This window comes from Phoca vitulina, unplaced genomic scaffold (assembly GCF_004348235.1).
Source record: "Phoca vitulina isolate PV1807 unplaced genomic scaffold, GSC_HSeal_1.0 scaffold36, whole genome shotgun sequence".
In the NCBI taxonomy this organism is placed as follows: Eukaryota; Metazoa; Chordata; class Mammalia; order Carnivora; family Phocidae; genus Phoca; species Phoca vitulina.
This window is the reverse complement of record NW_022589739.1, coordinates 3,879,517-4,023,695: the sequence shown is the minus strand read 5'-3', so window position 1 is coordinate 4,023,695 and position 144,179 is coordinate 3,879,517. Positions and strand designations below refer to the sequence as shown.

At 38.0% G+C, this 144,179-nt stretch overlaps 1 protein-coding gene and 2 pseudogenes across 2 annotated transcripts; all 3 read left to right on the top strand.

Moving 5' to 3' along the window:
- Positions 1-23,070: 23,070 nt before the first annotated feature.
- Positions 23,071-23,724, top strand: LOC116646525 (annotated as a pseudogene).
- A 21,296-nt stretch (positions 23,725-45,020) lies between these two features.
- LOC116646405 lies at positions 45,021-45,678 on the top strand (annotated as a pseudogene).
- Positions 45,679-60,163: 14,485 nt separating this feature from the next.
- On the top strand, positions 60,164-122,834 carry FAR1 (fatty acyl-CoA reductase 1). 2 transcript variants are annotated; one of them, XM_032426897.1, is made up of 12 exons: positions 60,164-60,261; positions 89,972-90,167; positions 93,803-93,978; positions 100,067-100,246; positions 102,753-102,930; positions 103,970-104,014; positions 104,154-104,272; positions 105,660-105,727; positions 107,248-107,419; positions 114,634-114,763; positions 120,112-120,239; positions 121,855-122,834. In XM_032426897.1, exons 2-12 carry the CDS (start codon positions 89,979-89,981, stop codon positions 122,015-122,017), a joined length of 1,548 nt encoding a protein of 515 aa, XP_032282788.1. In that variant the 5' UTR covers positions 60,164-60,261; positions 89,972-89,978; the 3' UTR covers positions 122,018-122,834. The 2 variants fall into 2 exon arrangements, with proteins under 2 accessions (XP_032282788.1, XP_032282789.1); XM_032426898.1 differs by lacking the exon at positions 60,164-60,261 and adding an exon at positions 72,957-73,494.
- Positions 122,835-144,179: the final 21,345 nt, after the last annotated feature.

Sequence of the window (144,179 nt, the reverse complement as noted above, 5' to 3'; positions counted from 1 at the left end):
CGGCTCAGGTCGTGATCTCGGGTTGTGATCTCAGGGTTGTGAGATGGAGCCCTGAGTTCGGCTCCACGCTCAGCGCAGAGTCCACTTAAGATTCTCTCTCCCCCTCCCCATCCTCTCTCAAATAAATAAATAAGTCTTTAAAAAGAAAGAAAGAGAGAGAGAGAGAAAGAGAGAAGGAGAGGAGAGAAAGAAAGAAAGAAAGAAAGAAAGAAAGAAAGAAAGAAAGAAAGAAAGAAAGAAAGAAAGAAAGAAAGAAAGAAAGAAGAGAAAATATAAATTGGCCTGGGGTGACTCTCAGGAGATAGCCCAGGAACACAAGCATTGTTGCTCCTTTGAGGCTAGGTGCAGGATGGAAATCAGGATGTCATTTAGTAGTTCAATTACTAACCTCCATTCTATATCCCTTCTTATCCCTACCTTAGAAGATAATTATCATGAGTTGTTGAAAACTTCTGGGGTGTGGCATAGACTGAAGGATCCAAATTAGTCTGGAAAGTCATCTTCTCTTGGTCGTCTCTCAGACTTGGATATTGCTTTTGAACCTTAAAGTTCCATCTTTGTGAAAACCTGAGCCCCTTTGAGTCAGTTTGCTACATTGGGGATATGTGGGAGTGGGCCCTTGGGTCATTTTATCACCACAATCAGGACTGATAGTCTTAGAAGAACTGTTGCTTACATTTCATTTTTCTAAAGAGCACAGAGCTCTCCTAGTTGGATTGCTTACAAATCTAATAAACTCCTACATAAATTCATATCTATAATGTTCTAGAGGAAATGGGTCTCTGGCTTTAAGTAGAGATGTTAATTTTCATTTTTTCTTAATGTTAACCAACATTTTAAAGAAACTACTTCATGCCAGATTCAGTAATCACTGAAGATTACAGTGAACAAGACCAACATTTCTTTTTTTGTTTTTTTGTTTTTTTACATTGTACTGCTTATAGGAATTTAGGCCCCGAGAATATAGCCATAATCCCAGGAGAATAGACTCTTCCATGACCAACACTGAGAATTCAGTGAACTTTTCCTTGAATATAACCAGACACAGACGGGAAACATGCTCAGTGGGTAAGGATCAGCTGCCTGGAATGGAGTCTATGACAAGTTCTACCTGGGCTTTCTAGTAGTATCTACCATCTTCAACACATTTAGTAGATGTCTGTAGGAAATATGGACAAGTGCCCAAGTGATTTTTCTGAGTGGTTTTTTATGGGGAATGTTAATAGATACAACCTTCAACAACAAAAGTTCTTTGGGGTCCTTAACAATTTTTAAGAGAATACTAGGATCTTGAGACCAAAAAGTATGAGAACTGCCATGCTAAGGATCATATCTAGAAATAGGGGTGCCTGGGTGGCACAGTTGGTTAAGCATCTGCCTTCAGCTCAGGTCACGATCCCAGGGTCCTGGGATCAAGCCCCGAGTCTGGCTTCCTGCTCACTGGGGAGTCTGCTTCTCCCTCACTCTCTACCCCTCCTTCCTGCTTGTGTTCTCTCTCTCTCTAATAAATAAATAAATAAATAAATAAATAAATAAATAAATAAAATCTTAAAAAATAGCATGGAATTTCTGGGCTATAGGGTATGATTTATATTCGATATAAGGTATGATTTATATTTAATAGATAATGTCAGGTTTTTTCCAAGGTAGTTATACTAATTTATAATCTCATCAGCAATGGAGTGCTCTAGTTAAAGGACTTGGTACTTTCTGTGATTTCTGATTTTTATTTGATTTGTAAAGAGCTCCATACTATTGCAAAAGTAACTTAGATTTTTGGAAGGGAGTGGGAGTATAGTAGTTTAGACTCTACCATTTAGTAGCAGGGTGGTCTTGGATAAATTATTTATACTCACTTTCCCCATAGGATGGTTTTTGTGATCACATGAAATTATACAGATAAAGTACGAGAACTGGGCCTAGTACATAGTAGACGCTGTACATATTTGTGCTTAATAAATGTTGGCTATCATCATAGTCATTGTCATCATTTTTATGGAAATACAGAGTTACAGCCTGGGAATGTGTGATCAGCACCAGGATTGTAGCTATACTGATGAAATGGGTATTCTGTTTAGGTTTCAACTTACTTTTACTGAGGGCGGGGGTGGGGTGGGGTGGAAGGAGGTCTAAGAATATGGAATATATGAATTTATAGAAATTGAAAAATCAGACCTCCTGGGGTGGGAGAATGGGGAGTTTGGATTTTATCTCTTATTTAAGAGAGTGAAAACCCATATGGTGTTTTCATCCAGTTGTGATGAGGAATTTCCTTAGTCTAGATCCAGAAAGGACTCATTTATGTTCCACATGACTCAGGAAGATAAAGAAACTGATAAACAGTAAAGATCTGTCATATATTGAGTGCTTAACACTACTCTAAGAAACTTTTTTTTTTTCATTTTACTGCATAACATTTCTATATATTAGGTATTTTTCATAATCCATTTTAATGAGACATAGAGAAATTGAGTAATTTTTCCAAGCCCACGTATTTGTTAAGATGTGGAACTCAGCTTTAAGCCAAGGCAATCTGACCCCAGAACCCTCATCTTATTTATTCCAATGCTGCCTCATTTGAATGCATGATTCTCAAAAACACATAGGTTGAGTGGATAGGAGAGACTAATATCTATTTTAGTTAAATCAACAAATCCGTGAGAAAGAAATGATAGAAATTATTTAGCTGGTGATTTAGGAGTAGTTTTCCTGAAGTGATGATGGAGAAACAGAGGCATAATCTGAAGCAGATGTGTATTACTAGGCACAGGATAAAGAATAAAGATGTATTTGGGAAAAATGATTCTCTGTGGCCAGTCTGTCCCAAGTCTTCTGGCAGCTCTGCATCTCCCTAAGGATTTCACATTATTGAGTTGGTCCCTCCTTCCTGAGTCTTTTGAACTCTTTTGATCTTGTTAGTACATCTCCTTTTACAAAGCCTTTCTCAGCAATCCAGTGAGGTAAGCAGGTAGGTATTCCTACTCTCATTTTACAAATCAGTTAAGTGGTTTGCCTAGGGTCACACTAGATAGTGGGTGAGAGTCAAAAATTAGCCAAGGTTATTGTCTCCAATTCACTGCTTTTTACATTCTGTCACAGTTGGTGTTCTAGAATACCTCCCCCTCCTTTTTTCTGCCACTTTTTGCTTTTTCACTTTTTCTTCCCCCCCACAGTCTATTGCACTGAATGAATACATGCAGCAACAACAGGCCTTTTTCAGTATCCATGTCGGTCTTATCAAGAGATCTTGATGACCCAATTCAAGCGTTTCTTGAGAGATTATTTGGAGATATGATTCCTTACTGATGAATTCTCAGGTTTTAGGTGTTTGAAAAAGCTTTTCTTTGTATGACTAAACAATTGATTGAAGGCATTTAAAAAATATCATCTAAGATTCACCTGGCTTTCATTTTGGCAGAGTAAAATCAGAAATTAGTCTAAAGATTTTCCTTGCCCTCTTATATTCTCCCCTAATCTTAGGAAGACAAGGATACAAATCAAAAGCTTTCTTTCAACCAAGTCACATTGATGAGTTCAAAAAATATTAATTTATTCAGAGGTAAAATATATTCATTATTTACATCTTGGACTTTGAGTCTACTTTTTTTCTTCTCTTATTATTAATATCATCCCTCCATGGAAAAATATTTCAGAAAAGGTTAAAATCCTTTTTTTATTGCCTTCAGCAATCTAGATCTGTCTCCTTCCATTATAGGTAACCACTGACAGCATTTTCGTTTTTGTCTTGCCAAACTTTTTATTTCTCCACACTCACTGGCTTCTTATTTTTGCATTTACAAACAACATTGCAACAAATACCCTTGCTTCTTTGTGCACCTGTACTGATATTTCTTTGGGGTAAATATGGAGAAGTAGAATTGCTGAGTCACAGAGTGGGTATGTTTTAAAATTGTAATACTTTATTGCCAAATTGCCTTCCAAAATAATTGCAATTTAAACTACTCTTAGCAGTGCATGAGATGATCTCTTTTTCCAACTCTTAGCCACCCTGGGTATTTTCAAACTCTTTCAATTTTGCAAATCTATTGAGTGAAAAAGCTAGCTCACTGTTAAAATTTGCGTGTTTTTTTTTTTTTCTTTCTAGGGAGGTTCAGTGTCTTCGCATATCTTTATAGCTGTTTTTCTTTCTTTTGTGAGTTGTCTGTTGATATCAAGTATGCTTTTTCTATATAGGTGGGCTTTTTCTCACCACTAATGTCACTTTTGGTGAAAATAAGTTTTGCATGTCCATGACGTCAATTTGTGACTTTTAATTTTTTTTAATTGAGGTAAAATACACATAACAGAAAAGTCACCTTTTTAACCATTTTAAAGTATACAATTCAGTGATTTTAGTACACTCACAATGTGGTGCAATCATCATCACTCTAATTCTAGAACCCTGTACCCATTAGGGATTCACTCCACAAACCCCTCCCTCAACAAGCCCCTGGCAAACACTAATCAGCTTTACATCTCTATGGATTTGCCTGTGCTGAACATTTCATACAAATGGAATTGTATAATATGTGCCCTTTTGTATCCAGCTTCTTTCATTTAGCATGATGTTTTCATGGGTCATCTGTTTTGTAATATATGTCAGTACTTCATTTCTTTTTCCTGTCAAACAATATTTCATTATATGAATGTATCATATTTTATTTATTCATTCATAAGCCATGGCCATTTTGGGTTGTTTTCATTTTTTGGCTATCTGAATAATGCTGCTATGAACATTCTTGTACAAGTTTTTGCCTTATCAACTGTTTTCAATTCTCTTGTGTATATACCAGAAGTAACTGAGTGTTATGCTAAGTCTATCTTTAGTATTTCAAGGAACCGCTAAACCGTTTTCCAAAACAGCTGTACCATTTTACATTCCCACCAACAACTTATGAGCATTCGAATTGTTCCATGCCCTTGTCAACACTTGTTATTTTCCTATTTTTTAAATTATACCCACCCTGGTGGATGTGAAGTGTCTCTCATTGTGGTTCTGAATTGCATTTCCCTAATGATTAATGTTGAATATCTTTTCATATGCTTATTGGTCATTTGTATATCTTCTTTGGAGAAATATCAATTCAAATTTTTTGCCCATTTTTAAATTAGGGTGTCTTTTTGTTGTTGAGTTGTAAGAAGTTTTTTGTTGTTGTTGTTTCTGTTTTTGTTTGTTTTAATCTGGAACTAGATCCTTATCAGATATATGAGTTGTAAATATTTTCTCCCATTTTATGGTTGTCTTTTAACTTTCTTGATTTTTTAAAAATTATTTTATTATTTTTTTAAGATTTTTATTTATTTGTCAGTGAGAGAGAGATCACACAAGCAGGGGAAGCGGCAGGCAGAGGGAGAGAGAGAAGTAGGCTCCCCTACTGAGCAGGGAGCCCAATGCGGGACTCAATCCCAGGACCCGGGGACCATGACCTGAGCTGAAGGCAGCCACTTAACCAACTGAGCCACCCAGGCACTCTAACTTTCTTGATTTTTTGATAGTGTCCTTTAATGTACAAGTGTTCCTTATTTTAATGAAGTTTAACATTTATTTCCTATTTCTTACATATTTTTTGCTTGTGTTTTCATATATCTAAGGATCCATTGTCAAATCCAAGAAATGGAATTTGCTTTTATGTTTTCCTCTGGTAGTTATATATCTTAAGCTCTTACATTTGGATATTGATTTATTTTAATTTTTTTAATATGATGTGAGGTAAGGGTCCATCTTCATTCTTTCTTTTTTTTTTAAGATTTTATTTATTTATTTGACAGAGAGAGAGAGCACAAACAGGGGGAGTGGCAGAGGGAAAAGACGAAGCAGGCCCCCCGCTGAGCACAGAGCCCGATGTGGGGCTGGATCCCAGGACCCTGGGATCATGACCTGAGCTGAAGGCAGACGCTTAACTGACTGAGCCACCCAGGTGCCCCCCAACTTCATTCTTTTGCAAACGGATAACCAGTTGTCCTAGCACATTCTTGTCCTATTGAATGGGTGTTGGCACCCTTGTTAAACATCAATTGACCATAAATGTGAGGGTTTCTTTCTGGACCCTCAATTCTGTTCCATTGATCTGTATGTCTATCCTTTTGTCAATTCCACGTTATTTTGACTACTGTGGCTTTGTAGTAAGTTCTGAAGTTTAGAATTATAAATGCTCCAACTTCATTCTTTTTCAAGATTGTGTTGTCTCTTCTGGGTCTCTTGCTATTCCATATGAATTTTAGAATCAGCTTGTCCATTTCTGCAAAGCAGACAATTGAAATTTTGATAAGGATGGCAATGAATCTGTAAATCCGGGAAATATTGCTATCTTAATATTAAGTCTTCCAATCCATGAACACAGAATGCTTTCCATTTATTCAGGTTTTCTTTAATTTCTTTCAGTAGTGTTTTATAGTTTTCAGTATATGAGTCTTGCACTTTCTCAGTTACATTTATTCCTAAGTATTTTATTATTTTTAATATTATAAATAGAATTGTTTTCTTAATTTTGTTTTCAGATTGTTCATTGGTAGAGTATTAGAAATACAACTGATTTTTCTGTGTGATCTTGTGTCCTGCAACTTTGCTGAATTAATTTTATAAGCTTTAATAGTTTTTAATAGGTCCTTTAGTGATCTGTGAATAGAAATAGCTTTACATCTTCCTTTCCAATTTGGATAATTTTTATTTATTTTTTCTTGCCTAATTGCCCTGCCTAGATTGTCTTATACAATGTTGAATAGAAATGGTGAAAGCAGATATCCATGTCTTATCCTAATTATAACGGGAGAACTTTAAGTATGATATTAGCTGTGCTTCCCGCCCCCCATAAATCCCTTTATCAGGTTGAGGAAGTTTCCTTGTTATGGTTTATAGAGTGTTTTTTTAAAAATTTATTTTTGTTCTTTAATTAAAGGGTGTTAGAATTTGTCAAATGCTTTTTCTGCATCTATTGAGATAATCATGATTTTTCCCCCCTTCATTATCATTTGGTACATTACACTGACTGATTTTCATATATCGAACCACCCTTACATTGCTAAAATAAATCCCACTTAGTTATGGTATATAATCCTATTAACGTGTTGCTGGATTTGCTTTGCTAGTATTTTGTTGAGGAATTTCACATTTATATTCATAAGAGACATTGGTCTGTATTTATCTTTTATTGTGATTTCTTTGTCTGGCTTTGGTATCAAGGTAATACCAGGCTTGCACAATGAGTTAGGAAGTTTTACCTTCTCTTCCATTTTTTTGGAGAGTCTGAGAAGGCCTGGAGTTAATTCTTTTTTAAATATTTGATAAAATTCAGTAGTGAAACCATCTGGGTCTGGACTTTTCTTTGTTGGAAGTTTTCAGATAACTGATCCAATTTCTTTCCTTGCTATAGATCTATTCAAATTTTCTATTTATACTTTAGTCATTTTAGTAGTTTGTCTATTTCTAGAAATTTGTCCATTTCATCCAGGTTATCTAATTTATTGGCATACAATTTTTCATAATATTCTGTCATAAGCCTTTTTATTTATGTAAAATTGAAAGTAATGTCCCCATTTTCCTATTGATTTTATTAATTTGAGTCTTCTCTTTTTTTTAAAGCTTGGTCATTCTAAGTACGAATTTTCTTGATCTTCTCAAAGGACCAGCTTTTGGTATTATTGATTCTTTCTATTTTTTTATATTCTCTATTTTATTTATCTCTGCTCTAATCTTTATTGTCTCCTTCCTTCTGGTTGCTTTGGGTTTAGTTTGCTTTTTTTTTTTTTCCTGGTTCCTTAAGGCAGAATGTTGGGTTGTTGATTTGAGATCATCTATTTTTTTTTATTATGATGTTATATTAATCACCATACATTAAATCATTAATTTTTGATGTAGCGTTCCATGATTCATTGTTTTCGTATAACACCCAGTGCTCCATGCAATACATGCCCTCTTTAATACCCATCACCAGGCTAACCCATCCCCCCACCCCCCTCCCCTCTAGAACCCTCACTTTGTTTCTTAGAGTCCATAGTCTCTCATGGTTCGTCACCCCCTCCGATTCCCACCCCCCATTCTTCCCTTCTTACTATCTTCTTCTTCTTCTTCTTTTTTTTTTTTTTAACATATAATGTATTATTTGTTTCAGAGGTACAGGTCTGTGATTCAACAGTCTTACACAATTCACAGCGCTCACCATAGCACATACCCTCCCCAGTGTCTATCACCCAACCACCCCATCCCTCCCAACCCCACCACTCCAGCAACCCTCAGTTTGTTTCCTAAGATTAAGAATTCCTCATATCAGCGAGGTCATATGATACATGTCTTTCTCTGATTGACTTATTTCACTCAGCATAATACCCTCCAGTTCCATCCACCTCATTGCAAATGGCAAGATTTCATTCCTTCTGATGGCTGCATGATATTCCATTGAATATATATACCACTTCTTCTTTATCCATTCATCTGTCGATGGACATCTTGGCTCTTTCCACAGTTTGGCTGTTGTGGACATTGCTGCTATAAACATCGGGGTGCACATACCCCTTCAGATCCCTACATTTGTATCTTTGGGGTAAATACCCAGTAGTGCAATTGCTGGGTTGTAGGGTAGCTCTATTTTCAACTTTTTGAGGAACTTCCATACTGTTTTCCAGAGTGGCTGCACCAGCTTGCATTCCCACCAACAGTGTAGGAGGGTTCCCCTTTCTCCTCATCCCCGCCAACATCTGTTGTTTCCTGACTTGTTAATTTTAGCCATTCTGACTGGTGTGAGGTGGTATCTCATTGAGGTTTTGATTTGGATTTCCCTGATGCCGAATGATGTTGAGCACTTTTTCATGTGTCTGTTGGCCATTTGGATGTCTTCTTTGGAAAAATGTCTGTTCATGTCTTCTGCCCATTTCTTGATTGGATCATTTGTTCTTTGGGTGTTGAGTTTGATAAGTTCTTTATAGATTTTGGATACTAGCCCTTTATCTGATATGTCATTTGCAAATATCTTCTCCCATTCTGTCGGTTGTCTTTTGGTTTTGTTGACTGTTTCTTCTGCTGTGCAAAAGCTTTTTATCTTGATGAAGTCCCAATAGTTCATTTTTGCCCTCTTCCCTTGCCTTTGGTGATGTTTCTAGGAAGAAGTTGCTGCAGCTGAGGTCGAAGAGGTTGCTGCCTGTGTTCTCCTCTAGGATTTTGATGGACTCCTGTCTCACATTTAGGTCTTTCAAACCATTTTGAGTCTATTTTTGTGTGTGGTGTAAGGAAATCATCCAGTTTCATTCTTCTGCATGTGGCTGTCCAGTTTTCCCAACACCATTTGTTGAAGAGACTGTCTTTTTTCCATTGGACATTCTTTCCTGCTTTGTCGAAGATTAGTTGACCATAGAGTTGAGGGTCCATTTCTGAGCTCTCTATTCTGTTCCATTGATCTATGTGTTTTTGTGCCAGTACCATACTGTCTTGATGATGACAGCTTTGTAATAGAGCTGGAAGTCCAGAATTGTGATGCCGCCAGCTTTGCTTTTCTTTTTCAACATTCCTCTGGCTTTTCGGGGTCTTTTCTGGTTCCATACAAATTTTAGGATTATTTGTTCCATTTCTTTGAAAAAAGTGGATGGTATTTTGATAGGGATTGCATTGAATGTGTAGATTGCTCTAGGTAGCTTTGACATCTTCACAATATTTGTTCTTCCAATCCATGAGCATGGAATGTTTTTCCATTTGTGTCTTCCTCGATTTCTTTCATGAGTATTTTATAGTTTTCTGAGTACAGATTCTTTGCCTCTTTGGTTAGATTTATTCCTAGGCATCTTATGGTTTTGAGTGCAATTGTAAATGGGATCGACTCCTTAACTTCTCTTTCTTCTGTCTTGTTGTTGGTGTATAGGAATGCCACTGATTTCTGTGCATTGATTTTATATCCTGCCACTTGACTGAATTCCTGTATGAGTTCTAGCAGTTTTGGGATGGAGTCTTTTGGGTTTTCCACATAAGGTATCATATCATCTGCAAACAGTGAGAGTTTGACTTCTTCTTTGCTGATTTGGATGCCTTTTAATTTTTTTTGTTGTCTGATTGCTGTGGCTAGGACTTCTAATACTATGTTGAATAGCAGTGGTGATAGTGGACATCCCTGCCGTGTTCTTGACCTTAGGGGGAAAGCTCTCAGTTTTTCCCCATTGAGAATGATATTTGCTGTGGGTTTTTCATAGATGGCTTTTATGATATTGAGGCATGTACCTTCTATCCCTATACTCTGAAGAGTTTTGATCAAGAAAGGATGCTGTACTTTGTCAAATGATTTTTCTGCATCGATTGAGAGGATCATATGGTTCTTGTTCTTTCTTTTATTAATGTATTGTATCAAATTGATTGATTTGTGGATGTTGAACCAACCTTGCAGCCCAGGGATAAATCCCACTTGGTTGTGGTGAATAATCCTTTTAATGTACTGTTGGATCCTATTGGCTAGTATTTTGGTAAGAATTTTTACATCCATGTTCATGAAGGATATTGGTCTGTAATTCTCCTTTTTGATGGGGTCTTTGTCTGGTTTTGGGATCAAGGTAATGGAGAGAGACCTCATAAAATGAGTTTGGAAGCTTTCCTTCCATTTCTATTTTCTGGAAGAGTTTCAGAAGAATAGGTATTAATTCTTCCTTAAATGTTTGGTAGAATTCCCCTGGGAAGCCATCTGGCCCTGGGCTTTTGTTTGTTGGGAGATTTTTGATGACTGCTTCAATTTCCTTAGTGGTTATAGGTCTGTTCAGGTTTTCTATTTCTTCCTGGTTCAGTTTTGGTAGTTGATACATATCTAGGAATGCATCCATTTCTTCCAGACTATCTAATTTGCTGGCATATAGTTGCTCATAATATGTTCTCATGATTGTTTGTATTTCTTTGGTGTTGGTTGTGATTTCTCCTCTTTCATTCATGATTTTGTTGATTTGGGTCATTTCTCTTTCTTTTTGATAAGTCTGGCCAGGAGTTTATCAATCTTGTTAATTCTTTCAAAGAACCAGCTCCCAGTTTCATTGATCTGTTCTACTGTTCTTTTGGTTTCTATTTCATTGATTTCTGCTCTGATCTTTATTACTTCTCTTCTCCTGCTGGGTTTAGGCTTTATTTGCTGTTCTTTCTCCAGCTCCTTTAGGTATAGGGTTAGGTTGTGTACTTGAGACCTTTCTTGTTTCTTGAGAAAGGCTTGTATTGCTATATACTTGCCTCTTAGGACTGCCTTTGCTGCATCCCAAAGATTTTGAGCAGTTGTGTTTTCCTTTTCATTTGTTTCCATGAATTTTTTTAATTCTTCTTTAATTTCCTGGTTGACTCATTCATTCTTTAGTAGGATGATCTTTAGCCTCCATGTGTTTGAGTTCTTTCTGACTTTCCTCTTGTGATTGAGTTCTAGTTTCAAAGCACTGTGGTCTGAAAATATTCAGGGAATGATCCCAATCTTTTGGTACCGGTTGAGACCTGATTTGTGACCTAGGATGTGATCTATTCTGGAGAATGGTCCATGGGCACTAGAGAAGAATGTGTATTCTGTTGCTTTGGGATGGAATGTTCTGAATATATCTGTGAAGTTCATTTGGTCCAGTGTGTCACTTAAAGTCTTTATTTCCTTGTTGATCTTTTGCTTAGATGATCTGTCCATTTCAGTGAGGGGGGTGTTAAAGTCCCCCACTATTATTGTATTGTTGTCGATGTGTTTCTTTGCTTTTGTTATTAATTGCCTTATATAATTGGCTGCTCCCATGTTAGGGGCATAGATATTTACAATTGTTAGATCTTCTTGTTGGATAGACCCTTTAAGTAGGATATAGTGTCCTTCCTCATCTCTTATTACAGTCTTTGGTTAAAAATCTAATTTGTCTGATATAAGGATTGCCACCCCAGCTTTCTTTTGGTGTCTGTTAGCATGGTAAATGGTTTTCCACCCCCTCACTTTCAATTTGGGGTGTCTTTGGGTCTAAAATGAGTCTCTTGCAGACAGCATATCGATGGGTCTTGTTTTTTTATCCAATCTGATAGCCTGTGTCTTTTGATTGGGACATTTAGCCCATTTACATTCAGGGTAACTATTGAAAGATATGAATTTAGTACCATTGTATTGCCTGTAAGGTGACTGTTACTGTATTGTCTGTGTTCCTTTCTGGTCTATGTTACTTTTAGGCTCTCTCTTTGCTTAGAAGACCCCTTTCAATATTTCTTGTAGGGCTGGTTTCGTGTTTGCACATTCCTTTGGTTTTTGTTTGTCATGGAAGCTTTTTATCTCTCCTTCTATTTTCAGTGACAGCCTAGCTGGATATAGTATTCTTGGCTACATATTTTTCTCATTTAGTGCTCTGAATATATCATGCCAGTCCTTTCTGGCCTGCCAGGTCTCTGTGGATAGGTCTGTTGCCAATCTAATGTTCCTACCATTGTAGGTTACAGATCTCTTCTCCCGAGCCGCTTTCAGGATTTTCTCTTTGTCTCTGAGACTCGTAAGTTTTATTTTAGATGTCGGGGTATTGACCTATTTTTATTGATTTTGAGAGAGGTTCTCTGTGCCTCCTGGATTTTGATGCCTTTATATATATATACCAAAAATAAGGTTAACTACTATGAAGGGATAGAATATGACTCTAAAAATGAAAAATAAAAAAGATTTTTTAAAAAAGGGATTGACAAGATGTTGGTTGAAAAAGGGAAAAAGAAAAAAGAAAAGAAAAAGAAAGTTTAAAAAAAAAATTAACTTTGAAAGACTAAAGAATCATGGTAAAAAAAGCCATGGATTCTATGTGCTGTATTCCCCCAGCGCTGGAGTTCTGCCGTTCTCATTGATCAGTAAACTTGGTCTTGGCTGGTGGTTCTTACTGATCTTCTGGGGGAGGGGCCTGTTGCCGTGGTTTCCAAATGCCTTTGCGGAGGCGGAATTGCCCCGCCCTTGCCGGGTCGGGCTAAGTAATCTGCTCGGGTTTGCTCTTGGGAGCTTTTGTTTCCTGCAAGCTTTCCCTACAGCTTTGGAGGCCGAGAGTGAAAATGGCGGCCTCCCAATCTCTGCCCTGGAGGAGCCGAGAACTCAGGGCCCTGCTCCTCAGTGCGCCCCCAGAGAAAAGCAGTCAGTCACTCCCGTCTCCCCGGTCTCCGGCCACACTCCGTGCTCACCCGGCCTGTGACCAAGCGTTTCTATCTCTGGCACCCGACCCCGGGTGGAGTCTCCAAACCCAGCAGATCCCTGAGGTGCTCTCCCGCACCGCTCCTCCCGGGGGAGGAAGGGGAGTCTCCCCAGATCTGCCGCTTGTTGGGTCCCTGCTGGAGGAGCAGTGGCCCGACTGTGCCCGGATCATGGTTTATGGCAACCCCGAGCTAAGAGCCCCGCACCTCGGCTCCGTCTCTGCAGCCAGCTTCCCCGCTCCGAAACCTTGGAGCTCTGCCCCTCTCAGGCACCGTGACCCCAAGAGTCCTGAGACGACACTGTCCCAGCGAGGGTTCCATCCCCCACTTAGCCACTGGAGCGACGTCCCTCAGTGGAGCAGACTTCTCAAAGTTCTGATTTTGTGCTCCGCGGCTCTATCACTTGCCAGTAGCGGCTGACGGAGGCCCCCTCCCCCGCCGTCTATCCTCCCGAATATCGCCTCCGATTCACTTCTCCGCACGTCCTACCTTCCAGAAAGTGGTCGCTTTTCTGTTCAGAGAGTTGCTGCTATTCTTTTCTTCGATCTCCTGTTGAGTTTGTAGGTGTCAGAATGGTTTGATCCCTATCTAGTTGAATTCCTGGGTCCAGACGAAATTTAGGTCTCCTACTCCTCCGCCATCTTGCTCCACCCTCGAGATCTATTTTTTTAATGTAGATGTTTACATCTGTAAGTTTCCCTAGGAGCATGCTTTTGTTGCATCTCGTAAGTTTTGGCATGTTTGTTTTGTTTTAATTCATCTCAAAGTATTCTCTAATTTTCCTGGTGATTGTGTCTTTCATCAGTTGGTTGTTTAAGAGTGTGCTGTTTAATTTCCACATACTTGTGAATTTCCCAGATTTTCTCCTTTTATTGACTTCTAATTCCACTCCATTGTCAGAGAAAATACTTCGTATGATTTCAATATTTTTAAGTTTATCAAGATTTGTTTAATGGTCTAACATGTTCTACACTAAAGAATGTTCCATACATACTTGAAAATAATGTGTGTTCTGAACTGATGGTTATCAGAGGGGAGGTGGGTGGGAGGTTGGGTTAAATAAGTTATGGGGATTAAGGAGTGCACTTGTTGTGAGGAGCACTGGGAGTTTTATGGAAGTGTGGAATGACTATATTGTATACCTGAAAAAAATATCACATTGTATGTTAACTAACTGGAATTTAAATTAAAAAAAAAAGAATGTGTGTTCTGCCATTGTTGGCTGAAGTGTTCTTTTTTTTAATTTAATTTTATTATGTTAGTCACCATACAATACATCATTAGTTTTTGATGTAGTGATCCACGATTCATTGTTTTCGTATAACACCCAGTGCTCCATGCAGTACATACCCTCCTTAATACCCATGACCGGGCTAACCCATCCCTCCACCCCCCTCCCTTCTAAAACCCTCAGTTTGTTTCTCAGAGTCCATAGTCTCTCATGGTCCATCTCCCCCTCCATTTCCCCCTTCATTTTTCCCTTCCTTCCCCTAACGTCCTCCATGCTATTCCTTATGTTCCACAAATAAGTGAAACCATATGATAATTGACTTTCTCTGCTTGACTTATTTCACTTAGCATAATCTCCTCCAGTCCCATCCAAGGAGATGTAAAAGTTGGGTATTCATCTTTTCTGATGGCTGAGTAATATTCCGTTGTATATATGGACCACATCTTCTTTATCCATTCATCTGTTGAAGAGCATCTTGGCTCTTTCCACAGTTTGGCTATTGCAGACATTGCTGCTATGAACATTGGGGTGCATATGGCCCTTCTTTTCACTACATCTGTGTCTTTGGGGTAAATACCCAGTAGTGCAATTGCTGGGTCATAGGGTAACTCTATTTTTAATTTTTTGAGGCACCTCCACACTGTTTTCCAAAGTGGCTGTACCAACTTGCATTCCCACCAACAGTGTAAGAGGGTTTCCCTTTCTCCACAACCTTTCCAACATTTGTTGTTTCTTGCCTTGTCAATTTTTGCCATTCTAACTGGTGTAAGGTGGTATGTCAGTGTGGTTTTGATTTGAATTTTCCTGATGGCTAATGATGACGAACATTTTTTCATGTGTCTGTTAGCCATTTGTATGTCTTCTTTGGAGAAGTGTCTGTGCATGTCTTCTGCCTATTTTTTGATTTGATTGTTTTTTGGGTGTTGAGTTTGAGAAGTTCTTTATAGATCTTGGATACCAGCCCTTTATCTGTAGTGTCATTTGCAAATATCTTCTCCCATTCTGTGGGTTGCCTCTTTGTTTTGTTGACTGTTTCCTTTGCTGTGCAGAAGCTTTTGATCTTGATGAAGTCCCAAAACTACATTTTTGCTTCTGTTTCTCTAGCCTTCGGAGATGTATCTTGAAAGAAGTTGCTGTGGCCGATGTCAAAATCCTCTAGGATTTTGATGGATTCCTGTCTCACATTGAGGTCTTTCATCCATTTTGGGTTTATCTTTGTGTATGGTGTTAAAGAATGGTCAAGTTTCATTCTTCTGCATATGGCGTCCAATTTTCCCAGCACCATTTATTGAAAAGACTGTCTTTTTTCCATTGCATATACTTTCCTGCTTTGTCGAGGATTATTTGACCATAGAGTTAAGGGTCCATAACTGGGCTCTCTATTCTGTTCCATTGGTCTATATGTCTGTTTTTTTGCCAGTACCATGCTGTCTCGGTGATCACTGCTTTGTAATATAGCTTGAAATCGGGCAACGTGATGCCCCCAGCTTTGTTTTCCTTTTTCAACATTTCCTTGGCGATTCGGGGTCTTTTCTGATTCCATACAAATTTTAGGATTGTTTGTTCCAGCACTTTGAAAAATGTCATTGGAATTTTGATCGGCATGGCATTGAAGGTATAGATTGCTCTGGGTAGCATAGACATTTTAACAATGTTTATTCTTCCGATCCATGAGCATGGAATGTTTTTCCATCTTTTTGTGTCTTCTTCAATTTCTTTCATGAGTGTTTTGTAGTTCTTAGAGTATAGATCCTTTACCTCTTTGGTTAGGTTTATTCCGAGGTATCTTATGGTTTTTGGTGCTATTGTAAATGGAATTGCTTCTCTAATTTCTCTTTCTACAGTTGCATTGTTAGTGTATAAGAAAGCAACTGATTTCTGTGCATTGATTTTGTATCCTGCTACATTACTGAATTGCTGTATGAGTTCTAGTAATTTGGGGGTGGAGTCTTTTGGGTTTTCCACATAAAGTATCAATCTGCGAAAAGAGAGAGTTTGACTTCTTCTTTGCCAATTTGAATACTTTTTATTCTTTTTTGTTGTCTGATCGCTGTTGCTAGGACTTCTGGTACTATGTTGAACAATAGTGGCGAGAGTGAGGATCCTTGACGTGTTCCTGATCTTAAGGGAAAGGCTCTCAGCTTTTCCCCATTGAGGATGATATTCGCTGTGGGTTTTTCCTAGATGGATTTTATGAACTTGAGGAATGTTCCCTCTTTCCCTATATTCTGAAGAGTTTTAATCAGGAAAGGATGCTGTATTTTGTAAAATGCTTTTTCCACATCAATTGAGAGGACCATATGGTTCTTCCTTCTCTTATTAATGTGTTCTATCACATTGATTGATTTGCAAATGTTGAACCACCTTGCATCCTGGGGATAAATCCCACTTGGTCGTGGTGGATGATCCTTTTGATGTATTGTTGGATCCTATTAGCTAGGATTTTGTTGAGGATTTTGGAATCCATATTCATCAGGGATATCAGTCTGAAATTCTCCTTTTTGATGGGGTCTTTGCCTGGTTTGGGGATTAAGGTAATGCTGGCCTCATAGAATGAGTCTGGAAGCTTTCCTTCTGTTTCTATTTTTTGAAACTGCTTCAGGAGAATAGGTATTATTTCTTCTTTGAATGTTTGGTAGAATTCCCCAGGGAATCCATCAGCCCTGGAGTCTTGGTTTTTGGGAAGTTTCTGATCACAGCTTCAATTTCGTTACTGGGTATTGGCCTATTCAGGTTATCAATTTCTTCCTGTTTCATTTTTGGGAGTTTATGGGTTTCCAGGAATGGATCCATTTCATCCAGGTTGCTCAGCTTACTGGCATATAGTTGTTGATAATAATTTCTAATAATTGTTTCTATTTCCTTGGTGTTAGTCATGATCTCTCCCCTTTCATTCATAATTTTATTAATTTGGGTCCTTCCTCTTTTCTTTTGGATATGTCGATCTTATTAATTCTTTCAGTGGTTTATCGATCTTATTAATTCTTTCAAAGAACCAGCTTCTAGTTTCGTTGATCTGATCTACTGTGTTTCTGGTTTCTAATTCATCAATCTCTGCTCTAATCTTAATTATTTCTCTTCTAATGCATGTCTTAGGCATCTTTTGTTGCATTTTCTCTAGTTCTTTAAGGTGTAGACGTAGTTGGTGAATTTGGAATTTTTCTATTTTTTTGAGTGAGGCTTGGATGGCTATGTATTGCCCCCTGAGGACCGCCTTTGCAGTATCCCATAGGTTTTGGACCGATGTGTTTTCGTTCTCATTGGTTTCCATGAATTGTTTAAGTTCTTCTTTGATTTCCTGGTTGACCCAAATATTCTTGAGCAGAGTGGTCTTTTGCTTCCAAGTGTTTGAATTTCTTCCAAATTTTTTCTTGTGATTGAGTTCCAGTTTTAAAGCATTATAGTCTGAGAATATGCAGGGAATAATCTCAATCTTTTGGTATCAGTTGAGACCTGATTTGTGGCCCAGTATGTGGTCTATTCTGGAGAAAGTTCCATGTACGCTCAAGAAGAATGAGTATTCTGTTGTTTTAGGGTGGAATGTTCTGTATATATCTATGAGGTCCATCTGGTCCAGTGTGTCATTCAAAGCTCTTCTTTATTGATTTTCTGCTTAGATGATCTGTCTGTTGCTGAGAGTGGAGTATTGAGGTCTCCTACAATTAACGTATTGTTATCAATATGACTCTTTATTTTGGTTAACAGTTGGCTTATGTAGATGGCTGCTCCCATGTTGGGGGCATAGATATTTACAATTGTTAGACCTTCTTGTTGGATAGACCCTTTAAGAATGATATAGTGTCCTTCTGTGTCTCTAACTACAGTCTTTAGTTTAAAATCTAATTTGTCTGATATAAGAATTGCTACCCCAGCTTTCTTTTGAGGTCCATTGGCATGGAAGATTGATCTCCATCCCTTCACTTTCAGTCTGGATGTATCTTTAGGTTCAAAATGAGTCCCTTATAGACAGCATATGGATGGGTCCTGTCTTTTTATCCAGTCTGCAACCCTGTGCCATTTTATGGGAGCATTTAGGCCATTCACGTTGAGAGTGATTATTGAAAGATATGAATTAATTGTCACCATGTTGCCTGTGAAGAACTTGTTTTTATAGATTGTCCCTGCAAATTTCTTTTCTATATAACTCTTGGGGTCTTTCTCCTTTTATAGAACCCCCCTTAATATTTCTTGCAGGGCCGGCTTAGTGGTCACATATTCTTTCAGTTTCTGCCAGTCTTGGAAACTCTGCATCTCTCCATCCATTCTAAATGACAGCCTTGCAAGATAAAGTATTCTTGGCTCCATGTTCTTCTCGTTTAGTACCCTGAATACGTCTTGCCGGGCCTTTCTGGCTTGCCAGGTCTCTGTGGGTAGGTCTGACGTTATTCTGATGTTCCTCCCTCTGTACGTAAGGAATCTCTTTCCCCTAACTGCCCTTAAGATGGTTTCCTTGGTTCTAAGATTTGTGAGTTTTACTATTACATGCCGGGGTGTTGGCCTGTTTTCCTTGATCTTGGGAGGGGTCCTCTCTGCCTCTAGGACTCGAATGTTTGTTTCATTTCCCAGATTAGGGAAGTTCTCAGCTATGATTTGCTCAAATATATCTTCTAGCCCTCTCTCTCTTTCACCACCCCCTCAGGGATTCCAATAATTCTGACATTGGAAGGTTTCATGGTGTCACTTATTTCTCTGATTCTATTTTCATGGATTCTGAGTTGTTTTTCCTTGGCCTCTTCTTTTCCCTTTTTATCTATTCATTGGTCTTCTAGGTCACTGATTCGTTCTTCTGCCTTGCTTACCCTAGCTGTTAGATTATCTAGATTAGATTGGATCTCATTGATAGCATTTTTAAGTTTTGCCAATTCAGCTTTCATTTCTGCCCTTAGAGACTCTATGTTGCCATTAATTGATTTCTCCATTCTAGCTATTGTCTTTACAATTGCTAGCCTGAATTCCATCTCCGACATCTTGGTTATATCTGCATCCATTTGTAAATCTGTGGCATAAGTCATAGTCTCTGAGTCTTTCCTGTTTTGGGGGTTCCTCCTCCTAGTCATTCTGTTGATGGGTGGTTGAGGGATTGTATAGAGTCCAAATTATTGACCACAACCCAAGGAAGATGCACCTGTTTTCCAAGGAACTTAGGGTTGCTGGCCTCTTGTTCTCCCAGCCTGTCTTCTGGGGGAAGGGCCTGGCGTGCTGTTACTCAGGCAACCCTGTTTGGGCAGAGTTGCCGTGCCCCCTGTGGGGGGGATGGGCTCAGTGAAAACCGGTTTTGGGGGGCTTTTGTTCTCTGGCAGCTTTCCCTGGCGGCTTTCCGCATCTCTTCCAAGAGTCAGAGCAGAAGAGACCGTTTCCAACCCTCTGCTTCAGAGCAGAGAGACCGCAGTCTGTTCTTCAGTGAGCTCTCAGGCCACACTGTCTCCATTTCTGTCTGTGCTGCTATAAACTGCAGCGTCCTGGGTTGTGCGCCCCTCCTCAGCACTCCCAGTCCTCACCTCCAGGTCGGGGCACATCTCTGCCCTTTGTGCTTCTAAAACCACCAGCTGGCCCCAGTTTGCACGCACGGCCCCGCCGCTCAGGGTTTCCATCAGGGAGGCTGCCCTAAAGTCCTTTCCCTGCCGCTATCGGTCTGCGAGTCTGTGCCTGGTCCCCAGCGTGGGAGGCTATCGCTCACCGGCGGTGCAGGATCCCGGTGGCTCAGCTCCCTCCCGCTGCCGTTTATCCTCTGATATCTGCCTGCAGAATCACGGCTCCCCGCTTCGTACCTCAAAACCAACCGCCTGCAATATTCTGTTTGTAGAGATCCAGATCTAACTTCTTACATCTCAGGCTGATTTCGTGGGTGTTCAGAGTGGTCTGGTAGATATCCAGCTCAATTCCAGGGACAAGTTGGAAGAGGGTCCCCTACTTCTCTGCCATCTTTTCCCCCCTCTGAAGTGTTCTTTATATATGTCTGTTTGGTCTAGCTGTTTTATAGCGTTATTCAAGTCTTATATTTCTTGTTTATTTTTTGTCTTGTTGTTCTATCAATTTTGTTTAACTATTTCTCCCTTCAATTCTGTTTTTGCTTCATACGTTTTAGGGCTCTGTTAGTTGCATATAGGTTTGTAACTGTTGTATCCTCTTGATAAATTAACCATTTTATCATGATGTGATATCTCTCTCTGTCTCATGTAACAACTTTTGTCTTAAAGTCTATTTTATCTGATATTAGAATAGCTGTTCCAGTTCTCTTTTGGTTACTGTTTGTTCTCTTTTGATTATTGAAATATCTTTTTCCCTTCTTTCATTCTCAATCTATTTGTGATTTGGATCTAAAGTGAGTCTCCTACAAGCTTTATTACAAAGCTGTCATCATCAAGACAGTATGGTACTGGCATAGAAACAGACACATAGACCAACGGAACAGAATAGAAACCCCAGAAATGGACCCTCAGCTCTCTGGTCAACTAATCTTCGACAAAGCAGGAAAGAATATCCAATGGAAAAAAGACACTTTCTTCAACAAATGGTGTTGGGAAAATTGGACAGCCACATGCAGAAGAATAAAACTGGACCATTTCCTTACACCATACACAAAAATAGACTCAAAATGGATGAAAGACCTAAATGTGAGACAGGAATCCATCAAAATTCTAGAGGAGAACACAGGCAGCAACCTCTGTGACCTTGGCCACAGCAACTTCTTCCTAGCTACATCTCCAAAGGCAAGGGAAACAAAGGAAAAATGAACTATTGGGACTTCATCAAGATAAAAAGCTTTTGCACAGCAAAGGAAACAGTTGACAAAACCAAACGACAATCAACAGAATGGGAGAAGATATTTGCAAATGGCATTCAGATAAAGGGTTAGTATCCAAAATCTATAAAGAATTTAATAAACTCAACACCCTAAGAACAAATGATCCAATGAGGAAATGGGCAGAAGAGATGAACAGACATTTCTCCAAAGAAGACATACAAATGGCAAACAGACACATGAAAAAATGCTCAACATCACTCAGCATCAGGGAAATACAAATCAAAACCACAATGAGATACCATCTCACACCTGTCAGAATCACTAAAATTACAAGTCAGGAAATGACAGAGTTGGCGAGGATGTGGAGAAAGGGGAACCCTCCTACACTGTTGGTGGGAATGCATGCTGGTGCAGCCACTCTGGAAAGCAGTATGGAGGTTCCTCAAAAAGTTGAAAACAGGGGCGCCTGGGTGGCTCAGTTGTTAAGTGTCTGCCTTTGGCTCAGGTCATGATCCCAGGGTCCTGAGATCGAGCCCCGCATCGGGCTCCCTGCTCGTCAGGAAGCCCGCTTCTCCCTCTCCCACTCCCCCTGCTTGTGTTCCCTCTAGCACTGTGTCTCTCTCTGTCAAATAAATAAATAAAAATCTTAAAAAAAAAAAAGTTGAAAACAGAGCTACCCTATGACTCAGCAATTGCATTACTGGGTATTTACCCCGAAGATACAAATGTAGTGATCTGAAGGGGCACCTGCACCCCAATGTTTATAGTAGCAATGTCCACAATAGCCAAATTATGGAAAGAGCCCAGATGTCCATCGACAGATGAATGGATAAAGAAGATGTGGTATATATATGGAATATTACAAATCCATGAAAAAATTGAAATCTTGTCATTTGCAAGGTTGTGGATGGAACTAGAGGGCATTATGCTAAGCGAAATAAGTCAATTGGAGAAAGACAATTATCATATGATCTCACTCATACATGGAACTTAAGAAACAAAACAGAGGGTAATAGGGAAGAGAGGAAAAAATAAAGCAAGACAAAACCAGAGAGGGAGACAAACCATAAGAACTCTTAATCATAGGAAAGAAACTAAGGGTTGTTGGAGGGGAGGGGGTCGAGAGATAGGATAATTGGGTGCTGGACATTAAGGAGGGCATGTGATGTAATGAGCATTGGATATTATATAAGACTAATGAATCACAGACCTGTATCTCTGAAACCAATAATACATTATATGAATTAACTGAATTTAAATAAAAGATGTTAAAAAAATAAAGTGAGTCTCTTGTAGACAGCATATGTTTAGATTAAGTTTTTTATCCATTCTCTAATCTCTGTCTTAAATGTAAGTTTAATCCATTTATATTTAATGTAATAACTGTTAGAGAAGGATTTACTTTTATGATTTATCTATTTGTTATCTATATGTCTTACATCCTTTTTGTTCCTCAATTACTCCATTACTGCCTTCTCTCGTGTTATATTGATATTTTCTAGTATACCATTTTCTCCTTTCTCAATTCTTTTACTATATATTTTTAAGTTATTTTCTCAGTGGTTGCCCCGGAGATTACAATTACCATCTTAATTTATAACAAATAGTTCAAGATAATACTAGCTTAGTTTCAATAGTAGGTGAAAACTTTTTTTCTATATAGCTCCTCCCCCTCTTATATTATTGTCTCAAATTACATTTTTATACATTTGTGCCCATTAACATAGATTTATAATTACTGTTTTATGTAGTTGCCTTTTAAATCAAATAGACTAAAAAGAGAAGTTACAATAAAAAATACATTAGGGTGGACTTCTATATTTATTTATGTAGTTACCCTTACCAGTGTTTTTTATTTCTTTGTATGGATTTGAGTTACTGTCTAATGTCCTTTTATTTCTGCCTGAAGGACTCCTTTTAGCATTTCTTGTTGAGGGAGGTCTACTAGAAACAATCTCTCCATGTCAATCTAAGATGGCGACTGTGGAACCGGAAACCACCCCTACTCCTAATCCCCCACCTACAGAAGAAGAGAAAACAGAATCTAATCAGGAGGTTGCTAACCCAGAACACTATATTAAACATCCTTTATAGAATAGATGGGCACTGTGGTTTTTTAAAAATGATAAACGCAAAACTTGGCAAGCATACCTTCAGCTGATCTCTAAGTTTGATACTGTTGAAGACTTTTGGGCTCTGTACAACCACATCCAGTTGTCTAGTAATTTAATGCCTGGCTATGACTACTCACTTTTTAAGGATGGTATTGAGCCTATCTGGGAAAATGAGAAGAACAATGGAGGAGGACGATGGCTAATTACATTGAACAAGCAGCAGAGACTAAGTGACCTGGATTGCTTTTGGCTAGAGACACTGCTGTAACTTATTGGAGAATCTTTTGATGACTACAGTGATGATGTATGTGCAGCTGTTGTTAATGTTAGAGCTAAAGGTGATAAGATAGCAATATGGACTACTGAATGTGGAAACAGAGAGGCTATTACACATATAGGGAGGGTATACAAGGAAAGGTTAGGACTTCCTCCAAAGATAGTGATTGGTTATCAGTCCCATGCAGACACAGGTTCTAAGAGCGGGTCCACCACTAAAAATAGGTTTGTTGTTTAAGAAGACACCTTGTGAGTATTCTCATAGGAGACTGCGTCAAGCAATCGAGATTGGGGAGCTGAACCAAAGCCTCTTCAAAAGCAGAGTGGACTGCATTTAAATTTGATTTCCATCTAAATGTTGCTAAGATATAAGAGAAGTCTCATTCGCCTTTGTCTTGTACTTCTGTGTTCATGTATTTTTTTTTTTTTTAATTTTGGCTAGAGTGTCCACTATCCCAATCAAAGAATTACAGTACACATCATCCCCAGAATCCATAAATGTGTTCCTGGCCCACTCTGTAATAGCTTAGTAGAATTACCATTACAAACACATTTTAACCATCCACAATATTCAAAAAAGAACTTGCATTTCTATACCTTACAGGAAAAAAATTCTGTTTATGTTCCATTGTATGCAGGAGCATATTTTGTTGGTTTGAAAGAGTATGAAGTATACAGTTTTCTAGCAATTTTCTTTGTTTCTTTTTACACCATTGTCTTTGCTGTACTCTTCCTGATGGCTGCTAGATTTTAATTTATTTATTTCCTTACTTGATAACATTAGTGATTCTGATTTCAGTTTTTTTCGTCTTGCTTTTGTTTTGCTTTTGTTTTTTTCCTCATGTAACATTGGTGAAGTATCCAGGAATATGACACAAAGGTGGAATAAACATTAATTTTGTGCATTCTTCGGTAATTTTTTTTGTTTTTTTGTAACTATAAAGCTTTGCTACAAATTTATGCATTTCATTCAAATCAATGATCTATGTGTGATTTCCAAACATAATTGTGGATTATAAAAAATGTAACATCATAATTACATTCCTAATTAGAATTAGTATGTCTGTTTTTGTATCTTTATGCTGTATTTTAACACTTTGTATTACTTAGGTTATTTTGCTTTGGTTAAAAAATGGCTCAAGTAGAAAAGTGGTCCCATTCATATTAAGAGAGTGTACAAAACTGTAAATAACATGTGTACAGTGAATTGTCAAAAAAAAAAAAAAGAAACAATCTCTCAGTCTTTATCTGGGAAAGTCTTGATTTCTCTTTTTTGGGGGGGTTGTTTTTTTGTGTTAAAAAAACACGTAACATAAATACCATTTTAACAACTTTTAAGTGTACATTATAGTATTGTTAACTATAAGCACATTGTTGCACAACAGCTCTCTAGAACTGTTTCATCTTGCATGACTAAAACTCTATACTCATTGAACACTAACTGCCCATTTTCTGCTCCCCCTGGCAACCACTACTCTACTTTGTTTCTATGAATTTGATTAGATATCTTGCATAAGTGGAATCATGCAGTATTTGTCTTTTTGTGATTGGTTTATTGTACTTAGCAAAATGTCTTCATGGTTCATCCATATTGTAGTGTATAACAGAATTTCCTCCTTTTTAAAGACTGAATAATCCATTGTACGTATGTAATAAATTTATTTTATCCATTCATCAGTTAATAGATATTTTGGTTGCTTCTCCATCCTGGCTATTGTGACTGATACTACGATAAACATCTCTCCTTCATTTATGAAGGATTATTTTGCCAGATGTAGAATTCTTGGTTGCCAGGCTTTTTCTTTTAACATTTTTAATATGTCATCCCACACCCTATGGCTTCCATAGTTTCTGATAAGAAATCAGCTGTTAATCGTATTGATGATATCTTGTTCAGGACAAGGCAATTCTCGTGCTGTTTTCATGATTCCCTTTGTCTTTGATTTTTGACAATTTGATTGTAATGTGTGGTGTGTATCTTTTTGAGTTTATCCTACTTGAAGTTCCTTGAGCTTCTTGGATATGAAGACTCACATCTTCTATCAAATATGGGAGGTATAGCCATTATTTTGTCAAACATTCTTTCTGTTTCTTTCTCTTCTCTTTTTCTAAGATTCCCATTAGTTGTATGTTGGTACACTCACAAGTCTTTGAGACTCCTTATTTTTCTTCATTCTTCTTTATTCATGCTCCTCAGAGTGGGTAATCTCAAATGACCTATCTTCAAGTTCACAGTTTCTTTCTTTGGGCTGCTTAAATATACTGTTGAACCCCTTAAGTATATATTTTTAATTTCAATTATTGCATTTTTCAAATCTAGACTTTCTATTTGGTTCCTTTTTACACTTTGTGTCTCTTCATTGATATTCTCTATTTGATGAAACTTTGTTCTCTTGGTTTCTTTTACTTCTCTATACAAAGAACATGTTGAATATCACAATGCAGAAACTCCAGAAATTATATTCTTCCCTCCCCAGGATTTGTTGTAGTTGTTGTTTGTTTGTTTAATGAGTTTTCTCAACTAATTTTGTAAACTCTTGTTATTGTTTAGGGTCACTGAAGTCTCTTTTCCATTAGTTTAGTGGTCAGCTAATGATTTGACAGAGATTTCCTTAAATGCCTGGAACAATGATAACAGAAAATCTTCCAATGTGCCGAGGGTATCCACATGCATGTTGGGACACACCTTCAACACTCAGTGAACAAATAGTCTTCCTCCCTGCTTGCAGAACCTGAAGGCCAGCTAGAGGTGAAAGTTCAGGATCTTCTCAGGTCTTTTGTGAGCATACACTAGCCCTGGACATGTACCAAGTCTTCTAGAGCCTCAGGAATATGTGGAAGCTTTTCAAAGGCTTTATTCTACAAAACAACTCATTTCTCATCCTTTCCTTCTAGGCTTTTCATTTTTCTATTGCTTGCCCCAACTGTTATCTTTTACCCCAGGCATCAGTAGCTAATACACCTGCCTTTCAATATGTTTGATAAACACTCCCCCCCAAAGTAGCAGCTTCAGACTTAGGAGAGATCTAAGTTAGGTGAAATAAAGGCAAGCCCTTTGGTTTGGTCTTTCAGGGAACCATCAGAAAAGTCAAAATAAACCACCACAATTCTTTGAGAATAAAATTTCTTCTGTTCTCTCTTGTACTAGAAACCTATACCTAGAATGGAAGCTGTTGTCTCACAGGGTGCTGCTAAACCAGGCAGTAGGGGATGGAGAATGGGGAGCAAGTTAGTTAAAATGCCACAAAGCTCTCTCACTAAGATTTGGCTATTTTTTTTTATTTTTTGTTTCTTTTCTTGATTAAGCATTTGCCTGGTTGCTGTAAATTTTTAATTAGTTTTGGGTGTTCTGATAAAGTTGGTTTTGATAATTTTTACGAATTTACTTACTGCTTTTGTGGAGGGACAGAACTTTGGATCACCATACTTTTCTATATTACTGAGTCACTCTGATTTTGGAAACTCATTTAAAGACTTTCTACTTTGGGGTGCCTGGGTGGCTCAGTCGTTAAGCATCAGCCTTCGGCTCAGGTCATGATCCCAGGGTCCTGGGATCGAGCCCTGCATCGGGCTCCCTGCTCTGCGGGAAGCCTGCTTCTCCCTCTCCCACTCCCACTCCCCCTGCTTGTGTTCCCTCTCTTGCTGTGTCTCTCTCTGTCAAATAAATAAATAAAATCTTTTTAAAAAAATACTTTCTACTTCCAAAGTTATAAACATCTTCCCCTAAATTTTCTTTTATTCTTTGAAAGATAATGTTTTTTTTTTAACACATGGACTGTAATCCATCAAAATTTATTTCTGTGAACAATGTGAGAAAAATATTGTAGTCAGCTGAATAGTGACCCCCCCAAAACCAGTGAATCATACCTTATTTGGCAAAAGGAACTTAGCAGATGTGATTAAAGATTTTGAAATGAGGAGATTATTTTGTATTATCTGGATGGGTCTGATATAATCATAAGACCCTTGTAAGGAGGAGGCAGGAGATCAGAGTGAGTAGTAGGAGGAAATATGACAGTAGAAGCAAGAGGTTAGTGTGTTACAAGAAATGGACCATGAGGCAAGAAATGTATGCAGCTCTTAGAGGCTTACAAATGCAAAAATTCTTCCCTAAAACCTCCAGAAGGAACACAGCTCTGTTGATATTTTGATTTTAGAATTCTTTGACTTCCAGAAGGATAAGAGAATAAATTGTTTTAAGCCACTAAGTTGTGTTTTTTTTTTTAAATATTTTATTTATTTATTTGAGAGAGAGAGAGAAAGAGCACGAACAGGGTGAGGGGTAGAGGCGGATAGAGCCCTGGGGCTCTATCCCAGGGCTCTGGGATCATGACCTGAGCTGAAGGTAGATGCTTAACTGACGGAACCACCCAGGCACCGCTTTAAGCCACTGTTTGTGGTAATTTGTTAAGCAGCAATAGGGAACTAATACAGTAATTTTGGTCTGAGCAACTTATAGAATTGAGTTTCCATTTATTTTATTTTATTTTTAAATGATTTTATTTATTTCTTTAGGGGGGAGGGGCAGAGAGACTGGGAGAGAGTCTTAAGCAAACTTCACCCTGACTGTAGAGCCCAGCCCAACGCAGGGCTCGATCTCACGACCCTGAGATCATGACCTGAGCCAAAACCAAGAGCTGGATGCTTAACCGTCTACACCACCCAGGCTCCCCTGGAGTTTCTATTATTAAAATAAGAAAAACTGTATGAGAAGCAGGCTTGAGGAAGAAAGACAGTATTGGAAATTAACCTTTATACTCTCCAAGTGGAGTTACAAAGAAGGGGTTGGAAAAGTTATTGACTTGGAAATGGGGTAGAGGTTAGGACTAGAGATGAGAATTTGGGGGGGCCATCAGCATATAGATGTCACTTAAAATAATGAGACTGGCTGAGATAATCTAGGGAAGGAAGGTAGAAAAGAGGGCATTAAGCCTTGGTGGACTCCAATAAATGGTGAGAAAGAAGAATCAACAATGGAGCCCTAACTCCATATGAGTTACCTTGGAAGATAGTCAGAAATTTTTGTAGTGAGATGTCTAACCAAAGGCATGGTAGTGCTGGAGAAATTGAGTTAAATCTGCCACTTAAATTTTGAACAAGTAAAAAAATGGCATAGTGGTATCATCCAAGAAAAAGTCATTTCTTAAGGAAAGAAAGACAAATATTAGTGAAATGACAGAATTACAAAGAGCTTTAACATAAAACTGGAGTTCTTCAAGTATTTAATGAAAGAGTATGAACATAAAGGCAAAAAAATTTGTATAAGGAATGTATAGCTGTTATCTAGTTATCATATGAAGTGATGCAAAAGACAAATATCGTTAAGAACAAAATGGATCTGAATTTGAATTTTACCTTTGTCTCCTATCCATTAGGTGACCTTAGGCTATAGGTTACTCAGCTTCTCTGAATATCATTTTTTCTTATCTGTAGAAGTAATGGCACTTACAGCAATGAGCTGTTGTGTGGATCGAATGACAAGTATTACATATACTTGCCTAGAACACAGTATATACTCAATAAATGGTAAGTTTCCTCATTCCATGCTCCCATGGGAATCCTGCTCAGGGGGAAACCTGCTTCTCCCTCTGCTTGCCACTCCCCCTGCTTGTGCTCTCGCTCTCTATCTATCTCTATCTCTCTGACAAATAAATAAATAAATAAATAAATAAATAAATAAATAAAATCTTTAAAAAAATTCTTTAAAGAAATAAAGATGCTCAGAATCCTGATCTCTGAGGGGATCGGAACATGCCAACCCCAACTATGCCACTCTTGCCTATTGATTATTTTGAGCTGAAGGCACCTGAGAAAAGGAAGAATTCAGGAAGGGCTCTCTGACCTCCCCCTTCCTACCCAAAAGCAGATTATAAAATTTCCCGTTAGAAAAGTACTCTACCAGGAAGAGGAGTCTCATCATCAGAGACAAGCGATCAAGGACAAAATGGATCTGTACAAACAAACATACTAAAATAACCCTTAGCTTCTATTAGTTCCCCCATATAGCCTAGTCACTTCTTCACAATTTACCACTCCTAAAAGCTTAAACTCTCCTTTGTCTTGTCACTTCACAAATTTATCATTCTTTGTTTGTTTGTTTTTAAAAATGCATATAAGCTCTTGGTCCTAAACTGCTTCTTTAGGTCTTCAGTTTTCCTATAAAGGCTCCAAGTGCATGTAAAAATACTAAATAATTTTTAATTTTTTTTTTTTTTTTTTTTTACTTTTCTCCTATTAATCTATCTTATGTCAGTTTAATTCTCAGGTCCAGATACAGAGCCTAAGAGGGTGGATGAAAGGATTTTCTTTCCCTGTAGGGGCCATGAGTATGTTGAAGAGAACAATGAAAGTTTGAGTAAACAGAAAATGCAAGCTGGAAAAAAGAGAAAGGGTGAGGAGGTCAATGGGTAGTAGAGAGAGAAATAGATGCACAGAGTAGTCAGTCATGCCACATTAGACAGTTAATTCTTGAATTTCTATTGTTGAGGATCCTAGAGCTGTTTTGGATTCTGCATGACCACCTAGCCCCATGGAACCCAGCCCTACCATGGCTTCTGCCATTCATGAGTGAATCTTTCTATGGCAAGCTGCAGAAAAGGCTCTAACTTAGGCAGAAGGGAATTTATTCAAAAGGCATTAGGGATATCATCACATTGACAGGAGATGGCAGAGTCATATCTGAGAAGTGGTGGGAACCCAGACAGCCCCGGAGACAAGTGTCTCGGCAGGAAAGTTCTGGTCTGGATGTGTAATACAGATAGCTAGTCTGCTTTCCCCTGTGCTAGAGATTCAAATTCCAGGGTGGATGGGAATATGTGATGCCCTGGCTTAGCTGGGGTCAAGGGCCTGCCCTCCTACCTCCTAGCTTACATCACAATCCAAGCCCCACATAATTGTTCTATCAAATTAGGTGGAAGAGGCAACTGGGGGAAACGGAAGTTGGGGCACAAAGAAGGTGAAAGGATGAATGTTGGGACACCAAGACAAGAACTGTCCACTGCCCAGCAACATGGCTTTTTTGTCCTTTCAGGAGCTCCCATAGACCTTCCCACATACTCGAGATTCAGGTCTTTTTATTCCTGTGAATACCATTACCCCAGGTATCCCATAATTGTTACTTGAGTGGTTCTCAGTCCCTTGCAACCAAAACAGCTCAGGCATATTGCTGAGGAAGACGGTGCTGTTCTGCTTTTTGTCTATCTCCTACAGAAATTATTAAAACCTCTCAAAAGACTCCAAACTTCCTTCTTCTGGGGATGTTTGGTTCTGCTAGATACTTTGGTATTTTCTGTCAGCTTTCTCTTGGGACATTTTCCACTACCTAGACATTTTAGAGTATGATAACCTTACACTGAGTCTGAACATTAGATAAGAACTTGAATTTAGGATTCCCACCATAAATCCCCATTTGTTGTTCCCAGGACACCCTTTAAAATAACCACTTAGAAAAAAATCAAATCAAATAAACCACTTAGAATTAAGGTTGTGAAAAGTTAGTGACCTCTGCTCCAGCCACACTGAGTAATAGGTGCATGCTACCCTGCTCTCTGTCTCCTGCTTATTCATGACCTGACACGGAGGACTGCAATACCTCCAGCTCATTGCACACTCACCCCTATTTCCAGATTTGTAAGTAATAAATCTTATGACGTCTTTTATGAGAATGTACTGAAACTGTCCTTCAATGAAAACAACCCTGAGGTTTCCACTTTTTCAAACTAGGAGCTGTGATGCTGTAGGAGATACATGCAGACTTTTGTGGGTGGATTGTGCTCCCTCATTCAGCAGGTCATTAACTGCACATTCTTTTCTTTTCTTTTTTTTTTAAATTTTATTTCAATACACCAGCTCCAGTTTCCCAACACAGCAGGGAAAAGGGTCACAATATTATAGCTTCTTCCTTTCTCAGTGAATGCTTTAGCCTGGTATAGCTCAGAGATCAGCCCAAACAGGGGCAATACATGGGCCCTCACACTCCCTTATTCCTTTTTAAAATAGAGATACACATTCACATGTCATAAAAGTCACCCTTTTAAGGAATAAAATTTAATGGTTGTTGTATATTCACAAACTTGTGCAACTATCACTACTACATAATTCCAGAATATTTTCATCAGTTACTTCCCATTCTCCCCTCCTCTCAACCTTTGACAATTACTAATCTAACTTTCTATCTCTATGAATTTGCTTATTCTAGACATTTCATATAAATGGGATCATAGAATATGTGACATTGTGTGTCTGGCTTCTTTCACTTAGCGTAATCTTTTTGAGGTTCATCCATGTTGTAACATGTATCAATACTTATTTCTTTTTATGGTTAAATAATATGCCATCATATGGATACATCACAATTTGTCCACTCATAACTGATAGATATTTGGGTTGTTTCCATTTTTTGGCTATTATGAATATTGCTGCTATAAAAATCATGTACAGGGACACCTGACTGGCTCAGTCGGTAGAGTGTGCCACTCTACTAGATCTCAGGGTTGTGAGTTCAAGCCCCACATTGGGTGTGGAGCCTACTTAAAATAAATAAATAAATAAATAAATAAATAAATAAATAAATAAAAAAAATAAAAATCATGTACAAATTTTTGTGTCAACATATTTTCAATTCTATTTGGTATCTAGGCATATAATTACTGGGTCAAACAGTAATTCTACGGATAACATTTTGAGAAACTGACACACTGTTTTCCAGAGTGGCTGCACCATCTACAAAATATGAGGGTTACATTCCCCATTCTCAACAACACTTGTCCATCATTTTTATTTTAACCATTCTAGTGAGTGTGAAATGGTAGCTTATTGTCATTTAGGTTTGCATTTCCCTAATGGCTGATGATGTTGGACATCTTTTCATGTGCTTATTGGCCATTTGTGTAACTTCTCTGGAGAAATGTCTATTCAAATCCTTTGCCTGTATTTTAACTGGATTATCTTTTTATTGTTTAGTTGAAAGTGTTCTTTATGTATTCTGGATACTAGTGTCTTATTTGTGATTTGCAAATATTTTTTCCCATTTGGTTTGTTATTTCACTTCCTTCACATTGAAGCACGGATGTTTTTAATTTTGATGAAGTCCAACATATTTATTTTTTTATTTTTATTTTTATTTTTTTAAAGATTTTATTTATTTATTTGACAGAGAGAGACACAGTGAGAGAGGGAACACAAGCAGGGGGAGTGGGAGAGGGAGAAGCAAGCTCCCCACTTAGCAGGGAGCCCGATGTGAGGCTCTATCTCAGAACCCTGGGATCATGACCTGAGCCGAAAGCAGACGCTTAATGAATGAGCCACCCAGGTGCCCCCAACATATTTTTTTTTTTTGGGTTGCTTGTTCTTTGGGTGACATACCTAAGAAATCATTTGCTAATTCAAGGTAACAAAACCTTACACTCATGTTTTCTTCTAAGAGTTTAATAGTTTCAGCTTTTACATTTATGTCTTTGATCCATTTTGAATTAACTTTTGTATGTGGTGTGAGGTGGACGTCCAAATTCACTCTTTTGCATAAAGATAACTAGTTGTCCCAGCATCATTTGTAAAAAAGATTATTTTTTCCCCATTGCCTTGTTTTGTAGCCTTGTTGAAAATCAAATGACTGTAAATATAAGGGTCTACTTCTGGATTCTCAATTCAATTTCATTAACCCATATTGCAATCTTTATGTCAGTACCACACTGTCTTGCTTACTGTAGCTTTGTAGTGTTTGTCCTCCAACTTTGACCTTTTTCAAAGTTGTTTTTGCTATCCTGGGTCCCTTGTCATTCTGTGTGAATTATAGGATTAACTTGTCAATTTCTGCAAAAGATAAGCTGCTGGGATTTTGATAGGGATTGCACTGAATCTGTAGATCAATTTGAGGAGTATTGTCATCTTAACAATATTAAATTTTCCAATCTGTGAACACATCTTTGCATTTATTAGGTCTTCTTTAAGTTCTTCAAAAATTTAATAATTAAAAAATTATTTCTAAGTATTTTTGATACTACTATAAACAGAAGTTTTTCCTTAATTTTATTTTATTTTCTGACTGTACTTTACTGATGTATAGAGTACAATTGATATTTGTGTATTGATCTGGTATTATGAAACTTTAGTGAATTAATTCATTTCTTAGTTTAATGGATTCCTTAGGATTTTCTATATACAGGATTATGTTCTCTGAAAGTATAAGTAGTATTACTTCTTCCTTTCCAATCTGGATGCCATTTATTTCTAATTTTTTGCTTAATTTCCCTGACTAGACTCTCCAGCACAATGTTGAACAGAAGTGGCAAGAGCAAACAGCTTTGTCTTGTTCCTGATCTCAGGGGAAATCTTTAAGTCTTTCATCCTTAAGTGCAATGTTGGCTGTGGTCTTATCAAATTGAGGAAATTTCTTTCTGTTCTTAGTTTGTTGAATGTGTTATCAAAAATATTGAGATGATCATATTTTTTTAACTTTATTCTATTAATGTGGTGTATTACATGGATTTTTGTATGTTAAACCAACCTTGCATTCTTGGGATAAGTCTCACTTGCTCATGGTATATAATCCTCTTTATATGCTACTGGATTTGCTTGCAAATGCACAAATATGTAGCTAGTATTTTACTGAGGATTTTTGTGACTATATCCATGAGGGCTATTGTTCTGTTTTGTTTGTTTTGTTTTTTTCCTTGTGATGTCTTTGGTTTTGGTATTAGGGTAATACTGGCTTCACAGAATGAGTTGGGAAATGTTCCTTCCTCTTCTATTTCTTCAAAGAGTTTGAAAAACCCTAGTGATACAATTAAGGCCAAGAAAATGAAGATTGCTTTGTGCTAAATAATTCTACCTTTCTGGGTTATAATACAAGATATTACATACAAAGATGGACTCTAATGGACAAAGTAATAAATATTTGAAAGACAAAAATCAAGCCAACAAGTTTTGTCCCAGATGAAGTTTACCCACACCTAAATTTTCTAGAAATAATTTACTTAAGCTATATCACAAATTTATTTTTAGACCAATGATTATTGTGTTTGTAAAATGGAAATATAGCACATTCTTTGAAAAGCATTCAAGGAACAGAGCAACATTAATAAAGTAAAAAAATAAAATCCTATCACCTAGAAATAATCATTGGAATATTTGGTGAATCCAATTTTAGATTATGCTATATATCACAGCTATTTAATTCTATATTTAAATGTACTCATTGTTTACCTCCAGTCCCTTTATCTTACCTTTTCTAAAATTTCATGGGTATATGGATTTTAGTGAAAGTGATTTTGTTCTAGGACTCCTGGGTACTGTGCTTCCTAAGTTCCTTTATGCTTAGGAATATAAATATATATAAATATATATAAATTTATATAGACGTATATAAATTTATATAGACATATATATAAATATATATATATTTAGACATATATATAGACATATATATAAATTTATATATGCTTATATAAAGCATGCATATATATATTTATATATATAAACATATATATATTTATATATAAGCATATATAAATTTATATAAAAATAAAATTTTCTAGATAGTGCTCTATCTTCTGGCATTGAATATTGCTGTGAAAGAATAAGAGCACAATTCAATTTTCCCCTGTTACAGATGACCTTCTTTTTCTGTGTGGATGCCTGAAGAACATTCTTTAATCCTTGAAATTCAACTTAATTTGACAAGTTTCATCTCAGGTCAATCACTCATACCACTTTTTCAGAAACAAGATGGGCCTTTTAATTTGTGGATTCAGTTTCTTTTTATCCTTTTTTTTTTTTTCTGCTGCAGTTTTAGGCTCACTGTTTTAGGAATATAAATTAGTCTTATGGTGGACAATGTCCTCTACAATGACTAACCTCTCTCTAACCGCTTTAACATTTTTCTTTTCCTCTACCATTGTAGTGATTAATTAGGCTTTCTTTTGTGTTAGAAATCTCATTTCAGTTATGGCATTCTATTTCTTGTTATTTCATATTAATTTGTTAGATGAAAGTTGGTGTTATTTTGGCCTTTGAATTGCTTTCTTAACTCTGCAATCTCCTTTTCTATCTCCTATTGTCATTTTATCTGGTGTTCAAGCTCTTGCTTTATTAAGTTAATATTCTTATTAAATTTTCTTTTCTTTTCTTTCTTTCCTTTTTTTAAAAGATCTTATTCATTCATTTGACAGAGAAAGAGAGAGAGCACAAGCAGGGGAGTGGCAGGCAGAGGGAGAAGGAGAAGCAGACTCTTCACTGAGCAGGGAGCCCGATGTGGGGCTTGATCCCGGGACCCTGGGATCATGACCTGAGCCGAAGACAGACAGACGCTTAACTGGCTGAGCCACCCAGGTACCCTTCTTATTAAGTTACACTTACTAAGTGTAAAGTATCATGAACATTTTTATTCTGTTCCTTAGTGCTGAATATGCATAGTATTTTAAATAGTCACAGATGTTTCCTCTTAAACATTCCCCCATCCCTCTAAACTTTTTGTTGGGACCAATGAAAGCAAGTGGCCTCTCCAAACCAGAAAAGGCAAGGAAATGGATTCTCCCCTGGAGCCTCCAGAAATATCATAGCCCTTCTGACACTCAATTTAGACTCAATCTCCAGAACTATAAAATAATGAATTTGTATTTATTTATTATTAAAGCCACTAAGTTTGCCATTTTTGTTACATCAGCAATAGAACCCAAGTGCAGATTGACATAGAATAAGAACATCATGAGACATAGCAAAGAAAATCTACAGGCTTTGGCTAATGCAAAAACAAGAGGAATCAGAACTGGATCAAAACAAGTAATATCTAGCTAAACGCTAAGTAAGAGTTTTAATCATTTCTCATAGTGAGAAGGGAACTGGACATGTCTGTGGAAATTCACTGTGTATTTGTTATAGTTTGATGGATGTACTAGTCAGGGTTCTCCAGAGAATAGAACCCATGGAAGTTTTATGTCTGTGTGTTGTGTGTGTGTTTTTAAGGAACTGTCTCATAAAATTGGGAGTGAGGGTGGGCTGGCAAGTCTGAAATCTGTAGGGCAAACTGGAAGACTGAAAATTCAGGTAAGAGTTGAGCTGCAATTTTGAGAATTCTATAGGGCAGCAGGTTAGAAACTCAGGCAGTGTTCCTGTGTTACGGTCTTGAGGAGAATTTCTTCTTCATTAGGAAACCTCAGTCTTTGCTCTTAAGACCTTGAACTGATTGGATGAGGCCCACTCACATTATGGAGGGTAATCTGGTTTGTCCAAAGTCTACTGAATTAAATGTTAATCACATCTAAAAAATACCCTTATAGAATATCTAGACTGGTGTTTAGACCAAACAACTATGCACTATAGCCTAATCAAGCTGACACATAAAATTAACCATCACAATGTACATATGCACATTTAACTCTCTAGTAGAATATGCTCATTCATTATCAACAAATCCTTTGTTGTGTTCATCAACTTGCCTTATTAGTGTTCAGATCTAGATTCCTAACCTGGAATCCATGGGCCCCTAGAGGGTCCCCCATCTTCAGTTTGGGGGAGAGTGTTCAGGAAAGTTTTCAAATTATATACAGCATTTTGAGTGGATATGTGTTCATGCATTTTTTTTTCTGGGGGAGAGATTCAGAGCTTTCACCATATTCCCAGAAGTCTAAAAAGGGTCTGATACTGGCCAAGAAAGGTATGAAGCCCCTATAGAAAGAATCTATTTTTGACATTTGAAGGTGGGATTCTGATGTCTGAACAATCAGCACACTTACAGACTGCTCTGGGAGTTGCTTGTTACATAAATCCAAAGTCCTCACCAACTTCCAATAATAGATTAAATATTTCTTTGCTTTCCAACAAGGTTTTTCATATTTACTCTGATATATTACAAGAGAGATTGAACAGTCCAAAATGAGTCTCTCAGAAGCAAGTTTTTTGGTCATTATAGTTTTATGGGTGAGTTATTTAGTTAATACATGGCTGAGGAGTGCGTAGCAGTGAGGAGCCTTCCAAATTCTTAGAGAAAGAGGGGCACCTGGGCGGCTCAGTCAGTTGAGCATCCGACTCTCGATTTTGGCTCAGACCATGATCTCAGGGTCATGAGATTGAGCCCCGTGTTGGGCTCTGTGCTCAGCAGGGAGTCTGCTTGAGATTCACTCTCTCTCTCCCTCTGCCGCTCCCCACCCCATGCTCACTCTTGTTCTATCTCTCTAAAATAAATAAATAAAATCTTTAAAAAACCCCAAATTCTTAGAGAAAGAATTCTGCCCTCTGAACCCTAAACTTATCAACTCAGCACATATGAGAAGGCAGCAAAATGTCTCAAAGGCCCTAAAGACAGCTGTGTCCCTTAAGTGAATGAATCAATGATTAGGGGAAACTAGTATTTTATTTTTTATTTATTTATTTTTTTTTGAAAGACTATTTATTTATTTGACAGAGACAGAGATAGCAAGAGCAGGAACACAAGCAGGGGGAGTGGGCAAGGGAGAAGCAGGCTTCCCGCTGAGCAGGGAGCCCGATGTGGGACTCGATCCCAGGACGCTAGGATCATGACCTGAGCCGAAGGCAGACGCTTAATGACTGAGCCACCCAGGCACCCGGAAACTAGTATTTTAAAGGCGTTCAGACTACAAAGGGGCTGCACAAGGGAATTTCTAGGATGACAGAACTATTCTGTGTGATACTGTAGTTGTAGACCTATGATTTATGCATTTGTCAAAACCCACAAAATTATACATCACAAATAGTGAACTTTTTTTGCATGCAGATAAAAAAATCAGCCAAAGTCAACCAGGATATCCAAGAATCTCAGGATGGAATGCAGACAGCAACAAATGAATCTGATTGTATTACAAATGCATGACATAACCTCACTGAAGGAAGTGGGGAAAACAGAAGCTGACCTAAGTAACTTTGGAAAACCATGTTTGGATTGGATACTTAAAAGCTAAAGAGAAAAGGAACGTTATAAACACTATACTCTAGTTGGTAAGGGAGAGCATTTCTGAAACTGATTTATTTGTATAGGGTAGAAAAAATAAATTACAGACAATGGGAATCAGATTTCTCACTTCAGAGAAAGAAGTTAAAATTAATCCAGGAGAGAAGGCTAGAATGAATCCTGTAGTGCTGTATTAGAATTAGGTCTATATGGACTCATATTTATTTTAATATATATTCAGATAGATACAGAAACAAATATAAATACGTGTGTTTACAGGGGTTAATATCTATGTGTATATGCATGTGCATATATGAGTGCGTGCGTGCACACACACTTATTTGCTAGCTCTGTTTACTGAGTAGGCCTAGAAGCAATGGCACTTCAGTAGCCATGAGCACACCCAGCACCCAAATCTTGGTTTCTAAATAAAATTCTCCAATGAAAGGATACAGGTAGTAACCTAAAAGAGCTCTCAAAACTGGAAGAATTTGGCCAAAGTTGGAACAATTTGAACAACAAAGTAATCATAGTATTCTATTATAATCCAAAGAAAAAATATCCATGAGTCCATACTGATATAAATAAACAATTGAATAAATAAGTAGATAGGTAAGTGCCAGAGAAGAAACAAATTTTCCTTATAGAAGAATTCAGAACAATATTTGTAAATACTCCCTCACCAGGAAGTAGACCTGAATTCCTCTTTCCTTGGGTGTGGGCTGGACTGAGTGACTTACTTCCAAAGCACAGAATATAGGAAAGAAAAATAATAACTTTACAGTGGAGAAAGCTGGCAGGTACCATTTTAAACAAGTGGGTAAGGTTATCATCATTAGTGATAGATCACATTGGTATCACATACCTCCTGATATGATGTAAGGAAAAGGCACTTCACCTTTGTGGTAATTTTCCCCCAAACTTAAAACTAGTGTAATCATAAGAAAAACCCAAACTGAAGGACATTCTACAAAGTATCTGACCCATATTCCTCAAAAATGTCAACGTCATGAAGAACAAAGAAAGACTGAGAAACTGTCAAAGATTGGAGAGGATTAAGGAAACATGGTGACTAAATGCAATGTGGGATCCTGGATTGGATCCTCAAATGGAAAAATGATATTAGTGGAAAAACTGGTAAAATCTGAATAAAGTCCATGGTTAATGGTATTATGCTAATGTTAATTTCTTAGTTTTGACAACTGTACCGTAACGATGTAAGATGTTAACATTAGGGGGAACTGGATGAAGGTAACCCTCAATACTAACCTTGCAACTTTTTAGTATTATCTAAAATTATTCCAAAAGTATAAGTAGGTTCAGGAAAGCAAAATTTGACAGAGTGTCTAACACAAGAAAAATGTTCTTCTGTTGATCAGGAGTATTTCCCCAGGCTTGAGCTGGCTAAAATATGTCTCAGGTCTGGGTCCTTTGGCTGGAATTCCCTGCTTACCCAACAATTTTGAATTGCCAATTCAGCCTAGAGGGGCCTGTGGTCCCGGGAAAAGGAAAGCATTGAAGAGGACAAATGAGCATACTGTCACCAGAAAGATGTATCCCCTAATTATAAATCAATCTACCAGCATCCAGGCCAGTTGCAACCACTTCAGAAAATTTAGTTAGGAATCTCTCACTGACAACCTGCTCATCCCAACGTCCAAAATATACTTTCTGGACTAGCAAATCTTAAATTCAGACCCTACAATCTGGTAGATTCCTTCTCCACCTCCTACCCACCTCTACCCCTTTACCCACATTGTTGTTCCAGCCCATTATTAGGCTTCTTGGGGTAGCCAGCCTTCCCAGCAGAACCTCCAGTAACGTCACACTTGCTTTATACAATAAAACCAATTTCTGATACCTTAGCATCCCTTTTACTTTCTCAAATAATATGAACCAGTTTTAAAAGTGAGATTCCCTTAGGCCCCTGGATGTTTTTATTAAGTAAAATTTGTGCCTGTATTCTGCAAATATTAGGGCACAATACCTATAAATAATGACTCTAAAATCTAGCCTCTACCAGGTTTTTACTGTATTGAAAGAAAAGAACTTGATTCTTTCCCTCCTAATAAAACTAACTTTTCTTTAAGCTGTATGTTTCCTGGTGCTTTTCCTTATCATTCTATGCTTGAAGGCCTGTGTAACATGAATTGCCACTTCTCCTTTCAGAGATGAAGACAGAAATATGTCATTTGTATTTCAATTATGAGGTTCTTCCCTTTTCTCACTTTTCATCATTTCCAACTTTGCCTTGAACTTCCAAGTTCTTCTGGCCAACATAACTCTAACCTGCTTGTCAATAGTTTTTAGTAACTATTGTAATGGAGAACTTGTCTTTACCACTCAAAGCTCACCAAACCCTATACCGAAAACTATGTGTTAGTGAGTCAAGCAAAAGAATGAAGAACATCTTATTATGTTAACCAGAATGAAAATCAAGGTTACTGGATATTTGTTTCCTCTTTGTTGTCTAAACTTTATTACACATAATTTTTTATGTAATTACTAGTCAATAAACACTTGACTTTAAAGAAATGGGAAGGGTAATTTTTTTTTTATTGATTGATTTTTAAAGATTTTATTTATTTATCTGATAGAGACAGCGAGAGAGGGAACACAAGCAGGAGGAGTGGGAAAGGGAGAAGCAGGCTTCCCGCCGAGCAGGGAGCCCGATGTGTGGCTCAATCCCAGGACCCTGGGATTGTGACCTGAGCCGAAGGCAGACGCTTAATGACTGAGCCACCCAGGTGCCCCAGGGAAGGGTAATTTTTTAAAAAAAGATTTTATTTATTTGAGAGAGAGAGAAAAAGCATGAGTGAGCAGGGGGAAGGGCAGAGAGAGAATCTTAAGCAGACTTTGCTCTGAGTGAGAGCCCGATGCAGGCTCCATCTTACAACCCTGAAATCATGACCATGAGATCATGACCTGAGCCAAAATCTAGAGTCAGATGCTTAACTGATTAAGCCACCCAAGTGCCTCTAAAGATTTATTTATTTATTTATTTGAGAGAGAGAGAGAGAGAGCATGCAGTGGGGTGGGAGGGGTGGGCAGAAGGGGAGGGAGAGAGAGACTTAAGCAGACTCCATGCTAAGTGGAGAGCCCTTCTCAGGACTTGATCCCACAACCCCAAGATCATGACCTTAGCTGAAACCAAGAGTCGGTGCTGAACCTACTGCGCCACCCAGGTGTCCTGGGAAGGGTAATTTTTGACTGACAAAAATTTTGTCTTATTACTACAGATGAGTCTGGATTTAGAAATGCCTCACTGTGTGTATTCTCTTCCAGGATTGGGTAGAGAGTGGGATAGTTCCTTTCTTTTACACTGTGAACGAGCAGTTAACCCCTCCTTGTTCTCTCTTCTCTGGGAGCTGATCCTAGCCCGAGTCTCAATGCCTCAACTCCGTTTCCCCTTCCATTCTGGTCCTCATTTCTGTGCTGTGCCCATAGTAGTGAGAGAATATTTGCTTGAATTTTGTCACTTACAAAATTCATACTCTTTCCAGCTTTTCAATATAATCATATATTTTCAAGTAAAGATACTCAGTAAACAAAGTTCAGGGGAGAAGATAAGCCTGGATGTTTAAATTTGGGAGTTGTCAGCATCCATACAACATGGATACACACTAAATGAAGGCACCAGCTTCAATCCTTATACTAAATTTTAGTAAAGGTCAATTTTTTTTTCACTTCTGTATAAATACATTGAAAAATACAAGTAATTAGAAGCTCACCTGGGGTGCTCGAGCTTTGCTTTACAAAGCACTGTTCAGGGACACAGAAATCCAAAGGCTGAGTTCTATGAAATATACATTTTCAATTTTACTACAAACTGCCAATTGCTTTTCAAAATGCAATGTACTAATCTGTAAGCAGTTAATGAAAGAGTTCCTGTTTCTTCACATCCTTTCCTAAACTTTGTATTATCAGACTTCATACCTGTCACTCTGTGAGTTGACCTCTCCCCTCAGGGACCAGATTCCTGCTCTAACTGGCGTGATGAGAAACCCTTGCTCTCACCTTAGCACAAGACTTTTGACCGTTTCAAGGTCACTGAGAATAAGATACAGTTCCAGAGAAATAAAATTCATTAGTGGGGCAATACATATATATAAATTTAATAATTTATTCTTTTCTGATCCCTAACAAATGTTTTAAACATAATCACATAAAGTTCAGACATTGTCACCAGGAGCCCATTAAGCACTACTACCTATTATCTGGCATGTAAGTAGGGTTTCAATTAAGTATTTGTTGAATGAACAGAAGGAAATGCCACTCTATAGCCTTGAACAAACACAACTGGGTGCCTCTCGTGATCCCTGTTTTCTTTGCTTCCCTGACATGAGTTATCAGGTCTCATCAGTTCTGAGATGGCCCTGTCTTATTCTAAATTCCTACTACCATTGCTCAAATTATCACCACCAAAATCTATTTTCATTTCCTATGCTCCTATCTCAAGTCTTTTTCCTACTTCAGGCCAACTTCCACGTGCTCACTAGAGTTACCTTTCTAAAGCTCAAATAAAATAACATCAGTCCTCTTTATCAAAAATTTCAATAGTGGAGGCACTTGGGTGGCTCAGTCGGTTAAGTGTCTGCCTTCGGCTCAGGTCATGGTCCCAGGGTCCCGTGATCGAGCCCCGCATCGGGCTCCCTGTTCGGCGGGGAGCCTGCTTCTCCCTCTCCCTCTGCCTGCTGTGTGCTCTCACTCGCTGGGTGTCTCTCTCTCTCTGTCAAATAAATAAATAAATAGTGCATGGCATGCAAGGCTTTTCATAATCTGTCTTTAATTGATTTTCCAACTTCATCTCCTACTACTTCTCATCAAGCACTCCTACCCTCTATCCCACACTTGAGAAAAGTCAAGCTATTTATCATATTTCAACTTGTTGGTTACTCTTTCATGTTTATATGACATTCTACATGCTCATCTTCTGCCTGGAAAATACTCATCTAACAATAATCCTTACTCACCCTTTGGAATTCAAGCCAAATGTTACCTCCTCTGTCAAGCCTTTCTTGAATCCCCAAGCCAGTTGTTCCTCTGTGCTCCCATAGAATATTCTATTGACTCTTGTCATAGCATTTATATTTTACTGTGTTCATCTTTTTTGCCATCTTGACCAATGCTGTTCCACAGAAACCTAACACAAGCCACATGTAATTTTAACTTTTCTACTAGCCACATTAAAAAGTGTAAAAACAAACAGATGAAAAGAATTTGCATAATATCTTATTTCACCCAATATATCCCAAATATTATCATTTCAAAATGCAACCAATATAAAATTTATTAATGAGGTATTTTAGCTTATTTTTTTGTACTAAGTCTTCAGAATCCTGTATGTTTTTTTTTTTTAAAGATTTTATTTATTTATTCATGAGAGACAGAGAGAGAGAGAGAGAGGCAGAGGGAGAAGCAGGCTCCCTGCTGAGCAGGGAGCCCGATGCGGGACTCGATCCCAGGACCCTGGGATCATGACCTGAGCCCAAGGCAGATGCTTAACCATCTGAGCCACCCAGGCGCCCCCTGTATGTTTTTTGAACTTTTAGCATATTGCAATCCAGACTGCCACATTTGAAGTGCTCAAGAGCCACATATATCTAGTGGCTCACAGATGGGACAGCTAGTGTGAGCTTCAAAAGGGATCCTATCTTGTTCATTTTTTGATTCCAAGGTGCTTGATTTGCAAGAAATGCCTGATAAATGCTTGTTAAAGGAATGAATGAACAGATGAACGGTGATAAAAATAGCTAAGGTTGACTGCTTGCCATGTGAAAAGGCACTGTGATAAGCAATGTACATCACTCTGATCAGCAAATGCTCGGTTAGCATTCGATGGCTATTTAACAGTTATTAAATAAGTACATAGTCTTGGGAAAGCCACTGAACTTCTTACAGTCTCAATTTGCCTATTTGTGAAAGGACAGAGAGTATGTGCCCGTAGTGGGCACATTATATAGTGACTCGGAAGACCAGTTTTAAAATAGGGTGGATATAAATAAACTCAGGGGATGGGTAAGAAGTTTTAAGAAACAATGCTGCACAGTAGAAGGGCACATGCTTTGGAATTAGACACACTGTGTTAGAATTCCCAACTCCACTACTCACTTATAGGCTCTTAGGCAATTTAATTAAATTCCCTAATCTTCCACTTCCTTATCTGTAAAATGGACACAGTAATACCCACCTTGTTGTGAGGTTTATAAATAGTATCTTCAAAGTGTTTGGCTAGAAGATAGGCATTATTATCGGTTCTAGGAAGTCTTTCACTCTTTTTTTTCTTTAAGATTTAACGATTTTAAAGATTTTATTTATTTATTTGAGAGAGAGAGAGAGAACGTGCATGCAAGTAGGGGCGGGAAGGAGCAGAGGGGGAGGGAAAGGGAGGCGAAAAAATCTCAAGCAGGCTCCATGCTGAGCAGGGAGCCCCGTGTGGGGGCTTGATCTCACCACCCTGAGATCATGACTTGAGCCGAAACCAACAGTTGGATGCTTAACTGACTGAGCCACCCAGGCACCCCAAGATTTAACAATTTTAAAGGTAAGCATTTAGGTAAGGCTTACCATGTGTCAGAAACCGTGCTAAGTGCTTTAAAATATTAATGCGGACCTGCAGCCACCCGGAGAAGATGGCCATCCCAGCAGTGTCCGGGCTGTCCCGGCAGGTACTAAAGCATGACTAAGGCATGCTTTAGTATGACTGTGGTCAGGCCGTTTTCCAAGCTCATGCGGCCACCTGTTCAGGACTATGGTATCGAAGGTCGCTATGCCACTGCTCTTTATTCTGCTGCATCTAAACAGAATAAACTGGAACAAGTAGAGAAAGAATTGTTGAGAGTAGCACAAATCTTGAAGGAACCCAAAATGGCTGCTTCCATTATGAATCCCTATATAAAGCGTTCCGTGAAAGTGAAAAGCCTAAATGACATGAGTGCAAAAGAGAGGTTCTCTCCTCTCACATCCAACCTGATCAGTTTGCTTGCTGAGAATGGTCGCTTGGACAATACCCCTGGAGTCATTTCTGCCTTTTCGACCATGATGAGCATCCACCGTGGAGAAGTACTGTGCACAGTGACCACTGCATCTCCTTTAGATGAAGCCACTCTTACTGAATTAAAAACGGTCCTGAAGAGCTTCCTAAATAAAGGCCAAGTCTTGAAATTGGAAGTTAAGACTGACCCGTCAATCATGGGTGGAATGATTGTCCGTATTGGAGAGAGATATGCTGATATGTCTGCAAAAACCAAGATTCAGAAGCTCAGCAGGGCCATGCGGGAAGTTTTCTGAAAGTGTTGATTTTCTGTCAGTGAAAATTCCTAAACTTGGAGCAACAATAAAATGCTTCTTGAACAGAAAAAAAAAAAAAAAAATTAATGCATTCGGCTTCATAACACCCCCAATGAGATATTACCATTATTTCCACTTTATCGCTGGGAAACTGAGGCACAGAGGGGAAATACCTTGCCCAAGGTCATTTAATAAGTGGTGGTGCTAGGATTCTACACCCAGAAATTCAATTCTGGTGTCAGGACTCTTAATCACTATGTTTTCTTATTCTCAAGCCCATCATTGCCTAATTCATGAGAAAAAAAAAACTCTGCAATTGACTGCTCTAATAAACTGGTTTTGTTTATGGAGAAACTAATCTGTGCACTCTGCCCTGGAGAATAAGAGATTAGAGATTATGTCAAATATAAGTCTTATTTCCTTAAAGAGTCATACCTTTGTATTTACTGACAAATTTTTACACATAAGTGTGGTTTGCTGCATGAGTTTCTTCCCAGTTTGGGGCCTTTGTTTGCAAATATTTCTGGGAGCAGGCTTTTCCCTAGAAGCTCAAGGATATGCTAGTATTGATCTTAAAGACTTTATGCAGAGTTCTCAAAAAGCACCACCCAAAAAGCAGGAAATAGGTGAGTCAGAGTCTATGGCTTTCACTTTGGATGGGCTGTGATGTTAGAATACAGATTACAATCTAGTGATCCCCATTTCTAGTCATCTGCAGCAGCTCTGCTCTGATCTAAATACAAGGGGAGTAAATCTCCAATAAAGAAAGAAAAAGATTAAAAAAAAAAAGGAGACAGGAAAAAGAAAAGAATAGTCTCCAGGTCTCAGGGTTCTACTGATTTTACTACTGCCCAAAAATGAGGTCTAAACATGGATAATGCCACCCACAAAAAAAGGGCAAAATGACCATCTAATCAGATGAGGAAATAAACTGGCCAGAAAGATGGTTTCTTTTTTTTCCACAATGATGCTTGGAAAACAGACAACAGACGGTATTTAAAGAAATACTACAAATACTGTTTTTCTTCTTCCCAACACCTGTAAGCCACCAGGACCCTTTAATCAAGAGAGATAGTGAGAATGCAGGGGAGGCAAAACTTTACCTCTACTTTCTTAGGGTTTTTCAGCCAGGCCTGAGAATTAAACTGATAGAAGACAGATTAATAGGAGAAAAGTATACAAACCTGTAAGTTTTATATGATATGGGAGCTCTCATAAGAAAAGAAAGATCCAAAGATATGGCAAACCTACCGGCTTTTACATTAGGTTGAACAAAAAGGCAATTGTGGAGAAGTATCTAAACTATACGGGGAGGCCATAGGAAGATAAGTATTATTTTAACATGGTCTATTTATACAGGATTCTCTTGGCCTTAATTCCCCAGTGAAGAATATTCATTTTCCCCTGGTACAGGGAGGGCATCTTTCACACAGGAGTGTTTATCTCCTGTTTTCAGGAAGAACAGGGGAGATTTGAATGCCCTTCTTTGCATCTGCTGTTTTTAAAGTGCCTTTCACTCAAAATAGTCCTTATGCCAAAGTGGCATATTCTGCCTCCTTTCGTTCTCCCCCTTTGAAGTTTCCCCCCAAAGATTCATAGTCCAGAATCTGAGTTGGCAGATTATTCTGTTTCTCAGTGATTTAGTCTCTTAAGTCTTGAAAACAGCTCTGTTCATTTAAACAGCTGTGTCTCAGCTCAGGAGGTGGTGATGAAGATGAGGGTAGTTGTTCATCTAAGTTAGGTCACCATATGATCTGAGCAATGAGGCATTTACCGAGGAGTATTTTTTATAGAAATCAAAGAAAAATGAATATTAATAGTTGGAAACTTAATTTCTGAGTCCAGAGGACAGCCAGTTGAGAAGATTTCTAGATTTTTAAAAGATTTATTTATTTATTTTTAGAGAGAGGAAGAGAGCACTCATGTGCGCGCACCTGAGCGGGGGAGGGGCAGAAGGAGAGGGAGAGAAATCCTCAAGCAGACTCCATGCTGAGGGCAGAGCCCAGGCAGGGCTTGATTCTAGGACCCTGAGATCATGACCTGAGTTGAAACCAAGAGTCTTACACTTAATGGATTGAGCCACCCTGGTACCCAAAGAAGATTTCTAGAATTTAAGCAAGAAGCTTCTTTATATGATAGAATAAGGATGGCAGTTATAATTTGACAGATTTCCTGATTTGTAGTTTGAAGGTCTCTCTCGCTGGGTGTTCCAGTGAATTTTCTGAGTGGCCTACACAAGTAGACATGAAGTTTGTCTATCTATGATCTGTTGTGGTGATTTTCTGAAGTTTGTATCAGGTCATCCAGCTTTCACGTATAGGACTTCAGGAAAAGGACAGTTTTCATTCTTTGTGATTTCAAGTCAGAAGGGTGGGAGGAAAATGGGAAATTTTGGTTTGGAGAGTTGTTGCCAAATACTGGAGGAAATTAGAATTCAGGATCTAGACGAGTTTCTAGCTAGATAACAAAACCTCAAAGACAATGAAAAGGGCTAGAATCTTAATTGTAAGGGGATGTTACAGTTTTTCACTGAAATGTAATTTTCTCTCCCCATTTTTATTAAGTATAATTACAGTAAGACTATTTTGTTTGTAAAATAAGTTTAGTCTCATTAAACTTGGCCTGATTATTCACATAAGTGCAGCAAGAATAGTGATTTATCACATAGGCTCTTTTTAAGTTTGTTTTGTTGGGACTTTTAATAAGGAATCTTAGATTGAACTTTAAAAGCCATTTGAGGCTAAGAAATCAAGCCAAGAATTCGCCATCAGACTTTGCCTATAGCATCCATAGATTTGGGTGAATTCCTCTCTTTTCAAGGTACCCAATGGATCTTAAGATTCTTGAGCCTGCCAGGAAGTAATCTTGCTTACTTACAGGATTCCCAGCCTGTAAGCAAGGTATTGGGCTGGTATTTCAAGAGGCGTTATAAGCATTGGCTCCATATAGTCAACCTTAGTTCCTTAAAGGCATCTGGTCACATTATTTTTGTTTAAGATTTTATTTATTTATTTATTTATTTATTTATTTATTTATTTGAGAGAGAGAGAGAGAGAGAGAGAACAGGAGGGGGTGCAGAGGGGGAAAGAATCCCAAGTGGACTCCGCACTGAGCATGGAACCCAACTCGGGCTTGATCCCGTGACCTCAAGACCATGACCTGAGCCAAAACCCAGAGCAGGACACCTGACCAACTGAGCCACACAGGCATCCCTCCATCTGGTTACATTTAAGTCTATGTACCTGTCAAAATGTGACATTACAGTCAAAGTCTTGGTAATATAACCAATGTTTCCAGTTGTTGTAAAGAGAACAAATTCTTATTGAACAAACAACTATATTACCATGAATAAGAATGTTTATTAAGAGTCTCGAAATTCTGGGGTGCCTGGGTGGCTCAGTCTTGGTTAAGCATCTGCCTTCGGCTCAGGTCATGAACCCAGGGTCCTGGGATCAAGCCCCGCGTCAGGCTCTCTGCTCAGCTGGGGAGTCTGCTTCTCCCTCTCCCTCTGTCCTTGCTTGTGTGCTCTCTCACTTGCTCACTCTCTCTCTCAAATAAATAAAATCTTAAAAAAAAAACCTTTCCAAATTCTGGAGAGATCATGTAGGAAGAAAAAGATAAATATTTTAATTTTTGCTTACAAAGGTATAGTCTATCAAATTGAGATAAGTTATAGATAGCTTAAGAAAAAGAGAAAAGGGGTTTTCTTTATTTTAAAAAGATTTTATTTATTTATTTATTTATTTAGAGAAAACATGTGTGAGCAGGGGGAGAGTAGACAGAGAGAGAGAGAGAGAGAGAATCCTAAGCAGACTCCACGCTGAGTGTAGAGCCTGATGCAGGGCTCGATCCCATGACCCCAACATCATGACCTGAGTTGAAATCTAGAGTTGGATGCTTAACCAATTGAGCCCCCCAAGCACCCAAAAAAAGGGTTTTCTCAAATCTCAAAAACAAAACATTAAAGGTCTAACAATGCTTTAAACAAAAAGTCATAAAATTAAAACCATCCTTATCAGTTCATTCAGTCTCATGTACTTGCTTCTTGTTTGCTTGATCTTGGGTTAGCAGTTTTATGAATCAATCAGTTTTTCCATTAGAATTCTAGAAATTCTTACAGTTTTTTTTTTTAAGATTTTATTTATTTATTTGAGAGAGAGAGAGAGAGTGAGCATGGGGGGGGCAGAGGGAGAGGGAGAAGCAGACTCCCTGCTGAGCATGGAGCCTGATATGGGGCTCAATCCCAGGACCCTGAGATCACGACTTGAGCCAAAGGCAGCTGCTCAACCAACTGAGCTACCCAGGAGCCTCCCCGCCCCTTTTTTTTTTTTTTTTTTTGAGAGAGAGTGCAGCACACCAGTGGGCGTAGGGGGAGAGGGAGAAGGAGAGAGGGAATCTTAAGCAGACTCTAGGCTCAATGCAGAGCCCAACATGGGGCTTGATCTCATGACCCTGAGATCATGACTTGAGCTGAAATCAAAAGTCGGACACTCAACTGACTGAGCCACCCAGACGCCCCAGAATTCTAGAAATTCTTATCCAGCTTAGTGTTATGATCTTAGAGTTATCAGAAACCTGTATTCTAGAGTACTTGTCAGGGTCCTTTCAACGGATCTCCTTAAAGATGAAGCATTTTTCCCTGCAGTTGATTGTAAATGTTCTCAGAGAACAATCAAGAGTAAGACAATGGTCTATGAATGACAAAAGACTTAAAAATAGCCATGGTCACAGATCTGGTGAGAGTTCACTATTAAAAAAATGATACAATTAACAAGAACATTCGGTTATTTCTGTAAGATGCAATGTTTTCAAATAATAATTGGAATTTTGACTGATCATATAGGCAGTAAGGACATTGACAGATTTCTAGGAATTCTGTACAATTTTTAAATATTAGTAACATCGACTCATGCAAATATGACCTAAAGAAAGTTAATTATCACTTTTATTGGCCAATGTTTCCCATGTAATATCACATCTCAAACAAGCTATTAGTTTAATCTCTTTTTATAAGGATAGAGAACAAATCTTTGAGATCATCTAGGGACCCTCTGAGAAATTCCAAAGTTAGTTCAAGGTCAAGAGACTCATTTTGAATTTGATTTTGGGAAATTTGTCAAAAATGTCTAAAGGTTTAGAGCTCCCCTTGACATGGTGCTGAGGGGGCCGCCAGTGCTCTGGCTCTGTGGCTGGCTCTCCAGCTCTGCACTTGGCTGCCTGACTTCTTCCTGCTACTGTTTTCCAAGGATAAGAGAACTAAGACCTAAGTCAAATTTCATTTCCAAAACTGCATTCCAAATTTATTTGTTTATTTTTAGAGACAGAGTGCAAGTCGGAGAGGGGCGAGGGAGAAGTAGAGGAAGAGAATCTCAATCAGGCTGCCTGCTGAGTGCAGAGCCCAAGGTGGGACTCAATCCCTCAATCCTGAGATTATGACCTGAGCTGAAATCAAGAGTCAGATGCATAACCGACTGAGCCACCCAGGTGCCCCTGGAGGAAAAAGTCTTAATTACCATTGTTATTTTTATAGACAATATTACAAAAATCATTGGCATGTAATGAGGTGATCCAAAATCCTAAGATGTAGGAAAGATTGTAGAGTACTAAGGAGTTAATGAAAATATTGTTATATGTCTAGATTTTGTGATATTTGTGTGGCCGTCTTTTAAAATTTATAATTTTTTTGTGATTTTTGTTCTCATTCTTTTTTTTAAAAAAATATTTATTTATTTATTTGTCAGAGAGAGAGAGAGTGAGAGAGCACAAGCAGGGGGAGTGGCAAGCAGAGGGAGAAGCAGGTTCCCCGCTGAGCAGGGAGCCCGATGCAGGACTCAATCCCAGGACTCCGGGATCATGATCTGAGCTGAAGGCAGACGCTTAACTGACTGAGCCACACAGGCGTCCTGAGACTTTTGTTTTCATTCTTAATAAATATTCACTTATTACCTAAAAAAACCAAAAAGCCTAAAGGTTTAAAACACTTGATTAAGTAGTATCCCAATGACAAAATACTTAGTTATCCATCTAATTAAAGTGACCATTAAGAGATTTTAAAGGTAAATATAGAAAGTCACATAACTGTTAAAAAAAAGAAAACCCTCAGATTCTTTAATATTGAAGACTCAGTTTTCTTATGTAATCAAAGACCTGATAAAGACAATGTGAAGCACAGGAAATTATTCTGATAAGACACAGAATCTTTATTTCCTTGGCAGATGATATAAAAGGTAAAGAAAAACCTTTTATAATCTCTTATTAAAAGCAGACCAATAATCTAAGAAACTGTCATTTTAATTGGGTGAACATTAAACTTATTTTGTATCAGTATATTATTGAGCTCATTTTTTAAAACTCCTATAAATTATCCATTTAACTTTGGCCAGCTTTGACCTTGCAACATAAAATTTCTTTTCCACAAACCTGCAATTTTCTACATCCATACAGATTTTGTCTTATTCCTTTTCTCTTTCTTATTCTGGAACATTTAGTCATTTTGCTTAAGGACAAAATTACTTCCTTTTTCCTTAAGAAAAACACATCCTGCCTTTGTCATATACTCTTTATATAAAAACATATCCCATTCTCCAACTATACTTTGTACACAAAGTTTTTTTTTCTTTGCTGTTTTTATTTTTAGTAGTTTTACTTTCATATATAGATTATAAATATTATAGATTACAAATTTTAACCATTTAGTAACCTTTATTCTCCAGTGAAAATTAGGAAGCAGGCAATTGTGAACTACTATATATATCAGCATCCTGTAGTAGCTTAGTAAATTTATGAATACATAATTATAAATATTTATAATTTTTAAAGACTTATACTTTTTCACAGTACAGTTTTTTTAAATGTAGTAAAAGATATGCTTACTAACAGACCAAAATATCTTTTTTTCTCTCTATAAAAATTGAGAAGCCAAAAGCAGATAAACATATTTAGCAATTAATGTTTTAGTGTATTATCTTATTTGGAAATTATCTAAATATTCAGTGAATATCCATCATTTAATTTAACTTAATATAACTTTAAGGTTTCAAGTTGCCGAAAAGATTTTGGAAACTATTTTTAAGTAGACATAATACTTTGTTTTATGCAACAAAGGTAGCATAATCTTAAGTTATTCTTCTTTAGATAATCACAGGCGAGAACTTAAAAGTTAAAATATATAGCTCTCTCCAACTTTCATTTTGTACTGCTGTGTTTTACATACATGAAGCAATTTATTTTTATTGTACATCTTGTTTTTAAACTGAATTTATAATTTTATAGTCTTAAGCATCTTGTAGAGATAAACTTATTTGATTAGTAAACCCAAGTAGAAAAAGTTGTATCTCTTCATTATGTTTAAGGTTTACAACTCTGAAGACATGATTGTTTTTATTAAATCAAAAAACTTAAACTAGCTTTAATTTACCAAAGATTGTCCTAGATCTTGTGAGCCTGAAAAACATTTAAGTTAGTTTCTATATTTCTGAGAGTTTTAGAATACTTAATTTATGTAAGTGCTTATTTTTTTAAACCGATTAAATAGAGCTCTTTTACAAAGTAATTTTGGCAATATCATATGAAAGTAGAAAAATAACACATTACATAACATGTATACCTAGATGCATACAGACATAGAAAAAGAGATCTTAGAGTTTTCATTTTAAATCTCAGCCATGAGTTAGGTATATATTCAGAAACACAAAATTTACTAACTTATATAAGAGTGATCTTTGCCTTATTATTTTTCATTTCAATTTGATCTTCTTTTTTTTTTTTTTTTTTTTTAAGATTTTATTTATTTATTTGAGAGAGAGAGAATGAGAGACAGAGAGCATGAGAGGGAGGAGGGTCAGAGGGAGAAGCAGGCTCCCTGCCGAGCAGGGAGCCCGATGCGGGACTCGATCCCGGGACTCCAGGATCATGACCTGAGCCGAAGGCAGTCGCTTAACCAACTGAGCCACCCAGGCGCCCTCAATTTGATCTTCTTATAGGTAACAATAGGTCATTTGTTTAGGATGAGAACTCTCTAAAAAATCCTTTTAAATAGGGGTGCCTGGGTGGTTCAGTTAGTTAAGTGTCCGACTCTTCATTTCAGCTCAGGTCATGATCTCAGGGTCCTGGGATCAAGCCCTGCATCAGGCTCCATGCCCAGCATGGATTCTGTCCCTCCCTCTCCCTCTGCTGCCTCGCCCCCGAGCTCGCACATGCAAGCACTCTTTCTCTCAAAAAAAAAAAAAAAAAAATCCTTTTAATCATAAAAGTCCAAATATTCAAAAGTATACCTTCTTTTTTTTTTTTTTGAAGATTTTATTTATTTATTTGACAGAGAGAGACACAGCGAGAGAGGGAATACAAGCAGGGGGAGCGGGAGAGGGAGAAGCAGGCTTCCCGCGGAGCAGGGAGCCCGATGCGGGGCTCGATCCCAGGACACTGGGATCATGACCTGAGCCGAAGGCAGACGCTTAACGACTGAGCCACCCAGGCGCCCCAAAAAGTATACCTTCTTTTTAAAATGAAGTATAATTGATATACTATGTTACATTAGTTTCAGGTATACAACATATTGATTCAACAATTCTATACACTACTCAGTGCTCACCATGATACATGTAGTTACCATCTGTCATATAATGTTATTACAATATTCCCTATGCTGTACTTTTCATCTCTATGACTTACTATATTTAACTGGAAGTTTCTACCTCTTAATCCCCTTTATTTTGCCACTCCCCACTTCCCCTCTGGTAACCACCAGTTGGTACTTTGCACTGAAGAGTCTGTTTGTTCATATGTCTTGTTTTCTAGGTTCCACATATAAGTGAAATCATATGGTATTATCTTTCTCTCTCTGACTTATTTCAGAAAATATACCTATTTGAATTGTGACTCAAAAACAAAATGCCTTTTTATGGCTTAAAATCAAAAAGCCTTTTATGGCTTAATCATAGACACAAGAGGGGCCCCAGAGAGAGTGCAAAGGATGCAGTCCTCCCCAAATCCAGTAAGTTCATTCCCAGAGTTAGCATAAGAGTGCCAAGACTTTTACTGTTACAGGAGGTAAGAATAGTGTTTGTGAAACTAGTGTCTCTTGTTATCTATGGGAAGATGAGATGTCTCCAGCTACAGACCAGCTTATCTGTGGTGCTGGGTGGGTGAAATCAGGATGAGAGTTTCCTAACACTATGAAGGCAATGAAACTAAGACAACAAAGGCCCTTCATGGACTGGGACATCTCATTAAGACAAACTTCCTGAAGAGCTGGTGATGTTGGACAAAGAGAATGCTGCTTGTCATTTTGTGTCTTGGGTTTGCAGCCTGTTTGTCTGGTTCCCTGATGCAAGCCAACACTGTACCCTTCGGGTGATAGAGGTCCAAAGCCAAGCTCTCCTCAAGACATAAAACAGGATGAAAGGAACATGCTCTGATTTTTTTCCCCTTATGATAAACACTACAAAAGACAGAGAAGGAAAACAAAGACTAGGAGGCTATGGATTATACCAGTGGTTACCCAGAACCAAATTTACAAGAGTCACAATTCAAAGAACTAATTCGGACAAACGTTTTTCTCCTGTCAATCTATGTTTAGAAAGAAAAAACATACAGGGAGACTCTTATTGTTCTCCTTTGGCTGGGCCTGCAGGCAGAAATCTGAGATACTGATGTGGTAAGGATCTTACCTTCTTCTGGCCTTTTGTCAGATGGGAGCTGATCTCTTAGTGTTATGGTCACTGATGTCCCATCATTGTCACCAGGAATTGTAGGGGAGGCAATATTTTACCTCTGTCTTCTCAGAGTTTTTCAGCCGATCCTGAGAATTAAACTGATAGAAGACAGATTAATAGGAGAAAAGCACACAAATCTATGTTTTATGTGATGCAGGAGCTCTCTCTCATAAGGTAGATCTAAAGAAATGGCAAAACTTACAGGCTTTTATATTGTTGAACAAAGAAAGGCAATTGTGGAAAAATATCTAAACTATATGGGGAGGCCATAGGAAGATAAGTATTATTTTAACATGGTCTATTTATACAGGATTCTCTTGGTTTTGATTCCCCAGTGAAGAATGTTCCTTTTCCTCTGGTACAGGGAAGGCATCTTTCACACAGGAGTGTTTATCTCCTGTTTTCAGGAAGAACAGGGGAGATTTGAATGCCCTTCTTTGCATCTGCTGTTTTAAGTGCCTTTCACTCAAAAACAGTCCTTATGCCAAAGGGGCATATTTGGAGCTGGGATAGCCTGCCACCCTTCGAGAACCGAAAAGTCAATAGTAGGATACAAGGAATGATTTAGAAGGGCCAAGAACATATCAGCTATATTTTTGTTTCACCTAGATTGAAGTTGTTGAATAGTGAGGGTCAGATGATTCACTTCCATGTGAAAACAAACTTATCTCACAGATCTAGTATTTGTTCAATACTCAGCGTTAAGTTTCACCCTCCTTTTATAGATGGGGAAATGAAGCTACAAGGACCTATGTATACTTGTTCAGACTGGCAATAGACGGATAGTGGAAACGTTAGAAAACCTGGTAAAATTGGTTTTTTTCCCCCTTAATAACAGGCTTTAAAAATATGTTTAAAGCAGATGGATTCTGGATGTCATAATTGAGTACAGGGCAAGGTAGAAATGACCAAATGATTTGCAGAGAATCACTGCCCTCACTAGAAATTTGACTCTCTTTGCGAAAAGTGGCCTGAAACTCTTTCTACACTATGAAAGTGAGCATCTCTGATGCATTCTAGATGGCTGTAACAGGTTCTCCACCGTAACTACAAAGGAAGTTGTGTTCAACTTTAGTTTTATCAACACGAGTATTTTTATTGTGAAATAGTTACTCTTAAATAGTTCACATTCTCATGAAATCTGTAAAGATAAAGCATGGTAAAAATAATTACTAATTCTAGGAGTGCCATGGAGACGTATGTAAGATTCCATGCTACTCATTGTAGGGAACACAAAGATGGTAAGGACAAGGCAAAATGACTTGATCTTGTTTTGGAGATGGCAAATGTGGCTTGGTAGAAAGATTATGGGGTTTGCCATCAAACAGATTTAGATTTCAATCCCACTTTTGTCACCTAACAGCTGTGTGATGTTGGGCAAGCTACTTGTCTCACTGAGTTTCAGTTTTCCCATCTATGAAATTCAGATGAAGATGAATACTTGCGTAGGGTTGTTGGGAAGATAGAGTGAAGAACCTCATCAAAACCGTTTAATAAGACATTGGCAGAAAAATATACGAGTTAAAAAATGACACATGCCGTAAGAAAAGTGTTTCCTCAGAGCAGGAAGAGGCAGTGTTTACATAAAAAAAATAATGCTTAACCTTCCTTGTTTTTTGTTTTTTAAAATGTCATGAAATTCTGAGGGATTCATAATAGCTATAACAACATTATGTGTAGTGTATGTGTTTCTGGTGTTTATTCCTATATATTTTCTCAGTAATACATGGTATTTCTCTTTAGGTTGTCAGCTATTTGTAAATAGGTGTAAATTATTTTTGCTTGGAGGAATTTACCTTCATTTACAGAACTGTGTTTCTATAGCAAGGATCAAAAGCACATACAGGTATTTCATATTTGAATAAAACTGCAATGCAGTTGATTCCAATATATGGCAGCCCAATCTTCAGGGCTCTTGTTGCAAGATGGGGAAAGCATTTGAGTGAATGATTACTTTCTTTGGTATTACTACACTACTACATAGAGGTTAGACTCTGGGCAAAATCCTTCACTGCCTTTTGTGGAGACTATTACTCACTTTTTTTTTTTTTTTTTGAAGATTTTATTTATTTATTTATTTGAGAGAGAGAGAGAGAGAGAAACAGCATGAGAGGGGAGAGGGTCAGAGGGAGAAGCAGGCTCCCCGCTGAGCCAGGAGCCTGATTTGGGACTCGATCCCAGGACTCTGGGATCATGACCTGAGCCGAAGGCAGTCGCTTAACCAGCTGAGCCACCCAGGCGCCTTATTACTCACTTTTTGTAGATATATGAATTCTTTGAATTCACTTAAGAATGATGGTGTACTGAGGGACAATGGTCAACACAACATGCCCTCCCCATGAGTTTGTACCATCTTGGAGAGTGAACCACTGTTTTAATTTTAGATCCTCCTCCAGAAAGCTCATCTGGGGGGGGTTGTGGAGGGGTGTCTCTGCTGGAGGTGCATGTTACATATACATTGACTTGAATCAAATGAGATGCCTTTATGCTCTCAACCCTAATGTTATTTTTGAAAATTATAATGTACTCATTAAGCAATTACTTAATTTCTTCATGTGGTTTCCTCAGAACTAAATAATAGGTTATATTTTTATACAACTATTTGAAAAAAACCATGATGTTTGCACAAAAATGTAAAAATTTGCAATGGAAGTATTCTCCAGAAATAGTGTCTAATTGCACATGCTGATAAACCTCAGCAGTGGCTTACTTAGTTCTGGTCTTCTAAGAATATGCCCCTAAATTCCCTAAGCATTTAGATCGTTAGATAGCTGGCATTTACATCATTATTTTTATCTGTATTTCCTCATCCTGAATTACATTGGAATGATCCATTTATGTCTGTCTTCCTATTACACCCTATGCTCTTTGGAAAAATTATATGCCTAGTTCAGGGACAAGTACTTTAAACAAAGGCATTTATCTGAACTGAACAACTTTATGACTAAATTAACAAATATGAATCATGTAGTCTTAAAAAAATTTTTTTTTATTTTTAAAAGATTTTATTTATTTGACAGAGAGAGCACAAGTAGACAAAGCTGCAGGCAGAGGGAGAGGGAGAAGCAGACTCTCCGCCGAGCAGGGAGCCCCACGTGGGGCTGGATCCCAGGACGCTGGGATCATGACCTGAGCCCAAGGCAGACGCTTAACGAACTGGGCCACCCAGTTGCCCCTGAATCACACAATCTTCAATTCTTTTGCTGCTGGTGCTCTTTCACAAGCTAGAATTTGGCCCAGAGTCCATATGTTTGTTTTGTAAAGGTTACTATCGACCAATTTATAACAAGTGTTTCACCTGGCCCTGGCTATTTTCAGAATTCTGCTACTGGTCTGGATTCCAGGCACACACATCTGGCCTAACCTAGTGGAATGCCTCATCTCTGAGGGCAAGCAGCTGTGTCAGCTGTGTGTTGTGTGTCCCGCAGGAATGACTGCGCATGGTGCTGGACTGTGAGCTCCTCCAGGGCGGAAGCTATGGCGTTAACTAATTAATTAGTTTTTTTTTTTAGAAGCTATGGTATTTAAAGTTTCCTGGGTTCAGTACCTAGGTCAGCCACGAGGTAGGCAGCTCACTCAACTTTTGTAGTTTCCAACCGGGTGCAGCGGTACCACTAACAGGGCCAGGCACTGAAACAAGCTCTAAATCCTCAAAGAAAAATCGGTCTGAACCATCTTAGCTGATCCTTAACTATCAACCCCTGTGCGCTAGTCACGGCGCCAAGAGCTTTCACTCACGTTAAATTCTCACAATCCTTTTTCTTTCTACGGTTTGTAGTTTTTGAACGACAGGTAGCTAAATCCTAGTGAGATTGTACCACGGGAGTCTCATGGAGCCTAAGGTTACAGTAATGTTATTACGGAGTTATTCTCACAATCCTTTTATTTTAAAAATTGAGATATTATACAATATTATATATTAAAGTGCCTTGAGTGCACTAATATTAACTGTACTGCTTGAAAAATTTTTACAGATGGACACCAACCAGATCCGGAGACAGAACGTTTCCAGCTCCCAGTAGCTTCCCTCGTGCCCCTTCCATTCCCGGGGTCACCATTATTCTAACTTTTCTCACCATCGATACGTTTTGTACGGTATTATTGTGGCACGATTGGTCCGCGGCGCTGGACGAGACGCACGCTCGGTTTCCTCCCTAAAAAGCATCCCGCCGAGGTTGCAGGAGTCCCGGGAGCCGCGGCTCCCCTCTCACCGACCTAGCGCGGGACTCCACGTAGCCGCTGCGGGAGCACGCCACAATGGCTGCCCGCGCTCTCCCGCTCCGGCCTCGCCGCATTCTCCCACCTTTCAGTGGGTACCCCTCCCGCGCGACGGGCAGCGGGCGTGGCCCTGGGCGGCCACCCGCCGGAACAGGAGCGGCCAAGCGGGCGCTCCTGAGCCCGGGACGTGGGGCGCGCGCCCATTGGCTGAACTTTCCCCCGTGGACCGGCCGGCCGCAGAGCCCGCCTCCCGACCCTCTCTCGGCGCTCCCGTTGGCAGTTCGCGTCCCACCCGCGCCCGCCCCCGCCCCCGCCCCCAGCCCGCCGTGATGGAAACGGGGTTGCGGGGCGGGCGGGAGGCCGAAGCGGGGAGGAGGGGCTGAGCTTTCCTCCCGGTAAGGGGGCGCGAGAGACGAGACAGGCCAATCAGGACAAGACGTGGAAAAGAGGCGCCGCGCCAGCCAGTCACATCGCGAGGTCCAGGTCGGGGAGGCTGACGCGAGTGGCACAGCCAATGGGCGTGCCACTACCCGTCCGCTCTTCAGCAGCCGGTCGGGGGGGGTGGAGGAGCGAGTGAGGAGAGCGCGACGGCGGCGGCGGAGCCATCACTGGACGGCCAGGGGGAAAGCGAGGCCCGAGCTTCTGCGTCTAGGTGAGAGGCAGCGACGCCGGGCGAGGGGAGGCCGGGCTGCGGGCCCCTCCTCGCCTGGCCCGGGCCGGCGGCTGCGGGAGCCGGGGCGGCAGGCCGCCAGAGGCGGAGGCGACACCCGCCGCCCCGCCCCCGCCCCCACCCTGAGCCGCCCGGAGCCGGGGGCGCCCGCCTCTGCCCGGCTGGTCTGTGCGCCGCTGGGCCGGGGCCACCGCCCTCCAGAGGGCCGGGCTGGGGAGCGGGGGACGCACGGAAGGGCCTGGTTTGCAGCCGCGGAGCCTTGGGGGCTCTGCCTGGTGTGCGGAGGCCGCAGGGAGGTGGTGAAGGTGGGGCGGGGTACTTAACGGAGGAGCGGGCTCGTGTGCTCCGGGGTGGCAGTCAGAGGAGGCCTGTGATTGAAGGATTTCTGGTCTGAGGGGGAAGAAAGTGATGGGAAAAGGGTGATGCTCAGAGAAGGGTGCCCGGGGAGAAGGTGCGGAGCCGGGGAATGTGGCTGGCCTTTTGGAAGTAGGCATTGATAGAGGGTGGGGGGAAATCAGCTGGGAGTGAAGGGAGGGTAGGTTTTTGAAGGTTAAGATCTCTGGACAAACGGGGACAAGTCGGTTTGGAATAAGAGGCACCTACTCAAACCGGAAGGTGACTGAGAGAAGGTTTGAGGTGAGGTGTGGCTGGAAGCTGTTTGACTGGAAGGCTTTACGTGGCCAGTTAGGAGAAAGTATACAAGGAGCCGACGAGGTCGGTTTATGTACGGTAGCTGAAGGGTGTGGATCTTTTATGATTAAGTGAGCAAGAATAACTCTTCCTTTTGGGAGAGACCGGAGAGCCGAGTGTCTCAGGCAGGAGTCAGTCAGCCAGGTTCATTGGTTCATGCGCTACTCATGAGGGCCAAGCACTCAAAAGTTAACTCTCACAACTGAGGCTGATTGTGTCTCCCTTCCCCACCCCCGTGATAGTTCGTCTAATTGTTTTGCCACAGCAGCACACAAACTCGCCCTCTCTAAAGTAAAGGCACAAATATTGTTTGCTTTTGATTGGATGGCAATGAGGAGTCACTTAATTCTTTATGCTTTAAAAAAATCAGAATGTGTTGGTTTAAAGGCAGCATCAGAAGGTACTTTCAGAAAATCTGCCCTGCAGGCGAGTTTCTCACCTATTGTTGGGCGTGTGTGTTATAGCCTACAAATGACGCAAGATCTCTTAGAGTAACACAGTGAAAATTAACACAGAAGTACAATTCTGTTACTGTAGGATCAACCACTTTGATGCAGTAGGATTTGATTATGTATCATACTTGTTGGGAAGTTTTTTGGGAGTCTTGGGAAGTCTTGGGAAGAGTGTTGTAGCTAAATAGGTTCAAAGTTCTTTTCACTTAGAGGAACGAAAGATGGGATGTGTGTATCACTGCTGCTGCCTCTCAGTTTCAAGCTTTAGGAGTTTTTTTGTGTGGGGTGTGGGCGGAGGTTGGGGGCAGAGAAGAGGTAGTAGAAACGAAAGTGGCCACTACACATTTTCAGTGGATTTAAATGGGAGGAGGTGATAGGCAGTGAGATATAATTTCTGCTTGAGGATAGGACAAAAGGATTGTGAAGAGTTAAACACTTTTTGACAAACATGACGTGCTGAGGACAGAAACCAAAGAGGGCATATGTTGTATACGATATTTCCTTAGCCAGATCACCAAAGCGTCATAGCTAATGGACCATTCTTTAGGAGGTAGAAATAATTTCGTGGAAGTAATTTCTTGGTAGTGCTTTTCACTGATCACATTTTACCCTTAGTATAACAGAATACCTAAGTGCTGAGGCGACTCAGAGCAGAGAAGTAATAATCCAAGTGGTGTGGAGATAATCAGGGAAGTTTTCCAGGAAGAGGTGAGTTTTGAGACATCTTTGGAACTAGGAGTTTGGATTTGTGTTATTGCAAAACATGAAGATGACATTCTAGTAGTTTGTACATGCTATCAGCAACTGTGGACAAGAATGACACATTAAAAATGGTTTTAAGGAGGATGGAAGATTTGAATGAAGATTTAAGAGTGTGGAGATCAATTATGTCTAAGGTTGTGGTTCTGTCTGGTGGCTAGGAGAGAAGAATTAGAATAGTTAATGATGGCTTGGAGACAGTAAGGGAAAGAGCACTAAAATATTTTTTGATATTTTTGGTAAGAAAATATGTTGGCAATAAGTTGGGTTATTGAGAGGGAAATTTGGTGTTCAACCATAAAATAATCAGAAACATTTTTGAGTCCTGTAGTAGATTGTGTTGATAATAATAGCAAAATTTATTGGGTGCCACTTTATGCCAGATACTGTTTTGAGCTTTTCGAGCATCATCTTTCTTTGATTATCACTGTTTTTTAGATGAGGGAACTGAGATACAGAGAGATTTAATTTGCCCAAGGTCACACAGCTAGTAGGTGGCAGGTCAGGATTGACAAAGTCAATAAATATCAATTGAGCATATGCTTCATGCCAGGCACTGTGTTAAATGCTGGAGGTTCAAAGTTGCCAAGCAAATCCAAAGGTCAGGCTGGAGGCACTTTTTTGGAGGTTGTCAGGAATTAATAGAAGAGAACCAGTGATGGAAGAGGAAAAGATGAGTTGGAGAGGCTCTTGTAGACACTGAGGAATATACTGTTTTGGAAATCTTAGGATAGAAATAGTTTTAAGAAAGAGGAAGTAGTCAACAGCAAAATACGTAGCTGAGAGACTCAGAAGAACAAAGACTGAGAAGAAACCGTTGAGTTAAGTCAGGAAAAAACTTGTGTGAATATAGTCTCAAAAACCAGAATTAAGATAATAAGGTATAGGCAGATAGTTACTCATGTTTAGTGGCAAGTGCTCTATACAAATTTAAAACATGGTGGCAGTTATGGTCAAATTCATAGGAAAGATGTTGGTATGTCCCTTTCTAATATTTTAATCTTTGGCTGCTAAGATCCTGGGTGGTTTAAAAATGCTCATACTCTTTGTATTTTCCAAGTTAAAAAAAAAAAACAAGCATTACTTTTATAATTAGTGGGGGAGAAAATCATTCTGCTGAAATGAGCTAATAGGGAATAGTGGATGGGCTTCTCTGAATTATGTTTGGGGAAGGGGAAAAGATGGTCTTATTTCAGTGTATACTGCTGCATATGAGATACTTTGGTAGGTACATTCCTGTCTTGGAAATGACTAGACATATTCTGAATCTGTATATCCTGAAAGATGGCATTTGCTTAGTCTGAGGGATCGGTTTACTAAATCACCTTGAAGCATGGAGATGTGGTCTTGGTTTTTCTGAACATTGTTTTTTTTAGGGTTTAATAAACGAATTTGAGGTTAAAAGCACACAACTCATTCGATTGAGTCAAAATGTTTCTGTGTCTTTTGGACTTTATACCCTTCTTTCTTCTCACACATTGGTTCTGTAGTTCGTCTCTTAGTGGGTTTGTAATGGGCTTAGATTTTCAGTTCAGTAAGACCATATGAAAGTGCTGAATTTACAGATAACTAATTTAACTTAAAATTTGTCATTGTTTTCTGTTCCCAATTTGAAGAAGAAAAGAGACAGATTTCAAGACAATAACATAAGCTTCTCTAATCAAATAATTATTCGAAAACAAACTAGTAGGATTTGCCCCAGGATCAGTAGTTTTATTCCAGTCTCTAAAATGGAGATGGAGGAATCTTGTAAGTCAAGAATAGGATCTAATTTTTAGTTTAATTTGGCCCATAGGGATTGTGGGAGGAAACTTAATATTTCATCTAGGTACTGTGCTATGTTCCTTAAATAAATTATTACATTTAGTTCTCATACAATTCTCCAAGGTGGATAACCTATTACAGATGAGAGAATGAGGCTCAGAGAAGTTAGTAAGTAACTTTCCAAAGGTTGGAGAGGTAGAAGCAGAGCTGAGATTCAAACCTTGCTTTGTGGAAAACCAAAGTTCATGCATATGAGATAAAAGACAAGAAAGACTTGTTTATATTAATATCTACAATTGAAAAAATGCCACATAGCCTTAGGTGTTTAGTAACTGTTACCTTAGAGGATGGGACTGTTGCTCTGTGTGTTTGCTTTGTGACACTGGCTCTTAAATGATGGTGATTATTATGTGTCTTTTAAGGTGCATTATATTACCTTTAGAGGTACATGTTTTCACATTTTAGTATTTTTTGAAATGAAGATGTAATTTACAGTGTCTTTTTAAAAATGTTTATGAAATGGATACTATGTCTTTTTTTTTTTAATTTGAAGATCTAATTGTCTTTATTAAATGATTCATGAATTGGACAGCAGCACCCCATCTAGTAAGTAGAGAGGCGCTCCCAAATGGCTGCTGTGTCTTAAAGTCAAATGTGTGTCTCAGAATTGAGGAAGTGTGCTATATGCATATAGTCTGCATGTACAGTGCCTTAGCAGTTTGTTGTGTGCATTTTCTTCCCAGCTCCTTCCTTTACTTAGCCTATTACCTTTTTTTTGGTATGGTATAATACAGAACTGAAGTATATATTAATAATAAAATAGTCATTCTCTTTAGTTAGTGAATATTATAGTGTAGAAGAAAGTACTTTGATGTGGAAAATTCACATTGCACTGTGAATCAGCAGATCTGAGTTTTAATTTTGGTTTTGCTAGTAACTTGATGAGTAACTTGAGGCAAGTCACTTCCCCTCTCTGAGCTTTAGTTTTCTCATCTCTAAAATGGAGTGGGGAGGGGAACTTTTAGACCTGTCCAGCTTGAACAAACTATATGCTCTTTCTTTAATTAAAAACATGGATGCCTTATATCCTTCTTAAAAACTGTATTCATTAACTTTCTACTATTTTTTCTTTGTCTTCATCTCTTTGCCTTCTCTCCTTGCCCTTTTTTCTGTGGATCCTTGAGAGTACTATCAGATCCAATGTATTAGAGAGGATGTGTTATTTTTGATATCCTGCATTTACTAAGACAGGATATTTGAGAAAGTAGGTATTTAGTAAATAGTTAACAAATGAATATATGTTTTATCTGAGTTTAATAAAAGGATCATTTAAATAAAATACCATACAGAAGCTGTTAAGGTTCTTTGAAAGGTCGTTCTGCCTAAATAATGAAATGTGTTTCGTGAAGTAAATTTATCTGCTCTCTATGGGGCAGAGGTATAAAGAAGAAAACTACTGGACCTGTCTTTGGGAAGTTCTCTGTTCTAGTAGGAGAAGGAATCTCCTTTAAACTTTGTATTATGGAAAGTTGCCAACATAAAACACACATCACCAACTTTAGCAATTACAAACCTGTGGTTAATCTTGTTTCATTTCTACCTCCACCCACTTGCCCCTTTTTTATTTTGAAGCAAATCCCTAGACATTTTTACCAATTACTACCATATAGCATGTTGAGTGTGACAATAGACATGCTAAGCTAAGTGAAGTAGAAATTGTTCATTTAAATATATTTTGAGACTTATGTGTTATACTGTGCTAGGCAAGAGAAATTAGATATAATAATCTACTGTAGAGCAGGGGTAATATAATTGGATAGACTGAATATACATATATAAAACAATATAGCAACATGAGATCATATATCAAAATTGGTGATAGAGATTTTAAATGAGAGATGACATTATTTCTGAATGAAAGTAGGATTTAGATAGGGAAAAAAGAACATTAAGGAGTGCGATGAGGTTGATCACGTGGAGAAAGCATATAGTTAGAAAATCTAACTTTAGCTTCATAGAAAAAGTTATATCTAAATCTGTATCTCTCTATACCTTTTAGACCCCTACAGCATATTATTGACATACTTTGATCTTAAATCAATATTTGAAAAAAGCCAATTTCTGTGTTACAATTTAAGACACACTGCTTTATGACTGTATCACTGTCTGTGGTGAATTATTTGGCACTTTTCATTAAAAAGCCTTCTAAATATCTTAGTACCACATGTATTAATGGATCCATTTTGTCTAGAATGTTTGTGTGTGTGCCACCAGCTTTCAAATATAAATCATTTTGAGATCTTAAATGGTGGTGTGTATGTGTGTTTAAATGTTAACCGTTAGACAATTTTAAGATTACTTTGAAATATCTAGTTTATATCATTCTTGTCTTTTATGGAATTCTTGCCAGAAATGTTGGCATGACATGAGTTTTCTCACATGAGAAATCCTCCTTGAATTTAAGGAATTCTTACCATTATATATTATTATTGTGGAGTATTGACTTAAATACTTTGAAGTATTAATTGAGAATAAAATCTTAAAATGTGTTCCCTAATGCAGAGATTTTTAGTCAAAGGTCATGACCTCTTTTGAGCATCTCCTCAAAGCTTTGTGCTCTCCCCTTAGAAAAATAAACAGCAATCCCTCCTTGTCCATAGTTTTGCCTTTCACGGTTTCAGTTACCTATGGTCAACCTAGGTCCGGAATCAGGTGATCCTCCTTCTGACATATTAGAAAGTCAGTATTAGACTAATAGTAAGTCACAATGCCTAAATCATTTATCTTCCTTCATCTCATCATGTCGGCATTTTATCATCTCACATCATTATCAAAAGAAGGGTGCAGTACAGTAAGATACTTTGGGAGGGAGAAAGACCACATTCACATAACTTTTGTTGCAGTATATTGTTATAACATTATTATTATTGTTAATCTCTTACCTTGCCAAATTTATAAATTAAACTTACCATAGGTATGTATGTATGGGAAAAAACAGTATGTGTAGGGTTTGGTACTATTTGCAGTTTCAGGCATTCACTGGGGGTCTAGGAATGTATCCACTGCAGGTTAGGGGGGATTACTGTACTTGCACACTTTGTTTTTCATATAATTTCCGGGGGTTAATAAGACTCTCAGAATCCAGGTGCCTGGGTGGCTCAGTCAGTTAAGTGTCTGCCTTTGGCTCAGGTCATTATCCCAGGGTCCTGGGATCGAGCCCCGCATCAGGTTCCCTGCTCAGTGGGGACTCTACTTCTCCCTCTCCCCTTACCCCTCCCCCTGCTTGTGGTCTTTTTCTCTCTCTCTCTCTAAAATAAATAAAATATTAAAGAAAAAGACTCTCAGAACCCATTGTGGGTCTGTGGATTCTAGTTTAATAAACCATTCTTTAATGTATAGGCAGAAAACATACTGCTAAAATTCAACTCAAATTTATTTTGGTGTGTACTGCTCACCTTTTACAAACAAGTGTCTTTCATTATTGAGTGACAAAAATGATAAAACTCATTATGTATATGCCTAATTTTAAAAAATAGACCAATTCTTTTTTTTTTAAAGATTTTATTTTTATTTATTTTTTTTTAACTATTTATTTATTTTGGAGAGCGAGAGAAAGAGCATGAGCAGAGGGAGGGAGAGAGGGAGAGGAAGAGAGAGAATCCTCAAGTAGACTCCCCGCCAAGCGCAGAGCGGGACGTGGGGCTTAATCCAGGACACTGAGATCATGACCTGAGCCAAAATCAAGAGTTGGCTGCCCAACTGACTGAGCCACCCAGGCGCCCCTTCAAGATTTTATTTTTAAGCAATTTCTACACCCAGAGTGGGACTCAAACTCATGATTCTGAGATCAAGAGTAGCATGCTCTACCAACTGAGCCAGCCAGGCACCCCCAAAATGGAACAATTCTTAATTGGATTCTTGGGAAAAAATAAGCTATAGCTAGCTTAATAAATATGTTGCATGATTTTATCAAAGATTTTGGAATAAGTATATGGTACTTCATATAATGGCTGCTATCCATCCTGAATTAAGAAGAAGTAGAGTATGACTTTAAGAATGGATAAATATAGGGGCACCTGGGTGGCTCAGTCGTTAAGCGTCTGCCTTTGGCTCAGATCATGGTCCTGGGATCAAGCCCCGCGTCAGGCTCCCTGCTTGGCAGGAAGCCTGCTTCTCCCTCTCCCACTCCCCTTGCTTGTATTCCCTCTCTCTCTGTGTCTCTCTCTGTCAAAAAAAAAAAAAAAAAAAAAAGAATGGATAAATATATTTCAGAGGTAAAGGAAAAAACTACTTTGGCCTTACTTGCCCGTGTATATTTGAGATCTGTGGAGAAGAGGGTCTGTTAAAGTATTTTGAGTTGTACATTTGTGTTAAAATCATTCCTATGTGTGATAATGGGGCTTAGAAATGTGTTTGGGCTGAAAGGGTTGATTCTCTATGGAGCCTGGAGATTGTGTTTATCATCGATCTAGTTTGAAGGATGGTCCTAAATAAGTTTCTTAGAAATATGTGGTTTTAAAAGGTTGTGGGTTGCACCTAAAATGTAATCATAATAGTGGGTTTTAGCATAAGTAGAATCCTCAGGAGATAGGAACAGTTGAATTAGCTGCTATTGAGACATTTGACTGTTTGAAGATCAGTGAATTTTAGGTGTATTGCTTTAAAGTGATAACCTTTGTGACCTATTAGAGTTAATAATTCTCTGAGTATCTAATGTACTACTAGGAAACAGCTTATTCTAATATGTAGTAATAGATACATAGACTTTGAGAGCTAGGAGAAGGAGGATTTAACCATCAGTGATTTTGGCTCCTTTTTAATGAATTTTACGAATGATCAGAGCTGTTAATTGACTGGCCCAAGGTCAGGTGGTTACTGGTCGTCCCAACAGTGTAGTTATTCATTACTGATTTTTTTTTTTAATTTTTAACTTATTTTATTTAAATTCACTTAGTTAACATATAATGTATCATTAGTTTTAGATATAGAGTTCAGTAATTCATCAGTTACATATAATACCCAGTGCTCATTACATCATGTGTCCTCCTTAATGGCCATCACTCAGTTACCCCATTCCTCCACCCAGCTCCCCTCCCTCAGTTTGTTTCCTATAGTTGAGAGTCTCTTCTGGTTTGTCTCCCTCTCTGATTTCATCTTATTTTATTTTTCCCCTCCCTTTCCCTATGATCCTGTTTTGTTTCTTAAATTCCACATATAAGTGAAACCATATGATAATTGTCTTTCTCTGATTGACTTATTTTGCTCAGCATAATACCCTCCAGTTCCTTCCATGTCGATATAAATGGTAAGATCACATCCTTTTTGATGGTTGAGTAATATAATATATATTATATATATGTATATATACCACATCTTCTTTATCCATTCATCTGTCGATGGACATTTGGGCTCTTTCCATAGTTTGGCGATTGTGGACATTGCGGCTATAAACATTGGGGTGCAGGCGCCCCTTCAGATTATAGCATTTGTATCCTTTGGGTAAATACCTAGTAGTGCAATTGCTGGGTCGTAGGATAGCCCTATTTTACTTCTTGAGATTCCTCCTTGAGATTCTTGAGGAACCTCCACACTGTTTTCCAGAGTGGCTGTACCAGCTTGCATTCCCACCAACAGTGTAAGAGGGTTCCCCTTTATCTGCATCCTCACCAACATTTATTTTTTCCTGACTTGTTAATTTTAGCCATTCTGACTGGTGTGAGGTGGTATCTCACTGTGGTTTTGATTTGTATTTCCCTGATGCCAAGTGATGTTGAGCATTTTTTCATGTGTCTGTTGGCCATTTGGATGTCTTCTTTGGAGAAATGTCTGTTCATGTCTACTGCCCATTTCTTGACTGGATTATTCATTACTGATTTTTGATAGGTCTGTTGTGCTTACTGATTTTTGCTGTCTTCATTCTGGATCTGTTTCTGGAGAAGGAAGTATCTTTACGCTAGCTTTTTTAGCATTGTGGCTTTGATTCTCAAATGATAAATTGACTAAGAATTACCTGGATTTTTATACTCTTAATGTTTTTACTTTGCTGTACATGTTCTCAACCCATCTTTAGCACAATAACCCATGGTTACAGTGCTTATTCAGGTAAGGTTCTTAGGAGCTTAAATCAGTTTCACAGCTGGGAACAGATACTAAGAATCCACAAAGTCATTAGACACTCCCCTTATGTTTTCTATACCTTTCTGGGCTGATCCCTGCCTGACAACATTTAGTTGCAAGCTATATCTATGAACTTGGCAAAGTTTTAAAGGTAAACTGGGAAAGGATTTTTTGAGAAGAGGGTTTGTTATGGGATTTAGTCCTTTTTAAGACATTTCTAGATGGTTTCCAGAACTAGAGACTGGAGGGATCGTTCACATTCAAGTTCAGAGAAGTTATTATTACTTCCATGAAGGGCCTGATTCCAGGTCCTTACGTCACATTTGGTTGGTGTAGACCTGGTGGGCAGGAAGAAGACCTGCCCCTGTGTTGGTGACCCTATAGCCAGGGCAAGGACCCTTAAAACAGTGACTCTCGAGCTGTTTTAATCCCATCTTTAGCTAGGTCATTCTTTAGCTCAATAATTCCCACTTTCCGGTGGAAAAATAATAGTAATTGTCAAGGTACAAGCATTTTGGGGTTAGAGGTATGGTTAGTTCCTAATTGAATCGCGAAAAATATACTTGTCTTTAAGTCTAGACTGGTTAGAAAACTGTAGGTCTCAAATCCTAGTGATGCAATTGTATAATACATTCTGCAGGTTTAATAAAACAACTAAAATGATATGTATAAGCTCAATTAATGCTAATTTTTAATTAAAAAGTAAAAATAATGATTATTGAAAACCATGGCCAGCTAAAGACAACACAACTTCACTGACAGTGAGTGCCCCTCTTGAAAATGTCAGAATTCCAGCTTTTGAGTGTGCATATGTGGTGTAGGAGCTTTGTAGCATTAGGAGTTGCAGCAGCCAGAGGAATTAATTGTATACAGATTGAAGTCTTTGGTACATTCTAATAACATGCCCATTTTTGCAACTCTTAATTACTGGCTTAATAGTTTATTTCTAAGTAGTCTTATGCGTCAAAGGAAGATCATGCTTTCTAAATCATTCGTAGTCCATGGGAGGTTTGGTCCATTTTTGGATAATCATTACCTTAGAAGGTAATCTGTGAGCTTCTCCGGAGCATTGTTTCTGTAGCTGTGTTGGGAAATTTGTGAGAGCCTGGGCTTAAATCGAGTTCAGTGGGCTTCTTCACCTCAGGACATTTGCTAGTCTTTGATATGCTAATACCCTTTGTTGATCCCTGGTTGGGGGTAAAGCATACAGTTTCCCAACCCCATTTACCATGTTTTGGAAAATGCTGCCTTGGAGGATGTACCAGTTTTCAGATTTCAGCCTTGAGAACAGATTCAGAAGGTGGTACATAAGAAAGTGACACAAAAGAAACAGGAAATACAACGTACAGCATAAAGCAGGAACTTCAGAGCCTTTTCTGCCGTTACCGGTTTGCATTTGCTGTAATAATCAGACTGAGTCTGAACTCCTTCTAAACTGAATTTAAACTGCTTCTATAAGCAGTGAAATACCTGATTCTACCAGCTTGTTCTGAATGATCTTAATCTTCCTGAATAGACTTTGTTAGTTTTAAATTACACCACACAAAATACATAATTAGTAAACTGCCTGAGTCAATTTTTGGGTAAACCTGTAGGTAGTCTACATGTAATGTTCATGGTAAACATGATACATTTTCCTGTTAACATCAGTTTTACTGAGTAACTTGAAATATTTTTATATTAACCCTTAGATATATTATGGAGTCAGATGTACAACTTCCATGAATTCCTAAGCCAAACGGGATATTTCCCGTTCTTTAGTTGTGTTCAAGAAGCCTCATTTTTGGTAATACTTAAAGTATTAGTATAGCTATGTATATTGGAATCCTATATTTCACTTTTCTGAGTCTGAAAGTATTATAAAAATTTCATGTCTTAACATGAAAACATTTTTATTAAGGTGAAGAGAGACTGTAGAACGATAGTTTAAGAAAAAATCATGTGACTTATGGTAACTACTTTTTAAAAATTGTTTTCTCCCAGAATGGAATTGAACATGTGCTTTTACAAGCAATGGAACTGTATATTACCAAACTTAATAGGAACGCAACCCTTCTGTAGGCTTTATGGTAAAGAAGTTACCCCACTGGTACAGGCTTTGAGAACAGAAAGAGAAACAAAGGAAAATGGATATTGCTGAAAAATTGAAGTTTTCTTGTCAGCAGATAACTTTAATGCTGTAGAATTGACATTTACTTTCTGAAGGAGGAAAACTTGACTTTTTAAAGTTCTTTATATCACTCAAAGGAATTTGGAGGCTGATTTTTTTGTTAATGTCTAATATTTTCCAGGGTAATGAAGCCTTAGAGGCATTTAATGCTGGCCAGAGTGCCATGCTTATGGAGCAACCTCAGTGTATAAAATAGTTGTGTAGTGCCCCTAAGAGAACTAATGAACCTATTGGGATTCCTAACCACCAAGAAGTATCTTAGACATTGAGGAAGATAGGATTCAGAGAGTTAAGTATTCGTATGCCAGTGTCTGTGTAGGCAAACAGAGTGCCCATTATATCTACTTCAATGGGTGCTTACAACAGGGTTGGACACTAGCATCTTTTATTGAAAAAAGAACTGTTAACCAAGATGCTACAGCTATTCTTTTGTTTGTGGAAAAATGCCTTATAAGCCTTAATTTTTGAAAAAGGAAAAAGGACCCCACTATTCTTATCAGCTTGAGTACAGTAAATAGTTTGTGCATTTTGAGTTTGCATTTTGGCCCTTTATTTGTTGCTTACAGCTTACTTTCAGAGGCGGTTTTCTTTTCTGTTGAGTCTTAAAACACTAAGTAATGATTGCTGAGTTATTAAAATATAATAGAAAAGACACAAGGCCAATGGTTCCCAGTATGCCTCCCATGGAAGACTATCAAAAATCTTTAAGTATATATACTTACCTACAAGGTGAAGCCTCTTCATAGTCGAACCAAAATGAGTTGGCTTGCTTTTGGCTAGAAGTGTGTCAACTCCAAGTGGTCACTTCCTGATTAGAGGTTCACAATTAAGTGAATAAGCAAAAGTGAAATTTTTATTCAGTAAAAGAGGTTATTTGGTAGGCAAAATATTTTAAAGTATGAGGCCCATGGGGCCATATTTTTTTAAAGGAGTTTTGGGTAACTAAAAATATGTAACAAGGAACAACTCTTTATTGTTCCCTAGGCCCAAGAAATAGGTCCAACATGGATTAAATAGTTGATAGTCTCAAAAGTAATAAACAGTTCTCTCTCCATGTTCTTGGTGGTAGAATGTATTTTCTAAAGACGGTTTTAACAATATCTCCCATCTTACATGTTCTTTCAGTGTGATCTTGACTCCTCTCATCCTGAGGTGGGGCTTATGTCTCCCGCTATTGGATTTGGGTGATCTTTTGAATCACTTGTAAGCAATAGAATGCAGCAGAAGTTATACTGCGTGACTTCCAAGGCGAAGTCAGAAAAGGTGAGAAGGCTTCTACCTAACTTACTAGAATCCTGGTCTTGAAGATGTTAGCAGCTTTGTAAGCAATCTAGCCTGACATTGCCATGCTGCAAAGAAGCCCAGAGTACTTGAGGTGGAGAGATACGAAGGAGCTAAGATCAGGAGCTAGAACTTTTCAGCTAGAACTGTTTAGTTGAACCCTTTACAAATTCCTAACTTACAGATATCATGAGAGAGATGAAAATGATTATTGTTGTTTTCAGACACTAAGTTTTTGAGTAATTTTGTTACACAGCAATAGATAATCAGAACACGGCTTTTCCTGAACCTGCTACTATATACTGAGATTTGACCATGTGTAAATGTATGGTAAGGAGTACACCCTAATAATTTGTTCTGGGATCTAACATTAACTTTATTTTTGATTTTTTACTTTTGTGATATAAAACTTTTTTTTACCCCTTTATCCTGCACCCATTTGGAAAAGCTAGTCCATCTTTAAGTATTAAGTAGAGTGTATTTTGGTAACTGAAGGTGTATCTCGTATGTTGGGAAGTGTCCCTGATATGTTTATTATGGCATGAGAGCATATGCATCATCTTTAGAAGGCCTTTTCACTGTACCCTAATTTTAGTTGCTATTGAGATTGATATTTGGCTTTCTGTTAGTTTCCTAGGGCTGCTGTAACAAAGTACCACAAACTGGGTGACTCAAACCAACAGAAATTTATTGTCTCATAGTTCTGGAGGCTAGAAGTCTGAAATCCATGCTCCCTCTGAAACCTGCAGAGGAATCCTTTGTTGCATCTTCCTGGCTTTTTTGTTGGCAGTTTTGGTGTTCTTTGGCTTGTAGCTATGTAACTCCAGTCTCTAGTTTTGTTGTCACATGGAGTCTTCCTGTGTTTCTCTGTCTTCACATGGTCCTCTTCTTATAAGGACACCAGTGATAATTGGATTAGCAACCCACTCTGCTGCAGTATGATATCATTTACCTTTAACTAATTACATCTCCAAGGATCTATTTCCAAATAAGGTCACATTCTGAGGTACTGGGAGTTAGGAATTCAACATATCTCTTTTGAGAGAACATAGCTCAATCCATAACAGGCCTCAAGGGAGATTTGTATAATTATGTTTTAACCATTTATAAATCTTTATTCCAGAGTAGATGTGAATGGGATTTTTCATCAGTACCCATGAAGTCTGTTCTGTATGTTAAGTCCCCCTTCCTTCCGGCATGCGTACATAACACACATGAAATTTGATGGTAGTTTTTAACTGTTTAGGCTCATTGACTCCTTTGAGAATCTGATAAAAGCAGTGGATTCTTTCCCTAGAAAAATGTGCAGATGTATGCGTGGGACTGTTTATTTGTGCACGTACATAAACAGACACACAGCAGTATTTTGCTTGAAACTTTAACATGTTCTTGAACCTCCACCCTTATCCCCCCACCCCCAAAGCCTGTTCATGAACTTCTGGATTAGAGAATTAATTAATTTCGATTGGTTAAAGATACCTAATCCCTATTTCCCTTTTAGTGGAAAAATAGAAGGGAAAAGGAAGAGGAAGCAAAGGCGTATGTGTAGGGTGTATAGGATCCCCTCACGGTCATTGCGGCTGCATGTGGCTTTCTGGGGGATTTTCATATTTATGATGTGCTTAGTCTCTTTTCCCCTCGCTCCTGCTCCCCATCCCCATATATAACCTTTAGCTAAATAAAATTGTAAATAATATACTTTTCAGTAAAGAAGAATAATCTAGGTTCTTTTAGATCTGTACCAGTATATAAACAGACTTTTATATCTTGCTATGTGTTGGATTAGCTCATGACCTTTTTAAATTCTGTGTTATTAAAAAATTTTTTTTTAAGATTTATTTATTTCTTTGAGAGAGAGAGAGATTGAGCGTGTGAGCGCATAGTGGGGAGAGGCAGAGGGAGAGAAGAACTCAAGCAGACTCTGTGCTGAGCATGGAGCGGACACAGGGTTCTGATCTCATGACCCTGAGATCACGATCTGAGTCGAAACCAAGAGTTACCTGAGCTGAAACCAAGAGTCAGATGTCCAAGCGACTGCGCCACTTAGGCGCCCCAATTCTGTTATTTTTTGATTATTATATCAAAATTATTTTGAAAAAGCTAGTGGTCTAGGATTTGAGTCTGTGACAGAAACGTATTTTGTGCTCCTCTTCCCTTGTCACCTTTTCTCCAAAATAATACTGCCCAAACCTCACCTGTGAACATCTTAATGGGCTTTCCTTTAAAAAATACAGATTTTTTTTTTTACATACCTTGAAACAGGCTATAGGTTATGTTTTGATTTTGCATTTAGCCACTGGCATATTTATATTTCTGAAGGCTGACATTCATGTGTTGGTTTGCTTTTGAAGATATTATATCAAACAAGTATTTACTGTTTTACAGTGATATGCATGGTGAGTCTAGTAGTAGTGAAATCACAGGTGATGAATTTTCATACCAGACTGGTTTCCCAATGATGCCTTTCTCATTTGTGTTCACTTTTCTGAATATGAAATATTGGAAATCATTATTTAGAATAGGGGTTAGCAAACTATGGCTTTCACACTGCCTTCCTCCTTTTGTGAATGAAATTTTGTTGGAACACATCCATACCCATTCGTTCACTTAATTATTTATGGCTGATTTTGTGCCCCAAATGGCAGAATTGAGTAGTTTATATAAAGATTGTTTGGCCCACAGAATTGAAAATATTTACTACCTAACCCTTTACAGAAAACCTTTGCTAACTGTTGGTTTAGAATATTTTGTAATTCCTCCCTTTTAAGGATATTTAGAATTTTTTTCTTACTTTTCAGTGATGGAACCTGAAGGCTATTAAAAGACCATCTAGCTCAACTTTTTATCTGGTGCTTGAATTTCCTTAGGTACTCCTACCAGGTGGTCGTCCAGCTTAGAGGCCTAGGACGGTGAGACAGAAACGGCATTGGATGTGCTTGTGTTAAACACAGAAGAATGACCTCTGACTGGGAGTCAGTGACTGACTTAATAATCTTAATCTTTGTCCATTGGTCATTGTCCATTGGGTTTCCCTTCTGTCTCCATTGGTAGGTTTTGACTTTGGCTTTGTTTATTTGGTAAAAGGCACAGAGGAGCCACATTTTAAGAGGAAGACAACTAAATGGACCGTACTTCAAGATACAGCTGTTAAGTGGTGGAAATTTATAGGAAAGTGGATTGAATAGTTAGACATTAACTTTAGACTTTCATATTCAGTGCTTAGTTGCCCTAAATAAATTTGTAACTGCTAAAACATAGAACTAAGTCCTTACAAATAAAGATTTGTCAGATTTTACAATTTGTGTTAAAATTGCTGGTGCAGAAAGAAACATATATAGGTAGAACAAGTCTAGACTTCACTGCAGAACTGTATTTGGTAATTCTGTGTACTTGACTACTTAGTGAACGTGGTGAACATAGGTGATCTCTCAGGAGATGGAAGAGAGGGGCATCTGATCCCAAGGTCAACATTATCTGAAGGGGTCCAGCCTGTTAGAGTCTTTTCTTCAACAGTTTCATAGTTATCATCTGGTTTTTAATCTAATAGGTTTTTCCATCTAATAAAGAAAAGGGATGAAAATGTAAGTAATAAAGATCAGCAGAAAAAAGATAATACCCTTTTTTTTCCTTAACAACACTACTCTTTTATTTTTACTTTTAAAAAGTTTGTCAGGTGCAACTCACTCTCTGTCTCTCTGTCACTGTCTCCCTGTCTCTGTCTGTCTGTCTCTCTTGCCCACTCTCATATCTTGAGAGTGTACTTTTTGCTTTAATAAACCTTCCCATTTGTGTTGCTCAAAAAAAAAATTGTCAAACTTTTTTCTAACAGATGAAAATGAGTTTGTAAATAGAAGACAAAATATAGTGGAGACTGGCTAAATGAGAGGAAAATTTGTGCTTTCAGATATTTTTTTGGTACCCTCTGACTTTTCTATTTTATAAAAAATGTTTTAAAAATATATAACACATGCACGTAGTACATAATTTAAAAATGCACAGAAGGATATGTAAAGTAAATGCTCGTCATCTTTATTGCCCACTTGTTGAGTTCTCCCTCCCAGAGGTAACCATCATTACCAATTTTTTGGGTTTTCTTGCCAGAAGTAATCTATGTATTTATAAGCATGTGCATACTTTTTTTCATTCCTTTTTTCGTAAAAGTTGGTGTATCATATGGTATATTACTTCTTGACTTTTAAAATTTATCATGAATACTATTGCATATCAGTATACATATGTTGAACTACCTCATTTTTAGATGCAGAGTATGCCAGTTTAGTAATATACCACTTTGTTTGCTCAGTCACCTGTTGGTGGACATTTAGGTTTTCAGTCTTTTGCTATCAGTGTTGCATTAAATACATCATTTCACACACTTGCAAGAATAACTGCAGGATAAATTTTTAGAAATAGAATGACAGGGTCAAAGGAAATGAACATTTAAAATTTGATAGATACTGTCAGATTCCTACCCTATCCCCCATAGTTTGTACTAATTTATAGGCCTACCAGCAATATAAGAGTCTGTTACATGTGTAAACTCTGATTATAAATTTTTTGGTCTTTGTAAGTCTCATAAGTGAAAAAAATAAGTCTTGTAGTTTTAATTTTCATTTTTCAGAATGAGTAAAATTGAGCATTAGTTACACATGGAACATCACATTTTATGTTAAAGACCATGGATATGTAATATAAAGATGTACATGTACATGTGTGCACTTGAAAGTGGAGGAATAATCTTTTTTCTTTTTTTAAAGATTTTATTTATTTATCTGACAGAGACACAGTGAGAGAGGGAACACAAGCAGGGGGTAGTTGGAGAGGGAGAAGCAGGCTTCCTGCCGAGCAGGGAGCCCAATGCGGGGCTCGATCCCAGGACCCTGGGATCATGACCTGAGCCAAAGGCAGACGCTTAACGACTGAACCACCCAGGCGCCCCAGAAAGTGGGGGAATAATCTTGATATTGTCTTTGTTCCTTTTCATTTGCCTTGTTAAGTAAAACAGATTATTACAGTTTATGAAATAGTCTTGGCACTCAGGATCACTGGGTTTAGTATAGTCTTACAACTTAGAGTGTGTGGTTCCTAGCATCACTTAGGAACTGTTAGCAATGAAGAATCTTAGGCTCATCCCAAACCTGTTGAATCAGAATCTGTGTGTTAACAAGGTCTCCAGGTCATTTGTGTGCACATTAAAGTTAGGGAAGCACCTATAGAGGGATTTATCTGGCCTAAAAATAAGGCTGTAGCCTCCCAAAGAGGGTATACAAATTATTAACCTTTTGGCTATTGTCGGGGGGGCGGGGCAGTGCCTCATGAACTTGGTTCTAAATTGGACTGGCAAAAATATTTGAGGTGTGGAATTTTGTGCCTTGAGGAACTGGAGTAGGTGTCTTTGGATACAGCTTTATTTATCACTAGAATGTTTCATTTCCATAGGGTCCAGAATTTATTTAAGATTGAAATAGAATTTCCAAATAGAAGCTCTAGGTTTAGGGACAGATTCTGGGGATAGGGAACTTGTAAGAGCTAGGCAGACTATGAGAGTTCAGCCAGGAGGAACAGTCAGCATTCTGGCTTAGTGGGAACACAGTATGACCCAGGAACTGGAACAGAAACTCAGGATCTTGGTCTAGGCCAGGGGTCTACAAATTTTCTGTTAGGGGCTAGACAGTAAATGTTTTAGGCTTTGTGGGCCATAACGTCTCTGTTGTGAGTACTCAGCTCTGCTGTTTAAGTATAAAAGCAAGTATGGGTAATTCACAAGGCAGGGTGTTGCTGTGTTCCAACAAAATTTTATTTAAAAAAAGGGAATTAGGAGAGATTTGACTCTGGGGCAATAGTTTGCCACCCTCTGGTCTAGACTCATACTATGAGAATAGGGAATTAACTGCAACTTTTTGAAAGGTGGATGTCTCAGAAGCTCATCTACCAAATAATAGAAGTCCAGATTTAAGGCAGCAGATATGCTATACATCCCACATTGATGGTGAAATCAGGTTTCTGAAAGCGCTGCCAGGGTTTTTCTCCCTAATAGTGCAGTAGCTTGGGTGGGGCCTTTAGGTTGAAGTTCTTCATTCCCTGAGGTGGACAGGTATTAGGTTCTAAAGGTTAGGGTTAAAGATTTTTTTAAATTCCTGCCTGTTATTTCTTCCATTTTACCTTGAAAATGGGCTAGGCAGTGTTTCTCAAAGTTTGGATTCCATTCAGCCTGCCTTAAATCAACTGTGATTCCTGAATTTGGAAAGGGCTCTTGTGGAACTATTTAAAACTGTAAAAATGTAATTATGTGTCTAGTCTTTTGTGTATTACATTTAATCTTCACACAAATGCTATGAAGTGAAGAGGGGGTTGGGTATGCTATCTGTATTTCAGAGATGAGAAAACCAAAGAACCAAATAGGTAAGTAAGTTCACCCCCAAGATAAATGGGTGTACCTGGATTCCAGCCCAGCCCTACTAGACTCAGAGCTCAAGGGTTCCTACTATATCATGGCATCAGGTTATATGAAAGGCTTGTTTTCACAAAGGGCCTATGTTATTTAGCGGGAAACAGTTTATAGCAGGGCCTGATTTCATACAGTACTGAAAATGGGTTCACTAGAGATTTAGTTTCCTACTTATGTAGTGGAGGAAACACTTTTCTTCTACCCTCTAAGTTCTGTGACTGGTGTCTGCTAATTAAACTGACAAAAGACAGATTAACAGGAGGAAAGGGGTGTGTGTATGTGTGTGTGTGTATATATATTATAAGAAATGGGGATTGCTTTTTTTTTATGTGTGCTAGGGTTTTCATGTCACAGAAAAGACTTGAAAACCCAAAGAGAGGTGGTTAAGATTTGAAAGCTTATAGACCATATAACAAAGGGTGATAAATTATGAAGTGATGGGTGGGAGAGGAGGGTGGGTGAAATAGGTGATGGGAATTAAAGAGTACACTTATAATGAGCACTGAGCAATGTATAAAATTCTTGAATCACTGTGTTGTACACCTGAAACTAATATAACACTGTATGTTAACTATACTGGAATTAAAATAAAAAACAATTTAAAAATAAAGTTCATTAAAAACGCAAAAAAAATTATGGATAAGTGGCTAGACAAAGGAAAAGGAGTTTGGGCTTCTGGTAGCAGTAAATCATAAGAAGGTAAATATATGGGAAAATCATAGAAGATAGGGGTTATTTTAATAAGGTTTGTTGTGCAGACTTATCTAAGTGCTACCTTTATTTACATCATCTTCTTGGCCATAAAACTCCCCCAGAGTCCTCATTATGTCAGTCCTCATTTCTCAAAAGTTCCTGCTTTTAGTCAGATAGGGGAAGCTCAGGGAAGACTTCTTTCTTCATCTGTTAAATCTCTATGGCCTTTAGCTCAAAGTAATCCATAAGGTGTATATTCTGATCCGCCACGCTCCCTCACACAACATTTCTATTTTTCACAGTTACATACTATACATGTTATCAAAATTCAGTGATCCTTAGGATTATTTTGGTATAGATATTTGTAGAAACATGTTTGAATTTGTTATTTAGCTTAAGCAAGACCTCAGAGCTTCTTGTCTTCCACCCTTATTACTACCTCTCCTGACCTGGGTTTTTTATTTCTAACATTCCAATGAATAATTCTATCTAGGTAAGGTCTTTCAGTGGATTGGGTGGAGCAGAGTTGGAAATAAATCCACTAACCTTTGATAAGCGCATATTCTTAACCTGAGGATAATGTCTTTTTTATTCAGACTGATAGTGACAATAATTAAGCCCAACTAGACGGTCTTTGAGACAAGTTCTGTTTGACAGTAGACCTCTTCTGCTCTCTCTCTTTGTTGGCTGCCTCTGGAAATGGCCCTCAGGGAAGTCCTGGTAAAATCTAATTGCCTTTAAATTTTAATTGTTTAAGAGTCTACCTGAACCAGTTAATAGTTACAGTTCTATTCTGTGTTGCTAGTTAGGCCCATCGACTCTTATTGTGGAATAATGTGGAATTTTAAGGATTCTTCAGCCAGAATTTGCCTTATTTCCTATGTTAAAATTTCTGTGAAGCAGATTTTTGTCTATTATATGCCAAGAAAGCCCTGTAGTGAAGAATGCTATTCTACTTCCTCCTGTAGGGAATTGTGCAAAATGAAACAGGCCTTCAAGACCATCTTTTCCAATCTCTTCACTTTCTCTAAACTTCTCTTCCAGTGCTTGCACTCAGTCCTTATCCATGAGTTGATGCCTTTACCTCACCTCAAAGGACAAGTAGAAACTTTATTCCCCCCACCCCCAAAATGTGGGATTTAGTTTGAAGATACTGGTTCAAATTGGCTCTGCCCATAGGTGTGCTGAGCAACTTAAGGCAGGAGGATTATTAAAGAGACTTGGGAGACTGTATCTGAAAGCGTGAGAGATATGGGTTTTTTGTGCTTAATAGATTTTCCTTTTCCTTTCTTCCCTTTGTTAGTATTTTTTCTCATCACTGGGAATCTTCTGTAAAACTTGGCTTCAAATCTTTAGAATTGCCTTATTCCTTCCTCCTACCATTCCTTACTCTCCACATTAATTGTTCATATTTGTCTTTCTGCTTAGCAAGTGTCTGAAACAACTAGTTGACAGAGTATTAAGAGTTTTAATTACAGTTGTTTCTAGCTCTAATACAGGGAAAGGAATCCCCATTTCTTGGCACTTTAAGAGCTGCCTTTTTTTCCTTTGCTAGATTTTTTGCAGTTTTCTGGTTATTTTAATACCCCAATCTCTTACTTTAATAGCTTTATCTATTGAAAGAACTCTTTAAAAAAAAAAAAAGTTGAAATGGGAGAGAGAGGACTTGGTCTTTACTCATTTATCTTAACTAAGTTTCTAAAACTAATTGAGACAAGATGATTAGCCTTCCGCTAATACTAGGACATTTATAATGAGAGTATAGTTGTTTTACAAAGGTGCAGTTTATATTGACCGAGTGAGTGCTATTTTGGAAGTTCTTTGTGGTTTCTCCATTTGTGGCCATTTCAGGCTCTTTTTCTCCTTAAAACCTACTGCATGTTCTCTTTTTACAGATAAGGAAACAGGTTCAGAGTAGTAGTTTAAGATTTATCTTAGGATCTCCAGCTTCAAAGTGGCAGCATCTGGACTTGAAGTGAGTGAATGTAGGAAGTGAGTGAATTGTATCCCCATTTAAGTACATTTGCAATATGTTTTCTTCTTTTTTTTTTTAAGATTTTATTTATTTGACACAGAGAGAGAGCACAAGCAGGGGGTGTGACAGGCAGAGGGAGAGGGAGAAGCAGGCTCCCCACAGAGCAGGGAGCCTGATGTGGGACTTGATCCCAGGATCCTGGGATTATGACCTGAGCCGAAGGCATACGCTTAACCGACTGAGCCACCCAGGCACCCTGTAATATGTTTTCTTAATATAAATATAAATATAAATGCATAATGTAAAACCACTGGGAAAAACCACTCTAGCAAGAAAACCTTGAAAGTAATAGTGATATCTGGTATCCAGCATTTTTACTGGTCTTTTAAAAGAGTTCTGCCTCTTTAACTTAGGAACCATAAGAGAGGGTATTTTTTTTTTTTAATTGAAGTATAGTAGACACACAATGTTACATTAGTTTCAGGTGTACAACATACTAATGCAACAAGTATATATGTTATGCTTTGCTCACCACAAGTGTAGCCATCAACTGTCACCATACAACTCTGTTATAATACCATTGACTGAATTCTTTATGCTGTACCTTTCATCCCTGTGACTTACTCAAGCCTCCACCTCTCACTCTCCTTCACCCATTTTTGCCTATTCCCCTGCCCCTCTTCTCTGGCAACCACTGATCTTTTTCTGTATTTATGGGTCTGTTTCTACTTTTTGTTTATTCATTTATTTTGTTTTTTAGATTTCACATATGAGTGATAGCATATGGTATTTGTCTTTCTCTGTCTGACTCATTTCACTTAGCATGATACTCTCTAGGTCCATTTTTGTTGTCCCAAATGCCAAGATCTCATTTTTTTTTTTTATTTGAGTAATATTCCATGGTGTGTATATGTATGTATGTATGTATGTGTGTGTGTGTGTGTGTGTGTGTGTATTCACCACATCTTCTTTACCCATTCATCTATGGAGACTTAGGTTGCTTCCATATCTTGGCTATTGTGAATAATGCTGCAGTGAACATAGGAGTGCATATCTTTTTGAATTAGTGTTTTTGTTTTCTTTGGGTAAATACCCAGTAGTGGAATTACTGAATCATAGGGTAATTATGTTTTTAATTTTTCAAGGACCCTCCATACTGTTTTCCACGGTGGTTGCGCCAATTTACATTCCCTTCAACTGTGCAGGAGGGTTCCTTTTTCTCCAAATCCTCACCAGCATTGTTATTTTTTTGTCTTTTTGATACTAGTCATTCTGACAGGTATGAGGGGATATCTCATTGTGGCTTTGATTTGCATTTCCTTGATAATTTGTGATGTTGAGCATCTTTTCACGTGCCGGTTCGCCATCTGTATGTCTTTGTTGGAGAAATGTCTATTCAGGTCCTCTGCCCATTTTGAGTCAGATTATTTGTGGTTTTTGGTGTTGAATTGTATAAGTTCTTTATGTATTTTGGATATATCATTTGCAAGTGTCTTCTCCCATTCAGTAGGTTGCCTTTTCATTTTATTGGTGGTTTCCTTTGCTGTGCAAAAGCTTTTTATTTTGGCATACTCTCAGTAGTTCATTTTTGCTTTTGTTTCCCTTGCCTGAGGAGACAGGTAGAAAAATATTGCTAAGGCTGAAGTCAAAGAGATTACTGCCTATATTTTCTTCTAGGAGTTTTATGGTTTCAGGTTTCCATTTAGGTCGTTAATCTGTTTTGGTGTTAAGAAAGTGGTCCAGTTTCTTTCTCATGTAGCTGTCCAGTTTCCCAACACCATTTGTTGAAGAAACTGTCTTTTACCCATTGTATATTCTTGCTTTCTTTGTCATAGATTAATAGACCATTATAAGCATGGGTTTATTTCTGAGCTCTATTCTGTTGCATTAATCTATGTGTCTCCTTTTGTGCCAGTACCATACTGTTTTGATTACTACAGCTTTGTAGTGTGTCCTAAAATCTGTGATTGTGATACCTCCAACTTTGTTCTTTCTCAAGATTGCTTTGGCTTATTCAGGGTCTTTTGTGGTTCCATACAAATTTTAGTATTTGTTCTAGTTCTGTGAGGATAAGGTATTTTTTTGAAGAAAATACTCAGCTGCCACTGTTAAGTGATGTTTTCTATAAGGCAGCTCAAGAACAGTAAAAATAAATATGAATCACGTTTCATAGCCCTTCCGCCCCAGCACACAGGAATGATAATGCCGCTGTTTTTCCTCAGTATTGCAATGCTGCAGCTACTTTTCAGCAGATGACAGGAGCTTTAGATATCTTGCTGTGGAGTAGAATCACACAATCGGAATTAAAACAGCATGCTCTAGAAGGATTGGCAGCATTTTCTTTCCTGGCTTCCATCTTTCTACTAGCTTCTGGCTCTGTTGGCAGGACCTTTGTGGAAGATGTGACAAGTCTGGACTTTCCTTGAAAGAATTCTTATTTATGCTGGCTTCGCCATTAAATTAGTAGGGTGAAATTATTGGTGGATGGGGGGAATCAAGAATACCTAGACACAGAGTTTAAAAATACTTAGTGCCTGTGAAGTTTTTGGTAGCATTGTGATAAAGTGGGAGACTTGTGGGAATTCTTCTGTGAAGAAAACCATGTAAGTCACATGTAAATAGCTTTGGGCTAGTTACCTGAACCTGATAAGCAGTTTCATTCTTCAACCGTCTTAGCAAACAGCCTTTATATTGCTAAGCTTGAGGAGACAGAATTAAGTTTGCTAAAAATTTTCTGCTATTTGGTGTTAACAGATTTGCTATTTAGGCTTTAGAGGGAAGTTGTCTTTGTAGATGAGAGAAGAAAGTACGTAGTTTGTTAGTTTAGGGTTGAGCCAATCATATATTCAGGCTGTAAATCCTCAATTATTAAAGGGAAAACTGCCTGATATCTTTTTCTGTTTTAAATGCACATGTACACCTGTGGCAAACTTTCTTGTGGCTGGTATCTCATAGGTGCTTAATAGTATTTATTGAATAAACTCTTACATATGAAAAAAATGAAGCTTAGAGAATCAGATGACTTGTTCTAGGTCATGTTCTCAGTACACTGTGGTTAACATGTAATTAGCATATAATTGTTATTAATACCTACCAGATTTGTTAAGTATGTCGATGCACAGTTTCTTCATATCTCCCCTATGAGGTTATTAACATTTTAACTTTATAATACACTATTGTTTTAATTAGGCTTTTGGTCACTGAAATCTTGAAATAGTCTCATTTAGACCTGAAGCTGGTTATAACTAGAGTAACCGTATAATTTATTGCGCATACTGAAAGACTTCAGAGGGCTCTACTCAAACTTAAGTTGGGATAGCATGTATAAACCAGTTTGTTCCAGGCAAACCAGGACATGTGGTCACACGATGTTTTTATTTTCTAAAGTACATTTTTTATTGGTGTATAGCATACATTCAGAAAGTCTTAACCAGTATCCCAGAAGCCTCCCTCACACCCCCTTCTGGTCACTACTTCTTTCTTTTCTTCTTCTCTTAAACTTGAGGGTAACAGGAGTGCCATGAAATAATTGCTTTTCATGGTCACTACTTCTTTGCAAGATAACCGTTGTTCTGACTTTTAACTGATGAGTTTTGCCTGTTTTTGAACTTTATGTAAATGACACTATATAGTATACACTTTGTGTGTCTGGCCTCTGGCTCAGTGTTCTCATTGTGAGCCCCATGCATGTTGTATGTAGTGATTGTTCCTTCATTTCATGATTGTTCATTCATTTTCTTTTCTGGTTAGCACTTCTTGTGTCCTGTTTAATAAATGTTTGCCTACCCCAAGATGATGGAGATGTTCTCTGTCATCCTCTAGATATGTAATTATTTTACCTTTCACATTTAAGTGTATAGTCTGTCTAGAATTCATTTTCGTGTGTGGTATGAGGTAGCAGTCAGGATTCATTTTATATAGGGATAGTGAATTGACTGCAGTATTCTTTGTTCCAAAAACACATTCCTGTAGCTTTATAATATATCTTGTTATACGGTAATGAATTTCTCCAGCTTTGTTGTTCTTAGTGCTTGTCTTGGCTATTCTTGTCCCTTTCTATTTCTATAACATTTTAGAATCTTAGTTTCCATCCACATGTAAAACAACTTAGAGTTTGATTGGGATTGTATTGAATCTAAGGAGGGTGAGCTGACATTGCATAAAGATGTCTTCTAATCCAGGAATGTACATTGTATATCTATTTATTTAGGTATTGTTTAATTTCTCTCAGTGTTTTGTAGTTTTCAGAAGAGAGGTCTCAAATATCTTTCAGTTTATTTCTAACTTTTGGTAGTTTAAAAAAAACATAATTTATTGAGGTAAAATTTATACAATATATTAGTCATTTTATTTTTAAATTTTTTATTTTTTAAAAGATTTTATTTATTTATTTGTCAGAGAAAGAAAGAGCACAAGCAGGTAGAGCAGCAGGCAGAGGGAGAGGCAGAAGCAGACTCTCCGCTGAGCAAGGAGCCTGATGCGGGACTTGATCCAGGACCCTGGGATCATGACCTGAGCTGAAGGCAGACGCTTAACTGACTGAGCCACCCAGGCATCCCTGTATTAACCATTTTATTTTATTTTATTTTTTAAAAGATTTTGTTTATTTGAGAGGGATTGAGAGACAGCATGAGAATGGGATGAGGGGCAGAGGGAGAAGCAGACTCCCCACTGATCAGGGAGTCCGATGTGGGGCTCGATCTGGGGACTCGGATCATGACCTGAGCCCAAGGCAGACGCTTAACCGACTGAGCCACCCAGGCGCCCCTGGCAGTTTCTCTTCACTGCCCATTCTCCCTGCCCCTCAGCCCCTGCCAACCACCAATCTGCATTCTGTCTCTATGGATTGATTTATTCTGGATATTTCTATATGGGAAATCAATGCAGTATGTGATGTTTTGTATCTGGCTTATTTTACTTAGTATATTTTTGAAGTTCATTCCCCTAGTGTAGTGTTAGTTCTTCCTTCCTCTTTATGGCTGAATAGTATTTCGTTGTAGGTGTATGCTGTAATTTGTTTATCCATTTATCTGTTGATGGACCTTTTGAGCTATTTGTACTATTTGGCTGTTGCAAACAGTGCTGCTATAAACATGCATGTACATGTACTTGTTTGAGTACCTGTTGGCAGTTTTTTTGGGGTATATACCTAGGAGTGGAATTGCAAGGTCATATAATTCTGTGTTTAACTTTTTAAGACACCACCACCATTTCCCACAGCAGCTGAACCATTTTACATTCCCACAAGCAATGTGCATGGGTTCAGTTTCTCTATGTCCTTATCAATACTGGCTATTTTCCGTAGTGTCTTGGTGTTTTGGATGGTGTGATAAGTAGTATAGTTTTGTTGTTGTTGTTACTTGATTTTCTGTGTTGCTGATGTATAGAAATATATTTGCTTTTTTCCATATAAACCTTGTATTTAGTGGCCTTTTTAAGTTCCACTTAATTTTAATAGTTTATGTATTTATTGGATTTTCTTGTTCATCTGAATTTCTAATTTTCACATGCTTTCTTCTTATTCTGTTTCTTTTTCGTAGTAGTTTGTTTATTTTATGGATGCAGTATTCTTGTGAATGGCTTGAAGAATTTCTATTAGAATTTAAATTCTCTTTAAATTTTTCATTACCTTCATTTCCTTTGTGGTTGATTCTGTTGCTTTTCATTTTGGTCCTTCTTAATTTTGTTAAGCATTTCTTAAATATCTGGTGATCCTTGGTTATCTATTCATATTTATGAAGGAGCAGGATGATTGGTTTTGGTGGTTCATACTGGCTTCCTCTCAGTTTTTTGAGGTCTGTTTTTCCAAAAGAGCTTTTCTCTAAAGGAGATTATTGATGGAGAGTTCTGCATGAGTTTGTCTTAAGGGCCAACAGCAGTCAGATAGACTTAGAACCTAAAATTTATTCTGAGGCTCAAGTGCTGTGAGACTTTTTTCCTTTTGGTTGCTTTAGTTTCCTCTCCTGATTCGCCACCTGCCCCGCAAAAATTTGTGGATGTTAGGAGCAATGTCAGGTTCAGCCCTACTTCACTTTTGTCCCTAGCACCCATGCTCGATGTTCTTCTCAGCAGATCTGAATACTAAGTCTCGGGAGCTCAAGTTTATACAGGAAGTAAGACTGTCATGAGTGGCTCTGCTGTTGTATGAGCAATCCTTTAATTACCTTGATTTCCCTATGCTTTAATTCAGCTTCTTGATCCTGAGCTTGGTGTTCTTTGTTCAGGGAGTTGGGATATCTCTTGCCTCCGTATAAGTCCTTTCCTATGCTTGCTTTGCTTGGATTGCTATTTCTTCTGCTATGGCTTCTCTGTCAGTTTAGTCTTGGCTGTTTCTTCTAGAAATACGTTCCTTCTTTCCTTCCTTCCTTCCCTACTTTCTGCTTGTTAATTGGTCTATTTCTTATCTTCAGATTGTTATGAATTAATTATTTTTATCATTATGAAAAATTTGGACATAAAACACCGGTATCTACTTCCTAGCATAAAGAAAATGTAAATACAATTGAAGTTGAAAGCTCTTCTCTGATTGTATTGCACTCCCTCTCAAGCATCTATTAATATTATCATGTGTGTGCATTTCTAAACAATAAAGAGCATTGTTTTGAATGCGTTTGAGCTTTGAATAGCGACATACTGCATAAAACCTTCTGCATCTTGTTTTTTTTCTATTCATCATGGTTCTTTTGTTTATTTGTTCTCTTAGTATACTATCTTTTCTGCTATTTTAGTAGAATTTGGACAGGGAGGATAAGTCAACCCATGTATTCCTTTCTGTGACTTTTTTAAAAGGGAGATTTAAGCACCTTTTGGATATATTGTCACTCCAGACATGGAAAAGAAAGGACTTGGTGTTACCTCTTCTTGTTCCAACTGGTGATGATAGGTGAATATGATACGTCACCATGTTATATAAGCTAGGCAATTGAGTCTTGCTGCTGACCTGTATTTGGTGTTATAAATCCTTTTGGAGACAGAGAAATAGGATTCATTTGTGTGTAGGGTTTAACAGAGGTTTAAATGAAGATTTGGGTTCTTATTGCTGGAAGGAATTTTTAGAGGTCATTTAGTACAAACTATACTAAGGAAGCCCAGGCCCAGAGAAGGTGAGTGATTTGTCTGAGGTGATCCAGGGGGGAAAACACAGGGATCAGAAGCCAATTTTGCAGTTCGTTGTTCTTTCCACCTTACTACAGTGGATCAAAGGTTAAAGTCCCCTTTTGTTAACATTCGACTTTAATTTTTGCCTATCCTTTAAAATATTTATTTCGATACCAAGAGATTTTTAGTACATAAGAATTAACATAAATCTTTGAACTGATGTTTATTTGCTGTGTTTTCCTTAGGATCAGAATGGTTTCAATCCCAGAATACTATGAAGGCAAGAATGTCCTCCTCACTGGAGCTACCGGTTTCCTAGGGAAGGTACTTCTGGAAAAGTTGCTGAGGTCTTGTCCTAAGGTGAATTCAGTGTATGTTTTGGTGAGGCAGAAAGCTGGACAGACACCCCAGGAGCGAGTAGAAGAAGTTATTAGTGGCAAGGTAAGTGGGGGGAAAATGATCATTTGGAGGAAAGAAAAGAGTGTGTGTTTGTATGTATAAGTATTGTAATCATCAATAGCTCAGTTTATTTCTTCAGTGTCCTGAAAAAAATTAGTGAAAAAAAAATCCTACAGGATGGCAGTAAACTGGATGTGACTTGTGCTTAGTAGGAGAAAAAAAGCTTTCCTCTGTGATGGGCAAAATTGTATAACAAGTTCTAAAATACCTATATGTTAGATATTTAATGTGTTCTTAGAATATTTGAGACCTATTACTTGTAATTACTAGGTATTTTAGATAGTATTCAGGATAGTAAGTAACAAAGAGGTAGTTTCTAACTAGTACCTACTATGCTGTGAAACACTGTCCCTTGATAACACTTAAAAATTTGTAAGCACTGATTTCTCCCCACAGCAGTGTTAGGAAGTAGCAAAGCCACATATTCCCATTTGACAAATAAGAACATGATGACAGAGGGGTCATTTAGAATGCAAGAATAGGTCATGCATTTTGAAACTTTGGAGAAATATATTGATAAGAAAAAATGGAAATGAGCTGGAGTAAAATTATCTCACAATCATAAGCTTTGAATTCTCTCAGATTGAATGAATTTATCTGACAGTCATTGGCAGTAAGTTTAGTATAGTAGCTATGTAATTTTTTAGTTATTAGGTAGTGTCTAATACCTTTTAATCACTTGTAATTAGTATGTTTTAATCTCCCTCCCGACTCCCTCCTCTAATAAGAGGTTATTTATTATTACTCATTTTTTATATTTCAGAAAACATTTACTGTGCATATTCAGTGCTGGGCACTTGACTTGATGTAGGAGGTTGAATTCAGGGATAAATAAGATAGAATCCTTGCCTTAATGGGCTAGAGAGTTTTTAAGAGGGAAAAGGGAAGAAAGAGGGAGTATAGAAGTGTCAAGAGAGACTGGATAGGAGCAATTATTGGTGTTAAAGTCTTGGCTGGAATTGAGAGCCTGAGTAAAATGTCAAAGATTTGGGCATCTCCTATGGGGTCTCCAGGGCAGTGGGTCTAAAAACTTTCCTCCACAATAAGTCTAATATGTAAAGAAAAAGAATGCCTTACACTTAAAGCCTGAAATTTTATTGAACTTTTGTAATTTAGCCTAATTATAAATTACATGGAGTTTAGATGCCAGAAGCTCCGGACCCTCCTGGCCCCGCCTCCCAGTTGTGACCACCAAAAATGTCTCCAGACATCACCCAGATGTTCCCTTGGGGGTAAAATTTCCCCAAGGTGAGAACCACTGATGAACGTCTCCAGGAAAAGAAACTCCATTAATATGGTGGTGGATTGAACTAAAATAATTGACCACGAAATAAATTCTGTAAAGGGAATAAAGCATATCAAAGAGGCCATTAGTGAACATAATAAAGTAGGAACTGGCAGGGTGCCCATGGATTAAAAGCACTGGAAGAGGTAGTGTTGAATAAAGAGATGGTGGCTAGAGAAGGGAGGAGCATCAGGTCTCAGATGTAACTTGCAAAGCAGCATGACCCTATCTTGGTGGTTGGAGATGTCTGATATGAAGGGGAGTTAAAGGTCATTGGCAGTGTGGGAGAATGAAAAGTGTGAATTCAAGGTATTAAAAGTACTTTTCTGGTCATTCCTCAGGTTGGTTTTTTTTCCTGCCCGCCCTTTAAACGTTGATATTCTTCAGAGTTCTGTCCTAGGCCTTGATCTCTTCTTACTAGATCCAGTTAGGTGATTACTCAGCACCCTCTGTTTCACGTGAGACAAATGGTTGTATTTTAATAGATTTGGAAAAAGCTTCATCTAGTCTGGACCAAGGGTGCTCATCACTGCTGCTACCTGGGTGATCTTCTCTTCCCAGGGCTCTCTGTACGTAGTTAGTAAAATTTGTATGGGTAGTCTGGCTCTTCTCTTCCCTGAACTTCAGACCGCAAGATCCAGTTACCTCTACTAGATGTGTGTTCTGGGTGTCCCACAGGCCCTTTACACCCAACATTCAAAAAACTGAACTTGTGTCTCCGTAACTGTACTTTGTTCTCTTCCCATGTTTTCCACCTAATGAGTTTATTCACTTAACAAATGTTTATCATGTCTACATCTTGCCGGGCACTCAGCTAATTAGGACCTGTGTGCTGAGCAAAATAGATGTGGTCCCCGTCCTTGTGGAGTTCACATTTCCTTATCCCTCCTATTCAGTCATTGGCCAAGTCTTATTGAATTATTTTAACTCCCCAAATGTTAATGCTCTCTCAGTTCTAGGTGGTTATACATGCTGCTTTCTGTGCCTGGAACACTATCGTTCTATTTTATAATTTCTGGTCCTTCCCCAGCGGGGTTAGTTGTTTGTCTTGTACAGTCTCATAGCACTGTAGTATTACCCCTATTTTATTACCTTTAATATAGTATTTTAATTGTGTTTACTTATCTGACTTTTCCTATCATATTCTAAATAGCTTTCGGGAAAGATTGTTGCTTTGTTTTCTCAGTATCTAGAAGGTGCCTGGCTCATCTGAAATGCTTAGTAGATATTTAATAATTAATATAAGAACACATTAATATTGAAATCACTAGGTAACAGTAGTGGAAGGGAGCACTGTTATATCCATTTAGGAAGTGAAAGCGAGCATTATATAAGGTGTATAGATTTTTCTTCCCAGATTGAGAATCTCTGCTTAAACTACAAGCATGGATTTAAATGAAGTGGAGAGTCAAAGTGTAATAGAGCAGTGATCTGGAGAGAGCATCAGTATTTCTTTATAAAATCTGGGATAAAAAATTAAATTTGACTCACAATCGAATGTGCTTTTACACGGTAATCACCTTGGGATCTAACTGATTCTTCAGTTAATTTATTTCTTCCAGTATACTTAAGGAATATTGAATTTTAGGGTTAGAATCCTGTATATATGATATTTCTCGTTTGTCCAGATTCTAATCTGCATATTTGCTTGCCAACTTTTTTTCCCTTCAACATATTTTTTTCCTTTAAAAATTTTGTAGGTTTTACAAATTTAATATAGACCATGAATAATGGTATTTTACTGTAATCTACTGTAACAGAATAAAACCAAGATAAAATGAAGAGATAAATTAAGATCTGGACTTTAGAAATCTGAATGATCATTTTAAACATTGTCCTGATGTCTATACTGCTTAAGTCTATTCTGAGGGACGGTGCAATACACTCTAGTCAGCAAAGGCATGGGCAGTTCAAATTTAACTCTGCAAACTACCAGCTCTGTGTCCTTGTCAAGTTATTTAACTTCTCTGTGTCTTAGATTCCTCATCTGTAAAATGGGGATAATAATGTGGGTTTCACAGGGTGTTTTCTGGACAGAATGGTAGCAGTTAAGAATAGCAATTTTAGGATTAACATAGTTGAAGTTTTCAGAATAGTGATCCTTGGTGGGGTGCTAATGGGTTTTAGAAAGTTGAAAAATACTGGGGTGGGAGGGATGGGGTGGCTGGGTGATGGACATTGGGGAGGGTATGTACTATGGTGAGTGCTGTGAATTGTTTAAGACTGAAGAATCACAGACCTGTACCCCTGAAACAAATAATACATTATAATGTTAATTAAAAAAAAAAAAGTTGAAAAATACTGCTCTAACATATTTTATCCCCTTGGATAGCTCTTTGACAGATTAAGAGATGAAAATCCAGATTTTAGAGAGAAAGTTATAGCAATCAACAGTGAACTCACCCAACCAAAACTGGCTCTTAGTGAAGAAGATGAAGAGATCATCATAGATTCTATCAATATTATATTCCACTGTGCAGCTACAGTGAGGTTTAATGAAAATTTAAGGTAAGTAAAGGTATTTATATGATATTTGAACTTCAGCATAGTTTAAAAATTTGAATTCTTTTTAGTCAAACTGTTTTGAAAGTGATTTGAAACTGTTTGCCCTATGTTAATTGTAGCTTTGAATGTCCTAAAGAGTGTTAAGAGAATTTTCTCCTTCTTGTTAGCAGTTTAGAAACATTGGACAGCAAATCTGTATATTAGACGAAGTTGCCTTGAATTTAACTGTAAGGCAGGGAAGTATAGAGTAGAAGAAAGAGAAATTTACCTTCAGTAGGTGTGTCAGTCCTAACAGCTAATAGGGTTTGTTTCCTCTTCCCTCCATTCTTTTAGAAGCCTAAATCTCAGTGGCTTTATTTTTCTACTCTGCACATATCCATCTGAAAATTAGAAAAAAAAAATTGAACTCAGGTTTTGCAGAGTAAGATAAAATGGCTTATAAATTTAAGTTATACCTTCTTTTTGTTTTAAAACTTGGTAGAAGTATTAGGGACAGGCAATAGTGGACATAAGTTTAATTAGAAAAATAATTTGAAAAAAAGAAAAATAATTTGGACTTCTGTCAAATGCCTGTTTCAAGAAAAAAATAACATTTTAAATGTTTACTATTTTTAAAAAAAATCTCACAGATATGCATTTCAGATAATGGTGCTTAATTCAGAGCATTCTTTTTGATATGTTCAAAAATACTGTTTTTTAATGTTAATCTAATTGTATAGTCTTATGCCAGTTAAAATGGTGCAGACTTTTTTAGGTTTTACAATTACTTGAAGCCCTTCTTAAAATGTTTTTAAGTTAAATTTTGTTTATAAAGGGTTTTGAGATTATTTCCCATAAAGTCTTTAATATAGAAGTATAAATCTTAATTGGCATTATATAATATGACAGTTCAGCACCAAAGCATTACAATAAGTTTTGCCTATATTCCAGGTGAACACTGTGATAGTCACTTACATTTCTTTAATAGTACTTTATAATTTTCAGGGTAAATTTTCTCATTCATTATTTTATTCCATGCTGATGTTACCACTGTAATATTGTGGGCAAGTCCATTTTATACTTGAGGAAGCTGAGGCAGCACTGTGTACTGGACAGGACATGGGCTTTGGAATTACATACCTTAGCTCTAACTTTGACTTTATCATTTATTATCTGGTGATAATGATTTATTTACTTTTTAGTTGTTTCTATACAGCCATTATGTGTTCATGATTCAAAAGTGACAAAAGAATCTTAGTAGAGCTATAGTAGAATTTCACTTTCATAAAAGGTGTGTGTACATATATGTGTATTTATATATATCTTTTGATACTTGGCACTTATTATCCTTGGATAGTGTGATAACAGGCAGGTTTTTAGTATTAAATAGTAATCTAACAGATATTTCCCCCCATAGTTCTAGCTTTCATTATTTTTCATAACCAAAAGAAAATTCACACAGCCTTATGAAACTGTTTTCAAGAAAAAAAGGTATATATTTTCCGGGTAATTGTGGTATAGTCCTCATTAATTTAAAGGGGAAGTTAGATGCTTTTAAAGGGGAAATTGCTTGCAAACAGACATTAATTAGGGTGAAACTCTCAGAGTAACCTTTATGAGAATGAGCAAAGTGCAGTCCTTTCAGGGAACCTTTTCTCTCTTTTCCCCTTGAGGTAAGCAAGTCTACCATTAATGAAAGGGACATCTTTTCGCTATTCTTCCATCTTTTACTAGTGATCTCATAGTGCAAGGAAGATAGATAGATGAATAATAAAATTTATTGCCTTGTCAAGGCATCTGTATTTACTGACCTAACCTGAGTCAATTACATTGAAATTATTGTTTCCTGTGAAGCAGTTTTAATGTATATTAATGTGTAAGTGGTGATATTGCAACATTAGATTTGGGCCAGACATTCTAAAATAGTGTAGGTTGGCATGTAATAACTGCTTAAAAAACACTCTTTATAATCATTTTTAACTTTAACTGCCACAAATAAAAAGTGGCACAAAGACTTTATTGCCAGGGCAAAAAATAATCCAGATTTTACTCCCAACATTATACCCAATATTTTGTAAGAAACAGAAAAATTGCACACAGATCCTATTTGCAAAGTCCTTATAGTCTAATAAGGGAGATAGATTTGCTTAAATAACAGTAAAGTAGGATAGAAAGTAAGGAGTCACTAAAGAGTGTACATAAAGTGCTGTGAGAATTGAGAGGTGGTAGAGCTCATTTATTTTCAGATTTGATGGTTTATAAATCTTGAGGTGGGAAAAAGTGGGTATCAAGATTAGGAATTGTAAAGAAATACTGACAAAAGATGAGGGGAGAGTGACATTGAGGATAATGAAGGGAATTTCTTAAATATTTGATCCTGGGGTCTGTTGTTCCTAAGGTAGTAAAGAAAGAAAGTGAAGATAGGACAGTGGGGTTGAGAGTAAAGGAGTGTCAAGAAACTAGAGACCATGATGAGGACAGAAAACAGACTTACGAGGGGAATTGGAGGGGCAGATGGTGTGGTCTGGGGGAAATTCTTAGTACGAGACGTCAGAGATGCAGCAATTTGAATGTGAGAATATGTGAATATGAACATATGAATATGGGAGTAGGTGTTTTGAAAGGAGTGGAAGTAAAGATGGATGATGAGAAAGGATTAAGAAGCTATTGAGTCTAAGGGCACCAACTCTCCCACTTCAGAATGCATTATGAATCTTAGGAATTCCTGGAAAATGTGTTAAAAAATGCAGAATTTTAGACTCTACCTGCAAAATTCAGACTCTCTGGTTTGGGATAATACCCAGGAATCTTTATATGTAGCGAGACCCCTGAGTATGATTTTAAATTATAAATGTCTGGGTCCCCTACCTTAAGATTGATTAATTGGTCCCTAGACATCTGTGTTTGTGTCTTCATTAAATTAAAAAAAAAAATCAGCAGCAAGCAATAGTGATGAGATCTCATCTAGGAAGTATTTTCTCAGAAATGGGGAAGGGGAAAGAGATATCAAAATGGCCTGGGGAAGTTATTTAAAATATAGTTTTCCAGGGGCACCTGGCTGGCTCAATTGGTAGAGCATGTGACTCTTGATCTTGAGGGTAGAGGTTACATAAAAATATAAAATCTTTAAATATAAATATATATATTTATATATATATAATTTAATATATAAAACTATATAAATAAATATATATATATATGTTACATATATATAGTTTTCCAGGCTTCGATTCAGACATTACAAAGTGCCTGAGGATGAGGTCCAGCAATCTGCATTTTTAATAAGCTCTCGGGTGTCTGTCATGCCAAGCATGAGCTCTCTGGTTTAAGGTCTTAGAAGTATTTTTCTTTTTTTTTTTTTTCTTTTTTTTTTTTTTTTTTGGTTTTGGAAATTTTTTTAACCCAAATTTTTAAAAATCCAGGTATCTGTACAAGACAGATGAACAAGATTTATTAGGCAGTTCAAGTTGAGTTTTCTTATTCTTTTTTTTTTTGTTGTTGAAGTGGCTTCTATGTCTACATTAATGATGGACCATAATTAACAAAAGATGTGTTCTTTTTGCCCCCTCCTCCAAAAGCTAATGTTATTTAAGATGCGTTTATGGCTCCATATAACCAAACCATGAAAATATTATTATTATTTTTTGGCTTTCTAGTGATCTAACGTGTCAGGGTCTCAGCCAGAAGTTCAATGGAGTAGAAATTGGATGGTGGTAAAATAGAGTGAGATTATTAGCCTTGCAGAGATACTGAGAGTTACTTATGTAAGTATATAATGTGCCTTCAGGTTTGGGCTCTCAGGTACAGGGGTAGTAGACAAGGTACAGGAGTGTTCTCTCTGAAGTTATTCCTTATTTTCAGTGACCCAGAAATTCTGTCACCATCCTCAGGAACCTGTAACAGAATATCCTTTGTGTACTGCTCCCAAAACCTTACTCTCCCTTGCTTCATTGTTTTACAAATGCAAAAGAAAATAGCATATTGCCTTACAGTCTAGTGGACTGTATCCTCTCTGTGAAATGTCTTTTTTGCTGGATTTCCATTTGAGCAGATTTTACCCCCTCAGTTGAGATAAAGAAGAAAAAAGATACACTCGTGATTGTAAGACCTCAAACCAATTACTTCATTAAAAAAAAAAATTCCTTCTAGTATGTTTTCATGAACCCTCGGATACTATTAAATTAAAAGAAAAAATAATGCACAGGAATTTTTTCTCTCATGAATTATTTTTTGTTCTTGGTGACCCAGAACTTGTTGTCCTGTCCTCAGGAACCTGTAACAGAATATTTTCTGTATACTTCTTCCAAAACAGTACCCTCCCCATCCCCGTTGTTTTGCAAATGCGAATAGATATCAAAGCACTGCTTTATAGTCAAGTGGACCAGATTCTATCAGTGACATATCCTGGCCTTTTAAAAGAATAATTGGATTTTTTTCTTCTTAAATACTGAAAAATGTAAGAATTTTGGAAAGTACCTAAAACTATTGTGATTTTTTAAAACATTCCCTTGTGGTCTATCTTTGAACATACATTGTTTTATGTAAAAATGTAAACATAGAATTTCTGATTTTACTTAGGGAAACAATTTCTACATTTCTAATTTTTTTCATAGTTAAAATTTTTGTGATGTGATGGTGATACACCATAATTGATATAAAATGTTCAGTAGGTATAGCAAATTTAGGGAATTTTCATTTCTTTCTTTGAAAAATTACAGTTAGAACAAGTTTTTCCTTTGAGTTAATGTCAGTAGGTTAACTAGATTAGTAATTATATCATTTTGTACTTCCTGGTACTTTGTCTTAATCTCTTTTGAATCCATAGTTATATCAGTGTAGTCACCAACAGTATATTACTTTGCCAGTTTTATCACAGTATTACTGGTGTTGAGTATATTAACTTTTTTTCGTTCAAATAACAAGTAAAAACTACCCACCATCTCATTACCTTTAGTAATATTTATTGAATGCCTGTTTTAGTGCCTTTTTAGGAATGAATAATGCTAAATACTTGCAAGCTATTTATTTCATTTAATTTTATACAAATCCTAGTAGGTAGACTGTATTGTAGTTCCCATTTACAGGTGAGGAAATTGAGGCCTGAGTGCCTGACTAACTATACAAGGTCACTGAGTGCTAGCTGGTAGGTAGGCTAAGTCAGAATTTGAACCCAGGTATTACTCAGAGTCTTGTTCTTAATCCTGCTTTACTTTATAATGTGTATTTTAAAAATATTCATGCAGATTTCCCATGTTTTTATAGTTGTCGTATAATTATTTTAAATGACTATTCTTTCATTGTGATAAAATACCTGCTTTGTTAAAGTTTATTCATTTCATTCATAGTGAATATTTAGGCTCTCTAGGCTTTTGCTATTACTGGATGAGGCTTTATTGATTATTTTTCTGCATATATTTGCATTTGTGAAATTATTTACCTTGGATAAATTTCAAGGAGAAAATAATATATAGATCATTTTTGAGTCTTGCATGTGCCTCTTGTGGCAAAATGTACCCATTTTATTATAATACCCCTTTGAATTTTGTAAGCTAGTCTTAAAAAAGTGTTTGGATTAATTGCTACACAGAGAAATAAACATATTCTTACTTGATTATATGTTAATATAACTTAATGTTTCTGAGTTTTCTTTGACTGTTTTACCCTTATTGGTGCCTCTGCCTTAGCATTTTAAAATTACTTAACCATTTTGATTACTTTTGTAATTCCATATCATGAAACAGTATACTTTTAAAAACCAAGGTGCAAGAGAAATCTAACATGACTTCAAAATGTATGTATAAAAGCCAAAGACCGAAGTTAGATCTGTGTTTATTTCTGGGTAATTTAAAAATTTTAATTTTTTTTTTTTAAATCCTAGTGTGAGGCTTCTTTTATAATCAGAAAATCTTTCTTTTTAAATGCAACTGATACAGTGGATGTACTTTATATTGAAATAAGATATACAAGATCAGACCTAAGGGATCAGTTGTAAAGAAACAAAAATCTGTCTCTCTAATGGAAATAAAAATATTTTAGCAGGTGAAATAAGTGACTTTCTAATTTTTCACTGGGAAAGCTTCCCAATTTTTCATTGTCACTTTTTCTTTTATAGAGATGCTGTTCAGTTAAATGTGATTGCTACACGCCAGCTTATTCTCCTTGCACAACAAATGAAGAACCTGGAAGTATTCATGCATGTATCAACAGCATATGCCTACTGCAATCGAAAGCATATTGATGAAGTAGTCTACCCACCTCCTGTGGATCCCAAGAAGCTGATTGATTCTTTAGAGTATGTTTGTTTTAGATTTATACACATTGGATTTGATCCCAAAACTCTGGACCCAAGTTTATCTATGTGTATCTCTTGGTCTATTTCAGTTTCTCTCTCTCTCTCTTCACCTACGCATATGTATACATTTATCTCTTCCTTATTCAACCAATTATTGCATATCTACTATGTTCTTATTGTGTAGATTTATATCTGAATGACTGTTGGTGAAGTCAAGGTGGATCTTTCACATTTGACCAGGTGTGAGGGTTGGAGGAAGGTCTCTGAACAACTCATCCATGATATTAGGGCCTCTGTTTTCCAGGGAGTTAATCTAGCAAGTATGAGAAGTACCTGATACCCATGGAGACTAATGACTTGCCTGTTCAATAGCAGGGTTCTAATTGATTAAAAAATTATCCTTTTTTCCCCCAAATGGAGTGTATCTGTATAGAGAGGCCTTAAATTATTAGAGGATCAGTCTCATTCCTTTAAATGATACTCCTAGTGTTATTGTTTATTATCTTTCTGAGGACTAGGATCCTGTCAGCAATTATTATTTGAGAAGTATTTGTGAGTATTTGATGGATATGGCGTTAAGTGAAGTCGGCAGGGTCAAGATTTCATTTGCTTCAGGCTGTACTTTCTCATCAAGTGAAACAGACAGGATCAGAGCAAAAACAAAAAGAAGGGTCTTTTCTTCTTTAATGGGCTAGAATTACGGAAAATTCCCGTGTCCATCATATCTGAACATATTCGTTAATCCTCCGGTATTAGCCCTGTGGACTTTTTCCTAATTTATTCTTCTCTGTTTCCCTTAGGTTTCCTTTCTTCCCAGAGATGCTATCCACTTTCAGCTCTGTTTACTGTCCCCTGCTTTCTCAAATTATTTTTTCCTAAGGGTGCTAGAGAACGTTCATTGTTTCTCCAAGCTTTCTACCTATAAGCACATATAAATCTTTTTCTTTACGGCTTTCCTGCTGATGAGTATGAGGAAGCAGACAGATTATAAGAAAATAAATAAGAATGGGAGTTTACCAAGACATTCTTATAAATCCCTGTTTCTGTTTTTTGACTCCATTTCTTAGATGGTCCCAAATATTTACCTCCTTGTCCCCATAGGTCAGTAGTTAGAAGTGTTTCATATCTCTGGGAAAAGTTGAATGCAGAAGCTAATGAAGCTTTTTACTTTTTCTCTTTTTAGCAGTTGGTATATCCAAACATCTAAGTTGCTGAGAAAGCACTCGTAACCTTCTAATTCTGTATCTCTTTTCTTTGCTTACAAAGAAATCTAGCTAACAGATAATTTTAGGGTAACTCATAGATTGGCTCTGTAAACTCACTCCCAGTGATGAGGCTTTCTGGCTAACATCTCCTTGGTTTAGCCAGTTCATAGTTTTTGCTGTTTTTTAATGTAGCAACTGTTCCATTTTTCAAGACTCATCTCCACTATGGAATTTTTCCTAAGTTGAGTAGCAACCTCCCTTCAGTTTTGTTGGATTCTTTTTCTTCCATGCACAAAAAGTACTCCTACATGCGAAGAAAACTTACGTTGATAATCTCTGTTTTATGCTTCCTCATCAGTTAATATGGGCATCTTTAGAGTATGCCATTTGATACTGAGTGTATAAGTCTGTATAACATTATAGATAGTAAGGAAGAGTATCTGAAAACAGGTACATAACATAGTGGAATTGGAAATGTAGAATTGGAAAGACCATGGATATCACCTAGTATATCACCCTCCTTTTACAGATGATCAGAGACATATTCGTTAATCCTCCGATATTAGCCCTGTGGACTTTTTCCTACTTTATTCTTCTCTGTTTCCCTTTTCTTCAGAGACACTGAGAGAATTGGAGGAATTTTGTGACTTCATAGTAGGTTGCTAATTGAATTTTTATAGCATGGTTCAGTTTATTTTTATCATTTACCTTAGTATTTGTTAGTCTTGCTAGTGAGAACATAATAGTTTTTAGTGCTTTACATGAACTACTTAGATCCCTAGACCTTTTATATTAATTGTAAATGTATGTTCATTGCAAATGTTTGTAATGAACATATGGTGCTGTTATGGTGGTTATATACAAGTCTGTAATTCCTAATCTGAAACCCTTGGGGCTAGATATATTTTGGAATTTCTTTGGACGTCAGAAAGGAAATATAATCTATGTACTCTGTAATATGAAGTAACTTCACCTAGATCCGGGATAGCACCCCTGATCAAACACATATGAAGTGTATGAATATTTACCTTAAGTGGTCTTTTTTAAAAGGCCATGAATCAGTTCAGATCAGTTATTGCCACCTACTCTATTATTTATGAAAGAACTCTTGGCTTTCAGACCTTTTGGGATATAGAAATTGTATATAAGAGATGTGGACTTGAAGTTGATGTTTAATGAAAGTAAGATTCACTTTTTTTTTTTAGTAAAAGTTGTCAAATCATTTGAGTCAGAGCAACAGATATGTTTGAATATGCAAAGTTACTGAATATATTTTTGCATGCAATTTCTTTGCTAACCAGGTGGATGGATGATGGCCTAGTAAATGATATCACACCAAAGTTGATAGGAGACAGACCTAATACATACATATACACAAAAGCATTGGCAGAATATGTTGTACAACAAGAAGGAGCAAAGCTAAATGTGGCGATTGTAAGGCCATCGATTGTTGGTGCCAGTTGGAAAGAACCTTTTCCAGTAAGTTGTGAGAAATCTTTGTAAATAATGGAATTGAGAATTTTAAGTCTTGTCTTTGTATAAAAAGAGTTGGCAGTTGTTTGATATAAGAGCAGGTGTTTTTTACTGTACATGGCTTACTATGGCAAAGTTGTTCTCATTCATAGAAGGAGATACTTTTGTTGGTACTTTTTTGTAATGTAATGCTGTGTATATAGAAATGCAGATAAACATTTTCAAAATCTTAACTGAAAGTTAAATTCAATCAAAGTCTGCGATGTTGTCTGGAGTCAAAGTAGACATTGCATTATACGTTTTCTTTGTGACTAACAAGATATTGGACTCTGACACATCAGCATTTGTTGGCTTTTAAAATTATTTACTGATTAGTTTCCCTTGTGGAGGTGAAAGAAATAGAGATAAGAATATTCAGGATCTTATTTTATTTCATTTGCTTTTTAGTACCAAAAAGAGGCAAGCCTTCCAAGGGGTAAACTCTTCCTGGTATAGATCACAGGCTAAGAAAGGCATAAATTTCTATGATAATTTGCTGTAGAAAAGCAGGCCATTATGGTATTTGTGAATCCCTGGAATAAGGGAAAATAGATATAAACTAACATGAATTGATTTACAAAAAACCTAGGTCTCTATTATGATAGTAAGTGGTATCTCTTGTTGCTTTGACAAGTGTTGTCTTTTCCTCTGTTTTATTCAATAATATTGAGGAGTTCCCATTTCCCCCTAGTCTCAGGATGCTGCTTCAGTAAATAGCACAAAATCAAACTTGAGAAGGTTTAATTTAGCTAAAATATTTGACAGGTATAAACTCCTTTTTATTGATTTCTCTTTGTAGAGAGTTAATGGAAGAGTAGGTAACCCTTTGAAAATGACTTAATTTCACCATTTGCAATATCAGGAGAAGACTGCTTCTGTTACAGGAGAGAAATATTCTGGTCTGAATCTTGTCTTTTTTAGTTTTTAGAAGAAAACGGGGCTGTAGATTTCAAATCTCTAGTTTTATAATATTTCTAAGCTCCCCCTATTTTTAATTTTTTATTAGGGATGGATTGATAACTTTAATGGACCAAGTGGTCTCTTTATTGCGGTAAGTAAACCTTTTGACTTATTTAACATTCTGCATATTTTTCTGTTTTCAGTATATCTTTGTATGTATATGTGTATGTGTGTATATATATGCACTCTGCCTTACATATCTTAAGGTGTTGTTTTTAATTTCAACAAAGGCAGGGAAAGGAATTCTTCGAACGATGCGTGCCTCCAACAGTGCCCTTGCAGATCTTGTTCCTGTAGATGTAGTTGTCAACACGAGTCTGGCGGCAGCCTGGTATTCCGGAGTTAATAGGTATTTGAGGTGACAATGTCGCTTGTTAAATAAATAGTAACTGTGAAGGGAAAACAGAGCTAATGGCTAATGTTAATTAATCCCTCAGTACTGATAATTTCCATACCAATATGTACAGGTATTATCACTTCCAATTGCAAGAATTGATTTAATCATAGGTAATATAGCAAGTAGTCCCATCAGTTGTAATTAAGAATTGACATTAATTTTCATATACTGTCTACAGGATGGACAAGTTCATTTGGGATTAAGAATGAGAAAAACCCAAAACCCTGGTGCTTTTTTAATCCAAACTAAAACTTAGTATAAACTCAACATATAAAAAACTGAAATTTTCAGAGAATGGCTTACATATGTCAAACATGGCACACTAGAGTAGCTTTAAAGATTTATTTATTTATTTGAGAGAGAGCGAGAACACAAGCAGGGAGGAGGGGCAGAGGGAGGGGAGGGGAGCCGACACCCGTCCCCCCTCCCCCGCGAGCAGGGAGCCTGATGTGAGGTTCGATCCCAGGACCCTGGGATCATGACCTGAGCTGAAGGCAGACACCTTCAGCTGCCCCACAGCTGAGCCACCCAGTTGCCCCACTGGAGCACCTTTAATTGACTTAGGCCTCTTTGTAAAAGGGAGTAGTAGCATTTACAGGTAACCCCTAAATTTTAAGCTTTTCAATAACATTTTTTTTCCCTAATCAATAAACTGCCCTTATTTTTTAAGTCAGCATTTTATATCCTAAAAAATACGATTATATGAGTATATTGTTTCTGGTAAAAGGGAACTCAGTCCATAGTTCTTAAGCTAGAGCCTCTGGAAATGAAAAGAAGATAGGAAGAGCTGAGGTTGTTTGTCATTGTTGTTTTCCTTACATTTAAAACCAGATACTCCTGGGGCGCCTGGGTGGCTCAGATGGTTAAGCGTCTGCCTTCGGCTCAGGTCATGATCCCAGGGTCCTGGGATCGAGTCCCACATCGGGCTCCTGACTCGGCAGGGAGTCTGCTTCTTCCTCTCCCTCTGCCTCTCCCACTGCTCATGCTCTCTCTCTCTCTCTCTGTATCTCTGTGTCTCAAATGAATAAATAAAATCTTTAAAAAAAAAAAAAAAAAAACAAAAAAAAACCAGATACTCCTGCTATTATAAGGAAGAAAAATACGAAAAGAGAAAAATATTTATTTTTTTATAATAATTTTTTTGGTGAGGGGGGAAGGGTAGTTGTAAATAGCCCTTCAGACACAAAGATTAATTGTTTAAGGATAATTTTTAAAATAATCAGTGTAGAAAAGTTACCCATCATCCTTACTTCTTCCTACTTGAGTATTGTTTAAGATTTCGATTGGATAAGCTTGGCCTCTTTTTGATGTCTCACTGCTTTGATCTCTGTCTTTGCAGACCAAGAAACGTCATGGTGTATAACTGCACAACAGGCAGCACTAACCCTTTCCACTGGGGTGAAGTTGGTATGGTTTTACCTGTGTTTTTGAACGTTAGAATAAATCTTAACTTAAAATACTCACTGAGTTTTTATGTTAGAACATACCCACAAGGCATTAAAAAGCCACCGAGTAACCAATTTATTCTTATTTTAATTGCTGTATTAGAATATCTATACTTATGCTGCCTTGTGGTCCTTAGCAGTATTTCATAAATTAAAAAACATCCTGCAGTATATTCCCTCCTTGGCCCACCCTTTTCTGACTGTACTAATTTTCTGCTGCCGTCTGCAGCCTCCTTCACAGATAAATGCCCAGGATGAGGAAACAGTGATTTTTTTCCCTCCCTCATGGTACTCTCAGTCCTGACGTTGTCTATTCAAAGGCAGTATCACTTCCAACTACAGGAATTGTTCCATCACAGGAGCCAGCTAGCTCCTAGCCACCTACCTAGCCAGCTACCCCAAGAGTAATAAATTAAGGAGTTAGCAAGGAGGATACGTTTTGCCCCAGTATTTTCTATTACATTTATTAATTTATTGAAGTTCACAGATTCACAGGAATATATGTGTGCTATATTGCTTGTTCTAAATTAGGGTTAATAGAACTTAAAGCCTACTGAAATTGAATAATTTTTAAGTTGTTTTTCAAATTTAAAGTAAGATATATCGATGGCATGGATTTAGTAATAGGTCTTATTTTACCTCTCATTGAACAATTTTTGTTACCCTTACAGAACAATTTTGATTTTAAAGTAAATCTTTATGTCATTTGTCCTAGGGTTTTTCTGTGCCATTTTTATTTCAATTTAAAGATTGACCATTATAACATAAGAAAAAAAATCCAATCTAGAGTGATTTTAATTTTATGATAATTATTTAAATAGTATTCTAAGAATTTTAAAACACTGAAATGAGTTAGGTTTTTTGTAATCTCTCATTGTGTTGTAAAGTTTAGTAAAAATCAAGTTAAGCATTATTTTTAAGTGGATTTCTCAATATACATTTCCATTAAAGTATTAACATAGATAATAGATTTGATTTTGTTGATATTGTATTGCCTAAATAAATTACAGCAGAAGTTAATTTTGGGTTGTTTTAAGCTTGTTGTATGTTAATTTGAGCAACTTAATTATTTATAAGCAAAGGATGATGATTTTCCTTTTCTTTTTTAAGTAAGTATACAGTAATAAGAATCTGGAAAGAGGAACAGAAAGAAAGAAGCTATCGTGAGAGGTGAAATATAGAAAGTGACATTGTAAACTGACATAGGTAAAACATTAAGAGGATTTTTAAGAGTGAATTGTAACAAAAATTCATTCATCTAATTAAAATTCATAAATAGTGACAGTTCTAAAACCACTCAAGTTCAGCAGTCTAATACTCCTATTCTCTTAGCTACTATCGAGAGTAGAAAAGTTTGTTTTTTAATTGAGCGAACTCTGACATCTTTGGTAAAATATTTTGCTTTGTAAAAACATGATTTTTTTTTTCAAAACTTCATTACATGGTTATTATCAAAGCTGTTACACAACTTTTCTTCCTCAGAATACCATGTAATTTCCACTTTCAAGAGGAATCCTCTCGAACAGGCCTTCAGACGGCCCAATGTAAATCTAACCTCCAATCACCTTTTATATCATTACTGGATTGCTGTAAGCCATAAGGCCCCAGCATTCCTGTATGATATCTACCTCAGGATGACTGGAAGAAGCCCAAGGTAATGGTGACTAGCTCTGTCTTATCTGTTCCTCTGACTGTTAAACAACCCATGCTTACACTAAAATGCATATTCATTAACTCTCTATTTGTTTATGCTTATGATAAGGCTTAATGGCCTTTTGTGAATGAGAAGACTCTTGAAATTAAGACTTTGTCAGAAAAGCAAAGGTAGTGTCATCACTTACTCTAATTTATTCTGAAGTTTGGATGATAAATTATTGTCATGTGCTGAATTCTAGGTCTAATTTTAGGTGTTTTTTCTGAATAACAAATAACATTCAAAATGCTCTGACGCTTATTTTTCCTACAGGATATTATCTAAATCATTCCTTCAAGATGAATCCTTTAAACCAAGTGTTCAGGCGCCCCAATGTTAAGTTGTATTCCAACAACTTATTGCTTCATTATTGGAAGGGTGTCAGACATACAGTACCTGCATTATTGCTTGATCTTGCACTCAGGTTGACAGGTCAGAAACCGTGGTAAGAAGAATAGCAGTAAATACACCTATGTATTGGTAAGGTGGTGGAAGCTTGCTGGAGAGACAAAAAGTCCGCTAGCATGAGCTTTACCTTTAGAATTACTAAACTGATTAATCACAATCACAATCAAGATGCTAGGACATTTCTTAGAAATTTAGAATATTTGGGGAGACTAATTGTGGATCTCATTCTTATTGGGCCATTGATCCTCCAAAATCCCATAATAGAGGAAATGTCCAGCATCAAGGTTGTCATTGTTATTATAAGCTGAAATTGAGCCCGTCTCTCCCCTTTAAAAACTTAGAGGTGAGTCTGTAGGGGATTAAGGGTAAAATGTTTGCTATGAGTGGATTGTACAGTTTTATATGAAAAAACATAGAATCTAAAAAATTAATGGCTTGAAATATCTCAGCTGCCCATTCAGCTTATAATATGGTAATTACAGTTTTTGACTAATTTTCCAGGTTGAAAATGTCATAGTTTAAAACAAAAGTTAACAAATGGGAAGTTTTCTGTTTTCTTATGGTTGTTATATAGCCTTTCTTTTTTCTTTTCTTTCTGATTGAAACCCCACAAACTTAAAGTCCTCCTACTATCTTTACCAGAATTATAGCGAAATGTACCATAAATATATCTATTTTTTTTAACTACATTGGCGTTACAGTGGAGCCTTTGATTGGAGAGTTCAGGATTTGAGTATTAATGTATAAAGAAGATGCTGATTCCAGAACTTCCATCAACTGTTCAAAAAATAAAAGTGAGGTATCTGCCAGTTATAGTGTATCAGGATCTGAGTTTCTTGTAGGGATTTTCTGTGGATTCAGTTGTCAATTATGTTCCTAACCCAATGTGTTAAATATTGAAATATGTGAGAGGTGTCAAATTGAACAACTTTAGGACAGGTAAAGAAATACTTAATGGAAAAAAGATCCAAAATATATCAATTATTTTGAAGTTTTTTTAGAGTGGTCTATGAAATGCGGTATTTGTGATTGGCAGCATTCTTTCATGGCTAAAAAGCAAATGTAAATTCATGAGTGATGGCATTGCATGCTTTCCTGATATTAATAAGGTTATTGCATATTAGAGCAGAAAAGTCAAAACTAGGTCAAAAAAGTAAAACAGGGTAAACATATCACAAAGCCTTATACAGAAAAGGGGGCTTAGTAAACTTAAACAATGAATGAATAGCCAAAGTTTATTAAATAATTTATAGTAGGTGTTGCTGTATAACAAATCATCTCAAACTTAGTGGCTCTTAGAAAAGCAGAAGTTACTTTATTATTTCCTTCGGTTTATTGTTTCTCTCAGGATCAGGACTTCAGGAGGGAATCAGCTAGGCAGTTTTGGCTTGGGGGTCTTTGACATGATTGTCAGATGGAGCTGAAAGGGGGGCATGCAGTGGAAACACCTTGTGTCGCTGTCTCTTCATAAAGTGTCAGGATCTCTTCTTGTAGTCTCTTTTCAAGAACTAGTGGTAGCCTTAGGGGAAATGGACTGCTTACACGGTAACTGAAGGCTTCAAGGAGAAGTCTTTCAGCAGGCAAGTGGAAGATGTGTGCATTTTCTGACCTACCCATAGAAATCATGCAGCACTACCTCATTCTTTCAGTCACACGTGAGTCACACAAGTCCTCCAAAATTCAAGGAAAGGGAATGTAGAGAATGTTCAAGATCATGTAAAATTTGAACAAGTTAGTTGAAAGGTATTGTTGAAGCCATTTTAGAAAGTGCAATTGGCTATAGTTAGCCTTCTGGCCACAACAGTTCATACCCCTCCCTCATGGGAAATACACTTAACTTCTTCCACCCTACCAAGACCTTTCTGGCATCAGCTTGAAGCCACTGTTGGGTCAACTGAATCTGGTGCAATTGTAGATAAGGCTGTTTAGGAGTGGTTTTGCAGGTGTAGTTCCTCAAGTATTGGTCTGAAAACCTGTGAATGAAAGTGCCAAGTTACCTGCTGCCCACACACACAACATGTAGGGGTGAGACAAGCATAGGAAAATGACTGGACAATTTTGTGCAGTCACTGATCTGTAACAGTTTTGAATTCCAGCTAGGTTATGTTTGATGGTTTCTTAATTAGGGTTCAGTCCTACTCTCTGGTTGTTCTTTTTTTTTTTTTTAATAAAGATTTTATTTATCTGACAGAGAGAGACACAGTGAGAGAGGGAACACACAAGCAGGGGGAGTGGGAGAGGGAGAAGCAGGCTTCCCGCTGAGCAGGGAGCCCGATGCGGGGCTTGATGCGGGGCTCGATCCCAGGACCCTGGGATCATGACCTGAGCCGAAGGCAAACGCTTAACGACTGGCCCCCTCTCTGGTTGTTCTTTGAGATTCTTGGCTCTGCCCTCTGAGTCATCCTTCTTTTTCATTAAAAAAAAAAAAAAAAATGGCCTGGGTTTGCAGCCGAATCACCTTCTTACCCTACTTCTTGCCCATAAAATGTTGGGAGTGCCTAGGGCTGGGATCAGCAAACTTGTTCTGTAAAGGGCCATGTGTACTATTCAACTCTGCTGTTAAATGTAGCTTCCACCTTGCAACCGCTCAGCTGTGCAGCCATAAGCAATATGCAAATGAGTAAGCATGACTGCATTCCAATAAAACTTTATTTACAAAAAACAGGTGGCTTTGATCCCTAGGCTCTGGTCTGCTGACCCTTGATCCAGAGGCCTCTTTTCACTTTTGTCTCTGTCCCTTTAAGTATAAACTGATCAGATTCCTTTTAAAACTGCAGGTTTCCCGTATATCTCATTTTAAAACAATCTACTCCATTAGACCAAAGCCATACGCGCAGATGTCTTTGAAACATGCCTTTTTCTATCTTGGGTTCTATATGAGGTTGCTATGGAACAACACCCTTCGATCTTAGATCCTTGCCTTTCAGGTTCTGCCTCTTCGACAACAGTTTCTATGAGACATGTCTTTAAGATTGGCATGAGCCTTTTGTTTATCTGAAAGGTTCTATGAGGAACTATTTTAGATCTTTCTGAGGTCTTAACAAAGAATCTTATATCTGCATTCTGGACTTGAGCTATGCTCAGAAGCCATTTCTTAAAGAATTCCTGGCTGACATTTTACATCCCTTCCAAATTCTACTCATATAGTTCATTTTTTTAAAAGATCATCTTTGTCCTCTCTTGAGGAAATCTTCTTGGCCAGATCATCAAGTTTATTAGGTAGAGTTTTTATTTTTCATTTTACCACAAGTGACAATTTAGTTCTTCTAACTTCCAACAATATTTTTCTCACTTTCCTTCAAGCCCTCACAAGTATCTTCCTTAAAGCTCTCTTTAAAGTTTCCACTAACATTCTTCTCTTGGTCCTTCCAGGTTTCACCAGTGGTCTCTGCAAGGGCCTTCCAGATTCTGTGTACTTGATCCTAAAGCCAATACTACATGTTTTAGATGTTTATTATAGCAGCCTCTCATTCCCTGTACTGATACCTGTTCTGTGATCCGTGCTGCATGACATATCACTTCAAACTTAGAGTCTTTTTTTTTTTTTAAGTTGTATAATTGACATCAAACTTCATATCTTAGAACAACAATCACTTTACTTATCTCATGATTTCTGTGGGTCAGAAATTCTAGAAAGCTTTACCTGGGTGGTTTTAGCTCAGCATCTTTCAAGTGGATGCAGTCAGATGTGGACTGGAGCAGGTACACTGTGGGAGTAGGAAAGGAAGGGTACAGAGCAGCAAGAGTGGCTGGGCATCTTTCTCACGTCACGTAGTCTCAGAGCCTTTCTACACCATCTCTCCACATGCACTGATTTGGGCTTCCTTCAGCATAGCAGCCTTAGGGGTTGGACAGCATAAATGGCGACCGAAGTCTTCAAGCGTGAGCATTCCAGTGAGCAAGGCAGAAAGCTGTATCACTTTTTCTTACTCACCCTTGGAGGTTATACGGTGTCATTTCCACCTCATTCTCCTGGTTATAAGTTACCTTTTACCTCTTGATGGGAAGATAGGGTGATATTGTAGGTCAGCATGTAGGCTAGAAAATATTGTAATCACCTTTGGAGTTTAAAGTCTGCTCCAAATAGGAAACCTCAAGTAAAGAATCTTTCTAATTGAGGTTTGTCCTGCACAAGGCTAGTATGAGAGCAGCGATGACCCTTGACCTCGGGGCTTACAGTCTAAAGGCAACAAGAGTCAGAGAGGTTTTTCCTTTAGGCAGTCTTATAAATGTTAAATACAGAGTCTTATTTATATTATTTAATTTGTTCAGATATTTACTGAACAAGGTACTGGGCTTTATGTCTTATACTGGGACCTTAATATAATGCCTCCTTCTACATTAAAGTAATGTTAATCATGGCATTCATGGTGTCCACTTTGTTCATTTTCATTATTCTGTGTGTCAGCTAGATAAAAATCTAACTTACTGCATTTCTCAATGTAATGATAAAAAGTACCACTCAAACATGCATCATAAGGAATCCTGGGTGACAGTCACTTGGGACTAGGATGTATGGTATTACTGCAAGTGGAGGCAGCATAAATTATTCACTCTCACTCTTGGAATGCAGTAGATTATTTCATCACTCTTAAAAATGACATTAGGAAAATGGTTCCATAGTCCGATTTTTTTGTTATTTAGCCTAACTCTCTCTAGCTTAACTTCTGTGAATCTGATTTTTTTTTTTTTTTAATCTTTCTGGTTGTTAATGGAGGGTAGTTTTGGCCTCCATCAGGGAACATTTAAAAGCATTTGGGGATGTTTTTAGGGGGAGGTTATGCTACTGGCATCTAATGGGTAGAGGCCAGGGATGCTGAACCTCTTACAGTGCACAGGACAGCCCCCCACCACAGAGAATTATTGGGCTCAAAATGTTTGTAGTGTTGAGGTTGAGAAATCCTGGTCTAGATCTTGCGGATTGTGGTGATTTTTTTGCAGGTTGTGATAATAATAAAGGATAAATACATACTCAGAACATACATGGTGATGTAGTCTCAGGCATCTATCTGCTCATAGGGCATTTGAACCAAAGAGTGATTATGCAAAGTTTTAAAGTTTCTTTTTATCCTGATAGTATTCAGTCCAGTACTTTTATTGCTTGATAAATATTCCGTGAACTTCACATGGAAGTGGCCTTTCAGATTTCCTTCTTCCCATCCAATTTTTTATTGTATTTTTAAATGGCTGAATCAGTGATTGGTTGCAGGGTAATTCTGTCACTTGAGTGAATCTAAAGATAAGACTAGGTGAGAATTGTCAGTGAAAAAGAAATCAGGAAGAAGAACTTGTTAATAAGATATATGTTGGAAAATGATGTTAAGCAAATATGTGTATGTGTGTAATTCAAGTGTACTATACTGGTTGTGATAGTAGATATTGATTTAATTACAGACCTGTTATATCTTTTTTTGTTTTTGTTATAGGAAAAAAATGGTCTGATCTCTTTTCTAAAAGGAGCATGTCTTGGTTTCCTCCCCGCTCCCCCCATGTGCTTTCTATCTGTCTGAACTCTTCCTGTCCAAATACAGCCTTCGATGCTCAGTAATTCTTTTCGTGTTTGATGGAAGTTTTATTTTGGGATTACTTTCTTGCATGAACTACAGTTTTCCTTTGCATAGTCCATGTTGCCTCATTTTCTTGTAGTGTTCTGGATTCAAGGTTTCTTTCTAAACATATTGAATGTGTCCTCAGAATTGTTTAGCTAATGTTACTGTTTTGACTTTTCCCCCATTTCTAATGTTCTAATTTTCTCCCATTTTTCCCCATTTCTAAAACCCCTGATTTTGGGACTTTCTAAACTATGTAAATGCTAATCCTTATTGTGGGAATATAAATAGAATTCTTTTAGAGTATTTCTCTACAAATTATTTTTCTGTTTATCAGAGGCCAGGGATTTTTGGTGTGTGTTTTGTTTTAGAAAGTTCTTTCTTCCCTTTTCCTACTTATCATAGGTAATTAGATGTTACTGCTCTGGTTAGTGTTATGATATCAATGACTTACAGTGAGCCATGATGTATAAAATGACAGATTTAAAGATTAAGGCCCTTCGTCCTTTTTAAAAAGGAACAAATAAAAAATATCAAACTTCCTTATTTCTATTCTATAAGGATGGATAATGGGGGTTTGGGGAAGTTAAGTGAATATCTTGAATATCTATTTCAGAAAGTTTTCAGCATGAGTCATTGATTTCACAGCACATTCAGACAACCAAGAGTGGTACCTCTCTGTGTTAAAGAGAAAATTACTTTAAAAATATATTTGGAGAGAGTTGATTAAATGGCAAACGAGTATTTCTGTATACTTTGCCTCCATGATGCTGAAGAGTTGAGATTATAACGTAACACCATGTATTATGAGTTCACAGGAAATCTTAGTAATTGTAGCTGAACCAAAATGTGATTGAAGGAACAAAGAGCAAGGGAATACTAATTGAATCCATTTATTTGCTTAGGATTATAGTAGAAAATGTGACCTCAAAGTACTGTATTTCCTTTGAAAATTAATTTCGTATATCAACAGAACTCTGTTTAGGCAGCATTAAATTCATTTGCTGCTGCTTAAAAATTTTTTCCATTTTGGATTTATAAGATGTTCTTCAAAGATACAGAAATATTCTTACTCTCTGGTGGTTTGGTACACTAAATGAATTACGTATTATAATTTTACTGTTACTATCTCAGTGTAGAAACTGATACCCTGGGTGGTGATGAGATTTTTCCTAGTCTATGCAAATTATGAATCTGTCCATTTTTCTTACAATACAGGATGATGAAAACAATAACTCGTCTTCACAAGGCTATGGTGTTTCTTGAATATTTCACAAGTAATTCTTGGGTTTGGAATACTGACAATGTCAATATGTTGATGAATCAACTAAACCCTGAAGATAAAAAAGCAAGTATTTTCTGTTTTATATTAGAAATATGTAGCATACTAATTGGAGAACCATTAGCAACCTGAGAAATAATTGGATATTTTCCACAATCAGTATGCAACAAGAAAGACATTTGACCTATTTATAGTGTCTCGTTAGAGCTTCCAGTCGTAATTATTGGTGGTAAAATAAAATTGCTCTATCTTAAAATTTATAGTGTAAGTATTTGAGAGCAGCAGAGGTGCTTTCAAAGTATGATTGAAATGTTGATTCTTTTTTTCCCTTTAGTCAAATTCATAGAAAACTTGGACTTCTTTATGCATTTTTCCTTCACTTTGTTTTCTTTGAATTTCGAGAAAAAAACCTTCTCTCTGAAATTGTTTTACTCATATATTCTTTAATTTCTTAACATTCCACATTTCGTCCTCTGTTAGTTTGAAACTTAAACTCTTTATGTGTGGTTTTTTTTTTTTTTTGAGGTTACCTTAGATATTTTAACATGCATAGCTAACAAAGTCTAAATTAAGCATTTTCTATAGCTTCTTCCTTAATGATATTTAGGACCTTAAAGTGTTTGAGCTGTAACTACCACCCCACTAATATACATATTTATACATTACTTCAATTCTCTATTTAAATCTTATAATTAGATATGATTTTGGTTAGTTTTATTTAGATTTAACCAATACTTACCAGTGTCTTTACTATTAGATCTTCTCTTTAGGGTCATTTTCTTTCAGCTTGAAATCTATCCAGAATATGATTTAGTAGGATGTCTGTTAGTAGTGAGCTCTCAGTGTTTGATTGTCTGATGTGTCTTTATTTTACTCTTGTTTCTGTAACATGATTTTGGCACATTAAAGATAACTTTCTCTTTTGTATTCCTTTAATATTTGGCTTATGTTATTGCTGTTGAAAAAATCAGTCTCATTTGCTCTTGCATTATGGGTCACCTCTTATTGTCTCTTTTTCAGAGTTTTTTTGGTATTGTGCAGTTTCACTGTGAATGTGTCTGGGTATATATTTATATTTTTTTTAATTTATCCTGTTTCACAGTGGGCTTCCTGGATCTGAAGTCAGATTATTATTATTTCTTCACATATGGCCTCTTCACCATTCTCTTGTCTTCTTGTGAAATTTTAATGAATTTTAGATCATTCTCACCTCCAGATCTTTTAACTTTTATTTCACATTTTGTGTCTCTTTGTTTCTGGCCTGAGAGCTAATAATTAAAGTTCTGTGACAGTCTTTCAGCTGTGCCTAAGCCACCCCGCTGAATTTTGGGTTTCAGGTATTTTCACTTTTAGAAGTTCGGTGTATTTTTCAAATCTTATAGACATTTCTTAAATAATCTTTAGAATTTTTTTTCTTGACACATGGTAGACATAATTGTTTTAAATTCTGTTTCTGCTAATTCAGACTTCTAAAGGTTGTGCAGCTTAGCATCAGCCACTTCATCTGTCCTTTAAGCTAGCTCTCATTCATGGCACCTTGTTTCTTGTTTCTTATTGTTTGACTGTAAATTCATGTTCCTTGAGGATTTCTGTGGGAATATTTTGAAGCCTGTGTTGAAATTGCAGTTTCCCAATAAGGATTTGCCCTTCTGCCAGTAGCCTGGTGAGTGTTAGCATTAACTAGCCAGGTGACATTAAGAGGCCAGGACCCACTTTGAAATACCTGATGAAGTTTTTAGCACAACTGAGGTGAATATGGGCCTTCAGTAGGCTGGTTCATGTTTACAATTTCTCAAAGGCGATTTTTTTTTTCATCTTCCCAATCGCAGCTTCCTTTCTCTTTCCACTTCTTTCCTTAAAAATTTTAATGTTTTATTTAATATATCCAAAATAATATATAATTTAAACAAAAATTTAAAAATTACTTAAAATTTAAAGAACTATTTAAAGGATATTATACTTTCAATTTTTTTTATACTGAGCCTTTCAAACCCAGTGTGCATTTTACACTCCCCAGCACATCTCAGTTCAGACCAGTCACTTTCAAGTTCCCAAAGATGTGTGTGGTTTGTGGTGGCTACCATATTAGATAATGCAGATTTAGTCCCATTGTACTGGTTGTGCATGACAAAGGCATCAAGAGTGCAGTTTTTCTGCCCACTTCTGTGTGTGGTGGGTTTACTTTTTTTTTCACCTTTGCTCTGAGGCTACAGCTCTTGGGATTTTTATCTTTTTGCAGAAATATTCCATAAGACTCCTTAACTGGGGCGCCTGGATGGCTCAGTTGTTAAGCGTCTGCCTTCGGCTCCCTGGGATCGAGCCCCACATCAGGCTTCTTGCTCGGCGGGAAGCCTGCTTCTTCCTCTCCCACTCCCCCTGCTTGTGTTCCCTCTCTCACTGTGTTCTCTCTCTCTCTGTCAAATAAATAAATCAATTCTTAAAAAAAAAAAAAAAAAAGACCCAACTTATGGGGCCGTAGGCTTTATAAGCCAGTCTTCCTCCTTGCCTACAGCCTTCAAAGCAGAAAGTGTAGGTACCAGGGTCCTGCAGATAATCTCAGGTTAGGAGATTTGTGGCTTCTGCTGATTCCTTATTTTCTCCCTTTCCATCTTCCCTCTCCCCATCCCAGTGCACAACACATGCTGCCCAGTGGATTATCAGAAAGTGAGCACCCCGGTGAAAAAATAGAACATTATTATCCCCAGAAGATCCCCTCGTGCCCCCTCCCAATCACTATCTCCCAAAAGTAACAACTATCTCAGATTCTAACACTAAATGGTAGTTATACCCATTGTTGACTTTATACAAATGGTATCCTAATACAGTATTTTTCCTTTTTTTGTTGATATTTGAGTTATTTCCAGTTTTTGGCTATTAGGAATAATTTTTTGAACCATGTGCACACATTTGTATAGGATCTATACCTAGAAGTAGAATAGTAGCTAAGTCAAAGGGTATTTGTATGTTCAATGTAATTGATAATGCTTAACAGTTTTCCACAGTAGTTGCACCAATTTGTATTCCAAGTGGCAGTTCATGAGAGTTCCTGTTAATCCACATCCTCCGAACAGTTAGCCTTTTCATTTTAATTTTTAATTTTATCCACTTTGTTGGGTGTATAGTGGTATCTCAATGTAATGTTAATATGCATTTCATATTACATAAAAAGTTTGTGTAGAAATGGCAAAAATTGCCAATAATCCTATTGAAAATGGGCTAGAGAAGAAGAGTCTACAGAAAATAAATGCAAATGATTCTTAACAAAAGATACTCATCCTCACTCATAAAAATGGAAATGTAAATTGAAACTAGACTGAGATAATTACTACTTAACAGTTTGCAAAGATGCAAACTTTGCCAGCATACCCTTTTGGTAAGGCACTGGCCAGTGGGAGCTCTCATACATTGTTAATAGGAAGGTATATCTTTCTCTGACCTTGTATTTTCAACTTTTCTGTATCCTTATCTTTTAGATATTTCTCTTCTAAGCAGCATATAGGTTTTTTTTCAGTCTGATAATTTTGGACCCTTATTTGGAACACTTAATCCATAATGTAATTTCTGATAAAATTTGATTTAAATCTAACTCTTAGTGTTTCTCTTTGTCTAACTTGTTTTAAGTTCTTTTTTTTTTTTTTTTTGCTTTCTTTGAGGTTATTTTTTACAATTTTCTATTTTCCTATCTGTATCAGTTACGTAGAAATATACTAGTTGTATTGGTAGGTTACTCTAGAGATTACAGCATCCTTCCTTACTTTATCAAGGGCTAATATAATATTGGTACTTCTGCCCTTTTTTGGATAACGCAAGGACTGATACGTATTTTAATTCTGCATGTGCATTATAGGTCTTACAATCATTATTCTTACTGCAGTCTGTGCAGTAAGTATTCACATAGATTTACCAGCATAATTGCTCTTCATTTCTTCTTCCATCTCCAGACTTCAATCTGGAATCATGTTCATTCTGCTTAAAAAATACCCTTTAGTGTACTTCCTCTGGTGTGAGTCATCTGCTGATGTCACATCATCCCAGTTTTTATTCTTCTGGAAACATCTTTGTCAAAGATGTTTATACTGGTATAGAATTGTATGTTAACAGTTTTCTTTGAGCCCTGGAAGACATCCTCGCATAGTTTTTTGGCTTCCATTGCTTTTGAGAAGTCTCTGTCAGTTTAATACTTGTGCCTTTAGAGCTAATCCATAACACCTTTTTCTGCTGTCTTTGAAATTTTCATCTTTGATTTTCAACAGTTTTACTCTCATGTGCTCAGATACATGTGTATATGTGGTGTATGTGTATTTTGAGTCTTTGACTTATGTATTGTCATTTTGGGGAAATTTCCAGCTGTCATCTTCTCAGATAGTGTTTCTGTTCCACTCTTTCACTTTTCCTGTGGGGATCCAGTTACACGTATGTAATGACTTCTCATAATATCTCCTATCTGAAGTCGAGTCTCCATTTTAGTGCAATGTTACTTTAATGGTTTATTTATGTAGCTATTTTGGTCTACAACTTGGTATTTTCAGATAAATGATGGTAAACACTCAATAATCTGTTTATCACTCCAAAAAAATAATCTGTTTCTATATGGAGAAACACTGAGCAGTGCATAGCCCTCTTATTTTGCCATGAAGCAACACTTTTGTAAAATTTTCTTTTCTAGATTTGTCCATCCTTTTCATCAAATGGCCTCCTTACTGTTCCCTAAACTCCTAAGCCAGCTTTCACACCATACTCTTTCTCTTGATGTCATCACTGTTCTGTAGGAAAAGTAATCTGTGTGGTATGCAGGTGTTCAAGAAGAGATACTGTAGATAGAAACTGGAAATAAATATACTAGTACATGTATAAAGTGGTGAGGAATACATAGATTATTTGGACAATGGAATTTTATCTTTTTTTTTTTAATGGTACAGGTTTCTTTCTTCTTACATTTCATATACTTCTCTTTAAATGCTGGCATGAGTTTTCAGATTATCTTCTGAAATGTTTCTGTGTTTAGTGGAAGGTATAAAATAGGGATAAGAATTTCTTTGTGAATAACAGGAAGATTTTAAGAGTTATCATTATAAACATTTTATAGTCTTGTCATGTGCAGTTAGCCTTTAAAAAAGTGTGAATTTTGGGAGCACCTGGGTGGCTCAGTTGCTTAAGCTTCTGACTCTTGATTTCAGCCTAGGTCATAATCTCATGGGTCCTGAGATCAAGCCCTATGTCGGGGCTCTGTGCTCAGCGTGGAGTCTACTTGGGTTCTCTCTCTCTGCCCCTCCCCCTGTGCGTTCTCTCTCTCTGTCTGTTTCTCTCTAAAATAGATAAGTAAATCTTTAAAACAATTTTAGAAAGTGTGAATTTTTGACTAGCTATGAAAAAATTATTCAAGAGTGTAACCGATAGATTTTTTGTTTCTGTAGACCTTTAATATTGATGTACGGCAGTTACATTGGGCAGAATATATAGAGAACTACTGCATGGGAACTAAGAAATATGTATTGAATGAAGAAATGTCTGGCCTCCCTGCAGCTAGAAAACATCTGAACAAGTAAGTTTTTTACATCGGCTTGATTTCATCTTGTCTTCTTTATGAAACATTACACACAATTTTGTTTTGTTTTGTTTTTTTTGGTAAGCTGGTATATTGAATGAAAGATATTGCTAGTGTAATATATTGCATTTAGGAAAAGTGCTTACCTTTGGACTGAAACTATGGGAGTTTTAATTTGGCCTATGATTGTTGAAACTTACTATCAATTTATTCTGTTCCTTAGCCCTAATTTCAGGTGGGAATTTAGTTTTGAAAATCACTATTATCTTTTCTTAACCAACTGAGCCACCCAGGCGCCCACTATTATCTTTTCTTATATTACTACTGAAGAAGTAAAGATTTTAGAAAATGAAAATGTATTTTAAACTAGAGGTAATTTTAAAAAATAAACGAGGTAATATATTTGAAGGGTTTTTTGTTTGTTTGTTTGTTTGTTTTTTGCCCTAGTCAAATACATCTTTGGAAGGGGAAAAGAGATAAAATAATAACATCATTCAGCATAGAATTTTTTCTTTGTTTATAAAACCAGAGTTATAATTATTTCCTTAGTCTCATTATAAACATAATATATACTCATTGTTTTAAAAAACCCCAGACAACACAGGAAAAATCATTGTTATCCCATAATTCAGAGATGCAGTTAATTTCAGTAGTAACCTCTTTCATTTGTAGTGTTTTTATAATACAATTTTTATAACAGTTTTTAAGACCGTCACATCATTCTTCTTATACCTCCAACTTGTATGAGGCTTTTGCAGGGCAACTAGTTGTATAGTTGAGGAAAGTGAAGGTTAGGGAAGTTGTGTTTGCCCAGGTCATATGTATTAGGTGACAAAGGAAACTAGAATACTTATCTTTGACTCCTAATTCAAAGGTCTTTGGTTTTTTTATATCGTTTGTGTATTATAGTCTTATCTTGGACTGCCTATTGAAGTTAATGGAATTTATGTAGCATTGTTACATATCTGAATGTTTGTGTTCTTTTCTAACACCATTAAAATTATAAAAAACGTTTTGAAACACGAGCACAATAACATTAATGTTACTCTTTGAGAATGGGAGGGTCCTCCTATATAGACTAGTCCGTGTTTCATTCACGGATGAACATTTGTCCAATTGGCTTTTGATCATGCGACTGTCACCTATAACTAAAGAAGTTCACTTGTCTGACAACTTGCTAAAGAAGTTGCTAAAGATGTTAAAACATGTTTATTTTGTCTAGAAGATGATGTATATAATGAACAAACCTTTTTAGATTAGATAGGAAGCTCCAGAAGTACAAGGGGCATGTCTGTTTTACCTACAATATACTTAGTACTGGTCACACAGAAAGATGCTCAGTAATACTTGTTGAATGAATAAATTTGCATCCCAAATATACTGTTATAAAAAACCTTTGTGTATTCATTGTTAATAGAGGTTGTGCATTGTTTGATGGACTGCATGGTCAGGTCTGACTTTTGCTAACTTTCTAAATTAAGGGCTTCTAGTTAATTTTTAAATAGGTTTCGAATTAATAATGGATTTGAAAACTGAGCATCGATCATCTGCCATCCAGCAATATTTTATTCTAGAAAGCATTGTCTGATATGTCTCTTGATTTGCTTTCCAGGTTGAGAAACATACGATATGGTTTCAATACTATCCTGGTGATCCTGATTTGGCGCATTTTTATTGCAAGATCACAAATGGCAAGAAACATCTGGTACTTTGTGGTTAGTCTGTGTTACAAGTTTCTGTCATACTTCCGAGCATCCAGCACTATGAGATACTGAAGACAAGAATTTAGCATTAGAACATCTATGCATATGGTGGTCTAAATGCACAAAATGTAAAATGTACTTAAGTCATCTCACCTTTTTTCAAGACATTAAACCATCTTAGATCAGAGTGTGGAGTAAAGTATGGTACATTTTATGTAACATTTTAATGTTTATGCTTATAAAAATCTAGTGAACACACTGTGGTTATGCCAGCTCAAATCTACAATAGCCACCAAAACCATGACTTAACATTTTGATCCCTAGGGACAAGGGGTGGGGTGAGGGTAGCAGTGGGGAAATAGGAACCCTGACCAGTATAACTGTGCAATTCTGGAACATATTAATTAAAATATGCCTTAACATTTAGTGATTTCTAACTCTAATATATAGTGCAGTGGAAAGCATTTATTTGGACAGGAATACTTAGCTAAGTTGGTAGATATTTCATTCTTCAGTGTTTGATTTTTTTCATTGGTTGAAGTGGGTTTTAGTTTTGTTAAAACTGTAGCCAAACTTATTTTCACATCATTCTGTAAGTTATTGAGTGGTCTCCAATATGAAAGACATGTTCTCAATTTCCTTTCTTTGATTAGTGGTCTGATGCACATCATTTTTGTATAAGCAATCAGTTGCTTCCATAATCAGAAGGCTGTATGTTATTCTAAAGACCCTACTGGATCTAAATAGGTTTGAGAATCCATATCAACATATGCTATGTATTTTTTGAAGGAAAATGAGAATGAATTCCATAAGACTATTAGTATCAAAAAGAATAGGAATACATTTTTCTTGTCCACACTATGACCAAATAAAAATTAGTCCTGTGAAATTTTGTTCATGTTTTGAAGTTGGAGGATTTCTTGAGACTTTGGCAAAGGGGGGTGCAGGTGGGGAGGGAGTCACTATATTTGTGCTCTCTTCCCTTTATACATTTTATTAACAGGACTTTTAAAAGGCTTGTGCAGTCTTTCCAATGAAAACTGAAAGTGCTTTATTATGGAAGAATGTATTTGCAGGTAGTCATAATAATAAGAAAATGTTCTCACATGTGTGTAAACACATACTAAACTTTTGACCTTGAGAGCTGAATTCCTTCAAGAAAAATAAAATAGTGCATAAAATAGCGTGTATAAAATTAAGTAAAGGACTTTATTTACATACCACATAAAGTAGCAAACTGTTGAATGAGTTTCAAGGTACCATTTATTTTTTCTGCATGTAGTTTTAGCTTTAGAAAGAAATGCATTATAGAAACAAGTAATAGCAAGAAAATTAATGTATATTTTAATGATACATTATTATTCCCTTTAAACCTTAATAGTAGTTAACTGTCCTTACTGTTTTAACATACATTTGGTTTAACAGATTGATCAGCATAACTCTTCTAATTTAGCTGATCAAGTTGTACTATATTTAAATCATCAACAGTATATCTTGAATGTGTTTAATGAGGTCAGTTCACAATACAAAAAGCTACATAGAACTTTGCATCTTAATTTTCTCTGTCAATTTAAATGCAATGTGTAAGAAGTTTATTTTGTTATTGTGAAAAAAACTAAATGTAAAGGAAACCACTTTCTTCCATGCAGGTGCGTAATCTTGAAAAGGAAAAATGCTTCCATGTTGAAGCCAGATTTTCTGTAGTAAAACTTTTAAACATTATTTTAAAATAAATATGTATATAAATATATATATATATATATTCTTTGAAATGATACTAAGTCTCTGGTCTAGGACCGTACCTTGTGTAAGGTGTGAGAGACCATGACAGTGTCTGAAAATGGAATAAATGATGATGCCTTTAATTTAAAGTGGCCCACTGATTAACTGTAGATGCTCTCTACATCGAGTACTCCATCTCTCCAAATACATTTCCATAATATGTTGAAAACAGGCTAACATTTGTATGATGTTTTTACTTCTGCCGAATATACGTAGAATCAGATGAATTGTCTTTGTATCTTGCAGAAGAATCAGGTGCAACTTTGCCAGGCATGTGAAGTACAGAGGGGGGTATGTCTTCTGACCTATGTCATTGTTCTTGTAATCCAACGTAAAGAAATGCTAGCTGGGACAGGTGCTGAGGCCACTGCATTAATGTTGTGTGTTTGTTTAGAATTCTGTTGTCAGAAGAAACTAATGAATAAACTAATATGTCATTTTAGAACTTAGTTCTAAAATTAATATGAAGAGTATATAGGTTGTTAATCCCCCACCAACTAGACTTTAAGCTTAACTCAAAGATTTTGGAACTCATTTTTGTTTGTGTCATTTGCTAGACATGGTTTTTAGTTATGTTTGATTTTATTTTCTACAGTATGAACTCAGTTTTTAACATGATAACCTAATTAAATTTAGTATTTCATTTAATTCATTTGATAAAGCCATATTGTAATACATTTGGGTTTTTTCCCCACTATTCACTCTTGATTCTATGCTTTTATCAATTGTGACATCATTTGTGGCTATATTGCAGTTTGACTTGGCAACATTAATACGTTTTAAAGCTCAACAAAGAAGCATGGCAATACGTTCTTTGACTAAAGAATGGTATAAACATGGTATAAAAATGGTAATAAAGCTTGGAAGCAGGGAGGAAAAAAATCTTATTTCTCCCCTTTTTTTGTGTGTGTCTGTAGGAACTGGTTCAGGGTTTTTTGCTTTTTGTTTTAAATGTAAATTGATAATCTTTTATAAGAAGTAAATAGAAGCATTATTGGGTGCCTTTGTTTGTAAACCAAAAAGTAATAAATGAATCCCTATATTTCCATTATAGTATTTATTGTATTTTTACAATAATTATCCTGAAAACTATATTGAAAATACTACCTGTCGGATAATGTGGTTAGAATTACAGGAAGCAGGGCTCACGTATACTACTTACATTTTTTTAGGTACACACTTATTACCTCTTGTATCCTAATGTTATTTAACTGAGTTTCTTACAAGCATTTTAGGGGAAGCATATGGACAGGATGAGTACCTTTCATTAAAGTATTATTTTTACGTATTGTCTGGAATGAGGTCGTTTTTCTGTTTTCTAAAAACAGTACCAGGAGAATGCCAGGGTCTCATTTAGGCTCCAGCTACTCTCCTCCACATTGAATGATACCATTTTAATTTATAGGTACACTTGTAGTAATTTATCTGTTGAGTAAGGATGAGGGAATCACTCAGTAGTAATAGAGATTAACTATAAAAAAGAAGGTATTGGGCTAGGTTCAGGTGAGTGTAAATGGCCTTCAAGAATGCTTTCCAGGCTGCCTCCGAGCCCTCACTTGAAACCATTAGCATTGATTTGCTCTACTTTGAGAAAAACTCTAAACTTTTGCATGAGAAACTAGAGACTGGAAGGTATGCTGCATAACTTGATACAGAAATGAGTTAATTAAACTTACAGTCTCTATGATAAGAGAAATATGAACTATTTTCTTATTGAATTAATGTTTTTATCTTAAAGCATTTTCTAGTCAGAGTGAATTTATCTTTTTTTTTTTTTTCTGGTGGTATGCTCTTCCATTTCTGTTACTCTTAAGATTTCTAAGCTAATCATCTGTCAATTGAGCATAGTTGTGCATAATTGTTAAATAATTCCTTTGATTTTTCTCTATTAAAGAAAAATTTGAGTAACATTAAGCTTGACCTGCTCCTTTTGCAAGTTGATGGCTCTAAAATACATTTATATAGAAAAACGTAAAGAGATAAGTATGAGTTCAGTATTTTTACTGTGGGCCTGAACTCAGGGGAATAAGGTTGTAACTGTCTTTTTCTTTTCTTTCTTTCTTCTTTTTTTTTTGCGGGGGGGGGTCACAGATCACAGACACTACCTATAATTTTATACAAGAAGAAGAGAGGCAGTGGCGTGAAGATTTTTCTGAATTCATTTAAAATATACAAATATTCATAGTTATTCTCTTTGAAATATTTACCTTAATATTCTCCACTAGATGCTTAACTTCGTTTTCATGTTACAGCTTCATGGAGTTGAATTAGGTGTCCTCCAAAAATGCTTTGGAGGGAGAATTCCATTATTTTCTGCTGGTTGTACAGAAAACCTAACACATTCTCGCTCTCTGTCTCTCATGCGTAAATCTGTGCAGAACCCTTGAGATTTTTGTGACCAAGGAATAACTAGAAAGTGTTAGGTTGAACCATATAAAAAGCTAATATTTGATCATCTTAGACCTATAAAGGTCTAAAACTTTCATGTGACTCATTCTAGTATTAGAGCCGCTTTTTTGGTTTTATTTTTTTAACATCTGAACCTAAACATACAGTTGAATGTGGTCTTATTTAAGATTTTATTTATTTATTTGACAGAGAGACACAGCGAGAGAGGGAACACAAGCAGGGGGAGTGGGAGAGGGAGAAGCAGGCCTCCCGCGGAGCAGGGAGCCCGATGCGGGGCTCGATCCCGGGAAGCCGGGATCATGACCTGAGCCGAAGGCAGACGCTTAATGACTGAGCCACCCAGGTGCCCCAAATGTGGTCTTATTTAAAATAGTCATCCTGGGAGATTGTATATTTCATCAGTACTTAAGTTTTTGACATTAAACACCTAATTTTCTGCTTATTGTTGCATCTTTTGCAGGTTCTTGTCATTTCTCCCAACTTGGGTCTTGGCTTCTTAAAAGGAAAACCAGCCCTGCACCTTTCATGTTGTAGAAACAACACTAGTAAACATTTGTTGAGCACTTGCTATGTCAGGCAGTACTCTAAAGATTTTACAGATATTCACTCATTTATGCCTTTCAGCAACGCTTTGAGGAGGGTTCCTCTATCACTTGTGTTTTATAGGTGTGGTAACCAAAGCATATGATGGTAACAGTTTACCCAGGTTACACTGGTAGTGGCAGAGCCAAGGTTTGAACTCAGGTAGTCTAGCGCTCAAGCCCCACTACACAATGCCCACCACACTATGTTGTCTTTCACTGTAGGAACACAAATGTTTCTGGACTATTCAGAGAAGTTGTCTGACAAGCTGTTGTACTAAATGTCTTTATTGGCTTTCTCATTTGAAACCCATTAGTCATCGGAATATTCAGAACTTATTATGGGTTCATGCTATGTTTTATATTGCAAATATCTGTTTATCTGTTCATACCACTCACCACACTGCAAGCTTCTCAGTGGTCTAGACCTGAATATAACACATTACTTACTTTTAGAGATTTTGTGACTTAACATAGGAAAGTAAACATAATTTTAATATAACATATAAAGAAAGAGAAGGACGAAATGCTAAAAGCACTGCTTAGTATTTCAGGGCAGAGCTCATATAAACATGACATTGAAGTTGTGGTTGTAAGTCTGATTGGGAGATACTGGGATAAGGGTACATTCCAGGTATAGAGAAGAGATTTGTAAAGGCTGGGAAGTGTGGAGCAGTGAGGGAATATTTGGGGGTTATGGGGGTTAGATGACAAAGGAAAGACGAGGCAGTTGGAGGTCAACTGAGGGCCTTTACATGGTTAGAATTAGCTATATAGGTTGTGGAATAACTCTGGTCTAAAATAAACAGTTTTCCTGGCCAAAGCACACCCAATTCCTATTAAATATCAAACGATTTTGGACTTGACCTGACCCATTACATTTCTAAATGAAATCAGTTTGAGAGGGAAAAAGTCTACTCATATAGTGTTACTAAGTATTTTTGAGAATACAAACCACGACAGAATTTAAACAACTGGTCTCTGGTTTTCAGTTATTTGTGATTATCCAGGTGAGATCTCTAGGCCAGCAGCATCTGCGTCTCCTGGGAACTCAATAGAAATGCAGCTTTCCGAACCCATCCCAGACTTAATCAGAAATGAGTGGGACCAGCAATCTGATTTAACAAGCCCCCAGGTGGTTGTGCCGTGCGTGCGTGCCGTGCGTGCGTGGGCTGAAGGTGGGGAACCGCTGGGCTCAACAGTCCGTCTTTGTGAGATACCGGCAAGGTCCAGGCAGAGTGCTGTCCTAGGATCTGGGACAAGGTCTGGAAAGTCCCACTTGAAACTAAAAATCATATATAAAACACCATGCAAAACACACAGTAATATATGGAAAAGGGTCTGGCCTGGCAGGAATAATGCTGCTGAAGTGTTCAGAGAAGTCAGCTTTGTGTGGTGGAATTATGGTTGGTTTGGCTTTTTGTCCCTATTCTCTTGTGTTTTTGAAGTTTTCTGCAATGAGCCTGAGTTTTTTGTTTTGTCTTTTTGTTTTCTTTTTTTGTTAAAGCAGTTTTTATTTTAAAGTGACTTTACAGTGCATGGAATCTGAAAAAAATAACAAAAATGTAAAAATGTGTGTTTTCTCCAGTAAGAGTCAAGGTCCATTCATTCTGGATTTTTAACTCCAGATCTTGAGGTGGAATTCTGTTTTACAATTAAGGAATGACAATTTACTAGGCAGTGATAGCCCTTGAAATTGTCCAGGTCTTTGTTACATTTTTAGTACTTGGTAGATAGGTTTATTTCTGGCGCTTCTTAGTTTCTTACTCGGTCTTTCTCTGATGTCCTTGCCATCCACGATTGTATGTCCTCTTTGTGCAGCCAAGTAATCCTAGCCCTCCAGCTAGCTTAGTTTCCCACTGTAATTCTCATTAAAGTGTTTGTATTATACATTGGTTAATTGTGAGTTTAGGGAATCAGCTCCCACAGAGACCTTTCAGCTCTTGGTCGACTGAGAAGGTATTTCTGTTCTTAAAGCTGAGTTCTAGCACCTATGCAATGGGAACCTCTCTTAACTACTGTAATGTGGTGCAGGCAGTTCAAAGTATTGCTAATTTTACAGTCTTATTTGAGGAAATCTGAAGTGATCAGGGTTCTGTTGCCTTAAGCTTTATGAAAACAGGACCTGCCCTCATTAAATTGAAAATACCTCTTCACTCTGTTTTCTGCATTTGATTGTGAGCTCTCCCATAGAAGAGGGCCTATTTTTTACATTTCCTGGCACATAGAAATGACTCAATAAACCTTTCAACTAACTGATAACGTGAAGTTTAATCTTTCCTTCTGTTAGTCACAGGATTGTTCAGCTTCCTGCTCATGTACAAGATTTTGCAATCAAGGAGACTGCTGAAAATGATGTGAAAGTTTATACCAGTAACTGTTTATTATTTATATAAAGCCTAGAGAGACTAACAAAACAGTGCAAATGTCCCAAGTTAGAAACTCCACAACTGACAGATTTTACCAAGTGTTTTATTCAGCAAGACTTTATCCACTACTGTAAAATCATGCTTAAATACTGTCTTCTAAACTCTTTAACAGCTCATAATCAAAGTAGTAACTCTGAGGACTGTATTACCTCCAGAGTCTGTCTTTACCAAGATATTTATTCAGAGAAACCTAGTTGTCTAGATGGAAGGGCAAGTTGATTCCTGGTGTGTGATGATTCCTAATGGTGAGCTTTAGATTAGAAAAGCTCTGGGTAAGCTTTATGAATACTAGCTCAGTAGAGCTAAGGCTGTTGGGAGGGTGGCCTGTGTGTACCGTCTGCCAGCACTGTAGAATGGCCTGGCCATATCATCTGCCTTCTTCCCCACTATGCCCAAATGCATCGTACAGGCCTGGGCCAGCTTTTGAGTTGTTTTCCTTTGACATAAGAGGTGTGCTCAGTGTGCTGTAAGAACTGCCCGCCCTGCTCTGATGTCTTCAACCCTCAGTTCCCTCATTGTATAATTTCAGTTTTATCTTAACTTATCATGTTAAGAGCACCCTACTACCTCTCCTGTGTTGTCAGATGCACTTGACCTGCAAGCACACTGTGTACATCCATACTCTGTTAGCTTAACAAACCATCAAATTCTAGGTCATTACAGAGCAAATGGACTGTTTCTTGAAGGAATGTCAGTACTCAGGTTCTGGATAGGATTTAGCATTTTATCCAGGGATCCTCCTTGGCACTAGGGCAGACATAAGCATCATCTCAAAAAGACACACAAAACCATCTCCCTTGGAGGAAAATAAGACAAAGGCAGATAACAGAAAACATGCAAAATTGTGATTCTTTTGCATTTTTCAGCAGATTCCACGTCCATTTCTGTACAAATACACTGATTGTTTTGTACATGAATACTCCCATATCAGCATCTCTGACATACAATTCCATGGTAACTGGAATACACAGTCACTTCTAAAATGTAGAAACTACTGTTACAACTTTTTCATGAAGACAGAGAAGCAAAGTCATATAGTGGAAAAAGCATTAATTGCATTAATTTTGCTGTGAGCCGAGGTATGATGACTGCCACCCCCTAGCTGTGTGGCCGCGAGTGTGTCATGTAGCCCTTCTGCCCCACCTTCCACAGCTATAAAATACCTACCTGGGAGCGTAGTAATAAAGTGAATATAAAGTGTTTGATACATACGAAGTGTTCAGTAACCACTCCCTCAAAATCACCATAAACATCCCAGGAATAAAACTGGAAGAATAATAGGATGAATTCTGTGAATGCAACCCAACTTACATCCTCAGATTCTACACTGTGATTTTCCCATTTCTGATGTTGCCGTCAACATTTGTTTTATCATTAACAAATACAGACTGAACATTTTTTATAAAAATCTAAGAAACCAGTTCCCTTTCCCCCTGCAATATTAATATCACTTTTATTGAGTACCCCTCTTCACTGCGGCTCTTCTCCCACCAATAGCTCTTGCTCACTGGGATGGAAGGAGGATCCTTCAAAATTTCCTCATCCAAGGACAAAATTCCCATAATCATTTCACCGAGGGCAAGATTCTTTAAAGATGGCCAGTTCCCAAATCATCCAGTTCCATGGAATTTCTGTTAGCCACACGCCTTGAGACAACTCACCCTCTTTCTCCACCCCAGTGATTTGTAGTCTGCCGATTGCCAAGCGCTTTGTCTTCCTCCTAGGGTGAGAGATTTAGAGCATGTGACCTGGGCCTAATTTGTGCGCCAAGAACATTTTGGGAGTTCCCTCCTCTTGCTCGTATTTAAGAGAGAAAACCTGAAATGCAAAACTGTCTGTTTTTTCTAATTATATAGCGTGGCTCCTAAAGTATTTCATGTTCCATTAACTCTGTAGTCCTCACACTGAAAAACGAGAAGGCACAGGAAGATCAGTGGCCTGTAATTAGAAAAAAACACCTTAAACTATCGTGAAACAAGCTCTGGAGATCACCCCACCCTCACATACGTGCGTTTATAATCTTCCTATTTGAGCCTCCATCCTCAGAATGGAAAATCTTCGGAAGAGTCTCACAACTAGAAATTGCAGGGTACGTGTGTAAGGAAATTGTTAATCACAGGTTCTTAGCTCTTGATTTGGGTCTGTGCTTCACCCGGCATTCCGTAGAGCTTTCTCACCCTTTTTCATTTTCAAAGGAGAATGTACAATGTTTCCACATTTAATTGTCAGGATTTTGGGGTTTTTTGGGGGGGGGGGTTGGCTTCATTTTTTTTTCCATTGCAGTTTAAGCCAGTACATACAGAAAATAAACCTAGTTGCCTTTTTACCTTTTTTCCCCCTTAGCTAGAACTTTCTAGTTACTCCATTTGAGTTAAGTTTCTAATTCTCACAGTCCTCACTTTGGAGTCCACCCCCCCCACCCCTACTTTGCCCCCAAGAGAAGGTTCCTGTGTATGGTGTTCTTTTGCCCCTGCAGGCCCACGCTCCTCTCTGTTCTGCAGCCGCTCTTTGCCACTGATTTCAATGCCTCCAGTCTGGTTCCTCTCTAAAGCGCACTCTTCCAGCAGCTGAATGATTTTCCTAAATCACAAATCTGTTCATGTTCACCCCTATATGTAAAACCCTATATGACTCCCCTTTTGTACACTGCCCCCAGGATCAAATCCATACTTCATAGCACAATTTCAACGGCTCATTATGATCTATCTGGACAGCTTCACATCTCTCACATTCTTCCTGTTCCTCATGCCCAAACCACTTGCTGTTCTACCAAAATTCTAATCTCTCTCTTGCCTTGATCATGATATATCCTTCTACCTGCAAAATTTTGTCTGTTCTCACCATCTTTCATCTTTCAGTGTAGGCATCAAGTCTGGATCAGGAATGCTTTCAACCGCAAATATCCAAAAACCCAGATTGCAGCTAATTTTTCTAATTTTTTGCTACCATTTATTGTCACCATCATCATTGCTGGTGTTATTTATAATAGTAAGATCAGTCTTCTAACTTATGTTCTTAAGTGATCAGTTGTTCTGATAAAACTCCATTCCACATTCTCATTCCCCTGGTCCAAACCAGGGATCACAGACAGGTATTAGCTTAGCCCATTCTGCTAATCAGTTGATAACTGATACCTGTGTTGAAAGAATTTGAGACTTGAGACGCTCAGCAGAAGAGAAAGCCTTGCATGATCATTTAGTGATGTCTGTCATGGGTGCAGAAAGCAAGCATGGTATGTGTGCAATGTATCTGCCGTCTTTTGCCAAACTTCTGCATCTCTAAGTGGCTTGGTGTTAAAAGTTTCACAGTTAGCTTGTCAGGATGGAAAAGCACAATTCTAGAATAGGAAAGCATTATGATTATTTTTTTTATTAGCATTAATAAAGTGCATTATTCCACTTTATTTTTTTTTTATTTTAAAGATTTTATATATTTATTTGACAGAGAGCACAAGCGGGGGGAGGGGGCAGGCAAAGGGAGAGGGAGAAGAAGTTTCCCTGTGAAGCAGGGAGCCTGATGCGGGTATTGAATCCAGGACCCTGGGATCATGACCTGGGCTGAAGGCAGACTCTTAACCGACTGAACCACCCGGGCGCCCAACATTATTCCACTTTAAATGATAAAACAGCCTGACTTTTCTAGGATTAAACCCAATTTAGTTGTATATTTATTATCTTTTGTTTGTATACACTACTGAATTCAGCTTTCTAGTATCTCCACTTGTCAGTCTACTTTGAATTATTGTTACACCACTTAACATGTGAGAACCTTACAAGAATATTTCCATTCACCTCCCTCCCTGACGGATTGGTTCAGGATTATATGTCAAACACTCTGGGAATTTCAAGAAATATTTGGCGGACACTGCAGGGAATTAAAGTCTCTTGAGTGAGTTAGTTGAATCTATGGGCCCCCATTTATATACACAAGCTACTGAGGACTGGGGGCACTGAGTTAATATTTTCAGTTTCCCCACACTGGCCCCCAAAATCTGAGGAGTGGACTATTCTTGTTCCTTTTTTGCTCCCTGCCCAGGCTCTGTTCTCCTTCCTGCTTCCATTCCATAGCTCTCCTGGGCCCCATTCTGAATTGAGTGAGGGCCAAGAGAGCTGTGGGCTTAGTAACCTCGCACCATCCCTGCAGCCCTCTGCAGACTGCGTCCTGCCAGGTTGCTGAAGGAAGATGCCCGTCTTCATTGCCTGTGAACTGCCTGGTCTTGGGTCCCTTTTCCTCCCTTCCATTTTCTCTTGACAGAGGAACAGGGGGATGTTGGGGAAAGAACAAAGGCCTTTAGAGTCAGATCTAGGTTCAAGGTCTGGCTCTGTCACTTGAGCACCTTAGGCAACTGATTTCCCTCTCTGAGTCTGTTTTCTCACCTGTAAAATAAGTCACTGTGAAGACGAAATGTGATCAGGTATATAATGTACCCAGGACAATGCCTGACTCAAAGTTAGCCACTTAATTAGTGCTAGCTAGCTCTTATAATCATTAACAGGTGAGCCTGGGAGCACAAGCTCTGGCCTGCTCCTGGGATGAAGACCTTCCTACAGGCCCAGAGCAGAGATTCTGACAACCCAGTGGTGCCACCTTTACTCAACCTAAATATACACAAGCGACATGAAATGCAGATTTTCTTTCACTGAGCTGGTATCCAGGTCTGGGAAGTGAATGCAATTCGGCAAATGGTTTTAAGTGCCTGTTTGTGTCAATACTTAGTCTGGAGTTTCAAAGGGACAGGCCCACTGGGAATCTGAGCAAGAGGCTGTGGGTGAGGGGAGGGACGGGGGGAAGCCTCGGGAGCACAACTAGGCATGGTATGAGCGCACTGACCACAGCTGCTCCCTCCCAGAGCCCTGCAGGGACACCTTGGCCCTACTTTATCTTTCCATCCACCTCTCTTACTCATGCTTCCCTTTCCCAACCCCAACGATCGATGACCAGTTTCTCAACGGAGCTGCTACTACCATTTCAGGGGGCACGACTGTCTTGCACATTTGTGGGCGTCTGACCTCACTGGCCTCCACTCACTGAATGCCTGTAGCCCGCACCCCGTACCATTCGTTTCCAAATGCCTCCCCGCTTCCCCAGGTGCACCAGGCACTCTTTGCACTTGCTTGTTCCTCTGCTTGGAATGTCCCTCCTCACCCCCACCTCTCCACCAAGCCCTTCAGGAACACCCAGCTCAAATGTCACATCTCTGGAAGCTCCTCCTAATTCCCTGAGGCCCCGGTCACAGCTGTGGTCCCTCCCTGTTACCCAGCAGGGATCACCACTATCAGATGGCTGTTTCGAGGTCGATTTCCTTCCTTACACTGCAGCTCCAGAAGGGCTGGACCACGTCTTAGAAGCTTTTGTGTACTTCTCGAAGTCCCTAGCATCCCGCTGGAGATGCCAAAGGCGCTTCACGCAGGGGTCCTCAGGGAAAGCCTCCCATCTTCCCTGGCAGGGGGCAGGTGGGGCGGCACTTCAAGGGACCTGGCGGGGACGCAGCCTGGCTTCCCCTGCCACCCGGTGGCAGATCCGGCGCCCGCCTTGGAGCAATGTAAGAGTGAACCTGGCTGGAATTGATCCTGACATCACAGCAAGGAGAGAGAGCTGCAGAGTGAATAGGGTGGGTTGTACGTATGGCAGGGCAAGGGATTTGTTCTCCATGGGACATTTGTCACCTTAAGGGAGCCGCTGCTTTGTGTTCATGCCAGTACAGAGATGCTGCATGGAATGCACCAAAGGAGCAGGGACTGAGGGGCCAGTTGTGAGCGGTTAGCCAGAGCTTGCGTCACTCACAGCACAGGATGGTGTAACAAGAAGGGGTTTGGGAAATCCATAAAAGTACTCCATGAGAGAAAGAGCCCATAACTTGGCACCTGCCACCAGGGGTTCCTGAGGCTACATTATAACCTTATCTGTGGAGGGTCTTGCTCTTTTCCTCAAATCTCCTGCTCATCCCTGCATATGACCTGGGAGATGCCCCCAAATGGCAGCTTCATATAGTGGAAGACAATGGAGTAAAGAAGAGGGAAGAAACTGACCACGAGCTTCTTTTCCTTCTGTGGCTTCTGCAGTGGTGGCAGACGTTATGAGGGGCCATGGCAGGCAGGAACTGAAATTTCTAGAGGACGCAAGACTAGGTGGCCTCAGCTGGGCCCTCATGCCCTGCTTTTTAATAAGGCTTTTACTTACTTCAGTGACAATCATTCATGCCATGAATATTTACTGAGCACTGAACAATAGTAGTTGCTTGGGGCCCCTGGGTGGCTCAGTCAGTTAAGCGTCTGCCTTCAGCTCAGATCATGATCCCAGGGTCCTGGGACCGAGCCCCGCATCGGGCTCCCTGTTCAATGGGGGCTCTGCTTCTCCCTCTGCCTCTGCCCCTCCATGCACATGCACACTCTGTCTCTCAGAAAAACCCAAAAAATCTTTAAAAAAAATAATAGTTGCTATGATCACTATGCTAGACTTTATTATTTGGATTAACAATTATTCTGATAACTGGTGGTAACACTATCAACTATGAGGTTAATGTTGAAGGCTCTGTAATATAGGTAATCAGAGATCTCTGTGATATGCAAAATAAATCCAGCTCGAAGCAGCAAAAATGAAAAAAGTAGTGGAGTGGATCATAAGTTAGAAATTTAGAAGTTATTGACCTCACGAACTGTTTAATACAGAAACTGAGACAATATTTTTTCATCTTTTAGATTTTTCCCTCTGCTTTTCTTTGAGTGAGAAATCACAAGCTCTCTTGCTAGAAATAGCTTCTTCTGCCAAGCTAGGGAAAATGATGTCCAGTGATCCAAACTTGTGTCTTTCCAGCAGTGTAACCAAAGGCAAGAGAGCATTGTTCTCACTAGTTTTGGCAGTAATGTTACTAGGACTCCGGTCTGAGTGACTCAGGTGCCCGCCCTTGGGAGTCGGGGATTAGGGGAAGATAAAGTGTGGCAAAATTGACATATCCAAAACACAAGGATTGGGGGAAATTTCCTTTGAGAATATTGGCAGAAATGAGATGGAGAAGCATGCCAAGAAGATGAAACCACAGCTACCACTATCCACTCACAGAAGAGGGTGTGACCAGTATTTCTTCCTTAAGGAATTCCTAACAACCTTTGTCAAATACCTCACTCAAGTCCAGATACGTTATGTATATTTAATTTTCCTAATCTTGGCTGGATATCTCTTATTTGCCCCTCCAGATATGCTCTCCACCCTTCTCCCCCACCCTGCCCTCCACCTGCTCTGTGCTCTAGGAGGCTGACTTATCTGGACGGTATCAAGAGTTCCTTTGCCTTCCAGTTGGATTTCCGGTTGCAGTTGGCTCACGGAGACAGGAAATTGGAGGGGAAGAGAAAGATGAGTTGCGATATTTACTTTCCAAACTCCCTTAATGCAAGATTACTTCAGGCTGCCCAGATCCCTCCACCAAAGGTGGTGTGGCTCTGCATACAGTAGCTCTGTCTTCAGGTTTCCGCTCACCGTCGGGCTCAGGGGTGGTGACGTCCCCACTGTTCTAGCCCAGGGTACTGTACTCTTCCTTTAGTCTTCCTACTTCCTGCACATCTTTGTACATAGTTGCTTTACTAAAATTTTCTTTTAAAGCCATTCTAATTTGAGTACACTGTTACCTGACATAAAGCCTCTCTGCAAGGTAAATGAAATTAATTGGTTGTGATTGTCTTTAAGCCACATTGACTCCTTATGGTCTCTGCTTTCTTTTCTAAGCATTCACAGGTCATTCTCTTTACCTGTTCCTTCTAGACTCTAGTAGGGAGTAAAGGTCAGGTTTGGCAGGCTGTAGTTTTGGGAACACTCTTGAAAAAATGTGGCTGCATTTGCTGGTGTCAGTTCTTTAATACCCTACCCTATGCTTTAATGTGCTCTAGAGATTTGACCTCTTCACCCTTCTAGTTTTTCAGTAGGAATAACCCGGCCCATGGCGCACCTGGGTGGCTCCGTTGGTTAAGCGTCTGACTCTTGATTTTGGCTCCGGTCGTGATCTCGGGGTTTTGAGACTGAGCCCTGCATTGGGCCCCACCCTGGGCATGGAGCCTGCTTAAGATTCTCTCTCTCCGGGAACCCTCCTACACTGTTGGTGGGAATGCAAGCTGGTGCAGCCACTCTGGAAAACAGTATGGAGGTTCCTCAAAAAGTTGAAAATAGAGCTACCCTACGACCCAGCAATTGCACTACTGGGTATTTACCCCAAAGATACAAATGTAGGGATCCGAAGGGGTACGTGCACCCTGATGTTTATAGCAGCAATGTCCACAATAGCCAAACTATGGAAAGAGCCAAGATGTCCATCGACAGCTGAATGGATAAAGAAGATGTGGTATATATATACAATGGAATATTATGCAGCCATCAAAAAACACGAAATCTTGCCATTTGTAACGACGTGGATGGAACTAGAGGGTATTATGCTAAGCGAAATAAGTCAATCAGAGAAAGACAAGAATCATATGATCTCACTGATATGAGGAATTCTTAATCTCAGGAAACAAACTGAGGGTTGCTGGAGTGGTGGGGGGTGGGAGGGATGGGGTGGCTGGGTGATAGACATTGGGGAGGGTATGTGCTATGGTGAGCACTGTGAATTGTGTGAGACTGATGAATCACAGACCTGTACCTCTGAAACAAATAATACAGTGTATGTTAAAAAAAAAAAAAAGAAGAAGATAGTAGGAAGGGAAAAATGAAGGAGGGAAAATCAGAGGGGGAGACGAACCATGAGAGACTATGGACTCTGAGAAACAAACTGAGGGTTCTAGAGGGGAGGGGGTGGGGGGATGGGTGAGCCTGGTGATGGGTATTAAAGAGGGCACGTATTGAATGGAGCACTGGGTGTTATACGCAAACAATGAATCATGGAACACTACGTCAAAAACTAATGATGGAATGTATGGTGATTAACATAACATAATAAAATTTAATTTAATTTAAAAAAAAGATTCTCTCTCTTCCTCTACCCACCCGCCCCCCCAACCCCAGCTCACGCTCTGGTGTTCATTCTCTAAAAAAAAAATAATAATAATAACCTGGGTCATGCTGTGGTAACAACTTCCAACACTGAGTGGCTTAAGATAAAAATAGGTTGATTTCTTGTTCCTGCTAAGTGTCCATCATGAGTTGGCAGAGGGCTCTGCTCATAGTGAACACTCAGGGACCCAAAATGACACCAACAGATGGTGTTGGTCATTGTGCCAGAGGGAAAGAGAGTTCTGGAGCATCTTGCATGGACAATTAAATGTTTGGCCTGAAACTGACACCAAACTTGTCACAAGGCCCCATACCTCCACATGCGTCCAAAGGGGCCAGGAAGGCTGTCCTACTGATTGCCCGGGAGGTGCCTGATTTCAGGGGTATCTCTTATCTGTCCAACTGGGGTATAAAACCTCTTGGGACAGTTGTTTTTGCATGGCTTCTTTCTAGCCTATGTCTGGACCAAGATCATGCTCAGTAATACCCACCTGAGAGGCGGCTTGTCCAACCGTGATTTTAAGAGTGAATGACATTTGAAAACAGAAAGGTGTGCTAGATGTTATGATATTTTGTCAGCAGTTGCTCAGGGTTGTGTGTGTGTGTGTGTGTTTTAATGTCAACGGAAAATACGAGTTCTTCCAATAGTAAAATCTCATATGAAAAGTAAAAAACCATGTAGAAGGGAAAATGTATCTTCTAGATGTGCCCGTTCTGCCATTAGGTTTATTTCAAAGTAAGTATACAATTTGGTTTGGAACCCACAGGATATATGGCACATATTAGGCTAATTTTTGTGGAGTGAATGAATGCGTATCATCATCTCCACATATTTACCTCGCCTCCTGTACCGGCTTTTTCTCATGTTGCCAGGCAACAGAGAACCTATGTTCACTTTAAGCAAGTGTAACATGGAGGAGCTGAGCTATGCACAATGCCAATAAGGTGAAACCCTGTGGGTTCTTACTCTAGCACAAAAACAGTAGATTCTGGGCTAGACGGCCTTTTATTGCCAGAGGACAAAGGCGTGGGTGGAGACAGGCCGTATCCACTCTCTGCTGGCTGCCCTGACCTCACCTGTGTACCTCAACTCTCCCTGGCTCTGCCAACCCGAGAGGGTAAGATATGGTTGAATTAACATCGAATCTCACATCTTGATTGCTGCGAGTCCCATCTGCTTACAAAAGAGCTCCAGGTGGTCTCAAAGTCACCCCCCAGGTATTTCTGCTTCCCTGGACTCAGGCTGAGTCCATTCATGCTTTTCCATGCCTTGATGCAGATTGGGGCCTGCAAACTATTCCGTCTCTGCTACTGGTGCCCTTGGTTTATTACCTAGCTCTGTCAGGCACAGCTGTCCTCTGTCGGTGGTGTCCTAAGCCCTCAGTGGGGAGTCAGGGGTGGTGTGACCACCCCCGCCAACTCTGAGTCACATTGGATCATCTGGCTCCTGAAACAGCACACAGGTCCTTCAAGAACAGAGTGTCCTCAGCTTCTGACTCTGTCTTCTTCCCTCTCTACCCTCACCCTGCTCCCCGCCCTAAGCTGACTCTATCCCCCACTTCCCCATCCCTACCACTTCCTGTCCTCCATTCTCCACCCCTGGTGGGGGATGACTCAAAACTTGTCCCTCAAACTGGGCCAGGGATCTGTCAACATTTCCTTCCCCTCACCTTGGTCCTCGTCATGGTCAAATAAGTAGTGGGTGGTAGAGCCAGGTTTTAAATCCTTACCCACCTTTGCACTCACTTTCCCCTAAAAGCATACACTGAGACCCTGAGATAAAAATGAAATACAGAAATTATCTGTTTCAAGTCAAAACTCTTTAGTTCTCCTCCTTTCCCCAAATTTGTCCCTCTCCCTGCATTCATTGTTTTAGTAAATGGCATCACACCCCATCCAGCCTGCTCATGCTCCATCCTGCCCAGAAATCCTACCAGCAACATGGAACTCAGATCCATCCAGTCACCACATTGCCACTGTCCTCACCCTGGTCCAAACCCATTGTTACCCCTCTCTTGGTCGACCGTCAAAGACCTCCTACCTGGTCCCATCACTTCCAGGCTTAGCCCACTTCATTCTCCATAAAACGATTCCACTCAATTCTCCATAAAACAGATCCCTCATCATTGGATCTCCTATCCCATGCTAGCCTCCTTCGTGTTTGTTGATCACAGTTCAAAATATTCATGTGAGTATTTCTCCCCACTCCATCCTGCGCTCACTGACTTCCTTGACTTGCCCTGAAAGGCAGATAGAAGCCCCCTACTGTGGCACTGGGGACAAAACCCTGCAGATACTTAACCATAAGTAAAGAAGAAAATGTTGCTTTCTAAGCAGAAGACTGAATAATCCAGTGCAAACTTGCAGGGTGAGCGTTCTTCCCAGGGAGACAATGAGGGGCAGGAACAGATTAAGAAACCTGTCATCCCCTGTGGGCATGCCCCCTTTCTATGGCTCAGCACCCTCAGTAATGCCTAGAATGGAAGGTGGGGGGGGGTCTTGGTGACTTGAGGGATGCAGGAGGCAAGGAGGGAACCCTTTCCCTATCCACAGGAGAGCTGGATGGAACCAATCTGTGATTGCCACTGAGCTGGGGCAGCAGCGAACACAGCTCCACGTCACGCTCGTGAGATTGTTTGATTAACGCTTGTCTCCCCGGCGAGACTACAAGCTCTGCGGGGACAGGCGGGGGCTAGTTTTTGCTCTTCAACCCAGCGGTGTCAGACACACGGTAGGTGCTCCGTACGTACCTGCTGAATGAATACACGACCAAATTACAGGTGGACGTGCAGGTGGGTATTTACGAACATACATGCAACACGTATGTGTATGTGTACGTGTGCACATGCTGATAAGCACAGCATTGAGGCTTCAGATGGCCAGTGTCCTCACTTGTTTTTCAAGTGTAACAGTCAGTAGAATTTTATTGAAGTACGGAAAGGGCTTTAAAAAAAGGTGTTAAAACCCATAAAACCTCTGTGAAGTCCTTACTTCTTTACCCTGGCTGGGAGATGCTTCAAAGCAATGCTTTTCCAGGCTTGGGGGAAGCATGTGCCTCCCTCCCAACCCTCTGGTTCAAAACCTTTTGGGGAAGCACGTGTGAGCTAAAAGTATCATTGCTTTGATTTGATTTTTCATCAAAGTATTTGGTTTATAATTTCAAAATACCCTAGAATAAGAAGGGATGGGATTTTTGCATTTAGCAAAAGAGGACAGAGGTCAAAAATGGTAGAAAATTCCTGTTTTATTTTATTTATTTATTTATTTATTTTTAATTTTTTTTATTGTTATGTTAATCCCCATACATTACATCATTAGTTTTAGATATAGTGTTCCATGATTCATTGTTTGTGCATAACACCCAGTGCTCCATGCAGAACGTGCCCTCCTCAATACCCATCACCAGGCTAACCCATCCTCCCAACCCCCTCCCCTCTAGAACCCTCAGTTTGTTTTTCAGAGTCCATTGTCTCTCATGGTTCTTCTCCCCCTCCGATTTCCCCCCCCTTCATTCTTCCCCTCCTGCTACATTCTTCTTCTTCTTTTTTTCTTTCTTAACATATATTGCATTATTTGTTTCAGAGGCACAGATCTGAGATTCAACAGTCTTGCACACTTCACAGCACTTACCAGAACACATACCCTCCCCAGTGTCCATCACCCAGTCACCCCATCCCTCCCACCCCACCCCCCACTCCAGCAACCCTCAGTTTGTTTCCTGAGATTAAGAATTCCTCATATCAGTGAGGTCATATGATACATGTCTTTCTCTGTTTGACTTATTTCGCTCAGCATAATACCCTCCAGTTCCATCCACGTCGTTGCAAATGGCAAGATCTTATTCCTTTTGATGGCTGCATAATATTCCATTGTGTATATATACCACATCTTCTTTATCCATTCATCTGTCGATGGACATCTTGGCTCTTTCCACAGTTTGGCTATTGTGGACATTGCTGCTATAAACATCAGGGTGCACATAGCCTTTCGGGTCCCTACTTTTGTATCTTTGGGGTAAATACCCAGGAGTGCAATTGCTGGATCATATGGTAGCTCTATTTTCAACTTTTTGAGGAACCTCCATACTGTTTTCCAGAGTGGCTGCACCAGCTTGCATTCCCACCAACAGTGTAGGAGGGTTCCCCTTTCTCCGCATCCCCGCCAACATCTGTCCTTTCCTGACTTGTTAATTTTAGCCATTCTGACTGGTGTGAGGTGGTATCTCATTGAGGTTTTGATTTGGATTTCCCTGATGCCGAGCGATATTGAACACTTTTTCATGTGTCTGTTGGCCATTTGGATGTCTTCTTTGGAAAAATGTCTGTTCATGTCTTCTGCCCATTTCTTGATTGGATTCTTTGTTCTTTTGGTGTTGAGTTTGATGAGTTCTTTATAGATTTTGGATACTAGCCCTTTATCTGATATGTCATTTGCAAATATCTTCTCCCATTCTGTCTGTTGTCTTTTGGTTTTGTTGACTGTTTCCTTTGCTTTGCAAAAGCTTTTTATCTTGATGAAGTCCCAATAGTTCATTTTTGCCCTTGCTTCCCTTGCCTTTGGCGATGTTTCTAGGAAGAAGTTGCTGCGGCTGAGGTCGAAGAGGTTGCTGCCTGTGTTCTCCTTTAGGATTTTGATGGACTCCTGTCTCACATTGAGGTCTTTCAACCATTTGGAGTCTATTTTTGTGTGTGGTGTAAAGAAATGGTCCAGTTTCATTCTTCTGCATGTGGCTGTCCAATTTTCCCAACACCATTTGTTGAAGAGACTGTCTTTTTTCCATTGGACATTCTTTCCTGCTTTGTCAAAGATTAGTTGACCATAGAGTTGAGGGTCCATTTCTGGGCTCTCTATTCTGTTCCATTGATCTATGTGTCTGTTTTTGTACCAGTACCATACTGTCTTGATGATGACAGCTTTGTAGTAGAGCTGGAAGTCTGGAATTGTGATGCCGCCAGCTTTGCTTTTCTTTTTCAACATTCCTCTGGCTATGCGGGGTCTTTTCTGGTTCCATACAAATTTTAGGATTATTTGTTCCATTTCTTTGAAGAAAGTGGATGGTATTTTGATGGGGATTGCATTGAATGTGTAGATTGCTCTAGGTAGGATTGACATCTTCACAATATTTGTTCTTCCAATCCATGAGCATGGAACGTTTTTCCATTTCTTTGTGTCTTCCTCAATTTCTTTCATGAGTATTTTATAGTTTTCTGAGTACAGATCCTTTGCCTCTTTGGTTAGATTTATTCCTAGGTATCTTATGGTTTTGGGTGCAATTGTAAATGGGATCGACTCCTTAATTTCTCTTTCTTCTGACTTGTTGTTGGTGTATAGGAATGCCACTGACTTCTGTGCATTGATTTTATATCCTGCCACTTTACTGAATTCCTGTATGAGTTCTAGCAGTTTTGGGGTGGAGTCTTTGGGATTTTCCACATAAAGTATCATATCATCTGCAAAGAGTGAGAGTTTGACTTCTTCTTTGCCAATTTGGATGCCTTTGATTTCTTTTTGTTGTCTGATTGCTGTGGCTAGGACTTCCAATACTATGTTGAATAGCAGTGGTGATAGTGGACATCCCTGCTGCGTTCCTGACCTTAGGGGGAAAGCTCTCAGTTTTTCCCCATTGAGAATGATATTCGCTGTAGGTTTTTCATAGATGGCTTTTATGATATTGAGGTATGTACCCTCTATCCCTATACTCTGAAGAGTTTTGATCAAGAAAGGATGCTGTACTTTGTCAAATGCTTTTTCTGCATCTATTGAGAGGATCATATGATTCTTGTTCTTTCTTTTGTTAATGTATTGTATCACGTTGATTGATTTGCGGATGTTGAACCAACCTTGCAGCCCAGGGATAAATCCGACTTGGTCGTGGTGAATAATCCTTTTAATGTACTGTTGAAAATTCCTGTTTTAAAGCAAAGAAACCAGCATGTGCCACAGTGAAGGACTTGTCGTATGCATTTTTCTTGTCACTTTAAAATTTTTTGACTGGAGATAGATAGTGTTGGCTAGAGGGCCAATTCTTACTAACATAAATGAAGACGCTTTTTGAAA

What these genes read in the sequence shown, in the direction of transcription:
- FAR1 (XM_032426897.1), top strand. Translation starts at nt 89,979, where the DNA reads ATGGTTTCAATCCCAGAATACTATGAAGGCAAGAATGTCCTCCTCACT. An exon ending in GTTGGAAAGAACCTTTTCCA is followed by an intron (nt 102,931 to 103,969) that starts GTAAGTTGTGAG and finishes ATTTTTTATTAG; the next exon opens with GGATGGATTGATAACTTTAA. An exon ending in ATGACTGGAAGAAGCCCAAG is followed by an intron (nt 107,420 to 114,633) that starts GTAATGGTGACT and finishes CTTACAATACAG; the next exon opens with GATGATGAAAACAATAACTC.